Consider the following 144179-nt stretch of genomic DNA (forward strand, 5'->3'; position numbering starts at 1 on the left):
TTGTGGTGCATAGTCCAGCACTGGTCTGACACAGGTGATACACAACTTCATGATTCCTTGTCCACGTTCCTGAAAGCCATTAGGTTTGCCAACTTTGCATATACTGTACTGTACTACTACTATTATTATTATTATTATTATTTGTGTAAAAGTGTGAGTTTTTTCAAGAGTGTGAATACACAGATGTTATATACAAACCATAATATTTGCTGTGAAAAAAAATCAGGAATTTGAATGTATTGTATTTATAAATTATTTTAATTTTGCTTATTATTGCTATGCAAGTCAAAACTTGTGGTGAAGGAAAAGTTTCTTAGCCATTATTATAATTTTCTGATGCACTATTAAAATGATTGAACAAATTATAAATCATTGTATCGAAAAAGAAACATTATAGATAAAATATTTTTAATTATTTTGCTCAATACACACAATATAATCAACATCTGAAAAGTACCATATTGTACCATAATTTAAAAATGAATATATATTGAACATCACACGAGAAATTAACAATGTACTTACTGTACTCCAGTGGTTGCCTGTGACACTGCATCCTTTCCCTGTGTGTTAGGGGGTTACTAAGTGTGCCACCTATTAGGCATAGTGTGCTATCCTTTGATTAAAAATGCATTTCACTGCACGGATTTTCAACTTTCCTGGGTGCATGGATCTCTCTTGGTGCTCTAGCTGTTTCACTGTTCATAGGCTGCTAGTTACCACTGTAGAGACTTGCTCTTACTACAAGTGCAGTGCATTTTAATTATTTGTTTTTCACTTGTGTGCCATTGATAAGTTAAAACTATTCATTCTATTATTAAAGACAATTATTTTGCTAACGGGCTACAAGGTGGGAACCCTTGCCTTAATGTACAGTTCAAAGATGTTTAGAATCTCTAACTGTACACTAGATCAATGTCTTGCAGGTCTTTGAATTTACTAATGGACCATTTAGCATGCATAGTTTGGTAAACAATTTAACTTTAGTTTTATATATTTGTAAATAATAAAGAATAATAAACTTTTTTAAAATAAGTTTCAAATGGAAACTTGATGTGTTGCAAAATGTTTGTAGTTTCTGATGTGTTCATTAGAACAAAATGTGTTCGACTGAATAATTTCTTATATTTAGAAATGTTGCTAATGACAAATGCAGTCTTCAACTAGAGGTAATTTGATAGTATTATTTGGAACAGAATTTTTTAATTAAAATTCATCATAGGTCTTCCTGATATGCTGACATCTAACTTTTAACTAAAAATTCAGTTTCTATCGACTTTTATGCAATTTATGAATTAGAGGATAAAATGTGAGTTTATGCATACTATAAATGCATTGCAATTCAAGAAAATGAAACTGGTATATGCACTTGAGGGGAAAAAACCTGTGCTTTCGTGCTGTGTACAAAGTCTTAAAAATCTAGTTCTGTACATTGATTGCAACCAGATATTTAATAATGTACAAGTTTTAAGATTAAACTATCACATCTATATTAGTTTATATGAGAAACTGTATAGCATTGTGTAAATATGGAGAGGGTAAAAAAAAAATTGGTATGAGTAAATGACAAATTCAGTTATGTTAGAATAAGGTGGGAATAAAACAGCCCTGTTTATTAAAGATGCTAAGAAGAATTTTGATTAGAAAAGTTACAGGCTTTAGTAACTAGTTAGGATTATGAAGCAGTTTTCTACAAATTTCAGGGAGAGGAAAGTTTAATGAAGATTGTAAGTGATGATTTTTATAATTGTTCAAGATTAAAATTTTAGAAAAAGGTACACAATAGAAGTAACCTGTGTTGCCACATGAATTCCAAATTTGTGTTATCTCTAAATTGTAAATACATTGGCACCACCAAAATCCTGATCATATCATTCCTGATTTTAATCAGAATTCATGTTTTTTTTAGGGGGGAGGGGGGTGTCCTTATAGCAAATTGTGTGTCTGCATAATAGACATATAAGCAATGATTTTTGTATCATTAGTAGATTTAAGACTGTCAAGTTTTGCTAGATTCCCAGCCATGTTGATGTTGCCTCTTATGACAACAATGGCAACATTGACACTGCCCCTTAAGAGGGTATTTGCATCTATCCCATCTCCAAAACAAAAAAAAATGTTCTTGCCTAGATTTCTACCGTGTCATTTATAACAATCAAACTGTTGGAGATATAGTTCGTTACCTTTTATGGGCAACAAATTACGCAATATCAAATGTGACTTATTCTTGAGGCCTTCCTCCTACTATTGAAACCGGAATTGGGAAAATGTGTCTGGCCTGGTTATGTATTATCCACACAATAGAAACTCATAGACATTCAGTGAAATAAAGACCAGCATTGTCCTGCTAACAGTTGAACACCACTTAGTAAAGGTCATAATTTACAGAATAATCAGAAACATTACTTTCCCAATGTTCCTTTGAGTCATGTGCAACTTGATAAAATCCTTGGTGAATCTATATTGGCAATGTTAATGATATCTAGGCATTTTTAATATAGCATGCAAAAATGGTATTAATTTTTTTTTTTAACAATTACCTGGCACTTGTGAACTGTTGAATAATAAACTGTTTCCTTCTGTATATGTCAAGTGGTACTAGTGCCAACACTTGCATTATGTACCCTTAAAGGGTTATAACTTGCAAATAATGATGTATCCAAAAGAATAGTAAGTGAAAATACTTGAGTAATGAGAGGTCAGACCTTGCTCACACCCACACAAGAAATACATGACTGTACCCTCATAGGTATTTGAATGCCACAGAAAAAAAGGTACTCTTTCATACTGCTTAGTATAAGTACAGTAAAACAATTGTCATAAGTAAAAATGCATTATTTTGAATACAAATTACTATTTAAACTTCAAAAAAGAGGAAAATAAATCTATTTGCTATTAGTTAATTTATGTGACTAGGAAAAATTATCAATATTTTGTGCTATAGTTTGGCCATGGTTGACTGAGAAAGAAATATCTGCATCCAAAATTTAAAAAAGAAAAGTTATTATATATAAAAGTTATAAAATTTAATTAGTTGCCATAATTTAAATATGGGTGGATATAGAGAGTATTGTAATTATTCTACTCCCTGGGAAATTATGATGAAACTAACTATTTAAAACAAAATATACATAAAACAAATTTGTAAAGCCCAAAACAAACAAAAATAAAGTTTAAAAATTGCATAAAATTGAGAGATTATTTTACTTTGATATCACCTTAAAATGCAAGACATTAGATTACAAATAGTCTATTTGATGGGATGAATCGGGCACACTGGCAAGTATGTTAGTTACTGGAATTCAAATTAAATACAAATTAAATATAGGATGGCAGTTGGAAATAGGATAAAGTGGAATTATTGTAAAAAATTAAATAAAATACATTAAATATATACATATGGAATGGGGAGGTAGTATAGACTGCCCTCTGCATGTGGGAGACACTTTTGAAAAATATTTTACTGTATACTCGTGCCACTTTCTAGCCACAAACATTGTACTTAGAAGTACTTTATTGCATAAAGAAGTGCAGAATGCATCGGTGGTGCCATGATGTAAAAATGTATTTATAAAACTGAGAAGCATAAGGTACAGTACTTTTAAAAAGAGGTCACAAGGTCCGAGCATGACATTAGGCCTCGGCAAACTATTGCAGAGTATCTGCTGCAGTAGTATGGAGCCTGCACTCCAGCTCTCATATAGGCAGTTCAAACTTTTGGTATTTTTAAACATATTTTGCATTACTGAACTAGCAGAGTGAGGATTTGTTTTATACAAAACTGATCATATACTTGTTTTAGTTTGTGTGAAATGTAAGTTTTCCTTGACATCATTACCTCTATTTTCCCACTTGCATGGTGCTTACATTATGGAATGGTAAAATAATGTAACAAAATTGTAGGAAAATTGTGCTCAAAATATTTGGATTGAAAACTTAGCCGAAGAGGAACTACAGTAGTTCAATACCATAACAGCCAAATATTAACAGAAGTACCAAAGTTTTTTTTATGAGATGTGACAATGCACACCTGTTTGCACTCTTATCCTCTTTATTGAAACTTCTCATTATTTATAGGTACAGTATCCCACATTCTCTTACACAAACAATTGGCATGCCTTCTCATTTTGCTACCTCTCAGTGCACTCGTACGGTATATGCAGTGCAGGCAATGAGTCACAATAACATGGCTAAAGTAAGTTGACCAGACCACACACTAGAAAGTGAAGGGACGATGACGTTTTGGTCCATCCTGGACTATTCTCAAGTCGATCGCCTTGAGAATGGTCCAGGACGGACCGAAACGTCGTCGTCCCTTCACCTTCTAGTGTGTGGTCTGGTCAACTGTATATGCAGTCTTTGCTATTTATCATTCAATATAGCATATTCTTTATCTCTAAAAGTCAGACTAGACTACAACTTTTTATAACATTAATTTGTGATTTGGTTTGATTGGCACAAGTTAAAAAAAAAAAAAAAGTGGACATAATTTCAAACAAAATTTTTGCAGAAAAAGCCTTGACTACAAGACTGAAAGTACTTAAAAAGTACATTTATCATTTAATTAAATTAAGAAATTAATTTCAGTATTAGACACCAATCCATCCTGGAATAAAGCTTTTAAAGGGTTTTTACCTTTTCTGCACTAGTTGGCTTAAAATGTTAATTTATAAACATTTAAACTTGTCATACAAGTGTAAGATGTAGCCAACAACAATGATATATATGTAAAACTGATTTCTGACATTGGTATAGGTAATGAAACCAAGTTTATTATCTGGCTACGCTTTAATTTTTGAAAACATTTAAATTCATCAGATGAATGTATATTCAGGCTACAAAAAAAAAATTGTTTTAAAGATTAGCCACGATTGCAAGATCATGCAATGTGCTGGTCATTGTTTTAACACGTTCTTTACATAGTCCACTTAATTGTATCCCCCTCTGCTGCTGTTAATTGTGATTTTTGGGTAAAGTTTATGGTGAATTCTCTTGAAAATGTCACACAAAATTTACTGCCCATGTCATTATATTCAGATTTGAAATGGATACTGTAACCAATTTGTCTAATTGGTGCCATTTGTCGTAATGTGTGGGATAGTTTGTATAACAAGTTTCTCTTGATTACCTAATTTTTGCACTAATTTTATATAAATACAAGCATTGATGGTTTAAACTAAAAGTAATAGATTGAGAAAAAGCTTAATAACATTTTTTAACTGATTAGTATATTGCAAATTTCTCTAGAATTGTGCAATTTATTTATGCTGAAGTTTATGCCTCAAGTTGATAAAATTGCCACCACCTTAAATAACTTGAGAGAGTGTAATTGCTAGTGGTATTGAGAAGCTGTTTGTACTAGATGTTTTTTGTTTTCTTTATCTCCAGTAAAGGTTAAGTGCCTTGGAATGTTGGTTATTCAGTACCAAAGATGATTACTAACGTGGTAAATCACACTAATGAGCAATTCTTTGGTATTAATCTTTAATGAAAGGTACTTGTTGATGAATGTCATAGTACTCCAAAGAATTACTCTTTATATTAATATGCATTAAGAATTTTATGAGTTTTGAAGTCATTAGTAATGTTTATGTAGTTAACTGATCTCAAAGAGAAATGTATGTATCAGTATTTTCATTCTATCTGAGAATAAACAAGATCTAGCATGTACCACAGGCTCTTATGGATATTGTGATGTTAGGAAAGTACAGTAATGCTGTAATTACTAAATACAGTATAACAAAGTACAGTTTGCACCTTTACCTTTATTAAGTCACAATTGTGTGGTTATACTGGTATCACAAATATTTTATAGGAATGTAAATTTAATATTAGTAAGTCTTTTGAATGTGTTATAATAAGTGTTCACTAAGGTTTGTTGATCTCGTACATTTAGCTGAAATTGACAGAAGTAAACAAACTATTTTGTAAGGAGTAACAAATGATTTCAGTAGGACTGTTATGCCATTAAAATTTATTATTGTTTATAGTTCCTTATAATAATATATAGCGAATGTTTCTTGTAAGCTGCCCCTGCTGCTTTTCCAAGGAGTGGATTAGAGTACTCTAGTACATCCTGCATGTATTTTTTTTATTGATAATACATTAAAATGTGGTAGCACAACCACAAGGCTTGCATGCTTATTTGATGTTGAAAAAAAAAATGAATTTTTTTTTGTTTAAGATTTTATTTATATATCTGTTCTATTTGTGTAAAACATGACTGTATATACAGTATTGATGTTGAATAGTTTACAATGACTGACTTTAATATGCAGATTAGATTCACAGGTGTTCTTAGATGTTAATTTCTAACAATGCTCACAACCAGGCTGCCTGCTCTCAATTTAGGGCAAAGTAGATTTTAGTGTTGCAGCAATTTATCCAAAGAATTTGTATTTTAAATATCATGGATTATGACTTTGTTTTTGGATGTTTATTGATAATTCAAAAGAATTTTGCTTTTGTAAAGTTTTGTGCTCAACTGCTGAGCCAACAATGTAAGACCTACAATCAGCAAAGGTTTATTCTATATTTACAATTTATCATGAACATGCAAGTTTTATATTGTTGTAGTACTGTATCTTTGTAAGAACAGTGGGTTGCCCTCATCTTGTACTGGCAATTTGGAAAATTACAGAGCATTTGGAAAGCAAGTTTTTGGACAGGGAGAATGGCACCTTCTTTGCATAAAGCAAAGCAGGTGCCTGTGTGTCATTATTGTGAATACTAAGCTTAATAACATTTATATTTATTGAGTTTTTCCTGATGTCATTTTCTGATTGTTTATGCCTTTAAAGTATATATAATGGTTATTATTTCCCCTCAAACTTTTGTTTGACCTTTGCCTAAGACAGCTTTTGGAAGATATCTTTAAGGTACCTGAAGGCTGCCAATCTAACATAAAATGTGCCACAGCTCTATACGAGTCGGCAGGCTTCAAGTACCTTTAAGACATATTTCCCAAGTTGTCTTGGGCAACGATCAAAGCAAAATTTTAAGGGAAATAATAACCATTTTCTATATTTTAGAGGCATAAGCAATCGGAAAATAATACACAGGAAGTGTTATATTATGAATAAGTAAAAAGTACAAATAGAAAAGAATTTTAAAGTATAGAATGGGAGGCTCAAAGATGTTGGCAAGATATCTTTATAATTTATATTAAAAAGATGATTTATTACTGTATTGCTGATGGACAGATATAAAAGACATTCTGAGAACTATGATCCAAGTCAAATGAGAGGTTTGTAATTGTAGGCTTATAACTGTAAATATTATAAGCAATATTACAGCCGTTTTGATTACAATTATTACACTAGCATATCACTCAATTTTAACTTCCAAAAACATTTGTGGTATATCCAACAGTGGATTACAGTATTGCAAAATGGTTTAATATACCCCATCAGTGAAATGGCAGTCTATAACAATACATGACTTCAGCTTCACAGTGTAATATATGTTCCCCAGGTGTTTCCAGCACTCCTGACTTTCAGTAACTGTTTTCCCTTATTTTATACATAAACCCATTATTAGATGTTAACAAGATCATACAATAATTTAAAGGTATGCTATCTAACCTATCGGCCATTTTTAACCTTATTACATGTTTGTTTTTACTCCATTTAAATTTTGTCGTCTTGGTACTCTACCCAAGAAAATGTTAAATGGTCATAATTAATTATTTACATCTGGAAGGCAGCTCCCCCCCACCCTTTTAAGATTACAACCCTTGTTTGTTTATATGAACTTCACAATTATCTATTGTCATATTTATCGTATTACGTAAATGTGTTGGTGATGGAACCAGAAACTGTTGAAACAACACACATTTTCTGAAAATATTGCTACCTCTGTAATTATAATTTATGCCATTAATTCTTTGTTGTGTTTGTAGTAATATATACTTTTTCTTGCTTCAAGTTTATCCATTTCATATGTTTCCTACATAAAACTAGCTTACACTAGACATTTCTCTTTATATTATAATCCTTATAATTTAATGACCGTTGTGGAAACATTTTATTAAATTAGAATCTCGCTGATAAGATTTTACGAAGAAAAATACCTGTAATAGATTAGCCAAGCCTTCAAAGGGATTCGTTCACGACTCAATTGGGAACTCTGGGTTTGAATCCCGGGCAGGGTTGGGCGCATTTCCTATCATCTAATACCCCTGTTTACCTAGCAGTAAATAGTACCCTAAAGTTAAGACAGCTTGTTATGGGGTTGCATCCTTGGGCAAATAATTTGACATGGGGAGGGGGGGATGTGCCTCAATATAAGGCTAACCACTATAAGATATACCAGTTGCCTGTCCCCACTTGACTTATTAATATTTGTTTAAAGTCCTCGCCCCATCTCCTCATGGGCACTTCCTTGTGGTTGTTTTAGATAAAAGTAATGATCCTGATCTTACCCACATTAGAAAACCAATTTTGGCCCTTCTGACCTCTGCATTGGGCTGCTTTCCTCCACTGACACCAGGTAATATATGATGGTGCCATCACTGATGTAACAGTTACATATGTTATTACAATCTTCTGTAAAAGTGGGTGTGCATCTTAATGATCAAAGCTTGTGAAAAATTCTACATATGGGTTCTGCCACCAAACCTCACTAGTCACCTTTACCCTTCAAATTTCAGCACTGTAAACAGCTAACATGTTGGGAAGCCACCCTGAGATGTACTATTTGTTACTCTTGAGAGGAAACATTAAAAATTTTATAGTAATTTTATTTATTTATTTTTTGCACAGGCTGCTGCTATACTTTTGGCAGCAATCCCTGTAAAGTAACTGATTCTTGAAGAAAACATGTAATTGTATTAATGACAATATTTAAATACCAAATTATGAAAATAAATTAAAATAAATTTAAATTACGTATTGGATGTAATCTGACTTCTAAGCCAGAGAAGATCCAGCCCACTGTTGGACATCTGTTGGTATGCCTGGCAGGTGAGCCAATGCTTCCGTTACCTGTGTTGGGGTCATCATTAGTTGCACAAGCTGGTATTCTCGCTGAATTCCTCGGGAGTTGTCAACTAGTCGCACCAGCTCCAGACACTGTGAAGAGACTACGCGTTTTGGTTTCGATACCATTGTTACTATTGGCTGTATTCCAGTCTTAAATCATTGAGGATGAATACAGTTAAGAAATTTCATCAGGGGAATACAGGAAAATACCTTTTATATGGTGAATTAGGAATGTCACATTACCTACAATGTTCCCTTTATGAACATTATTAAGCATAACAAATTTAATATTGCTACATTACCTTCAGCTGATCAAATGCCTTGAACACAACTGGGCGTTCAAAACTTTGCATCGATGACCTTCGCTGGCTGAATTTTAGATATTCATGAAACACCATTTCAAAATTAAATGGTTCACCTTCATAAATTGTTGTTAAATGCTTCATGGCCACAATCTGGGGATATATTCACTTACATTAAACAAATGCAATAACAAAAACTTATCAAAGTCCATAAATGGACAGCAACAAACCCACATTCAATATATTCATGATTTGCTACATATTGTTTAGAAATAAAGTATTTGATGGCCCAAAGAATGACATTTTTCTTTTAGTATTAATTTAAAATATAACATTTTGTTATATTTTAGTGAAATCATTCACTATCTCACAATGTACACTATTGTAAAGAAGTACAACATGGTTCAGTAAAAAATAAAAATTCCTGCTAAAAAAGTTCCTCACATTTTTGTTAAGTGTAACCAACAACATAGACCAAGGAATAAAGAGTAAAATACTAAAATGGATATATATAAAGAGAAAAAAGGAGAAGATAAAAAGAAAGCATATGATCATTCTAAACAGCAGGGAATCCAATGTGCAAAAAAATGCTGTGAATGGAGTACAGCAGGATTCTATTTTGAAGCCAACCTTTTTGTTAGAGAAAAATCACAAGCCACATCAAATTTGCAGACAACAAAGATCTGTGCTAAGTGGGAAACGAAAACAATATTAAGACCTTGTCAAACATTATGAAATTATCTTCACAAATGGTCAGAAGACGGGCAAATGCTCTTCAATATTGACAAATTCAATGTCCTGTGAGACAAATTTCTGATTTCAAGAAAAGAATTGCAACTCGGCTGTAAATCTTCTTAGTGGGTTTTGCATGTCCGGTACAGTAATGTTCATTCTATTCATACCCTAATTTCCAAATAAACATAATGCCACACTGATATTTTTGTCAGTAATTTTCTCGTGTGCAGAGAAGTGACTTTGCCCTATATTAATTTGTATCCCTGTTACATTTACAGTTCACTACTTTGAGTGGGCAACTTTCTAATCAGTTTTAGTTGTAAATCATTATTACATAACTATGAAGTTTGAAATTAAAACAAGTGATTCTACATGTTCATTCACTCTCATACTCATGAAAACATGGAACATCATTAAGGAACCTCAATTCACAGTCTGATGAAAGAACAACACAACCCTTTATTTAAATATACAATTTTGAAAAGTATTCAACTTTCACTCCAACTGCATATACTATGTGTATAAAATATGATTTAAAAAACAATACAAAATGTAAAGAAAGGCATAAATACCAAACAAAGTTGGAGTACAGAAAGTCCGTGTAGCATGTTAATCTTGGCCTCGGAAGCAACCAGTGACTGGGCCTGCAGGAACATCTGGCCATTCAGCTGTGGCTGCTCACAACTTAGCTGACACACACACAGCAACTAGCGTGGGGGAAAGAGAGAGCGCTTTCTTAACTGAAATTTATTTTATTTTGTACCACTTACCTAACAGACTTTCTATTAATAGTCTAACATTTCTACTCCATTTTAACATCTCTTCTTTCAAGCTAGGAATTACATATATAAAACATAAAATGAAATGCCTTGTTTTAATTTGGGACACCCTTATTCAACTTTGTTGTATTCATCTTTTTCAAGAGTAGCAAATGTTACCATGTTTCTTAGCAAAAATGGTAATTTGCCCAAGCAAAATTGTGTCCCCTAAAGCACGTAATTTCTTAAAATTTACACAAATGAACTGTTTACGATTATTCACGGGCAGGGTAAAGGACAAGAGAGAGCTTAAATCCCGTCCCATGTTACATCGACCCTGGGTCCTGCCGTGGAGGTTCCCGGGGTTGGGGAGGGGTTTCCTAGGGAGGCCTTGGCCCCGTTTACCTTGCTTGGGTTTTTGTGACCTTGGAGTGGGGCTTGCAGTTCCTCAGCGGGATTTTCCTTCCCCCTCTGCATCAGAGTTGGTTTCTGGTCTACCCCTCCCCAGGTTCGGTTCCGTGTCCCTTCGGGTCCGTCGGTTCCTTCATTCCTGTGGTGCTTTTCACCGCTTCTTAACCTTTTTCTCTTGGACATGTACTTTTCTTCATGTCGCAATCATTTTCCCTTCATATTGGGATCCCTGCATCCCTTGGTAAAGGGTGCCATTAGGACCATGTGTGCCTCCGGGCATTAGTGCTTGTTTCTCATGATTCTCGTCGGTTCGCGAAGCTCTCTAATATTTCCAATATTATTGGAACATCTGTTGACTTCCAGTGAGGCTTCCCTCCAGTCCTTTCTCAAACTCGTTGGTCCTCTTCCGTACTACTTGTCTTCTTTCGATTCTGTTTTCGCATTATTTTGCATTCACATCGTCTCTCCTTCCTGTCTCGCCATTCCTAATATTCATTACATGCACCTTGCTGGTGCCCTCCCCGGAAGATGGGTGTGCGATTCGGACCTCAGGCGCAGGGGCCGGGATGATTTTGTTTTGGGCGGTGTACACATGTTGGTGTTCCGCGTCCTTTATCGCGGATTATACGCCATTCTCGCTCATCTTATCTCTCCAATCATAGCCCCGTAGATACTGGGGGTGTTCTGGATTTTATATGTAGGGCAATCACCTTTTCTCTGCTTGCGGGTGTGGGGTGGCTCAGAGTGGTGCCACCTCTACCTCTGTACTACATGCACCTTGTCTTCTCCTACTTGGCATGCATCTCTGGACATACTCCACTAGCGATTCTCCTGGTACATTACATGGCTCAGCTTTGTCGTGACACGGTCGTGTCTCCACTCTGCAGGCGAGATTGTGCCGTCTGGCGACTGTCGGCCAGGCGCTGGTTCTCGCTTTTTGGTGGGGTGTTAGGTATTGTTGTGTGTTTTGCTTGGCCACTTTGCGTACGTCTTACCATGACCTTACTTTGGTAAGGTCATGGTAAGGTAAGGTTTTTTTTTTTTGGGGGGAGGGGGAAACTTTGAAAATTTGTATTAGGAAAACTAAAGATTTTTTGGAAAATATCTAACAACCGATCCTTTATTATATGCTAATGTGTCAGAAAAGTGTCATAGAATAATTATATCTGAAAGGTGTGTTTTTTTATTTAGACTTGAAAATGTGTAAAATTTGTTGAGAAAAAAAAAATCTCCCTTTCTATTTACACTGTAGTACTGAAACTTTGAACAACTGCAGCCCTTTTCATATACAACTAGTCAAAAAATACTGGTTGACATTGAACAACTTTGAGTAAATAATCCAATGCCCCCCTAAAGCTGAACCCTCGAGATGTGTCCACTCACGAGGGCGAAGCAGGGGGTACCACCAAACACAAACAACCCTAGTATAAAGGGGAAAGGATACCAAGGCAGACACTCCCACCAGGCAAAAGCTAAAATAAAAGAAAAACCTCGCAAGAGGACAGCGTACCCAGAGGGAACACAGTCGGCCGCTGTTATAGGTGAAAATTAGCTATGCAGTACCATGCGCTCCTACTAGTGTAAAAACTACCACTTACCACAAGGCAAACAAGGGAGGAATCCCCCATAACACTCGGGGCAATCAGTTGCAAAACAGCGAAAGACCAACAGAGGTAGATCCAAGGTGACTAATGGAAGGTAACCCCAAGCCTCTAGGGCGGTACTTAGAAGAGGGAGCCCTAAGTGCATGCAGCCCGAGTACCTGTAAATATTTCTCCCAGCTCGCGCACCCCCGAAGAGAAGAACTGAACCCAGGCACAGCACAAAGAAAATCTGGAGCTGGAGCCACAATGACTAACCCTAATCTCATCAGCCGAGGAACTGGACGTGTGGATCGCCGGCGCAGGGGTCTGGGGCTCCCCCCTCCCTCTTCCGGGGAGGGGGAGCTGTGCAGACATGCGGCATGGCTCGTGTGACCTCATGCTTGTTTGCTCGATTTCCCTTCGAGTTCTGTCCTCTTGTTTCGTTATTTTCATTGGTTTCACCAGAATAGGGGTTTGTTTTGAGGCGCTTACCTTTCTGGGCGCCTGTCCAGGTCGATGGCAGATATAGATTGCTCCAAAATCACATGTGCATTTCTATATGCCATTGCTCCTCATGCCTTTCTGAGGGGGCCAGGTTCTGGCCATGGTCCCCGGTAGGCCTAGAACTCCACACATTGACTGATGCCAAAAGTTAGGACTATCCCTATCAGCCTGGATAGCTCCGGGAAGCCATAAGGGCTCCCCCCAGAAAAAGGTTTTTAAAAGAGTGGCACATAAGAGGTTGTTCTGGAAACTGGAACATAATGAAGAGGTGACAGGAAAACTGACATGGAGAAAAAATTCTGACAGAAAAATGAGGGCTGATACATTCCAGAGGCAATGTATCAGCAGGAAAATTTTTACAAGCAGTTTACCACAGGGTTCAGTTCTAGCACCAGCAATATTCATCATCTATATAAAAGATTTACCAGTAGGAATACAGAATTATATGAACATGTTTGCTGATGATGCGAAGCTAATAGGAAAGATAAGAAACTTGGACAACTGTCATGCACTTCAAGATGACCTGGACAAAATAGGCCAGGAGCAACACTTGGCTGATGGAATGTGAATAAATGCCCTGTTATGGAATGTGGAATATATAGGCCACACACAACATACAAATTATGTAAGACTTTGAAAAGACTTTGAAGAACTCTGATAAAGAGATCTAGAGTGGTCCTCAATAGAAAACCATCACCAGAGGACCACATAAGAACATTGTGAGAGTCCATGCAAGACTTTCCTACTTCAGAATCACTTTTAAATATATTGATAGCAAAATAATAAAGAAATTGTTAACGACCTTCATGAGACCAAAACTGGCACATGCATTGGCTGAATAGTGCCCATATCTTGAGAAGCACATCAATAAACTGGAAAAGGTGCAAAGACATGCAACTAAATGGCTTCTGGAACCAAAAAACAAAGCTATGAAGAAAGGCTAAAGGTGTTAAATATACCAAAGTTAGAAAATACAAGAAAGGTGATATGGCTACTACAAAATTGTAACAGTAATCTACAAAATTGACAAAGAAGAATTCTTGAAAATTGCGTCTTCTAGAACAAGAAGTCATGGACTCAAGCTAAGGAAACAAAGCTGCCAAAAAATGATAAAATTATCTTTTGCTAACAGAGTGGCAGATGGCAGCAACAATGGTTGCAATTTATACTGTCAAACATAAGTTTTGAATGAGGAAATTAAAATCCTTACCAAGAGAGTTTTCAAAGCTCTAATATCTTTGGTTGTACTGTGTAACCGTTTCAGGACTTTAATTATGTCCTGATCCTCCACCAACAATGTTACATCAGAGTTCCACTTCCTAGAAAAATCCTATGGAAAAATGCAGTGTGAAGTTACATATTTGGTTAGCATTACAAATATATAATTAAGACACAGTATTTCAATATGTTGTCAGATATATCATTTCACTTAAAGATATATTACCATAAAACATATCAAAGACTGATAAAGTTGAATTGCTTGATAATGTTGAAAAATTAATCCTTAAATTTAAAGCATAACAAAGTACTGTATGATTATGTTATTCCTGCATGTTCTTAATAACAATATAAAGTACATAAATTTTACAGTTAAATATTCATTGGAAAGTACTAAAGCATTTAATAGACTACAGAAAACCAAATATAAAATAAGTGGTGGTAATGATAGGTTGTGATGGTAGTCAGTGGCAAACTGGCTTATTGGTAGTTCTGGAAGTAAAGTGTGAGCTAGCCAGTAAGGCCGGAACCATTATAATATCTGACAGCAGTGATGAGAATACAGTGTTTTATTAATCACTTGAAATAACATAGCAATACTGGAGCATTCCTGGTTATGTGGGCATCCTGGGGGACACCCCGCATGACAGTTTACATCCAAGGTTAACAGAAACAGGGCTCGTGCACGAGATCGGTGCACTGTGCACTGCAATGACCCATTCAAGTCAGCTGTGGCAGAATCTTGAGAGACCATACTCTCACAGTTACAAACAACTGAAATGGTAACATTTTCTCAGCTAATTTATTGAGAAGCAGACGAAGCAGACAGTGAATGAAGTTGCGAGGCGTCAGCCACATGTTGCCAATTAGATGATAACTCAGGCCAGAGCTCACCACCACTGACACCACCTGCCTTCCCTGACCCCACTATCACTACCTGCCTTCCCTGACCACTTCCACCACTGACACCACTATCACTCCCTGCTATCCCTGACCACTTCCACCACTGACACCACCTGCCTCCAATAACAACAACTTTCACCACTGACACCATCTATCTCCCATGACAACTTCCTACCACAGTTTTTTCGTTTTCAAGAGTTTTTCGAGGGTGGAACGGATAATTGCATTTACATTATTTTAAATGGGGAAAATCGTTTTGCAAAATGGGCTTTTCACATGACGAGCTCTTTGTCAGAACAAATTAAATTTGTTAACCAAGGCTCCTCTGTATACTGTATTTTGATAAGCTACACCACACACATGCACATGACATCTTATGTAACTACTGTACTGTACATATCAATATCTTTAAAAATGTATAAATAAGAATTACAATTATTTTTTTTACTCAAGATTTTAATATAATTAATGCATCCTTTTACTTCTGGTTTTTTACCTTGAAGAGAAATGAGTCGGGTAACTCCAGTAGCTGCTTGAAGGTATCGAGATAATGTGGGTCAAATTTATCAGCTGGAAAGAGGTGAATCTGACGGTGGGAGAAGCGTGATTTCACCCTCTTCTCCAATAGTTCAATCACATCAAGACGACATGTCAGCCCCAGCACACAAATAGGAGCCTGAGGAATTGATTCTTGTCAAAAAATTAAAAGCCAAATTAAGTATGTCAATAGGATTACAGAGAAGATAAACATAGAAATTAGAACTAATACTCAAGCGCTGCAAAAGTAGATAAGCATTAACCATTAACCACTGTGATGCACCGAGTTTATTGTGAATAGGTACGAAATATTCAAAAAGTATTTTCTCGGTTGGCGCAGTTTCCAACTGATCGAGTTTTCTTGGTTGGCGCAGCACAGTGGTTTTTTTTTTTTTTTTTTTTTTTTTTTGAGATATATACAAGAGTTGTTACATTCTTGTACAGCCACTAGTACGCGTAGCGTTTCGGGCAGGTCCCTGGAATACGATCCCAGCCGCGAACAATCGTTTTTTCATCCAAGTACACATTTTACTGTTGCGTTAAACAGAGGCTACAGTTAAGGATTTGCGCCCAGTAAATCCTCCCCGGCCAGGATACGAACCCATGGCATAGCGCTCGCGGAACGCCAGGCGAGTGTCTTACCACTACACCACGGAGACTAAAGAAGATTTTAGGAAATGTGAAATATTGTACAGTACTGTAAAGGGCTTTCGATACCGAACTCTAGTATAATAGAATTGACCTTTGTCTTTCAATTCTAGATTTGATTCAATTCTTTCAATTCAAAGATTTTTCTAATAGTCTATCCCTACCTGTGCAGATTGGGCAACATCAAAGAGATTGTAGAGGAGAGTTTGATTACGATGATGGCAAAATAGATCAAATTCATCCAGGATGAACACGACAGGTTTGGACGTTTCCTTACTGCCAGAGCGGAGAGATTCCAGAAGGAAGGCCAAATTTTCTGGGGATAGAATTGTCAACCTCTTAGCATCTATTAGAGTCCTGTATGGAATATTATTCTTGGTGTTACCAAGTCAATCTAATAAGATACAGTAGGTCTATAACAAATTGGGTGAAATAAACCAACCAGAGACTGGGGAATAAAACAGAAAAAAACAGCGTTGAATGTAATGAAATGCCATTTTCTGGGCGAGGCCCGGAGAGCTATCCGAGCTGATATGAATATATTAAGCCCTGGCATCAGTCAATGTACATGGAGTTCTAGGCCTACCAGGGACCACAATCCAGAACCTGGCCCCCCCTCAGAGAGGCACACAAGGAGCAATGGCCTATCGTAACCCACGTGTGGTTGGAAGCATTCTGTGTCTGCCATCGACCGGGTCAGGCACCCAGAAAAGTGCAACAAAATAAACCCATATTCTGGTTAAAATATTGCTACTGAAAGCCGAACTAGTGGACAGAAGTCTAGAAATGAAAACGAACACGATGTTACCACACCGCTGTCTGCGTAACCCCCCTCCCTCCCCGGGAGGGGAAAAGGGAAACCCCCAGACCCCCCGTGCCGGCTATCCACCCCTGCAGTTCTGAGGCTGGATTTCAAAACACATGAAAAAGCACCGACTGGAGGGAGGGAGGGCTGCCAGGGAGCCTCCGGGTCTCACGCAGAAAATGGGGTTTCATTACATTCGATGGCAGTTTTCTACGGGAAGCCCCTTTGGCTCCCTGGAGCTACTTACCCAAAGACAAAATAAAAAGGGACTTACCTGGGAGGCGGTCAGCCCTCGCTCCTCAACCAGAAGTCGAGATAACTGGCTGCATCCGCCGACCCAATGCAACACAGGTCTGACTAGGCCCAGGAAGATTAACAAGGTAGCAAGCGGCCAGGACCCAGTTCAACGTCCAAAAATCCCATGCCCGAATAGCAGTCCATGACATGTTACCAAAAGCGGCAACCAATGCAGCAAACTTACGAACATTATGGGCATGAGGATAGACCGCAGGCCAGCTGGACCGAATAACCATGTGGACAACATGGGAGACCTGAACCCTGGAACAGGGAAGAAAGCAAACCGGATCAACCCCAAGCGCGTCCCCGGCCACCGAGGCCGTGGTGCCCAGGTAACAGCTGATAGCCGCAACCGGACAACAAATGACGCACCCCCGGCCTAACCAACTAAGAATCAACAACCCAAGGACCCCCTCCCCCTCCAAAAAGGAACAGTCTCATTCTTCGCCAAAAAAGAAGGAGACAGCTGCAACCAAATAAACTTACAACCAGAACCAAAGGAGCAGAAACCTCTGTGCCAGAGGAGAGCATGAAGCTCGTTGACCTGAACCCCAGAGGCCAATGCCAACAGGAAAAAGAGTTTTGGAAAAACAATTCTGAACCAAAAGGGCCACCACAAACCAAAGAGAAGAGAGAAAGGAGAGCACCCAGTTCAATGACCAGGACAGCTCAGGCGGCGCAAGAGCAAGCCAGAGGTGAAACCACACACGAGACAGCTTGCTGAACGGGGCAGATGTAACAAACACCAAATGCAAGCTGCAGCGGTTCCGCTAGTGCCGCACGATACGAGGCGAATGTATTCGCCATAAGATGACGGTCATGGAACAATCACGAAAGGAAGGACAAGATAACCCTAACAGAGACGGTAGTAAACCTATGCAGGGACAAGAAATAACAGAAGGACCGCCAGGAAACTTCACGTTGCCACCGAGACGAAGCACGCAGGTGGGACACCATCAATGAAGCCACCTGCACCCCATACAAACGATGATAGACTCGAATCAGAAAGCCCAGACGTGAAGCCTCGAAGAGAGGAGCGAACCAGCCACATAATGGACTGGACCAATTTACTGAAAGAGAAGAGCCGCGGGAAGACCCTTGGGTTCGGACACCGAGCAAGCAGCACCTGAAACCAAAGCTGGGCCGGCCACCAAGGGGCCAGAAGAACAACTCTCCCTTGCTAAGCCTCCAAGTGAGCTAGGACCTGGAGTAACAGCGGAACCAGGGAGGGGGGGGAAGAGGTACAGGTAACCCTATCTCACCCAGTCCAGCCTGAAGGCATCGACCCCAATGGCCTCGCAGTCGGGGATGGGCGCCACACATACCGAGAGATGCCTCAACCACACCGACGCAAAGAGGACCACTTCCTGAGGCCTGTACGTCCAGCACAGCCAACTGAATGAGTCGGCATGAACCATCCATTCAGTGGACAGAAGAATGAATCGAGACAGCCTGTCTGCCAGGACGTTGGACACCCCCCAAATGTGAACTGCTTAGAGAGCCAATCCCCGAGAACTCAGCAGACGAGTCACCCGAAGCTACCAGCCCCAAAGAGCCAAGGACCGCATCAAAACCCCACGGTTCAGGCAATGAACCACCAGGGAGCCGTCCGAATGGAGCCGGATCAGTAATCTGCGAGTGACCCGTACCCTCCGAAGCGACATCCACACAGCCGCAAACTGCCACACCAACGCAAGGCTCCGAGGCCGAACCCAGCGATCACGAGAGAAGCAAAAGGGACGTCCCTCAAGGAACCAGAACAGTCGACAAAGCCAAACTCGACTCGGCGGGTAGGCCATCACGGCAAAGTTCAGGCTCCCGCACAAACCTTCAAGCAACTGCCGTGTGACCAGGGAGCCCCCTAGAAAAGGGCAAAGGCAGGACCACAGTCAAAGCAGAGTCTCCAGAGGGGGAGAGACAAGGAAGCAGTCCTTGTCTCTTGTGAGCAGAAGCTTGTGAGCATCCCACACAAAGCCCAGCCAAACCAAACCCGAGAAGAAACCAGATGGGACTTCCTCCAGTTCACCAGGAATCCGAACTCGGTGAGCTGAGAAAGAACCAAATCCCTGGCGAGCAGACACGTGTGACAGGAAAGTAAAAAATAGTGACACCATATCCCGCAGGATCGGCGCACACAGCTTCAAAAGAGCAGGAGACATCCCACTGATGAGGCCAATGCACAAGAACTGGGAGTGGGCCCAAGCGCCTCCACATCCTCCTCGAGCCAGTCCAAGGACAGCTCAAGAAGGGAAAAGAATCGTAAGACCGAAGCCAACAGGGCACGGGTGCGAAAATCCTCAGCGACCAACAGCAGAAAGGGAAGAAACCTGCACGTGAAGCTGCACCACACTGACATCCCAAGAAAGGGCAGGGGCAAACAAGCACACATTGAGCTGCTCAAACTCACCCCCAGGAAAACCTGAACCACCATATGAGCCTCATGCCAAACACGTGGAACCGGCAGAACGTATGCCACGCCTCCAACGAGAAAAAGGGGCAGTCCGCAAGCCAGGACAGCTCCGGCACCTCATAACGAACCCAGTAGAGACAGGAAGATCCATACATGAAAGAAGAAGGATCCATTATGACGGCATAATGACGGTGTCATGCAGGAGGTAAGCCATAGTGGCCTAAAGCACCACATGGGGGTGGGACGTGGGAGGTCAAAAACCTCCGGAAAGATGGGACTGAAGAACCCGAACCCACGGGATTACGGTCCGAACCCGGGGAGGGGTAAACGCCAAATCCAACTCATACGAGGATGAGAAAGAGAGAGAGAACCCCACGCCTTGTAACACCAAGCCCTGCTCAGAGGGTACAAAAACAAGTGGGGTCAAACGGGGACCAAGGCCCCCAAGTCAACCCCTCCCCTGCCCCGGGAACCTCACCATGAGGACCCGGGGCTGAGCCGTCCTCCAAACCCCCTTACCTCAAACGAAAAGGCAGGAGCAGCCGAAAAAACAGGAACGAAGGGGGCCCATGGTCAGATATAGAATAAGAGGATCAGGTTCAAATGCCTTCGTCACAAACCCAGAAGGGGCAGCCCCTGAAACGGCCCAAGTTTCAAAGCCAATTAAACCCTGCCCCATCTCCGAACCCCCTCAAGACACTTCAGAGCCGGAAGCAATTGGGGAGGACCAGGACGAACAGCAGAAGGGGAAGGACAAGGGGGATGCAGAAAGAACCAAAGTCGAGGCGACAAACACCCCTCAAGTCCAGGTCCCTATAACCAAAACGGTTCAGTCTCAGGGCACTTGGGGAAGCAACTAACCTAGCGCATTGCAGCAACCTAATTCGAGCATGCAACACCGAAGCTGTCTGCACCCACATATCATGATCAGTGGACTGGGTGAACTGGAGCACAATCAAGGAACACAACTTGCAAGACTCCGGGTCGAAAGTGTCACCGACCCAACAAGCTGCATGATGGAGGCACAACCTGTGTCACCCTGAGACAAGGGGACAGAGCAACCTTCAAACTCGCACGAAGCGAAAAAGGACCCAAGGGTCGCGCCCATTGGACCAGAGAGCCCCCGCGGGGTTTCCCAGGTCCCTTAGTCGCGTTATCTTGCTAAAGGAAGCCCAGGCAGGGTACTGCTAACCGGCGCCCAAAAACTACCAAGCAAACTGCTAAAGCTGAACCCCCGGGACATGTACACTTGTGGGGGCCTAGCGGAGGACCACCAAAATACAAAGGGCATGACCACAGCAAGGGGGCAGGCCCCCACCAGGCAGGCAAACGAAAATGAAAAGAAAAACCTCGCAAGAGGATAGCGTGCTCAGGCGGAACAGAGCCGGCTGCTATGAGAGGTGACAATTAGCTGCACAGCATCCTGCGCCCGAACCAGTGATGAAAACTACCCCACTACCCAGAGGCAAACGGGGGAGCAAGAAACACCCCAGCCGACTCCAAGGGCAGTCAATCACCCTGCAGCAATAGACACAGTGGAGGCAGATCCCAAGGTGACTTGTGGAAAGTAACCCCCCCAAGGGCAGTACTTACATGGTACCTAAGGAAGGGAACCCTAGGCTCATGAAGTCCGAGTAATGGAGAAAGTACTCATGGCTCGCATACCACTGAAGAGACAGCACCACACCACAAGGCACAGAACTGGAAAATTCTGGAGCCAGAGGCACACAATCTTGCCAGTTCCACATCAGCCACAGAACTGCAGGGTGAATAGCCGGCACAGGGGTCTGGGGCTTCCCTTTCCCCTTCCTGGGGATGGGGGGGGGTTGCGCAGACAGCGGTGCGGTGGTGTGGTGACGTTATGCTCGTTTACTCGTCGCCTTTTGGGGAGAGCTGTCCACTAGTTCGGCTTTCAATAGCAATATTTTAACAAGAATAGGGGTTTGTTTTGGGGCACTTACCTTTCTGGTTGCATGACCCAGTCGATGGCAGATATAGAATGCTTCCAACCACACTGGGGTTTCTATAGGCCACTGCTCCTTATGCCTCTCTGAGGAGGCCAGGTTCTGGCTCATGGTCCCTGGTATGCCTTGAACTCCATGCACAGTGACTGATGCCAGGGTCTAATACATACATATCAGCCTGGATAGCTCCAGGGAGCCGAAGGGGCTTCCCCCCAGAAAAAAAACAGAAAAGAAAGTCATCAAAATATTAAACTACCTGAAATTTTTGTAATTACTGCACTAAAATTTTGATAATGCAATAAATGAGCATCGTGTGGATTATAATAAACACTTGCGTTGTTTATCAGCTTATTAAACTTTGCTACAGTACTCACATTGCAGACCAGTCTATACTTTGAGGTTATCTCGAGATGATTTTGGGGCTTAGCGTCCCCGCAGCCCAGTCCTCGACTAGGCCTCCTTTTTGTTACACACCCCCAGAAAGCACCCCGTAGCAGCTGTTTAACTCCCAGGTACCTGTTTTTACTGCTAGGTAACAGAGGCATCAAGGTGAAAGAAACTCTGCCCATTTGTTTTCGCCTCACCGGGGATCGAACCCGGAACCTCAGGACTACGAATCCAAAGCGCTGTTCACTCAGCTGTCTGGCCCCACAATGACAACCTAATGACAAACCTACAACAATTACTGTACAGTATAGCCAAGATGAGATTTAATTCACATGAACCAATCATATTTCCCTTTACCAAAGTTCTCGATGCATGCAAAAGTATTATTTTAAATGTTTAAATAAAATGTTTAAATTATCATATATTTATACCTTTACTAGAGCTATACATTAATGTCAAAGATTTTTTAATGCAAACATAAGGTTACTTATTAGTTCACTAAGGACATACCAGTACAAAAAGCCATGCTGGCCCAGATTGGAATTCACAATGAGCCTTGAGGGAAAGGAGAAGAATATAGCCCAAGGAATTAACCAAATGACCAGCTCAGAAAGTAGCATTTCAACTACACTTAAATGGAAGTTGTAATAATCAAAACTTAAAAAGACACAGGAACAATCATACTTCAAGGTAGTAAAATATCCAATATAAAAGCCATACTATCAATCATAACGCATTTCAAAATCAAACACTACTGAATATCTCTCAACTAACCGGCAAAGGAGCCAAACACTTTATCAGCAGTTGCATTCTCTAGTTTCAGTTGGCGTGTAATCTCTTTGAGCGCTAGCCTGTCATCAGTTTGAAGAAGTCCAGAGAGATTGACAACCATTCCCTTGCTCAGTGTACCCAATACCTCCAGCCTTTCTAACACCGTTTTCACTAGCTGCAATGAAATCACAGTAATATCACTAAAATTCTGGGAATGAATATTATGTACAGTAAAAATATATAAATCTTACTTCAATCTCAAGTACAGGTAAATATGGTAGATCACCTCATAAGTACAGACAGTTGTTATCCCAGTACAGTGGGGCCTCGATTTACGGTGGTAATCCGTTCCCAGAGACGGATCGTAAGTCGAAGCGATTTTTCCCATAAGAAATGTAAACAATGTTTTCCCATAAGAAATAAACACAGGAGTAAACTGATCTTTCATAGGCTTGTGTCCGGGCAGATTTCTTCTCCTTGGTAATGTATGTTTTCTTCGGCAAGCTTTTTCCAAAATAGCCCTGTCTCGTCACAAACACTTGTTGTGGTAAATATGCCTCACTGCACAAAATCTTTAAATTAGCTAATAAATCTTTCAGCCACTGGTTTGTTTGAGCTGACACCCTCCCCATGCCTCACAACACTATGAATGCCACTTCTTTTTCTAAATTTCTCAAACCATCCCCTGCTTGCCTTAAACGCTTTCACTTCTTCATCACTGAATCCAGGGGTTTTCTTTATAAGACCTTCATGCAATTTTCTTGCCTTTTCACAAATGATGGCCTCTGAAACACTATCACCTGCTAACTCCTTGTTGTGTATCCAAATTAATAACTGTTCAACATCAAGTGTTTGTGATCTACGTTTCTTGATTATTGCTACGCCTTTTGCCACTTTAGCACTCATAATGTACTTTTCCTTAGCAAGTATGGTGGATATCGTTGACTGAGATTTGTTGTACTGCCTAGCTAGTTCAACAACCTGCACACCATCTTCATATTTATGAATGATCTCTTGTTTTTGCTCTATGGTCATCTTTACATGGGTTTTCATATGTTGAACCTTACCACTGACTTTCTTGGGACCCATGGTGTGATATATAATACTGTAATCAGTTTTATGTTCAAAAAGCAAAAAATCATCACAAAAACTGAATTTCTTATAGGCGTGATCGTCACTAAGTGGGCGGCTGTAGTAAACCGAAGCAGGTCGACCCATGTGGCCTGGAACCACGTGCTTGGTCGACCCAAATGTGTACCAACAAATATCGTTGGTCAACGACACTATCGTAAGTCGAGTCGCATTTTTCGATCAAATTTACATCGTAACTCGAAATTATCGTAAGTCGGGGCAATCATAAGTCGAGGTGCCACTGTACTTGGCTGGTCATGCTCACACAAATTCCTCTTCAGAGTGCGTACAGGAAATTTGCTTTCAATTACTTTTATATTACTAAACCATTGTAATGTATAGTGCAGATAATCATCCAATCTAACCACAACACCTCAGCAACATGTCAATCCATATTTATGGCCAAAACGCTGTGAGTATTAGTGGCTTTAGGCATACTGTATACTTGCTATATCTAGAAATCCAACATTCTTCTTGTAACTCATTTTGTATGTACGTACTTTCCCTATACTGTACTGTATAAACATTATTTTTATTGAACAAATCCACAGGAGCCTTGATGAGGGTTCGAACCTATGCGCTGAGTGTTCCCAGATGCGCTCTAGTACCACGACATGGTCAAATGAATTGCAATCTGGAGTGCTACTCAGCGCATAGGTTCCAACCCTCATCAAGGCTTCTGCCAATTTGTTCTTTGATATATCACGTTAATGTGATTTCTCTGTGTATTATTATTAATCCTTTTGGATTTTGGATTATACAGGGCAGCTGCTATTTACATCCAAAGCAACTTTCAGATCATCTGAAAATGTACATACTGTACATATGCCTATACTGGTACTTAATTTTAAGATCAATGATGTTGAGACTTGTGAAGCCGCTCTTCATTAAACTCAAAACTTTTATTAAAATGCAATTTTTTTTCTGTCATCAGTATGGAATGTCTTAATTCTGTAATATCACAGCTGAAGAATTATTCCAAGATTGGTACTTTTACATAATTTTATGGAAGACCAAATAACTCTAGCAAAAAATTAACTTACAGAAGATTTGCCAGTGCCTCTCGCAGCAAGCACAAGAGCAGAGTTACTTTCTCCTAAAGAAAGTGTTCTTGTCATAAGCTCTTCCAGATGCTGTCTCTCAACACTATATAAAGAGGCTATTCTCTCACCTGTAATAGAAAATTTGTTGCATTAAGCTATCCTAAAGTTATTCATTGCATTTGCTATATTTCCAATAAAACGGCAGAGAACAAAATATTAATTAAACGAAGTCAGTTTGCAGAGAAATACTACAACAAAAAGCAGAAATGATGAGCAAGTTTGCATGTTAACACAAAAGTTGCACTAATGAACATGGCTTAATATAGCAACCTGTCCCCTTACAAAGAATGTCGCATTTCAATTGTATGCATTACACCAAGGCCAAAAATTGTCATACTTGAAAATGGAAGCGGCTTGCGAAAGTGACGTACTGTCCCTGTTTTCTGATAGGTTAGGAGAGGATACTTTAATCTGACCGTTTTCTTGACTGTGAAACCTTAGGAGGACGGGCTGAGTATAGAGCAGTTTCAGAGGGAATCACTTAAATTTGTTGGGACAATTCACAATGTGTGCTTTACACTAGTTTATGAAGTTGGGGTCCAGTTGTGGACAACTGGTTTCCCATTGTCGAGGACAAAGAGCCTGTTAGGCTTATAGAGGTTTCCCAAGGCCAACGACTGGCTTCTATCTGGAGCCAGTAAGAAAGACACAAAGAAAGTAGTGACAATTAAACCCATAATAGTTACCCAACTCCCAGCACCCATTTACTGCTAGGCAGAGGCATTGGGTGTAAGAAAATGTGCCCAAACATCTCATCATGCATGGGAATTGAAGTGGAGACTATCTAGTTGTGAGCCAACTGCACTATACATTGTGATACTACCAAACATTAAAGATACAGTAGAAACTCGATTCGACATACCCCGATTCGGCGAATCTAGCAGCTAGGTCGCACACTTTTCAGGCAGGATTTACTCACCCGTTTCGACGTACTCTGGTTCGCCGAAATAGGGGACGTGCGGATTTGCTTACAATGTTGGGACAGGTTGATACCTGGTTGATGGGGTTCTGGGAATTCTTCTACTCCCAAGCTTGTGAGAGCTTGGTCCACCAGGCTGTTGCTTGGAGCAGCCCGCAGGCCCACATATCCACCACAGCCCGGTTGGTCCAGCACTTCTTGGAGGAAACAATCTAGTTTCCTCTTGAAGATGTCCATGGTTGTTCCGGCAATATTTCTTATGCTCGCTGGGAGGGTGCTGAACAATCGTGGACCCTCTGATGTTTATACAGTGTTCTCTGATTGTGTTGTGCCTATGGCACCCCTGCTCTTCACTGGTTCTAATCTGCATTTTCTTCCATATCGTTCACTCCAATACATTGTTATTTTACTGTGTAGATTTGGTACTTGGCCCTCCAGTATCTTCCACGTGTATATTGTTTGATATCTCTCTCGTCTTCTTTCTAGTGAGTACATTTGGAGGGCTTTGAGACGATCCCAATAATTTCGGTACTTTATCGCATCTATGCGTTCCGTATATGTTCTCTGTATTCCCTGTTTCCGCAATCTTCTGTGTTCACAAGTTCACTCTGTAAACAGAGTTCACAGAGTGGTGGAAAACTTTCCCATTTTATCGCAGGTTACAATTAATAATTCCTTCATATGGCAAGCTGCATCACACAAGTAGACCTCACAAGTGAACTATATTAACCAAACACCAGTGAGACTGGTTCACACAACAAGCAAACTATATTAACCAAACACCAGCCAGAGTGGTTCACACAAATGAACAACCGAGTTTTCGTGATTTTCGTTCACTGATAAGTGACACACGTAACTTTGTAAATTAATTTAAAGCCAAAGCGTGAATAGCTGGCTACATGAGGTGAAATCTCCTTACAGACATTTTCTGTGATGAAACAATATGAGTGAGTGTAGACAGATAAGGGAATACTGTACTGTAAACCTCACTTGGTTTTCCTTCATCTGTGTTGACATAGTTAAGTGACTTTGAAAGTTTCAGATTAATAAATCATTTCTAAAATCAGTGTTTTAATAGCTCTTTATTGTCCTAATTATTTAAAAACTAAATAAAACCAAAAATATACTGAAATATGATAGACATCTGCTATTTGAGAAATGATTTATGCTATTGGTACAACAACTCCAGCGCGAGTAAACGGGTCTAATCCGTGTACACACAGCACTATGCGTGTTTCGTTCGATTCCGTCGCCACAGTTCAGTGACCTACCACCTCGAAATAATAAAATTAATAAATCGGTTCTAAAATAAGTATTTTTTATAGTTCTTATTATCCTAATAATGTTGATAAAATAAATATACAGTATAACCCAAAATTATATATGATATACTGTATATCCAATATCTGAGAGAAATTTGTTACTGGATCTGGTTTAAACTTCAGCCTACTGTAGGGTGTTAAACCTAGTTCCTCTGTATTAGCCGCCCATTCTCCTACCCAAATCCACCCACATCACCCGATGAATAGCCGCCCACCCATACCTCCCGCCCAAATAGCTTCCCACCCACACTGCCCGCCCGAATTACCGTCCACCCAAATAGCCGCTCATCCACCTGCCCAAATCCATCCACCCTGCCCGAATAGCCATCCACCCACATCGCCCATCCGAATAACTACCCACCCACACTGCCCGCCCAAATAGCCCCATATCCTCCTGAAAGCCTGCCTGCCAGTCAGCCACCAATCCATCCATGATGTGATTGATGTTCAAAGATGAACATTCCAGATTTTCAAGCTAGTGAAGATTGGTTGGAAAGATTTAAGTTGGTTGAGATTAGATTTAATCTAATCTAGGTTGGAAAGATTTAAGTTGGTTGGTTGATTTAAGTTGGTTAAGTTGATTTACGTTGGAAAGATTTCAGATTTACAGTACTGTACAGACCCTGCGGACTTAATATTAAGAACAGAAAAATTGTCGGAGAATCATTAAGCAGCCGAAACCAACCAACATCAGCAGCGAGCACCAGCAAAATTGATGCAAACATCTAGAACACCGTGTGAGGAGTGTACAGTTAGAACAAGTGTTAAATTTAGGTACATAGTGTTAAAGTGTTAAAATTGAAGTTGCAGTAATTTTAGTGTACAATAGTTTTCATAAACTGTATTGTAGTACTCAACATACAGTAGAACTACATAATCAATACAGTGCTAATGGCATAATACAGTACTGTACGTATTTACTGTATTTATAACTGAGAATTCAAGATGGACATACTCCTACAATAAGGTAAATAAACCTATAATAGTATTTTTTAGTTGAGTAATAATATATAGGTAAAGTATATAATAAGAAAATGCATTTTTATTGTGTACAAGAAAAAAATAAGACTGACACAAACGCCTCCTGAAGGTTACCTCTTGCAATGAATTCAACTCTGCAACGAACCGGGGTTGGTCCCATATAGTTCGCCGAATCGAGGTTGTACTGTACTTTGAAAAGCCATTGTCACTTTGAATTTCTTTAATCCCTTTTCTATCACACATGAAAAATGAGGACTGGAGCAATTAGGAAAATGAAATTGTGAAGCTCAAAGCATGGCGCACATTTAATACACAGGTACTGACAAACGATATTTTAGTATTTATAGCTAACAATGACTTGAAGAAAAGTCTCAATATATTATTCAGAAACACAGCAAACAAGCAAAGAAGAAATCTCAGGACAGAACCTTGGTGCATTTCCCTTATGATTTTCCACTTTAAATTAACTTCACTTATGTTAATCCTTCAATTCATTTAAAATAACAATGCCCTAATTCAACACTGGCCAGACACTGCCAATACCATGCTTCTCTAACTTCCTAAAGAATCTTAATGAGGTATAGTAACAAAGGCTATGCTAAATTCAATGTTAAGAATATCACAATCTTCTCCATATAAATTACTTGAAATTATGACAAAAAGGAAACAAAATTGTTAAATTCGAGCAGTCCTTTGTAAAAATCATATTGATGTGAACCTTATTAGTGTAAAAGGTACTGAAGATATTTCCTGCAATCAGCACACTTTACAATACAGTAATGTCTTTATGATTAGTATGTATATCTCACCAGCATTCTTAGTTGTTCCCCAGAGTCGAAGATTTAGACGCAATTGCTTTTGTACCGCCATCATGGTGTCGAGGTCTGATCGAACAGGTGATCTTTGTCGCTTCAGACCCATTGTTACACGTTGTGAAGACTATGTAAACAATACTGTAGGTGGATTCTGAAATTTAACAAACTTAAATCATCCTCATTACTCCACTGCTCAGTGGGGGCATCGGCCTGAAAAAAATGGGATGCAGTACGTATATGTAAAGTCACAAAATATTCAAAATAACACCCATTCATTTACCATATCTTACATCCTACATAGCACCATTGCCTACCTATGCACTAAATGATTTACTGTATTTTGGTGCTCGCCTTGTGATGAATATACAACATGAAATTTGACTGGGTTACAGTATTGGCTAGGCAGTGATATTTCAGCATACTATACAGTATTTTCATAAGGAACAGTTATTAGATCTTCTGTTTATTTAATGGGCTGGGAAACTGATTTCTCAACCTTCCTCAAACACACTCAAACGTTTTGTGCATAATCTACATGGTAAATGCTCCAACTTTTAATAATGAATCAATATCATAATGTCAGAACTCCCAAAACGAAAATTAACAAACGAGCATGACGTCGTCATGTTGCCATGCCGCTGTCTGTGCAACCTCCCCCCTCCCCGGGAGGGGGAAGGGGGAGCCCCAGACCCTCGCTCCGGCGATCCACCCTTCAGTTCTTAGGCTGGATGTCAAAACAAGCGAAAAACACAGCTGACCGGAGGGAGAGAGAGTGCCGGGGAGCCTCTGGGTCTTGCCCAGAAAATGGCATTTCATTATATTCAACGCTGGTTTTCTGAAGGGAGCCTCCGTCGGCTCCCCAGAGCTATCTCACCAAAGATAAGAAAAAAGAGAGAAGGACCCAGGAGGCAGACGCCACGTGCCCAAAACTCGAAATCAAGATACTGTAACTGGCAAAACTGAAGGACCCTGCAGACGACCCGGGAGACCTGAACCCTGGAACAGGAAGGAAGGAAGGAAGGGAACTCAGGCAACCCGAATCACATCCATGGCCACAGAGGCCATGACGCACAGATAACTTCGGATAGCTGCAATCGAACACAACACATGATGCACCCCCAGCCTGACGAACCAAGCATCAACAACTAAAGGACCCCTCCAAAAAGCAGCAGAACCAGTCATCGCCAGAAAAGAAGGAGACGGCCGCAAACAAACAAACCTACCACCAGGACCAAATGAGGAGAAAAACCCTGCGCTGGAAGACAGCATGAAGCTCCCCAACCCGACCCCCAGAGGCCAATGCCAACAGGAAAAAGAGACTTAGACAAACGATCCTGAACTGAAGGGGCCATGACAAACCGAGGAGGAGAGAGAAAAGAGAGCAAGTCCAACGACCAGGACGGCTTAGGAGGCGCACGAGCAGGCCAGAGGGAAAACAATGCACAAGACATCTTGCGGAACGGAGTAGAAGTATCATAATACTAAATGCAAGCCACAGTGGCTCCACCAGTGCAGCACAATACGAAGCGACAGTATTCGGCATAAGATGACGGTCCTGGAACAACCACGATAAGAATGACAAGACAACCTATCAGAGACCTATCAACCTATCTAAAACAACAACAACATATCCACCGCTGCCCACTGGATGGGGGACTGTGTGCAGGACAAACATATAAATTGTGACACTAGCTCTCCACACATGTCAGTTGCTTAATTTAGAAACTGTACTTGTGGTCGGTCTCGAGCCCATTGATGATGTGATATGCATTGAAATTTTAACTAGCTCATCAAGATTGCAACTTGCTTAGCTAAATGAATTGTGGGGTTCAATCCCTAAGCTCATTATGTGCCTCTATAACCCTTTCCACTACCACCCACAAGATGGGTATGGGGTGCATAATAAATGAACTAAATTAAAACACTTGTGGCCTCAATGAGGACAGGAAATTTGCAGCTTGCGAAAGGTCCCCTACCCCATTTGCCAAATGTAAATAAGCAATGGAGACTAGCATTTAAAATTACAGTTTTCATCAGAATGATGATCAATCTCTGAATACCATCTCTGGCATTCACAATACACAAGAACCACTAATACACCTAATTATTCATGACTGACAAAATGTGCATTATTCAAATGCAGCATTTTATACAATGTAATTGAGTCTAAAGCATGATCAAGCAAACATCTATTTCTAAAGGGTATAATAATATGATAAATGTTTCTAGGTTGGTTTGGTCTGGTCTGGTGTTGAGCTTAAGACCTATTAACACGTAATGGGTTATTAAGTTCACCACAATAATTTTAGTGACTAGCCAACTAGTATACCTTACTATATCTGAATTATGTTCAGGATTATAAATATACACTCGAGAAATTGAATACCTGAATTTACCTGAGGGACACATCTCACTAGTGGCCTCGACGAGAACAGGAAGCCGGCGGTTTGCACACTGTTCCCCCCATTGTTCTGATACACCTTTTAGAGTATGTCATGACACGATTACTAATTGTACCTAAAATCTGAAGAGTTTATAAAGCCTAGAATTACGATCAGCGTTTTGCTCGATTCGGCCCTGGACAAGTTTAACATACCAATATACGAAATAACCAGTTAACGAACTGGCAGACTTGATTGGTAGGTTGTCGGAGTTGGACGACTAGTTGGTTGAAACCTGCCAGCTTAGTTAATAAAGCAATTTTTGTTGTTATGATGATTACAGGGCGACGACGACCCGAAGGACTCTGGGAAGGAGCGAGCGGCTCCCAGGGTTGCCACATACAAATTGCTGAAAGTAGCGAGCTGACGGTCTAGAAGTAGCGAATTTGTAATAAGAGTAGCCCAATTTTTTGTTTACTGACTGATACGGGTTTCAAAGTACAGTACTAATATATTTTGATATATAGAGTACACTACACGATGTTAATTTTTATTAATATTATTTCTGCACACACACAAAAAAAAAAAAATATATATATATATATATATATATATATATTAACCTAAAAGGGGTACCACCTCTGGTGCAAGTGTAGGGACCCATAGCCTCGGAAAAGAACATAAAGAGTACCCAGAGAAGACCTTGTGGGATCCTCACTGAACACTTATATTTTCTTCTCCTACCACCCCTATTCTTTTAGCATGTGTGTATATATATATCTAACTTTATTTTAAAATTTCATTACACAAAGAGGGTAATGCACAACCTGAAGCCCAAGTGAAACCCAGGAGCCCGACCAGTTGTGTAACCTCAAGCCTAGCATGAACGAACCATACAAACAACCTCTGGATTACAACCATGCACGAACCGAAGCCTGACCATGCACAACCCACAGCCCAAGTGACACCCCCGGAGCCCGACCAGTTATTTAACCGGAGCCCGACCAGTTATTTAACCGGAGCCCGACCAGTTATTTAACCGGAGCCCGACCAGTTGTGTAACCGAAGCTCGACCAGTTGTGTAACCGAAGCTCGACCAGTTGTGTAACCAGACCCCGACCAATTGTGTAACCGTAAGCCTAGCAAGTATACATCTCATCCAACCCCCACCAAGCTAAACAGTCCCAAAGCACAACCAAACTCCATTATTAGCTCGACCGAACAAAAATCTTCTTAGTGTTACCCCTCCACTTGCCCTAGAAACCAGCTATGGAGCCATATCAAACAATTGAACTATATACAAAAAAAAAGAAATTAGAATTTTTAGCAAACATATAAACATAGAGCTCTCGCAAACAAACCTGGAGCACTAGTACACAAACAACCACTGGAGCACAACCATGTACGAACCGGAGCACAACCATGTACGAACCGGAGTACAACCATGCACAACCCAAAGCCCAACAAGTCACACCCCTGGTGTTATGTAATCTGAACCCGACAAGTTGTGAAAAAGGAGCCCGACCAGTTGTCTAAACGCAAGCCTAGCATGAACGAACCATACAAACAACCTCTGGATTACAACCATGCACGAACGGAAGCCCGACTATGCACAACCCAAGGCCCAAATTACACCCCCGGAGCCCGACCAGTTATTTAACCGGAGCCCGACCAGTTATTTAACCGGAGCCCGACCAGCTATTTAACCGGAGCCCGACCAGTTGTGTAACCAGAGCCCCACCAGTTCTGTAACCGGACCCCGACCAGTTGTGTAACCAAAGCTCGACCAGTTGTGTAACCGTACCCCGACTAGTTGTCTAACCTTAAGCCTAGCAAGTATACATCTCATCCAACCCCCACAAAGCTAAACAGTCCCAGAGCACAACCAAACTCCATTCCTAGCTCGACCAAACAATTTAACTATAAACAAAAAAAGAAACCCAGATTTCTAGCAAACATATAAACAGAGCCTTAGCAAACAAACCTGGAGCACTAGTACACAAACAACCGCTGAAGCACAACCATGCACGAACCGAAGCCTGACCATGCACAACCCACAGCCCAAGTGACACCCCCGGAGCCCGACCAGTTATTTAACCGGAGCCCGACCAGTTATTTAACCGGAGCCCGACCAGTTATTTAACCGGAGCCCGACCAGTTGTGTAACCGAAGCTCGACCAGTTGTGAAACCAGACCCCGAACAATTGTGTAACCGTAAGCCTAGCAAGTATACATCTCATCCAACCCCCACCAAACTAAACAGTCCCAAAGCACAACCAAACTCCATTCCTAGCTCGACCAAACAAAAATCTTCTTAGTGCTACCTAAAACCCTCCACTTGCCCTAGAAACCAACTATGGAGCCATATCAAACAATTAAACTATATACAAAAACAAAAAATCTAATTTCTAGTAAACATATAAACAGAGCCTTCGCAAACAAACCTGGAGCACTAGTACACAAACAACCACTGAAGTACAACCATGGACGAACCGGAGCACAACCATGTACGAACCGGAGCACAACCATGCACAACCCAAAGTCCAACGTCACACCCCTGGTGTTATGTAATCTGAACCCGACAAGTTGTGAAACAGGAGCCCGACCAGTTGTATAAACGCAAGCCTAGCATGAACGAACCATACAAACAACCTCTGGATTACAACCATGCACGAACGGAAGCCCGACTATGCACAACCCAAGGCCCAAATTACACCCCCGGAGCCCGACCAGTTATTTAACCGGAGCCCGACCAGTTATTTAACCGGAGCCCGACCAGCTATTTAACCGGAGCCCGACCAGTTGTGTAACCAGAGCCCCACCAGTTGTGTAACCGGACCCCGACCAGTTGTGTAACCAAAGCTCGACCAGTTGTGTAGCCGTACCCCGACTAGTTGTCTAACCTTAAGCCTAGCAAGTATACATCTCATCCAACCCCCACAAAGCTAAACAGTCCCAGAGCACAACCAAACTCCATTCCTAGCTCGACCAAACAATTTAACTATAAACAAGAAAAGAAACCCGGATTTCTAGCAAACATATAAACATAGAGCCTTAGCAAACAAACCTGGAGCACTAGTACACAAACAACCGCTGAAGCACAACCATGCACGAACCGAAGCCTGACCATGCACAACCCACAGCCCAAGTGACACCCCCGGAGCCCGACCAGTTATTTAACCGGAGCCCGACCAGTTATTTAACCGGAGCCCGACCAGTTATTTAACCGGAGCCCGACCAGTTATTTAACCGGAGCCCGACCAGTTATTTAACCGGAGCCCGACCAGTTGTGTAACCGAAGCTCGACCAGTTGTGAAACCAGACCCCGAACAATTGTGTAACCGTAAGCCTAGCAAGTATACATCTCATCCAACCCCCACCAAACTAAACAGTCCCAAAGCACAACCAAACTCCATTCCTAGCTCGACCAAACAAAAATCTTCTTAGTGCTACCTAAAACCCTCCACTTGCCCTAGAAACCAACTATGGAGCCATATCAAACAATTAAACTATATACAAAAACAAAAAATCTAATTTCTAGTAAACATATAAACAGAGCCTTCGCAAACAAACCTGGAGCACTAGTACACAAACAACCACTGAAGTACAACCATGGACGAACCGGAGCACAACCATGTACGAACCGGAGCACAACCATGCACAACCCAAAGTCCAACGTCACACCCCTGGTGTTATGTAATCTGAACCCGACAAGTTGTGAAACAGGAGCCCGACCAGTTGTATAAACGCAAGCCTAGCATGAACGAACCATACAAACAACCTCTGGATTACAACCATGCACGAACGGAAGCCCGACTATGCACAACCCAAGGCCCAAATTACACCCCCGGAGCCCGACCAGTTATTTAACCGGAGCCCGACCAGTTATTTAACCGGAGCCCGACCAGCTATTTAACCGGAGCCCGACCAGTTGTGTAACCAGAGCCCCACCAGTTGTGTAACCGGACCCCGACCAGTTGTGTAACCAAAGCTCGACCAGTTGTGTAGCCGTACCCCGACTAGTTGTCTAACCTTAAGCCTAGCAAGTATACATCTCATCCAACCCCCACAAAGCTAAACAGTCCCAGAGCACAACCAAACTCCATTCCTAGCTCGACCAAACAATTTAACTATAAACAAGAAAAGAAACCCGGATTTCTAGCAAACATATAAACATAGAGCCTTAGCAAACAAACCTGGAGCACTAGTACACAAACAACCGCTGAAGCACAACCATGCACGAACCGAAGCCTGACCATGCACAACCCACAGCCCAAGTGACACCCCCGGAGCCCGACCAGTTATTTAACCGGAGCCCGACCAGTTATTTAACCGGAGCCCGACCAGTTATTTAACCGGAGCCCGACCAGTTATTTAACCGGAGCCCGACCAGTTATTTAACCGGAGCCCGACCAGTTGTGTAACCGAAGCTCGACCAGTTGTGAAACCAGACCCCGAACAATTGTGTAACCGTAAGCCTAGCAAGTATACATCTCATCCAACCCCCACCAAACTAAACAGTCCCAAAGCACAACCAAACTCCATTCCTAGCTCGACCAAACAAAAATCTTCTTAGTGCTACCTAAAACCCTCCACTTGCCCTAGAAACCAACTATGGAGCCATATCAAACAATTAAACTATATACAAAAACAAAAAATCTAATTTCTAGTAAACATATAAACAGAGCCTTCGCAAACAAACCTGGAGCACTAGTACACAAACAACCACTGAAGTACAACCATGGACGAACCGGAGCACAACCATGTACGAACCGGAGCACAACCATGTACGAACCGGAGCACAACCATGCACAACCCAAAGTCCAACGTCACACCCCTGGTGATATGTAATCTGAACCCGACAAGTTGTGAAACAGGAGCCCGACCAGTTGTATAAACGCAAGCCTAGCATGAACGAACCATACAAACAACCTCTGGATTACAACCATGCACGAACGGAAGCCCGACTATGCACAACCCAAGGCCCAAATTACACCCCCGGAGCCCGACCAGTTATTTAACCGGAGCCCGACCAGTTATTTAACCGGAGCCCGACCAGCTATTTAACCGGAGCCCGACCAGTTGTGTAACCAGAGCCCCACCAGTTCTGTAACCGGACCCCGACCAGTTGTGTAACCAAAGCTCGACCAGTTGTGTAGCCGTACCCCGACTAGTTGTCTAACCTTAAGCCTAGCAAGTATACATCTCATCCAACCCCCACAAAGCTAAACAGTCCCAGAGCACAACCAAACTCCATTCCTAGCTCGACCAAACAATTTAACTATAAACAAGAAAAGAAACCCGGATTTCTAGCAAACATATAAACATAGAGCCTTAGCAAACAAACCTGGAGCACTAGTACACAAACAACCGCTGAAGCACAACCATGCACGAACCGAAGCCTGACCATGCACAACCCACAGCCCAAGTGACACCCCCGGAGCCCGACCAGTTATTTAACCGGAGCCCGACCAGTTGTGTAACCGAAGCTCGACCAGTTGTGTAACCAGACCCCGACCAATTGTGTAACCGTAAGCCTAGCAAGTATACATCTCATCCAACCCCCACCAAACTAAACAGTCCCAAAGCACAACCAAACTCCATTCCTAGCTCGACCAAACAAAAATCGTCTTAATGCTACCTAAAACCCTCCACTTGCCCTAGAAACCAACTATGGAGCCATATCAAACAATTGAACTATATACAAAAAAAATAAATTCGACGTTCTAGCAAACATATAAACATAGAGCCCTCGCAAACAAACCTGGAGCACTAGTGCACAAACAACCACTGGAGCACAACCATGCACAACCCAAAGCCCAACAAGTCACACCCCTGGTGTTATGTAATCTGAACCCGACAAGTTGTGAAACAGGAGCCCGACCAGTTGTCTAACCGCAAGCCTAGCATGAACGAACCACACAAACAACCTCTGGATTACAACCATGCACGAACGGAAGGCCGACTATGCACAACCCAAGGCCCAAATTACACCCCCGGCATAGTGGAATTATGAATTTTGAAATCTGACTAACATAGCTCAACCCAACCTAACGTAACCCGAACCAAACCAATCTAATTCAACCAAGCCCAATGCAGCCTAACCTTAATAACATAGCCTAATACAGCCTAGCATAACAATACATCCGGATTTAAAACAGAAAATGAGTTTAGCCGAATCGTCTCGTGTCCGAGTGTAACAAGAACCCAACCAGTTGTGTATCTATAATGACTTAGCAAACAAACACCTGCAGACGAGGAGTCTCAATAACGTGGCTGAAATATGTTGACCAAACCACACACTAGAAAGTGAAGGGACGACGACGTTTCGGTCCGTTCTGGACCATTCCCAAGTAGATTGTGAGGATGCACAATTGACTTGAGAATGGTCCAGGCCGGACCGAAACGTCGTTGTTGTTGTTGTTATAGATTCAGCTACTCGGAACAAGTTCCAAGCAGCACGGGCTAAGGCGAGCCCGTAACTTACCAGGCACAGGAGCGGGGCAAGTAGCACGGGCTATGGTTAGCCTGTGTCACTTACCTGTTGTTGTTGTTATAGATTCAGCTACTCGGAACAAGTTCCAAGTAGCACGGGCTATGGTGAGCCCGTAACTTACCTGGCACAGGAGCGGGGCAAGAAGCACGGGCTATGGTTAGCCTCGTGGACGGAAGATGTCTCCCCCACCGAAACGTCGTCATCCCTTCACTTTCTAGTGTGTGGTTTGGTTAACAAACACCTCACCTAACCAGACAAACACCCCCCTTACTCTACCAAGCACACTGAGAGCCGTACCAAAGTAGGGAGGGTCCACAGACGAGAACGTGGTTGTAAGTATAGGTCCACAGACATGGGAACCAGTGCACATCATCTGGGTTGGAGGGCAACAGTGCATTACTTTGCTCAGAGAGTATAATGCTGCTAACACAGCCCTGCCTTCAATAAGCAAACTTTTCAGGATTATTTAATTAGCTAAGATTTACCTGAATTTACCAGTCACTATCTCTCAGTGAGGATAGGAAGCCGACGGCTTGTCAAATGTCCCCTATTTGCCCTGGTGATTTTATCGGACAATGTTTTGGCATTTACGACTTCGGTGGGCGTGCTTGTTTGTGTTGCATCTGACCATAAATAATCATCATTGAGTTGCTTAACATTAATAGCCCAACTTGCTTTTAAATTAGCCCATAAAGTAGCAAGTAGCGAAATTAAAAATTTGGGAGCGCGGGGCTCTCAAAAGTAGCCCAATTCGCTACTTGCAGCCCAATCTGGCAACTCTGGCGGCTCCGTCGTTGCCGCCACTCAGAGAGGGACTATATAAATGTTTATGGGTGGTGGAGGATCTCAAATGTAAGTTAATTCCCCCCCCCCCCCCAATTATTTTGAATAATATCGTAATTATTCATTGAATTCAATTAATTTATAAATATATATTAGCGTGGGTGATAACTACTGCAGGTACTAAAGATGATATCACTTGACTGGTAAAAATATTATAATTGGCATTAAAATTACCAGCTTTAATTGAGCTTTTTTGTGGGATATATTAATATGATATAAGTCTTTATATACATTTCAGTCAGAATCAAATCAAATAGGCTATTAGATTTTTAACGTATCATGGAACATACAATGACTAGTGATTACTATTTAATATTATTTTATAGTTTTATACTGTTGTAAGCAGATTGGAAGGTTTGTGGGCAGTCATCGGGAGGACAAACCCTTCATTCAAACTGCACCTACTATCAAGAAGAAGGTTGGTGGGTTGCGTGCCTATATATATATATATATATTTCCATTTTTTTTATAGTCTTCCTGCCAACTTGGCTTTAATTACACAAATTATATGTGAATATTTAGTATGACTATTATATTATCTGATTGATTTGTTTGTTGTTAATTAAGAGGGCAATGAATGCTTCAGTGTTTCTCGTGAATGTTGGTGGAAGTGGCGGGGCAAACGTTCCGCTCACAGTACCTGCCAGTCAGGTAACAGTGAGAGCTGACGTGTTATGAGACTCGGATAGATATATATATATAGTGTTCAGACGTTTACCCAGAAACGAGCGGCTATATAAGCAGAAACTTTGAACATATAACGACGCTATATTTCCTGCAGTGAATCTCGTTTCGTATCACACTGTCTGGATCTTGTTTTCAATCTTGAATTGTGTTGTGTACTTTAAAATGATCATTAGTGCTTGTAAAGACGGCCGGTGGTGTCCAGAAAACCGAGATAGACAACCGATAGTATGTTGACGGAGCTAGACAACAACGGTCCCCCATCATCAAGTAAGTGATCACCTGTTGTACTAAAATAGTGTCATTAATTTCGCTAACTAGCTTGTCACAGAATTCTACTGGATGTTTATCCTTGTATATATATATTATGTCCGAAATGTTCTATGTATAGTGGCCTAAATATAATGTATACATTTATTACCTTTTATACATTTGGTATACATTTCTAATACATGGACATGTATATGAGTGGGGTTGGGTGGTTATAGATAGGAGCTCCCTCGTATGGGCCAATAGGTCTTCTGCAGTTACCTTTGTTCTTACCTAATAATTGGTTGGTTTTCTGTGCAAACTCTCTATACAAGTAAAGGGAACTAGTCTATGGAACTCACTCCCTAACGAATTGAAAAGCTGTCCAACCTACGCCTTATTAAAAAAAAAAAAAAAGTACTTAATTTCATCCTCATAGTTTCCCCATCTAGTGTCTTAATTAAAACACTTTAGCGCACCTGGGTCGTAAATAAACGACGCGTAAATACACGCACGTTTATCACGAGTTGCGGGAGCGTCGTAAATTTACGCGCGATTAAAAAATATTTGTATAAAATCCAATTCTTATTCGATCGACTTGGGGATAGTATGAAAATGTTTGCCATTAAATTTCCGTTTTCTCTAATAGGTACATGGCCTATTTGGGAGAACGGCATTGTATTGTAACTTAGTGGAAAGACTAGCTATTGTATTGTTGGCACGGCGAGTGTTATCGCCCACTTCACACACTCGTGGTGTGGGCCGCGATCATGGTTTTATATTTATATATTGCATATGTCCGTGTAGGGAATTTAATTTCGATCACAGTGATACCAAATTTAACGCTGTAGGACAAGTGTGGAGTTGACAACCCTAAAAAGAATAGAAACATTTCGTCGCTGTTTGGAGCTCACGGCTAGTGATCGGTGTAGTTCTTTAACTTTTTGTGTAATTTAACTCATGCTTTGGTGACATATACATATGTTCTTATAGATCATTCTATTGCGAACACATTGGTACAAAAATTAAATCTGTACATCGAAAATTAAGGTCAGGACAGCGAAAAGAGTATACACTTTTCAGTGTTGCCGCTCGGTCACCCGAAAACGTCGAATTCACCTCGAGAAAGTCGAAGTCCGTCAAATCCATTTCGTGGAGAGCGTCAAAGTGATAATTATTAACTCGCACTGTATCTTGTGCTACTCACTTCCCCAATGTATGTGCCTAAGCCATTCAACTTCTCCATTGTAATCAGTGCTATCTTATATCATTGTTGTTATATTGATCACATATTTTACTACATTATACAAGAAATAATCTTAAAATTATGCTACAATGTACCTGTTGATAATCCTCAAATTTTACTATAATGTACCTACTAATGTTCGTAGAAGTGCTGTTATTGCTCATCAGCCCGATGGCAGCACAATTGAAAGGAATATCAGAATTAGTAACTGGGCGTCCACAATGCAAGCAGAGTTGGTAGCAATACTGGTAGCACTCGAAATTATTGACAACACTGAAGTAGACAGCTTAATTATTCCCGACTCCCTTTCCTCACTACGAGCAATAAACAGTTTGCAATCAAGTAATAACGTGCTTGTCTTGGAAGCTAGACGTAGATATATAAGAATACCTAGCAAGAGGGTAAATATAAAAATGTTGTGGATTCCTTCTCACATTCGCCTGCAGGAACATGACAAAGTTGACGCCCTTGCTAAGGCTGCAGTAAATAAAGACAATATTGAACGGAATCTTAAGTTATCAAATAGGTCCCTTAAAAGTGTCATTAGACGAGAACTCCTGGATGGATTTGAAGAAAGTAGAACTGTGCAAACTGGAACTAGCAGGTCCATTGTTCATCACAATGAAATGTGTGAAGTAAAACATGTGTATGGGGCAAGTAACAAAGTCAGTAGACTAACAGATGTTGTCACAGCTCGTATAAGACTTGGCTACAAGTATCTCTGGCAGTTCGGCTTGTATAGGGATCTAAATGAAGTAAAGTGTAAAGTGTGTGGACAAAGACAGGGACACACACTCGAACACTATATCTTGGATTGTAGCAATTGAGCCATTTAGAGATAAATCTAAGCTCACTCTGTATGATATGGCAACCTATCTTATTACCATGGGTAAATTACCTGAAATCCTTGCACTGTATCCACATTTCGCTTCAGTAGATGAACGACATATGAGATTCAGAAAAGGGTAGTGTATTGTGAGGACTAATAATAAACAGAAGCTCCCCTATGACTCTGTAATATCCCCATTAGTCAAACTATTATGTATTAGCGATAAGACCTACCATTAATGTATGACGACTTACTGTAAATATATAGCTCTTGAAATAGCACTTTCTCTGTAACTAGCTGACATTGTAACTATAAGGTGTGAAGGATAGATGAAATTGTTTATGTAATAATCTAAGATTAGGTCTGATAAAGACCTTTTGTGCCCTCTGTAATGCTTTTGCGCTAACGCTCACAGGATGAGTATGGGGTGCACAATAAACTACCCGCCTTCGGCGGCAACAATAAAAAAAAATCAATCCCAAAACGCTTCGCGTGCTAGTGGCTGTACAAAAATGGAAGAACTCTTGTATATATAAATAAATAAAATAAAAAATTAAAAGGTCCCCTATTTGTCCTGATGATTTTTTCAAGCGGAGATTTTAAGATTCAACAGTTTTGGCATTTACGGCTTCCGCGGATAGGCGGTTCCATGGGTTTATAACGCTATGGGTGAAAAGGCATCTCCCGTTTTCAGTCCCACATTGTGACTTGAACCGTTACTCATTGTTTGTGTTACATCTGACCTTTTGAAGAAGTTGTCTCGATCAACATCCTCAAAATTGTTCAGTATTTTAAACATGTTAATATCACCCCTGTTATGTTTGGTGTTCGGTGTTGTTAGTCCTGTGGGCCCTCAACCGTTTCTCGTATGAGAGTTGACTTAAATATGGAATTATTTTTGTTGCCCGATGTTGCATTTTCTCCAAAGAAGCTATGTCTTTCTGAAGATAAAGGTCTCCAAGCTTGGATACATTAATCCAAGTGGGGGACGCACCAGAGAGTTATGCAATTGAATAACTACCTTGTTTTCCTTAAAGTCAAAGGTACGGTTGATTATTCCTAAGGGTTGGTTAGCTTTTTTTTACTTGCGCAATTTTTTACCCTCCCCCCCCCCCCCCTCCATCATACTCATTGATAGAGCCCAATAGGCTCAGGAGTCTGTACATGATTTGATTGACAGTCGAGAGGCTGGACCAAAGAGCCGAAGCTCATTCCCCCGCAAGTCCAACTAGGTAAATACATTCTTGGAAATGAGTAGAGAGCGACGGACTAGCGGGTCAGGTGATAGTTGTCTAACGCCACGGGTCAAATGAGTCATCAAACAGCTGGATACCTGAAGGTAAATAAATTTAAGCGTTAATTAATGGGACAAGCTCGTGAATAAAGATGGCCTCAGGTGTGCACACCATCCTTTGGTCACTGGTGCGTGTGATGATTGTGGTGCCCTTCACCATGTCCTGATGATTCAGAATCGTGTTTTGGTCTAGTGAATGGTGTTTATTTTTCACTCCTGTAAATGAAGTGAGACACCTATTCAGTGTTAATAGTTTGCCCAACATAAAATATGTTGCAGAGCGCACAGTCTCTAGAATTGCATTGATTTTCATAGTAAATGATAGGACGGATCCGAGTGTTTTCACTGCAAGCTTTACAATTCCTGTCAATAATTAAATCTCATATCGCCTTTTCATCCCTCTTGCAGGCCTGGGTAAATGTATTTTCACATTAAGCTACAATGTCTTCGCCCGGGGGCCGATTATCCCCAGTGTGGTGTTGGCTTGGCTTCTTACTAACGATTTTGTCATTCTGCATTACCGCAATCGTTATTCACAATTATTTGGGGGATACGTTGTTTAATTCACGGTGCAAGAGTTGCCACTAAGAGCAAGTACGCACTGCACGACCTCCATATATACTGATGACACTGTTCTTGTATCCGCTATTACATTCACTCTTACCGCTCGCTCACACACACACACACACTACTACTACACACTACTAAGTGGCTCCCAGAACTGAAGGGCAAGAGCTACGAGGAGAGGTTAGAGGCATTAAATATCCCAAAACTAGAAGAAAGAAGAAAAAGAGGTGATATGATCACTACATACAAAATAGTAACAGGAATTGATAAAATCGATAGGGAAGATTTCCTGAGACCTGGAACTTTAAGAACAAGAGGCCATAGATTTAAACTAGCTAAACACAGATGCCGAAGAAATATAAGAAAATTCACTTTCGCAAACTGAGTGGTAGACGGTTGGAACAAGTTAGGTGAGAAGGTGGTGGAGGCTAAGACGGTCAGTAGTTTCAAAGCGTTATATGACAAAGAGTGCTGGGAAGACGGGACACCACGAGCGTAGCTCTCATCCTGTAACTACACTTAGGAAAGTACACACATATCCTGACGGCTGAGTGGTCAGCGCTCGGGATACGTAATCCTAGGGTCCGGGGATGGATCCCCGGCGATGGCAGAAAGAAATGGACAGAGTTTCTTTCACCCTGATCCCCTGTTCACCTAGCAGTAAACAGGTACCTGGGAGTTAGACAGCTGCTATGGACTGCTTCCTGTGTGTGTGTGTTTCCGTGTGAAAAAAATCAGTTGATTGATAGTTGAGAGGCGGGCCCAAAGAGCCAAAGCTCAACCCCCGCAAGCACAAATAGGTGAGTACACACAAACACACACACACAATAGAACAAGGAGAAACCCCTGCACTAAATGAGGAGGCGGCAAACCAAGCAACCTTGGAGGAATTTGACCTCGTCAGTGATGAGGTCAAAAGGTGTCTGCTGGAGCTGGATGTGACAAAGGCTGTTGGGCCTGACAGAATCCCACCATGGATACTAAAGGAAGGTGCAGAAGCACTAAGTGTGCCATTCTCTATGGTGTATAACAGGTCACTGGAAACAGGAGACTTACCAGAAAGTTAGAAGACAGCTTGTGGGGGAAAACCTGACTCCAATAACTAATAATTGAATATATACTTCGATAGCTATGAAGGACCACCACTTTATGAGAAAAAGTGGAAAACAAAATAAAGCAATGGAAAAACTGATCCCAAGAACTAGTGTCCTATGGATCTTAGTGAAACTGTATTTCTGATATAAATGGAGTCAAATTAACTTACACAAAATTGGGGGGTTACATGCTAAAAGATTAATACATCCCTAGCATTATTCTGGTGCTGGTTCTTCACCAGAGTAAGTAAAATATGAAAGTAAATAAGGTTGATTATATAATATTAATTGAAGGTAAATGCTCAATATACTACTGAAATATTGAACAGTATCAGTAAATCAATGGGTTAGTATAATTGAGGCAATTACATTGTAGAAATCTTCTACATAATAAGTAACTACAAATAAATCCTAAATCATGAGGATAACTGTAGGACATTTCAGCCAATATCTGTGCAATTTATATTCCAGCACTGTAAAGTTCTTCTATAGAGAAATAATACAAATAATCATCTATTTAGATTGTAAGATCACTCAAGACATGTACGGGATTTGTTTGTTTGTTCTACGGCCTAACGACAACTAGCCTAAATGTTAATTGTGGCCACATAATAACAAAAGGGTAAACCTAGCTGCCGAGCCGCGTGTCCGTTGATGTGAAGACTTGAGCAATTCTTCGTCCTCCAGCTGCTGCTTGAAAGGCGTTGACTTTGGAATTGCTCATATACTAGTCTGGGACACGGCTACTGTGCCAGATAACGTGGCACCGCTCTACTGGTCATGGGAGCGAAATAAATGGGATCAAACGTAGCTCTGCTACAGGCTGACAATGGCGTCGGCGTCGTGCTCTCTCGTGTCTGGTGACGCTCTCCCGTCTTCCTCCTCTTTCTTATTGCGCATGCGCGGCTCTCGATAGACATTTCGAGCGTAAATGTATATGTATATATCGCAATTGACTAAGAAAGGAAGAGGTAGTGACGAGTATTAATATCACATTAAATTCTTCTGTGATAAAATAGAATTTCTCGTAACATAAATTGGCTTATTAAAGTTGTGCAGCCAATCGAGAAAATTAAAGTAAAATCATTTACATCAAAGTAATTTCCTCTAGAATGTTTGATATCAACTAAATAAGGGAGTTCCAGTAAGTAGTAGTATACTACGAAATTAAACTTATTAGTAACTATTTTTAGTAAAGGACTCTTTAAACTGGACTCTTGTTATAAATCCAACTAAATGTGGAGAGAATTCATGTTACTGCCTGTCGTTCCTCACGTCGTCACTCTGACTAGGAAGAATCTGGCAATATGTCTAAATAAATCATGATAATGATCAAATCTACAAGTTAGTAATTTTAGTAACTACTTGTGGTTAATACAAAGGTGTATACAACTGTTGGTTATTTCCAACACAGCTAACGTGGTCCCAATGTACAAGAAGGGTGACAGGTAAGACGCACTGAACTACAGGCCAGTTTCCCTAACTTGTATACCATGCAAGGTGATGGAAAAGATCGTGAGGAAAAGGCTCGTAGAGCAACTGGAGGGAAATAACTTTGTAACGCATCACCAACATGGGTTCAGGGATGGTAAATCGGGCCTCACAGGTTTAATAGAATTTTATGACCAGGCAACAAAAATTAGGCAGGAAAGAGAAGGGTGGGCCGACTGCATTTTTCTGGACTGCCAGAAAGCCTTTGACACAGTACCCCATAAAAGGCTGTTAAAAAAGTCGAGCAACAGGCAGGAGTAAAAGGGAAGGTGCTCCAGTGGATAAGGGAGTACTTAAGCAACAGGAAACAGCGAGTAACGGTGAGGGGGAGACATCAGAGTGGCGAGATGTCACCAGCGGAGTCCCACAGGACTCAGTACTTGGACCCATCCTGTTTCTAATATATGTAAACGATCTTCCGGAGGGTTCCTCTCATTCCTCTCAATGTTTGCAGATGATGCAAAAATTATGAGAAGAATCAAGACGGATGAAGATAGACAGAGACTACAGGATAACCTAGACAAACTGGAGGAATGGTCTAGAAAATGGCTGCTAAAGTTCAACTCAGGAAAGTGTAAGGTAATGAAATTAGGCGAAGGGAGCAGGAGGCTGAACACAAGATATCATCTGGGAGGTGAAATCCTGCAAGAGTCAAATAGAGAGAAAGATTTGGGGGTTGATATCACACCGAACCTGTTCCCAGAGGCCCACATCAAAAGAATATCATCAGCGGCATATGCTAGACTGGCCAACATAAGAACTGCCTTTAGAAACTTGTGTAAGGAATCTTTCAGGACCCTGTATACCACTTATGTAAGACCAATCCTGGAGTATGCAGCTCCAGCTTGGAGTCCATACCTAGTTAAACACAAGACAAAGTTAGAGAAGATTCAGCGGTATGCCACCAGGCTCGTCCCGGAACTGAAAGGAATGAGCTACGAGGAAAGGTTAAAGGAGTTGAACCTCACATCCCTGGAAAACAGAAGAGTAAGGGGAGACATGATAACCACCAACAAAATTCTCAGGGGAATTGACAGGGTGGACAAAGACAAACTCTTCAGCACGGGTGGGACACGAACAAGGGGACACAGGTGGAAACTTAGTACCCAGATGAGCCACAGAGACGTTAGAATTTTTTTTTTCAGTGTCCGAGTAGTTAATAAATGGAATGCACTAGGAAATGATGTGGTGTAAGCTGACTCCATATACAGTTTCAAATGTAGATATGATAGAGCCCAGTAGGCTCAGGAATCTGTACACCAGTTGATTGACAGTTGAAAGGCGGGACCAAGGAGCCAAAGCTCAACCCCGCAAGCACAATTAGGTGAGTACACAAACATTATTAGGGGCCTCGTGGCTGAGTGGACAGTGCTCGGGAGTCGTAGTCCTAAGGGCCCAGGTTCGATTCCCAGCCGAGGCGGAAACAAATGGGCAGTTTCTTTCACCCTGATGCTCTGTTCACCTTGCAGTAAATAGGTACCTGGGAGTTAGACAGCTGTAATGGGCTGCTTCCTGGGTGTGTGTGTGTGTGAAAAAAATAGTTGTTAGTAACAGTTGATTGATTGACAGTTGAGAGGCGGACCGAAAGAGCAGAGCTCAATCCCCGCAAGCACAACTAGGTGACTACCGGAGGCTGACTCCATACAAAGTTTCAAATGTAGATATGATAGAGCGTAATAGGCTGAGGAATCTGTACACCAGTTGATTGACAGTTGAGAGGCGGGACCAAAGAGCCAAAGTTCATCCCTCGCAAGCACACCTAAAGGAGTACAACTCGGTGAGTACACACACAAATGTCTCCAGAATACAACCCGTAGCTGTCTAATTCCCAGGTACCTACAGTATTTACTGCTAGGTGAACAGAGTCATAGGATAAATAGAATTCTGCCAATTTGTTTCTTCCTCAGCCGGGAATCGAATCCGGGGCCTTTGGACTACGACTATAGTGTTACTTTCTGATTGCTTATGCTTCCCAAGTATATAAAATGTATATTATTTGTCGTCAAACGTTGTGTTGACCTCTGCCTGGGACAGCTTAGGGAAGACGTCTTGAAGGTCCCTGAGGGCTGCCGACTGAAGACAGAATGTGTCACAGCTCTGAAGGAGGAGTCAGCAGCCTTCAGCTACCTTCACCACGTCTTACCTAAGCTGTCTGAGGCCAAGGTCAAAGCGTCTAGCAAAGTTTGAGGGGAATAATCGTTATTTTTTTATATTTAAGAGGCATAATCAATAACAAAAATAACATTTTCCAGGAACAAAACCTGTGTTACATTGTGTAACTGTAGACCAGTGTTTTACGTTTACCAACATTATATAAAATATTTGAAGTCATTTTCAAATACTAATCTATTCTTAAGTAGTTTAATTTATCTAAATAAGAGTCAGGGTGCTGGTGGTTACCTAATTGTGCTGGCGAGGCTTAATCCCCCGCTCTTTGGTCTCACCTCTTAACCTTCAATGTATGATTGTAAATGTTATCATACATTTGAAGCTATGATGGTGTCTGCCTCCACCACTTCACTTAGCGCATTCCATTTGTCCACAGTTCTGGTATGTACTAACAAAATCCTTTTAAATGTCTCTAGCTGTGGTACCTTTGAGTACATTGCGTTGAACTGTGTCCTTGTTCGTGTACCACCTCAGACTAAATGACCAGGCCTTGTCTTCCCTGTCTGTTCCCCTGAGAATTTTGTGTGGTAATGTTTACCCTAGTTCTTCTGACTTCCGGTGACGTGATCCAGGTTTAATTTATTTAGTATTTTCTCATAACACATACCTCTCTCCATCCCTCCCTCCCTCCCTCTTTCTCTCCCTCCCTCCCTCGCTCCCTCCCTCCATTCTGAATACAAATACAAATACATTTGCACTGTTATTATTTTTCTTTAAATTTGTATATATACATTGTTAAACTTGTTTCTCCCTTAACGAAATTTAAACTTTTTGAGCTAAGTTACTTAATTGAGGTCTATGCAGTTCTCGAAGCCATTATGACTGTTGATATATACATTAATCTATGTAACTGCTTATCATATTTAACTTGCCTTGATAAAACAAACATTTGCGCTCAACTCCTGAGCCCATGATGTCACTCGCTGTAACCTATTCCACTGCCACTCACAGGATGGTTATCAGCTGCATTTTACATGAACTGAACTTAACTGCCGTCACTTGCCCATAAATTTAATACCTATAATTTCATAATACCTGCTTGATAACTGCTTGATGGGGCTCGGGGAGTTCTTCTACTCTCCAAGCCCGCCCTGAGGCCAGGCTTGACTTGTGAGAGTTTGGTCCACCAGGTTTTGTTTCTCAAGGAATTATCGCTCCATGTTCTGTCCAACTCATACCATATGCACGCTTAATATTGTTAATGTTTACTGGTCTTAACTGCTGATGTGTTGATAACTCATAAAACACCCGCACTTGTGCCGTGGATAATGGTAAGCAACACCACACTCATGCATCCCTCTGGCACCGTTTATCACTGCCATGTTCTTCCCAGCTATTGCATCAGCTGTATTCCTTCCCAGATTCACTTCACGCAACTTTAACAATGCGCCAGTTTCACACTCGTAGTATTTGAACTGATCACAGACACAATTTCTTCTCTATCTGTATGCTTTTAGCGGATTTCATTCGCATTCGATATAATCTTTAACTAATTTACACTAATATTTTCATTCATTGCTATAAGAAGTGGATCATCTACAAGCACATCTGAAATACTGTACTGTCCTCCCCTTACTGCAAACACTAGGCTCACACACTTCTATAATATTCTAATCACGACAAGCCTCATGACCATCCATATATATATATTGAGCTACAATGGAAACATTACACAACCCGGCATACATTAATATTTAACCAAGCGCTCATTACACTATTAACTCCTACTCATGCTCTACTTCCTGAATGAAACTCGTCACAGCATTTAACAGCATTCCAAGAACACCATGATTATCACTCTCCTGAGACACTGTTCCTCACTCTCCTGAGACACTGTTCCTCACTCTCATGAGACACTGTTCCTCACTCTCATGAGACACTGTTCCTCACTCTCATGAGACACTGTTCCTCACTCTCATGAGACATTGTCCATTTTGTCGTATGCGTTCCCTAAACCCGAGACATCCCATATAAACTTTACCAGCTTTCTCACATGCCTTCTTTACTATCTTTCTCAGTTCAGATACCTGATCCACAACACCTATTACAGCAAGCAGCCCACCTTGTTCCTCACTGATTACTTCCTCATCTAATTTGTTGCCTCATGACATTAAACAAAATAATGCTTTTAGTTCATAAAAACCCGGATTATGTCTAAAAATTCCAACATAATCCAAGCCTAACCTAACTTATCTAGGCAGTGAGATTAGTATAGAGTTTCACCCTTAAGTGTGTATTAAGGTTAAATTTACATTGTTACCAACAATTTAAATAGTTCAGGAGTTTCTTAAACTAATGATCACGAAAGTTTTGATAACTCAAAACTAATAATAATAATTATCAGCCACTAGTTTTGATAACGTGGCTGTGAACTATATTGTGCATCTCAGATTATCTCATTCACTTGATTCGCTAATCCATAAAAATGCAGCTGTTTTGCCTAACATGAAATATACGAACCCATCCAACCCCCCCCCTCTAATCTATCATGGCCTTTGTATAGAAACGTCAATATTATTGCACTTTAAAATTGTACTAATATGTCGCATATTTTAGCAGATTGGTCGTTTCCCTGAAAAATGGAAACACAAAAGTTTGCATGTTTAAAGCCTGACGTGTTGAACGTTGAGATTTTGGTGTAAAAGATGTAGCTTAGATGCAACATAAATTTATCATTTACTTTGCACTGTAATACCATTTATTGGTATATTTATCATAATGAAAGTTTATACTAATTAAATATATTTAGAAATTAGTCCTGTCATTTATTGCTTTAGGCCATAAACAGTGAGAAAGGCAAATGACACCCATAAATGAATAAATTGTGACATGGGTGAATGGGTTAATTGTTCAAACAACTGATGCATAAAATTAAATAAGTGTGGAACACGATCTTGCCTATTGGCCGCTCACTGGCAATTGCAACAGTGTAGTCTGTGACTACCTAATGTTTCTTGACCCAAATGAGCTTGCCTAAGCAGTCAAATAAATCCCATCATAACTGACAAGCCCTTATAGCGTGAAGACTAACTGCCAACAAGCACTTGTAGGGTCTGTAACTGGCAACAAGCACTTATAGAGTCTGTAACTGGCAACAAGCACTTATAGGGTCTGTAACTGGCAACAAGCACCTGTAGGGTCTGTAACTGACAACAAGCACTTGTAGGGTCTGTAACTGGCAACAAGCACTTGTAGGGTCTGTAACTGGCAACAAGCACCTGTAGGGTCTGTAACTGGCAACAAGCACCTGTAGGGTCTGTAACTGGCAACAAGCACCTGTAGGGTCTGTAACTGGCAACAAGCACCTGTAGGGTCTGTAACTGGCAACAAGCACTTGTAGGGTCTGTAACTGGCAACAAGCACCTGTAGGGTCTGTAACTGGCAACAAGCACCTGTAGGGTCTGTAACTGGCAACAAGCACTTGTAGGGTCTGTAACTGGCAACAAGCACTTGTAGGGTCTGTAACTGGCAACAAGCACCTGTAGGGTCTGTAACTGGCAACAAGCACTTGTAGGGTCTGTAACTGGCAACAAGCACTTGTAGGGTCTGTAACTGGCAACAAGCACTTGTAGGGTCTGTAACTGGCAACAAGCACTTGTAGCAAGTATACAAAGATGTAACTTATCAGAATTGGTAGAATAGGAAAACGCAGAAATATGGTATATAGTTGGTATATTTAAATTTGTAACACTGTGCTATATAAATGACTTCAAATAATAAAGTACATTAATAAATTTCTTCATAAAAACAATTTTTTCAATTAAATCGAATAACATTTTGGACTTATAGGTAAGCAATGGCAAATCTTATAACATAATTTCAACAATTTTGATAAAAGGCAAATGAAGTCAAAAATTATTTTTTGTTACCAATTTTGGCCTCATTGGCTTACATCACATGAAAAAATTTTCTCCCAGAAAATGTAGTTCAGAGCAGACTAAACTACACTGTATTAAAAAAAAAAATGTTAACTAATGCAGTGTCTAGGGACATGCAGCTGAAGAATTTATAAAGAAAAAATACAAGACACAAGGTCAATAATAATATCAATAATAATAATAATAATAATAATAATTTTGAACTTACATCATAAAAACAAGCCAAAAATTTGTACATTCATTATAAACACGTGGCTAGGAATAACATGGCCAATATGGAACTGATGTGCTCTCGGTTAACCTATGTACACTACCGTGACTCAGGACATGAGCTAACTCTATCATGAAAATGTGAAAAAATAGACTTCGCCTTTCATTAAGAACCGCACACATCAGCTCATATTGTTGAATATATATATATAGCAAAGCATATGTGAAAAAATCTGTAAAAAGTACAAAGACCTACTATGTACAACGCTATAATCTGCTTGTATGCATGTTACGTCAGTATGGGGGGAGGAGAATAACCCTGATGATTGTGGCCTCCAAGGAACAAGGGAAATGATCACAAAAGGATATTTTCTCTTATTTCTTGTTTTCTTCTATATACAACATCACGAGATGCATTGCAACATCCTCGTCCAGAATGTGCGCACCATTTCTGTCACATTCATCAGAGGGGACAATGGTGAGAGAAAAAGAAAATATATCCACTTACAAAGCTAATCAAAAGTTATTGCGATTCTTCAGTTTTTACAATGAGGTACTGGCATAACAGAGTTAAGTAATTGATGCTTCATGAGCAGTGAGTGATAGGTTGGCATGCACATTATTCACTTTTGATTTTGCTTGTATGCCTATCAATGAGGGATACACTTTTTCTCGCGCTTTTTTTAATTTTTACCACTTTAAGTACAAAACTGAGCAATGAGAAGGAGGGGGTTCATTGACATAAAACAAGGCCTCAAAAAAAAGGAATTGGCCATGGCATTACAAAATTCGATATATTAAATTCACTTTTTAATGAAATCGAATATTGAACCCTCGACTAATTTTCTTGAGCATTATACAGCACGTGACGTTACTTAGGGATTCCGAGGCACTAACATCTATGCTTCAATCAGGGACATTTTACAACAATTTCCCAAAATAAGCAGTTGTTCCAATAACTAAGAAGCAATTTTATCATCTAAATACAGGTACAGGCTTTAGCTTATACAAAATGCATGAGAACTCGAGTCTCCTTTCAGAAACCAAGACCCTTAAATGTTTTCTCTCTAGCCTGGGATATGATCCAGTGATTTTGTTATTAAGCTCAAATAGTTTATTATTCATAAGAAACAAATCACCCTTCTTGAAACCTGACATAGCGTCCAAAATCATAAAAACAGCGTCACCTGCACACTATCTACTCTGCTAAAATTCTAGTACACGTGGGTTTGTACACCACGACTTTGTCTTTTATTCATTTGCCACGAGTAAATCTGAGAATCAGATTGATGAGAGTCAAGCCATTCACACTGGGAAAGAATTGGACTCCCGAGCCCACCCAACTGCACAGGTTGCAGAGCACAAGGAGTGTGACTGGGAAGGAGTGGGGAAGGCATAACCACAAGGTACTCTCAGAGTCATGGTCACCAGAACAAAGCAAAACTTGTTTAAATTTTTGTTTGCAGCCACAATCAGTCTGGCAGTGCAAAGCCCATTGGGGTGTTGGAGTATCTCGCTCGCTCTTTTTGTGTCCAGTTAACATGCAATATTCATATGAGTAATTACAAACTAAATGGTTATAAGTTACAAATGCTGGTGGTTTGAATAACAGTTAAATTTAAACAATAAAAAGTTAAGATATTCATCAAAGCAAGATAAATAATTTTAGGTAAGTTGTGTAACATCTCTTTAATATATTTTTATTTTGACAAGAATTTAATAATCTTGCCCCAAAACTCTGAGAGGAATCTTTGTCAGCCAGACATACAAACAGGTCACACACAAATATCGCTTTTTTGCATTGTATTCTAGGATCATGGCTAGCATATATATATATATATATATATATATATATATATATATATATATATATATATATATATATATATATATATATATATATATATATATATATATATATATTAAGGAACATACAACTGAGTTATATACTGATTCATCTTCAAACTTAAGGTGATACATACACATTATTTCCATTATTTCAGAGAAGCCTCACTCTTGCTTTGGTATGATACCTGCAGTATTAAATAGGGTTCATCCAAACTTTTTAATATTAGAATAAAAACCTCATTAAAAAAAACATTCTGAAATATCTGAAGAATTAAAATATCTCTTACACAACCGATTCTCTTTTCTACATATGGTGGCAAGCTAATTAATCTCTGCAGTTTTTGGTTCAATATACATCCTAATAATTAGTTTAAATATTCTGATTTAATAATAATAATAGTAATAATAATAATAATAATAATAATGGGCTATGTAAGAGATCACATCGAGCCACTGAAACAATGTGACAACCTTAAGAGTCAACAAGGAACTGACCTTTCACATTTTCTAGTGCAGCACGAGAAACAAATAGGCACTCAAAATATCACACATATACATAAAGGCTGCTTATATCAAAGTCTGAAAAGGTTCTTTCTCTCTCACTCTCGGTGCTCCCTTTATTTGTTATCTTTGATATTAAATATGTACAATTTTAAACAATTTATGCCTTACAACTATCTGTACAGGTGAGTGGCGGACAGCACCAACTCAACTACTTTGCAATCTTCGCTGCTGAAGCTCTTCCAACTGTTTTTTCAATTTTTCCTTCTCTTTGAGTAGCCGCTGTTCAGTAAGGTGAAGTTGTTTGCAGTGTAGTGCTGCTTTCTTCAGTATCTGGACTTTGGGGGCCTTTTCCAAGACCTTGGTGTCAGGTACTAGCTGGCGGAGGTACTCAAAGGCATTGCGCAGGTCTACTCTTCTCTGTCTCTCCAAAGAATTGTGTACAGACCGTCGACCTTCATCAGACTCGACGCGGTTCCTTCGTTTATGCTTCGTTGACTTTATTACCTTTCAGAAGAAAGGCTCTCATTAGCAGGGTTATTTGGCAGGAAAAATATTAAGGTAAATATAAATACAAACTCACATACACAGTGCTGTATATCTTAGTAACTTCCAAAATAACAGGCATGACAATACGTTCCCAACACCCACCTCAGTATGGTAGTCTCTCATGCGCTTGGTATAAGCGGCTGGCTTTCCCTGTGTCTTTATCTTCACAGACACGAATCTGTTGCTCGCTACTTCATCACTTTCGGGAGACGTTGAACCAGGAACACGATTGTGCCGATTCCTCATGGCCTCCTGGATGGCCAGTTGGAGTTGTCGTTTGACATCTACTGAGCGTTTGGACGGGACTTGAAGGCAGGAGGGGGCAGAGGTTGGTGTGGTGGAGTTTACTGGAGATGAGGAGGAAGAGCTGGGGGAGTAGATGGTGTAGTTTCCCAGAGAGATGGTGGTGGTAGTCGCAGTTTCATTGGGGTCGCTACACGTTACTACATCAACCTCGTCTTCTGCAGGGAGAAAAATAGGGTGGTTAGTGTGGTCATAGTGACGAACCTGTATTCTTACTATCGATTTTATGCTTGTATACTCTGCTGTACATCTATACCTATATAAGAGAAAATATCTATCCAAGGTTGTAAGCTAGCCTCACCCAACTTTGCAGTGTGAATGGTCTGGGATACAGAATGGACATATGTTACTTAAGGCCGGTCCTATTAAGTGGGAGGTCGGTCCAAATAATGACCTTACCACAACCCACCATATCTGCGAAAGGTGGCTGGCCACATCCCTAGATAGATATATATATATATATATATATATATATATATATATATATATATATATATATATATATATATATATATATATATATATATATATATATATATATACAGTATATATATATATGTCGTACCTAGTAGCCAGAACTCACTTCTCAGCCTACTATTCAAGGCCCGATTTGCCTAATAAGCCAAATTTTCCTGAATTAATATATTTACTATAATTTTTTTCTTATGAAATGATAAAGCAACCCTTTTCTCTATGTATGAGGTCAATTTTTTTTTATTGGAGTTAAAATTAACGTAGATATATGACCGAACCTAACCAACCCTACCTAACCTAACCTAACCTATATTTATAGGTAAGGTTAGGTTAGGTAGCCAAAAAAAGCTAGGTTAGGCTAGGTTAGGTTAGGTTAGGTAGGTTAGGTAGACGAAAAAACATAACCTAACCTAACCTAACCCATCTTTATAGTTTAGATTAGGTTAGGTATCCGAAAAAAGGTAGGTTAGGTTAGGTAAGGTAGGTTAGGTTGTCGAAAAAAACATTAATTCATGAAAACTTGGCTTATTAGGCAAATCGGGCTTTGAATAGTAGGCTGAGAAGTGCGTTCTGGCTATTAGGTACGACATATATATATATATATATATATATATATATATATATATATATATATATATATATATATATATATATATATATATTTTAATATATATATATATATGTCGTACCTAGTAGCCAGAACGCACTTCTCAGCCTACTATGCAAGGCCCGATTTACCTAATAAGCCAAGTTTTCATGAATTAATGTTTTTTTCGACAACCTAACCTACCTTTTTTCGGATACCTAACCTAACCTAAACTATAAAGATGGGTTAGGTTAGGTTAGGTAGGGTTGGTTAGGTTCAGTCATATATCTACGTTAATTTTAACTCCAATAAAAATAATTGACCTCATACATAATGAAATGGGTAACTTTATCATTTCATAAGAAAAATATTTGAAAAAATATATTAATTCAGGGAAACTTGGCTTATTAGGCAAATCGGGCCTTGCATAGTAGGCTGAGAAGCGCGTTCTGGCTACTAGGTACGACATATATATATATATATATATATATATATATATATATATATATATATATATATATATATATATATATATATATATATATATATATATATAGAAAACACACACTTATATAACAATATACCAATCAGTGTTCGAAGACCTCGTCCAGCTCCTCGGGGGTCGGGTGCGTTCCCAAGATACAGCACGCATTTCCCCTCTGAACAGCGATATATATATATATATATATATATATATATATATATATATATATATATATATATATATATATATATTAGTTGATTTTATACCCGCATTAGGTCAGGTGATAATACAATGAAGGTGAAAACATGGGGGGATTTTGTTTATCCCTTATGTATCCCCCCATGTTTTCACCTTCATTATATATATATATATATATATATATATATATATATATATATATATATATATATATATATATATATATATATTTCTTAAGAGATATATATCAGGTATTACCTATTATCTTCAGTTATTTGTTTACTATTCCACAAAGTCCAGCCCACAAGAATTATAGTCTTTATATGTAAAAAAGAACCAGCGTGCATTACAGTGGTTTCCGTGGGACACAAGAGCCTGGCGTCCCCAGACACAAAACTAGCCATGATTTACACAAGGGCTGTGGTGACGTCTCCAGATTAATGGCGCCTGGTAACGATACTTTAAGACTGGCAGCGATCCCGCGCGGTCACCCAGCCTCATGGGTGAATCATCCGCATAGAAAACGCAAAGAGTGATGGCGAAGGGAGAACTCCTGATGGTTGGAGTCCATCGCTCTTTCGCTCTACCACTCTCACACACTTGTAAATTTCATTGACTGCGTAACAGGAGTAAAACAAGACGGAAAGGGATGGGGAAGCTGCATTTTTTTAGGGGGGTAAGGGTGGGGGGGGGGGGGGGCGGGAGACTGACGCCTTCAACACAGTACGACACAAGAGATCAAAGATAAATATATTTTTGGAGCAATATCACACCTTGGATGCTGAGGCCCACACTAACCAGACATTATGATCTGCTGGACTATATCAAACTGGCAAATATAACTACATTTTTTATAATAAGGAATCATTTGATCTGGTATACCACTGGCAGACAAATTCTGGAATATGTGGTGCCATATATTGTTGAATACAAAACAAAGTTAAACAAGTCCAGAGGTATGCTATTAGAAAAGTACCATAGTGAAAGAGAGAAGAAACGAAGAAGAACAAGAAGAAGAGATGTAATTATCACAAACAAAATAATCAGAGGAATAATAAGGCAAGCATGGACAGACTTGGCATTAATGTGACAGGTTGGAATAAAAGTATGATTTTCGAGAATTCCAACTTTTTCTTCCCGCGCACCCCCTCCCCCAACCCATTAAGCCTTGGTATTCAAGGTATTTAATTACCAAACTTTGCTCCGGCGGTAATTGAAAATGTACTTTTATTGAAACCTCGTTCAGAGGCATCGAGTTATCAGGAGCGAAGAGTGTAGCGCGTCAGCTACCCACCTACACCACGGTATAACTAAAAATAAAAAAATAGAGCAGGAAGAAACGTCGAAGTGCGGGTTTTGCTGCTACTGCGTTCCTCTCGTGCCTGGGGCTTGAGGTCCCCTAGCCTGGCATTCCCAGCCACTACCAAGCGACAACCACTGCCGGGGACCCGTTGGGCACGATAGGTTCTCCCACATTCCTTGACGGAAAACCCTAGGCTAGGAGTCAACAAGAGGTCCACCCAGCCTCTTGAGAATGACCCCAAGTATACGGAGTGTATGTACCAAGTAAGGGGTTTATCTGGGAATGCACTATACACAAGGACAAGAGCTTGATAGCACGGGAGGAGAAGTGGGACGAGGTAGATGAGGGGGGGATATAGTAGGGGGAGCCTTCTTGGCATGATGGCGACACTCAGCTGGCACGAAGCGAGCTAGACAGTGCCAGTGCCAACCTACCCCCAGACGTCTGCCACCAGCACCCAGAGTGGGGGGTTGGTGGGGAGGGCGTGAAAAAACCTGTCTAGAGCGGCCAGGAAAAGGGGAGTTAAATTTCTGTCGTAGGCAAGAAACTAAACGAATTTTAGTGTCAGGTGATAGTGGTAGGCGGTAAATAGTGTACCACTCGTATGAAGGTCAACCACATAGATATGTTTTTATTATGGCTTCCTGATTATTACTGGCTGAAATTGGCGATTACTACAGATCGCCCCCCAACAGACCTTGTCGGGGGGGGGGGGGGGGTGCCTGTACCTCACCCTCCCCACTACACATCATGATAGGTAACGACTCCGTGGGCGTCTGAACTCACTGCACGTAAAAGATAAGCCTTTCAACTGTTAAAAAGAGTGGCCAGTCTGGAGGTATATTGTCATCCGAATAGTCGTATTAATACCCTTTTTCTAGCTTGTGAAAAGGCGGATGTTACTTTAGTATGAGGAGGTACACGTCATTTTAACACGTTTTACGATGTGGATTTTTTCCAGTTTTATTCCGAATTTATATAAATTTATTTGATCTATTCTTGCAATTGAAATCTGAAATAGATAAGTTACTCTAGGCCTACATGTAAAAGTCGTATGATAAAGGGGAAGTATTAGTGTATACTTTTTGTGCACATTAGATTTATCACTATTATAATTATTTACGCTTCATTCAGTTTGGCGCCGAGAGCATGGGTAGGGGAAGGGGAAGAGAAGAATGCTTTAGAGAGTGGGTTTAAAGAGGGGAAAGTGGGATGGAGTCTCGTCTTTTACACATGGTCGTAAATCTTTCAACTATTGTATGCAGTTTACAGGCGCGTGCCAGTGTTGGCTGTGTGGTCCACCAGGGCTCACACCCCGACAAGTGGTCCTCCACGTTGTGCGTCGAGTATAAACGGTAGTGTAAGTATGGACATCCCCCCCCTCTCTCTCTCTCTCTCTCTCTCTCACACACACACACACACACACACACACACACACACACACACACACACACACACACACACACACACACACACACACATCCCTAAACCCTTATCTTCTCACCTCTCCCTCCCATCTTTCTTACCCAGTTAGCTTTACGCATAGTTTCGAATGCCATTTTTTCTGGTGCCTTTTGTTTACTTCGTTACGGTTCGGCAATGGCGCATACGCGCCTTGCGGCATGCCTTCCGAGGGCCTTTTGTGGGACGCGGTCTTGATATGGAAACTACATTTGTAAAAAGCGCAACACAAAAGTAGAAAAGGTCTAAAGATAAGCAACAATAAGTGTTGTTCCTCTCCTGGGGGAACTGGACTTCACCGCAGTGGAGGAGAAGGGGGGCGGGGTCTTCTTGGCAAGAATCCTCGTTCAGGGTAAGCAGAACTAGGGCACAGGAAGAAAGTATAGAAAAAATTGTCAGGTGTCATAAAGAACTTTTTACAGTGCATTAGTTGCAAATGAATGATCGAACGAACAGTGGTTGAAGCTAACACAATACCAGAATTAAACAAGTAAATATAACAAAAACTGGAAAAGTTATTGCATTAAACTAGTGTATAAGGCAGGGCTTGGGAGCTGGCACTCGACGTTGAAGTCACATCCAGGTGATAATACGCCGCTACAACAATATAAGCTTGGATCTAATTTTTATGTGCTTTTAAGGGCTGAGCCTAGAGAACGCAGGGAAGGAAATATAATATTAATAGAAGAGACGACTCCATGGGAGGGGTAGAGACGACTCCATGGGAGGGGTAGAGACGACTCCATGGGAGGGGTAGAGACGACTCCATGGGAGGGGTAGAGACGACTCCATGGGAGGGGTAGAGACGACTCCATGGGAGGGGTAGAGACGACTCCATGGGAGGGGTAGAGACGACTCCATGGGAGGGGTAGAGACGACTCCATGGGAGGGGTAGAGACGACTCCATGGGAGGGGGTAGAGACGACTCCATGGAAGGGGGTAGAGACGACTCCATGGGAGGGGTAGAGACGACTCCATGGGAGGGGTAGAGACGACTCCATGGAAGGGGTAGAGACGACTCCATGGGAGGGATAGAGACGACTCCATGGGAGGGATAGAGACGACTCCATGGAAGGGAGTAGAGACGACTCCATGGAAGGGGTAGAGATGACTCATGGGAGGCGAGGAGGAAGACGAACGGAATATACAAAAACATCTACCAGGAATCAAAGGGAAAAACTAGGCTGCTGGCGCATCATAAACTTTCAACTTGGCCGCAAGAGAGTGAAGGCCACCCCCTTGATCGTTGAGGGTATCGCCAGCTACCGCGAGGTCTTTAGCCTAATAAGTAACCAATATAAGAGGACGGATGAAGGGGGGGGGGGCGCCATTTGGAGACCATTAAACAAGAGGCCAACCAGAGCCTCACCGTAACCAAAACATGAAAACACTTCGCCGCGGCAAGATAAATAAACTTTTAAGGGGCACCGCTCAGGAAGAAGAAAAACTTTAATTTATCCCGCAAGTCGTTAGCAGTGAGGGGTGGCTGCCCCCCTTCTCTTTCACCCCGCTCAAACTTCCTTTCCGTTAGCAGTGAGGGGTGGCTACCCCCCCTTCTCTTTCTCCCCACTCAAACTTCCTTTCCGTGAGCAGTGAAAGGGGGGGGGGGTGGCTGCCCCCTTCACCACATTCAACCTTCCTTTCCGTTAGTAGTTTCGATTTTGTATTATTCTCTACCACAGACATGGCCATCCCTCCAACCTTTCTTTCCGTTAGCAGTTAGGGGTGGCTCCGAGGGCTCCGCCTCTCTTTCCCTCCTGAATACTCGTTTATTTTATCCTCTCCTCTTCTCTTTCTTCCTGCCTATCTGCTTGCTTGTCTGTTAGTCTGTCTCTGCCTTCTCATCTAATTTGTCCTTTCACAAATTTATTTGCATTTATTAGGGAATCTACAAATCCGCCAAAATGCGGCATAGTAGTGAAAAGTAAAACTCAATATATTAATGTTTTTACATCCGATAGGTTAGATGGTTTGCTTGGGTTCCCTCGTTTCTGGTCAGACAAAACAGTTTTAATTTTTTACGAAGTGTCAAATCTTCTGTACAGTCAGACCTTGCATATCATTATGGCATAATTAACCGGAGAAAACTTCGAAGGACAATCCTTTAAATTAAGAACGCAATGGTTACAAGGTCTTCAGCCTTATTTTCGGTTGGATAAAACCAGACAAAAGAGCGTCGCCACTTGTCTCCAGCAACCACGAAATGGTGACCCCGTATGTGACAGGAAGTGTAGTGGGAACCGAAACTGTGACCCCGTCTAAATCTTGAGAGAAATAGAAACAAAAGGACAATGTCAGACGGTCTCGAGCCTAATTTGAAAATGCCTGCATGAAAAACATTAATCTACCATTGTCGTCGATCTCCTCTACCTAACGTTCACATGTGATGATCTCGTCATGTTTCCACCATCCTGGATACACTGTGACGCTACCTACAGTACAGATCAAACCTGGAAGATGTGGAAGAGAGACCGGTCGATCGCCGTCAAATACTAGTGTGAGCAGCCCGGCACGGCGTACACTCCACCGCCCACCGGACACATTATCAATTGACCAGCTATAACAAATGACCGCTCTGCTGCGGCGTGACCGAAGCTGGTCTGGCACTCTGTCCAGGGCGTGTCTTAGTCACGTGACCCGGAGACAAGGGCGGAAAGATGTAATAGTACATCTTTATTGGTAAGGGATGGACAAATTAGCCTATTGTATCCAAGCTATACAGCCATCATAAGGAGAAGCAACCCGTTCTCGCACTTTCTTTAAGTCAATATTGACTTATTAAATAAGTGCATATGTGACATACTAATTTATTGTGTATATTTTAGTTTACCTTGAAAAGCTTCATAGAAAACACCGACCTTACCTAACCTTCTTAGTATGTTAAGATAAGCATCTTATTGCTTCGTAATTACAATTATTACTTAACCTATTATAGGTATAGGTTAAGTAATAATTGTAATTATGAAGCAAGTCAATATTGACTATAAGAAAGTGCGAGAACGGGTTGGGAGAATACTATTGTTTCTGTTGTAGTTCATAACAGTGCATCTAACACTATCAGTAGGCAACCACCACCATTACTAGGTAACCACTAGCTTCACTAGGCAACTGTGAAGGTAGTGCCTACCACTATCAGTAGGCAACTATTAGGTTACTTCTTGACTACTACTGCCACTATTACTACTACCATTGCTTCCGTTACTATAATTACTGCAGTTTCAACTAGAGATACATCTAGTGTGTTTACAACTGCTATTACTACTATTGTTGCTATGACAGTTGCTGCTGATGCTGCTACTACACTTGGTACAACTATTACAATTGCTAACATTATTACTATTGCTACCACAGCTGTCGCTGCTACTATTACCACTCCTAGGTACTTCCACCACCTCGTCACATACTTCCATGCACTATTCCGTATGACCACTTACAGTGCCAAGCTGTTCGACCTAGGTAGCGGCCATAAAGGATCGCCAGCATTATCTTATCAAGAGGACGAAGAGTAGCAGATAGGAAGGAATACAAAGGACCACCTGCGCCGCTCTTCAATCATGCCTTTGTTTTTGCACAAGGCTCTCCTCGTTCCAAGTTGAGATAATTATAGAGAGATTTCGAACGTTATCAGCGTCGCTCGTGCTTGGTCTTCCCATGATCTTTTATCGTTCAACTCTCGTTTGTAACAGTTAGTGGCGATGAAATGTGGATTCTGTGGGTCGTGGTTCCTTTAGTGAAGCCACCGTCTGCCTTGTGTGGGGTCCGTGTGAAAAATGGATGGACGGTTAAATTCTTGAAGGTTATAGCCGTACTTGGGTGCCAGTAAGTGTCCTTGCTGGAACTAGTTTCTAGAGTGGTACGTACTAGCAGTGGTACGGTTTCTAGAGTGTCCGAGCTATCCTATTAGATTAGGATAGGATAGGACACTATAACCACTATACTAGTGCGCGTGACAATGACGTATTGCAAAACTTCCACAAATGTAGCTCTTCTCTCTAGGTAGATCTAAAAGAAGGTTTGTTTTGGCAAAGATATGGAATTTTTCGTTTAGTTTGAATACCACGTTTAGCCCCCCACCTGATTTATCAGCCTGCCTCATAGCATGAGACCAAACTGATAAATATATACTACAATCAACGCATGTCACGAAGTCAATTATATTTTATCAATTAGTCACGGGAAGCCTACGCCTTTTGTAATACGCACGAGACGACACAGCAAGCACAGAACTATTAAAGAGACTGGCTACCTGAACAGTCTATCTCTACCATTGCTATGTATTCTCCTTCCTTCCCCGTCGCAAGGACTGGGACGGGGAAGGAAGGAGAGGGCTGCCGACCACCCTTGTTCGTTCCCCCGGACCTTACCGATTGGTCCTCTTTAACGCACCTCAAATAATGAAAGGGAAGACCCACTCTGAAACACACAACAATGAGTGATGCAGACACGTGGGCGGAGGGCGGAGGGAGAGCGTGGGGCAGAGAGAGGTAGGAACATGGAGGATATACAGGAAGCATAGAACAAATGAAAACCGTAAGTAGAAGAGAGCAAGTTACGATTTGCTTATTTGCAAGTTACATGCAAGTTGGACTTGCATGTAATTCCATGCAATAACCCTATAAATTATCAGATAATTGAAGATTAAACAAGAGAGAGAGCAGATGGAAAGTGATAAGAATAAGATTCTCTCTGAAAGATTTCAAGAAGTCTTAAATAAGTCTTCTCACGATGGGAGGACCTTGTGTGACAGCGTACGTGAAGCTCGAGAACTTCATGAAAATAAAAATTAATATAGACAATGAAGTCTTCGAAATAACATCATTAAGCCTATGTGATGACCAGAGTGGCTTATGTAACCTCGGCTTGTAAGCCACACTTAAGGAATTTAAGAGTACTTACACTGAAAATAAGGTTGGATCTTGTCACGCCGGAGAGAAGATAAGGAAGAGAGGAGACGTTAGGAGAGGAGGCAAAGATAAAATGTTCGAGATGGGGAACACCAAAAAAAGGACGGACAGAAAAACGACATCAACAGCAAACTCCAATTTCTTAATGGCGGCGATTACACTCTGCATCAACGTCTACGAAATCACCATCTCCACGACGGTGTTTGCATCCCTTGATTTAACGACGCTGACACTTTCTCAACGACGGTGAAGATACTCTGTCACCCCTATTCGTTCAGCGCTGACTTCGACGCCCTAATTCCTCAACTAGGGAAACGACTCACTCCAACAATGGTGACGACACGCCCCTCTCTCTCAACGACAAATTCCAAAACTTGTGTTCATGCCTCTCAAGAGCCTCGAAACCCTGGCCAGATTCAGCGGATGCAAAAGGAGAGGGAAGGAGGAGGGAATGGGTTAGAGGAAGGAGGGCGGTGGAGGAACAAAGCTGGAAGGCTAGAAACACTGGGAAAGGTGCCATTTCTGCACACTATAATGTTTGATTCCTATGTTGGGGAAGCGAAAAACTTAATTTAGCCTCAATGGGGCAGGTCGAACCGAGAGAAAACACTCATGTGTATAGAGATGACGGTGCGGCCGGCCTCTTGAATGAGGGGTTTGGGAAGAGGGTAAAGATGGGGAGGTGGAGAGATAGGGAGGTGATTAAGAAATGTTTACCTATAGTCGGTAGGTTGGAGGAGACTGAAGAGGCGGAGAGACTGGAGAAGAACATCAGAGCCGTGGCCCTCTGATGTTCATATGTTCTCGGATTGTATTTATGGCACTCCACTAGGAATATACCACATTTCTCGCTTCAGTAAGGTTATTGTACATAGTTGCAACCCGACTTCCCAGTATATTCCAATTGTATGTTAGGTATATGCTCGGTTTCATTTCCAGATGGCGAAGAGATAGGGAAGGTGGTGGGCAAAATGGGCGGGGAGAGGTGGAAGGAGGCCGAGAGAGAGACTAGGGGAAATGAGAAATCAGAGTAAGAGGACAATACTGAAGAATATGAGGAGGGTGATGAGGAAGGGCGATAGAGGGTAGGAGAGTGGAATGGAAAAGGAAAAAAAAGTTATACTGGTAGGCAGATATATTGGAGGTGGTGGGAAAGGACAGGGAAGCGATATGGGAAGTGGGGGTTGGGAAGAGTGGTGGGGAAGAGTGGTGGGGAGAGAGCGGTGGGGAGAGACCGAGAACTGAGGGAATCGGAAGCAGGAAATTAAAGATGCGAAACACCATTTTTTCCTTTAGATTTCTTTTGCGTAAGGCCGGGAGGTATGAGAAAGGGGGAATAAGGGGGTGAGGATAATGAGAGATTGGGAGAAGGGATAATGTGAGAGGAGAAAGTGTAAAAATTGAAGATATAACATGAGACGAGAGTGGAATGGAAGTTGAGGGGACAACTGGAAGGGAAGAAATAATAGGGAGGAATTGAAGGATAGGAAAGGCGAGGACAGGAATAATTGTTGGAAAGGACATGATAGGGAAATGTAACAGAAGGGTAATGAAATGGTGCGGAATAAAGGATAGATATTACAGAGGGTAGAGAGGAGATACTGGATGGTAGGGGGTGTATAGGACAGGGAAGTGAGAGGGAGGGTGAGAGAAGGGAGGGGCTATAGGAGGGAAGGTCCGACATTGTTCTCCCAGACAGGTTTTTACCTCCCTTTTTCACCCCCTCTTGCCTACCCCGTGAAGATGTTCATGACAGTGTAGTGAGAGGGGAGGAGAAGTAGGGGAGGGGGGGGGTTGACGGGTAAGGCAATGAGGGCCAAGTTGTGGTCATCAATTACCATCATTTCTATGTGAAATAACTAAAAGTAACGAAGACGAAAGTAGAATTCCAGTTGGACGTTAAAAATATGAAGAGCGCCGTAAAAATCGGGCAAATTTAAAAGCAAATAGGTCATAAAACATCATGTCTTGACAGATTGAAAACACAAGCCCGAGATGACTAAAAAAAATGGAAATCAGAAATTGAAGTGTATATAGTTTAGCAAACGGGAGCCAATAATTAATATGCTTCAAATTATAAGAAACAAAATCTTGTCTAAATTTTCGAGAAATCCAATAAAGGAGTGTAGAAATCAAGTTGAAGGAGAAGTAGATGGAAATAATCAATACTTGTGCGGGACCTGGCGAGGGTGTGGGCCCCTGGATGGCATCAATGTACCCGCGCTCATGGTGGCAGATGTGGGACAATGGACCAATAGGCGCGCTCCTCCCGGGATGCCATAGGACCAATCAGCGGCCAGCGCGGGAAAAGAGATGACTGGAGGATTTTCTCAGGAAAGAAATTTGACAAGACAGTCGTTTCAAGATTTATCGAAATATTCATAATTTCACGAACCTGTTAGTAAAATTTCTGTGTAATTATGAACTAAGATGTAAAAAGTACGTACCTGCCTCCAAGAGAAGAGAGGAGACAGAAGTCATTCGTCGAAAACGCAGACAACACAACTACAGAGCAAATAGGTTAAACAAATTTTTTTTATCAAGCTTAACATTTTTATAGAAATCGAGCTTAAAAAAAGCAATTTTAAAAGCTCGATTTCTTCTCCCACAACCTTTACGAGTCCATCTTGATACTAATTACTGCGATTATGTCCTTCCTGGAAGGTCGGTAAATCCTGAGATTCAAGACCTCAAAACTAAGGTGTCACCTCAACGCCTAACATGCCATTCCGGCAGGTAAAACAAAAGTCAACTAAGAGGAAATAAGAGACGCCCTAGTTGCTTGGGGATAAGAGGAGGAGAAATGAAGAAGGTTACAAGCACACAGGTTACCTGTTTTGAATAGGCACACAAGCTGTATCGCGCGTTCACGTTTAAATAGCAGAGTTTAACGGAGTTTTAACATAAGGAAAGATATAGTAACCTTAGATACTATACAAAATAAAGATTTAAATCGATTTTTAGTTAATGATTACAGTATTTAATTTGATAATTCATGTTACTAATATAATATAATAATATTAATTCAAATAAACCCAGTGGAAACTTTTTTAGTAAAAGAAATCACTACCTATTAGGCAGATCGGTCTTTGCATACTAGGTCAAGTAGTTCCTTCTGGCTATAATGTACGACATATATATATATATATATATATATATATATATATATATATATATATATATATATATATATATATATATATATGTCGTACCTAATAGCCAGAACGCACTTCTCAGCCTACTATTCAAGGCCCGATTTGCCTAATAAGCCAAGTTTTCCTGAATTAACATATTTATTATAATTTTTTTCTTATGAAATGATAAAGCAACCCTTTTCTCTATGTATGAGGTCAGTTTTTTTTTATTGGAGTTAAAATTAACGTAGATATATGACCGAACCTAACCAACCCTACCTAACCTAACCTAACCTATATTTATAGGTAAGGTTAGGTTAGGTAGCCAAAAAAAGCTAGGTTAGGTTAGGTTAGGTAGGTTAGGTAGACGAAAAAACATTAATTCATGAAAACTTGGCTTATTAGGCAAATCGGGCCTTGAATAGTAGGCTGAGAAGTGCGTTCTGGCTATTAGGTACGACATATATATATATATATATATATATATATATATATATATATATATATATATATATATATATATATATATATATAGGGGTACCACCTCTGGTGCAATATATATATATATATATATATATATATATATATATATATATATATATATATATATATATATATATATATATATATATATAGGGGTACCACCTCTGGTGCTCTATATATATATATATATATATATATATATATATATATATATATATATATATATATATATATATATATATATATATAATATAAGGGATAAATTTGATGCGGTAATAAAAGAGATAAGTTCTTTAAGGTTAGCCGCCACCCAGTCATGGCAACAATGGTCCCTCAGCTCGCGGCACGCCCAATAGATGGCGGAAGCTGTGCTCCAGCTCGCCTCATTCTACAGAGATGTATATTCTGATAACTTCATAGAAAGTCACTCCAGTAATGTAAACAGTACAATTAAAGGAAACTTCGAAGCTATAAAAATGTAAAATATATCGTTCACGTGTTCTTTGTATTTTTTACATGTCCTTCGTTTGTGTACTAATAAAACTTGTGAAATGAAAGAGATTGCAGAGTAAAAGATGAATAATGATGTGGAAATTAGGAAAGCGCTAACATTTAGTAGTTAACACTTCAACGGGAGTGAAACATGGCGTTGAGGAAAGTAAGAGGAGGAAGGCTGGAACGAGACGATTCCATTGTTAGTAAGGAAGGGTTTACTCACCAGTGTCTGAGGGGGTGAGGATGCCTGCCATGCTGTGGGCATCAGGCTCGGGCACTCTGCCACAGTAATCGTGTTCAAAGTTCACTGATGGGGTCACGTAGGGGGTACAGCTACTGTTCCTGAACACGGTACTGCTGGTACTATACCGCGACGCACTATTTGTACTTCTCGGGCTGCCGCTATTACTGGAAGTCTCGCTCATGTGGTCGTCAGCGTCACAGTCGCTGTCGGTGCCGGAGGGCGTATCAGGGAGGTTGTCTTCAAAGTCGTCGTCGTCTTCAGAGATATCTTCCTGTTTGAGGGCGTCCCTGAGCGCCGCGTCCGCCGAACACTCGGACTCTTGTCGTTCTTTTTTGATGGGTGGCTCCAACAAGGCCTGGCAACAAGTGCCACCGCCCCACATTATGTCGCGCTTGAGCGATACTTCGGGCACTGGGGGCGCCACTGGTGCCCACCAAGAGTACCCAGGCGCCCGAAACATGGGAGTCATTTCCATACCTTCCAGATCAGACAGAATGTCACTGATATCGGATGGAGGGGTAGCCGAAGGGGACTCTAGAATTTCTGGTATAGAGGCTACCAAGTCGTCGAGGTCGTGCTCTGTGGGAGGGGAGTGTGGTGGTGTCGGCGGTGCACCCATGTGATGGGGTGTCTTGCTCTCTCCCGGAATGAAGTCCCCGATGTCCGTAGGGAAGGTCATGTTGTGGTCCATTACGGCCAAGGCGCGATCATTCTCAATATCGAACCTCCCCCACATGTCGAGGGGCACGGATGAGGTTAAGTGTTGTGGCGGCGTGATCCAAGACTCCGGCAGGAGCCGCAGGATGTCAGGGTGCGTCGCCATCTGCATCAGCTGTGGGAGACAAGGTAGGTCAGAGACGGTGCTACCTACCACTGACACTCGCACACATAAATACAAAATTCTTAATTATAGTCTCAAAGTAGATATGACCAACCAGCTAGAAACACGCTACACATTCGTCTAAAAACACAAACGTACTTTTTATTCTCAAAATCACAACATAACATATTTAACTTTCAGATGCCTTATACAGTACTTATTGACACCACCCGCACTACCATGACTTACAAGCAAGAACTATGACACCAATGGGCTTGTTACTGGGTTATGGTGGTTATGTAACAAATAGCATCACAGTGAAGTTACCATAACCCACATGACCACTAACCCTCGACCATGACCTACATGACCTACACTTACAGTAATTAGGCTAATGACCCTAACTTGACATGCAATACCGCTAGACTACCATAATTCACGAACAAGCTTTATTATGACCAAATAACATGCAATACTCCATTCACTAACAATCACTAATGTGACTTACAAAGAGGCTTAGGCACTCACAACACCCAGTAACTTGCAGCCTCGTGACCAAACACTAATAAGAACTATGTACCCACTAGGTTAACAAGTGCTAACCTAAACCCAGTAACAAGCACTAAGCCTGCCAAGCGTCGTCACATCCCCACCAATAACCATCCCCATATGCCTACTACAACCGATAAACAACACGCAATCTGGTCTTTCGTACAACTTCCTGTAATACACAAACACACACACACACACACACACACACACACACACACACACACTACTCCCATTAGGCTACTACTCTTGTCGCGAGACATGTCAGCTGACTCATTCATGTCGCTTCACACAACTGAACCAAGGACAAGTAAAGGTCACAACCCCCAACACCAGACTACAAGTTACGTTACACTTCAAACTCTGGTCACACTACCCCTCAAATCACAGACACGTTCACATACCACAACCCCAGTCACAACAACAACACGTCACAACCTTCTCTTCCTCGTCGCCCGAGTCATGGGAAATGACACTGATATATGAAAGCGTTACTACGTCACTCCTCTTGCTCTTCCTAGCCCACCCTTCGTCTCACCTATTCCTTGGCGCTTCCTCTCGTATCTCTACCAACACATCCCTCTTCCGCTCGGTTCCAACAGGCTCTCCATGAACTTGTGTTCTTTCAACGTTACCACCTCAGTGCTGTCAATGATAATAATAACAAAGCCTTCTCATCCCTTCCTCTTCTTTCTTCTCTCTATCTCTTTTTAAGAAAAAAAATAACGTGCCACGGTGCAACTCTTGACATCCTTCACTGATGCCAACGCCAGTAACACCAGCCCCCTCTACCTTGCGCCTAACCCCCCACCCCTGCTCATGGGCACGTTTGACAAGTAACAACACCCCCCCTCACTCCACCCGACCCATGCCATCAAACCCCCACCACCCCACGTGACTTGTCTGGGGCGCCAGTAGACTCGTGGCATCGCTCAGTAGTGGTGATACAGACAGCAAGGCCATGAACACTCCACTCTTGGTATCGTGCAGAAGCAAACAAAATAAGTAAGGCGACCATAAAAAGCAATGATATATATTATATCATTTTCATCACCGACATGTATACTTTCACAACTCATCCTACCTTCTTGTATACATACAAGTAAAATAACAAATAATAAAAAATGACGTAGGAAACTGTAAACAACATAATGGATAAAAAAAAGTGACACTATAGTTTTGAGATATACAAGATTAATACTTCGGCAGTTACGTCAAATTTTATACCCCCCTCACAACGTGTTTTGGACATGACTTTTATGGTGATATATACACACATTCATCGCGGGCTGACACTGTATGAATAACGGTATAACAAACTTTAACATGCCTAAATTAGGACTCATTCACAAACTCGTTGAGTAGGCTATAATCTTCATAGCCACAAAAATAAGCACCAAAGTTGTGCTTTCAATGGTACACATTCTATTTAGAACTAACAATATTGTATACAATATTGTTGGACACTAGTATACAACATTTGTATACTCTGGATAGACAGATAGGTATAGTATGATGACAACATATACCATTGTTATACCCCACTCTCCAACACATTCACCCAAACACTTCTCAAGTGACATTTATCTCGCAAATAACTTTTTGTACTACCTCTTAAGAAAGTTTTTCTGTTGTCATTTTTTAAACATGCTTCTACCGTCTTTCAAACAAATTTGTTTCTGTTTAAAGGAGTGTATTTCCCCTAAAACATTTTCTCACGAGCTTTCTTCCTCCCACTTCACATTACCTCACACATGACTCCCATCAGACGAGAAACGACAAGGACGAAAACGCCAAAATTTATATAAATAATAATAAGAACAATACTAGTAAATATACACAGCGTGAAAACTACAATACTATAGAGAACATACAAAATAACTTGGAATGAAGACTCTTCATGTATACTTTTCTTGTCTTGTATAAGACAATGGCAACGATTTATTGTCTCTAGAGCACAAACAAAACACTATCGCGGAGTGGAGCTTTAAATGGCCGTCTTGGATTACAAAGGCAATGAACACAACAAACCCAAATTTAATCTGGCGGCATTATTACATAAAGTCATCAAAAATAGAGGAAAATATGGACACTGAATACTATATCGGCCAACGAAATCATTTGCTAGTCTATTAGTAAAACATTCAGTGTCTTCGTTATGAGTGAATGACACCTTTCACTTCTTAATTGTTTAAGGAACCCTAACCGTCTAAGAAACTTTCACTGTCTTAATAGTTAAGGAACCTTTACTTGTCTTAATCGTTTGAGAAAGTTTTATATTTTATTATTGCTAGTAAAAAAATATATATGCCTTCCACATTCAGTCTTCCTTCTTAACCAGGCGTTATCTAGTTCATTCGTTATCAATAAAATCAATCGCACTAATTCCTTTCCCATCAATAGACGTATGCATTCACTGCCGATCTTATTACAGTTAAAGAAATTATTTAAATTGGAAAGATACCTATCATTGCGTAGATTAAATCGTTCACTCGTGAAGAAAATATCATTACTGGCGTTAATGTAAATATATCAAGTATAACACGTACGAGCTGCGGCTTAATTGGATTTTAGTTGAAATTAGTTAATTTTTAAAAAATAAAAAACTTATCATCGGTTTATCATTAGGCTAATAAAATTATGAAGTCTCTCATGCATGAAGCTGTAAATTTTCTAAATTTTAAACTAATTCGTGGCGGCGAACGATGCTCTTTAATAAATTAAAATAATAATAGCGTAAAGCAGTTAACCTGATATATAATGAGTAAAGAGCGATGCTTGGAGACCTTGCGTAACTGTAAACAACACTTACGCACGAAGACTCTGGTCACATTTGCAACACTGTCATGCATGGAGAGCGCGTAAAAAAGTGCTGGGCTATTGTTTACAAACGCGCAAGATAAGATTTGTAAAATTCATTCATGCGCAAAGTCGTACCTTGTAAAGAAAAGTCTAAACCCTCTCACAGGAAAGTCAAATTTGCACATGCATAAACATTTTAACTTTTTTAATACTGGCAAATCAGTTGTGTTGATGAACTATAATTTAACTGATAGCAGGCGATGAGTCACAATAACGTGGCTAAATTATGTTGACCAGACCACACACTAGAAGGTGAAGGGACGACGACGTTTCGGTCCGTCCTGGACCATTCTCAAGTAGATTGTCGATTTGAGAATGGTCTAGGACGGACCGAAACGTCGTCGTCCCTTCACCTTCTAGTGTGTGGTCTGGTCAACTTAACTGATAGATCATTACAAATACAAAATATTGAACAATACAAGCATTAGTGAAACTATTAGTAAACTAGAATCATTGTAAACAAAAATGGTTATGCAGTGTAACCTGTCACATTGCCAAAACTCGTTAAACTGTCACTAGTTACCAATAGCCTGCTAAGCTGACATTGCTAAATTAATTAACACGAAAATTAACACAAGCGTAAGGTAACGAGGATATTCCTAGTAATTATCAGCAAATCTTACAAACTGTCATCTTATTACAAACCGAAAATATCCTAAGTCTGTAAAGTAGCGTATAGTACAATGAGTAAAGTCTTCAAATAGTAAGGTATCATACAGTCAATAAAGTATTAGCAAAATGTAAAGTCAGTAAAGTATTAGTAACATGTAAACAGTCAGTAAAGTATTAGTAAAATGTAAACAGTCAGTTAAGTACAGTAATAATATTTGAAAATTACAGTTATAAGTCAGAAAAGTAAAGGTACTAACACTCAGTTAAGTTCTGTACCACCGTTCAGTAGTATACACTTAATGCAGTTAGTAGTCTAAAGTGGCCAGCAATTATATCATGACATCATTCTGGCCGCCAAACTTGAACTGTCAACAACAAAAACTTAACCAATGGCTTGCAGCATCGAACCAAACAAAGTTTTCCTATGGAAGAGAACGAAACCTATGATAGCTCCTAAAACGTAGACTTACTAAGGAAGGTAGCATGCTTAAAAAACTACACATGGAGCGTCAAAATGTCGAGGTATGCCGCGATCGTGAACTATCGCGAGCGCGCGTATTGAACTTGCGTTTTGCGTCAAAGCCTGCTAGGAAAAGGGCGGGGTTAGCTGACTGACTGTGACAGGCCCCCTTCAACACCTATTTTAAAACTAATCTCATTTTGTGCCTATTTCCTCGGTCCAATTTAGAAGCTTTAAGTTAAAAAAAATATATATATATTTCGTTTGAGGAACATTCGGCCCCCCAAAAATCTAAGCAACTTATTCCTGTAGAGGGTGAGCGACGCCTTGGGTGGTGTCAATAACTCCATACACACAATAATAACAACAAACGTTCAATGACACCATCACCCATACACACTCCACGTGTTTATTGGTTCAGTCACTTATTGTGAAGTTGCATTGTCCATATATTTACACTCAAAATGTTCATGACCCATCACATAACATCATTATCACTGACATATACGGGAAAAAGTGCTTATTTGCCTTAAATTCCATAAATAAAGCATCTACCACGTTGCTAGGTAGAGAACACACCTTCACTAGAAGCTTTGAGTAAAAAGTTCAGTCACCACTCGGAATGTCACTTGAAGAATACAGTATATAATCCACGAGATTCTGCGAGGAAGGAACACAGTGCACGATCGCACGACGTGCGTGTTACCACGTCAGAGTCTACACTTTAACTAAACACTCACACAACAGCAGTCAGTACAGAAATAAGCTCGCGCCAAGTTCTGGCCTGAGGCCCCACCCCCTTTGCCGCTACGTCATGAGTTAGCCCCGCCCACCTCCGACGTCATAGCCATACGAGAGATCTCCAATCGGTTTACTAAAGTTGAGTTGCCATAATGAAACTATATATTCTTAGTTAAAGTATATTTAGGGATATAATGTTTACACTAGATAAACCTACATTAGTTTATACTGTTTTGATAAGGAATTATCCATAGAAATGTCATTTTATCACACAATTCAAGCTGTTTGTAGCCGCACTACTTTGCGACGCGTAACCAACAGCAGTAGACGCAAGTTACTGGTCTACTACTACTACTACTAGTAGTAGTAGTAGTACTACTACTACTACTACTATTGCTGCTGCTAACATTCCTGATGCCATGAGTCAGCTCTTCATGGAAGTCGGGCGAGCATTTCTCTTTTACTGTATGGATTCTGGAAAATGTCAACAAGCGGTTCATTAGAGGTCACTGAATGTTCCACGAAGAGAGAGATTCATTGGAAATTCCGGTCGAAGTTTGCGAATCTCCAAAGTAATTTTGGGGATGGGTTTTCCTTTCCTTTTCTCGGCTGCTAATGCCCACTATATGCTAGTATTTATTTAAAGAAACAAACATTCGAATTCTGTTACTCTGGTAAATTATAAAATATGTAAAATTGTTCTTTAATAATAGTCCTTGTCCTAATACTAATACATTTGGCAATAATGAATCACTGACATGAGTTTGCAGTAAATGCACGTTACATAAATACGTAATCATTGACCTATTAATATATATATATATATATATATATATATATATATATATATATATATATATATATATATATATATATATATATATATATATATATATATATATATAAATGACAGTGTCAGACCACGGAGGAAGAATTGAAACAGGAATTTCCTTAAGTACTTTCGTATATTAATTCATCTTCAGAAGGACTACTGAAGACTACTTCTCTTTCTGAAAATGTATTAATATACGAAAGTACTTAAGGAAATTCCTGTTTCAATTCTTCCTCCGTGGTCTGACACTGTCACATTTTTAATCACGTGTTTATTTTTCGTAATTTACACACACACACACACACACACAGACACACACACACACACATATATATATATATATATATATATATATATATATATATATATATATATATATATATATATATATATATATATATAAACAATGTCGTACCTAGTAGCCAGAACGCACTTCTCGGCCTATTATGCAAGGCCCGATTTGCCTAATAAGCTGAGTGAGCTTTATTTTTCAAAATATTGTGTCCAATTGGTTTACATGAAATATTATTATTATATTATTTTAAGAATATTAATTATTGACTTAGTTATGTTAGTTTAGGTTAGGTAGGGTTGGTTAGGTTCGGTCATATATCTACGTTAGTTTAACCCCAAATTACAAGAACTTAACTCATACATAGTGAAATGGATATATATATATATATATATATATATATATATATATATATATATATATATATATATATATATATATATATATATATATTTATATATATATATATATATATATATATATATATTTATATTTATATAGATATACAATGATGAAGGGAAATTGGTGAAGGGTCGGGAAGGTGGTGAAGGGTACTTCCTGGGACTGGAGTGAAGGGTAGGGAAGGTGGTGATGGTGACGGAAAGTGGTGAGAGGTAGGAAATATGGTGAGGGGATAGAGAAGGTGATGAAGGAGAGGGAAGTTTGTGGGTGGGGCACACAGTCATGCCTGATAGTGATGATTGGTACAGAAATGATGTCGGTATTTAGTGAAGATGTTTACAATGATGATCGTTGTTGAGTAGTTAAGTGTCTTTGGGCATATATGTGTACTCAACTATACCTACACATCTCTTTGTGCCTGCAACTCTAGCTCCTGGGTCCGATCTTTCACGCGCCTTGTTATCTTTTCTTGCCATATCTACTTATCAGTTTATGAACCCTCAACTGGTCGGCCTGCGTTGAGAGATACCTGCCTTGAGTAGATATTAAGGCAATTAAATAGGCTCGAACTTGCATCCCAGGCCTGCCCGTCTCCAAGGCGGTGCTGTGACATCACATGATCGTCCAGTGCTCAGTGTGCCACCAGCGTACATGCTGGCCATATGCTCACACTCATATATTAAATGTTGACATTAGTAATAATAATTTATTGACATTCAGAACGTGCAGTGTTGCAGAAGAGGTACAGGTGTAGTTTAGAACACCTGCCATATCTGGATCACTGGCACACCTGGATCACTGGCATATGTGTATCACTGTCAACGTGAGAGGTTATCACTGGTAATAATTAATAATATAATTATTACCAGTGATTATTACCACTGGTAATAATTAATAATATAATTATTACCAGTGATAAGTGTGGGATTTTATTCAATATTATGTATTTGTGAATTTGATGTAAAGAATTTACACCAAGTCTTTCGCACTCTCCCGAGTGTTTTGTGAAGGTGTGAGTGTGTGGTGAGCACGGGACTTGCACCTCAACGACCAATCAATGATAATAGTCATATTAAGATCCAGGTAATCAGTTGATTACCTAGATAATATGGTAATGTTATATGGATCACAAATACTGTCAATGTGCACTTTAATTCATGGATAGATGTTAGCTGAGAACAGTCTAATATACGACTGTGGTTCTGCCACTCAGTGATAAAACATTTTTCCCAGACAGTCCAAATGTGAATGTTATGGGGTAAAATAGTCTGGGTCATGACCATGCTCATGTTGGTTAATCCAATCATGTTCTCATTTATCCATCAACTTACATATCCAGTCATACATGTTAAGAAATATATTTACCTGAATTTACCCGAAAGCCACAATCTCTCCAGTGGCCTTGACGAGCACAAGAAGCCGGCGGCTTGTCAAAGGTCCCTCTATGTGTCATAATGATTATATCGAGCTGGAACCCTTTCCACCACCTCCCACGGGATGGGTATGGGGTGCATAATAAATAAATGAAATGGAAAAATGAGCTGGATCTTAATTAAATTGTAGCAGCATTTTGGCTTAGTGCTTCGGGGAGTAGATGGTTCTACACAGCCATCTATCGATCCACTTTCCTAACCGTGTACCTGGTTGATACCTGGTTGATGGGGTTCTGGGAGTTCTTCTACTCCCCAAGCCCGGCCCGAGGCCAGGCTTGACTTGTGAGAGTTTGGTCCACCAGGGAGGTCCACTGTATTGACTTGTCCATACACCTCTAAGCCTAGATATCCTACCAGTCACCATCCATCTTCTTGAGAGATGAGATGATTTCGGGGCTTAGCATCCCCGCGGCCCGGTCCTCGACCAGGCCTCCTTTTTGTTACACATCCCCAGGAAGTAGCCCGTAGCAGCTGTCTAACTCCCAGGTTCCTATTTATTGCTAGGCCTAGGTAACAGGGGGCATCAGGGTGAAAGAAACATTTTGCCCATTTGTTTCCGCCTTCACCGGGGATCGAACCCGGAACCTTAGGACTACGAATCCGAAGCGCTGTCCACCCAGCTGTCAGGTGCCCAATCGACTAATCCATACCAACAGCCATACAACCTAACGACAATCAATAATTAATCTATTCATCTTCCACTCATTCAAACACCCGTTCATCTTTACCCACCATCTAAGCATTAATCCATCAATAAAACAATCCAAACATGCATGTATCCATCTATCCATGCCATATATATATATATATATATATATATATATATATATATATATATATATATATATATATATATATATATATATATGTATATATATATATATATATATATATATATATATATATATATATATTATATATTCACACGCATCCACAACACATATTCTTCAGGAAAGAGATTCCCACGCCCCCCCCCCTTCTCCCCCTTCCTCCATAACCTTATCTTATGGAGCACTCTCTCTCACGTCTCAAGCTAGACTTCCGTGCTAATACTCTCACAAACACCGCCCCTCTCTCCCCCATTCTCTCTTTCTGCGACTCCCTCTCACACGATAAGGAAGGGAAGGCGAGAAGTTTAGTGGGATGTGGAGGGGAAGGAGGTGTGACAGGGAGAAGTTTTGAGGAGGCTGGCGGGGAAACCTGGGGAGGGGGGATTGGGGGAATTGGGGGGGGGGAAATACAGATTGGGTAAGGTGATGGAGTGCGGGTAGTGGTAGGATTTTTTTTTTTTTTTACATGTTATGTTTAAACTTTTCCCCCTAAGGGCGAGTTTCTTGGGCAGCGTCACTCATCCTGTGAGTGAATATGTCAATCAAGTACTTTTTTCGTAAATGGTAGTACATTTATAATTGTAACACTTTACATGAAAGTACAGTACATTCGTTACGTAAAAGTGTCACAATAACAGCATTGAACGTAGACATTGTCACTGATTTGGTGTGTGGTTTAACGTCTAGCAATCTATGGATGATTATTATGGCAACAATACAGCTTACTGACCACCAGCATGATACCCACACATGTGACCTGTTACATCACCAAAGACAGTGAGACCATTGATACAAAGATATAAAGCGTTTTGAATTACCCAATTCCAAATTGAATTCCCGAAGCCTGGCCTCTGGCCGAGCTTGAGGAGTAGAAGAACTCCCAGAACCCCATCAAGCAGGTATCGAGCAAGTACCCAAATACAATTAGGGAAAGGGTTTGTAAGAATAAAGTAGATGATAAGTACTGTAAGTACTGTTTCCCCCAGTACTGTGTACTGGGGGAAACAGGGCGGAAACTTTAGATAAAAATTGAAGAACATAAGAAAGCGTGTGGAATTATGGAAAAAAGGGGATAAAGTGTAGTTGCCAGAAGGGATAAGACTGGGGGTTCGGGGGGGGGGGGAGTGACGGAGAGTAGGAGAGAGAAATAGACGGGGATTAGGAGGTAGGGAATAGCGAAGAGTGAAGTGTGAAAGGAGTAAGCGAAAGAGAGCCTAATAAGATGGGACATAAGGGAGAGACGCTTAATTGACACTTCGACCCGACATGGTACTAAGGCGGGGTCAGCGGCCATATTTATGGTTATACCCGTCACCTGACCCCTTACCCCCAGGTGCTGTACCCGTCACCTGACCCCTTACCCCCAGGTGCTGTACCCGTCACCTGACCCCTTACCCCCAGGTGCTGTACCCGTCACCTGACCCCTTACCCCCGAGGTGCTGTACCCGTCACCTGACCCCTTACCCCTGAGGTGCTGTACCCGTCACCTGACCCCTTACCCCCGAGGTGCTGTACCCGTCACCTGACCCCTTACCCCCAGGTGCTGTACCCGTCACCTGACCCCTTACCCCCGAGGTGCTGTACCCGTCACCTGACCCCTTACCCCCAGGTGCTGTACCCGTCACCTGACCCCTTACCCCCGAGGTGCTGTACCCGTCACCTGACCCCTTACCCCCGAGGTGCTGTACCCGTCACCTGACCCCTTACCCCCAGGTGCTGTACCCGTCACCTGACCCCTTATCCCTGAGGTGCTGTGCCGTGCAGATAGATCGATAGTCAAATAGGTAGGTAGGTGAGGAAGGAGGGAGTTTGGTAGAATATATACAGAGCTGCTGACTTGCAGCCCCGCTCCTGTGCCAGGTAAGTCCACTACGGGCTCACCATAGCCCGTGCTACTTGGAACGTTTCGTTCCCAGTAGCTGAATCTAAAACAACAATAACTTGCAGTATTCAAAGCCCTTTAATTTTTCCTGTTTTTACCTCATCAACCTCTTCTTTTAATTAATTGTTTTTTCTGTTTCGTTTATTCCCATTATCTCTTAAATTTCTCCAGATTTTTTCGTATAATGTTTTTCATTTAGCCTCTGTGCTTCCTGTCTCCCTTCCCTTCACTATACGCACCTTCACGCCCTTCCCACATTATACGCTCCTCCGCGCTCCTCTCCCCTCCCTGATCATCGGGGACTCCCTCTCACTCCCTGGCCCGAGTTAGGTCAGGCTACCTCCACCCTGGAAGGCCAGTCATAATAATAATATGAGTCGCCCGGAATACCACAGTCCATACTGAAAGTCTAATATGAGTCACCTGGAATACCGCAGTCCTTCCTGGAAGACGACTATGAGTCGCCTGGAATACTACAGTCCTCCCTGGAAGACGAATCGACAAATGAGCAGGAGGGGGAGGGGGGGGGGGGAGTGGTGGGGGATGGAGGGGGTTGGGGACGGAGGGAGTGATATGGTGGGGGGGTTATTGTGTCGCATGATTTAGCAAAAGTAAAATAGGAGAAATGCAAAGGTAAATCAAGTAGATACGCGAAAATGATGTGAGTGAGGGAAGGAAGGAGCGGAAAGAAAGCAGGTGGAAGGACGCAGAGTAGAAAAGGAGGCGGAAGAGATTATAGGAAAGGGGAACAGGAAAATGTAGAGAGGTCAAGCAGGTATCAAGCAGGTAGTTAAAGCATTGTGTGGAGAGGGAAGGGGCGGGGGGTGCGAGGGGCTGTGGTCTGGGGTGAAGGAGGGTCGGTGGACGTGGTTGGGCATGCTGGCGGAGGCAGTGGATCAAGAAGCTAGTGGAGGGGGCCGGCGGAGATTGAAGGGGGGGGGGAGGGGTTCTGGTGGAGGCTGGGGGGAAGGTATTGGTGGAGGGGAAGGGAGAGAACAGGTGCCTACAAGCGACTAGGGGAAGATTAAGGTTTAGCTCTTTATGCCCCGCACACTAGCCTGGCTATACCAGGTACATTTCTAATTTAACTCTCCTCTTGGATGATTTCTTTGTCGAATTTGACCTTAAAGTTGTGGATGGAGGTGGCTTTTACAACTTCCTCTTTCAGTGTATTCCACTTATTGACCACACGTAGAGGGTAGGAGCCGTGGGGGCTGGTGGTGGAGGAGAGATGTAGTCATTGGTTAATAAAAGGAGGGAGGAAATTATCAGGGGAAAACGCCACCCATTACGACTATATAGCACAAGTAGAGGTTGAGGTAGCAAGGGGGGGGGGAGGTAATGGAAGAGGAGGTAGAGGGATGGTGGAGTATAGCATGGTATTAGAACTGGGAGAAGGTTTAGGGAAACACTAAAGTGACGGAAGGAAGAGTAAGAGGTTAGAAGAAATGATAGGAACAGGTGAAAGGAAAACCGAAGGGGGATTGAAAGAGAAAGAGGGAGAGAAAGAGGGAGAGAGAGAGAGAGAGAGAGAGAGAGAGAGAGAGAGAGAGAGAGAGAGAGAGAGAGAGAGAGAGAGAGAGAGAGAGAGAGAGAGAGAGACAGAGAGAGAGAGAGAGAGAGAGAGACAGAGAGAGAGAGAGAGAGAGAGAGAGAGAGAGAGAGAGAGAGAGAGAGAGAGAGAGAGAGAGAGAGAGAGAGAGGGATAGAGGGGAAGAGAGAGACAAGCCTATTGGTGAGAGAGGGGAAATAGGGGATTAGACAAGGATAATTGGAAACGGAGACGGAGCCATTTGGAGGGGGAAGAGGAGGGAGTTGTGGGGTACTAACAGCTGGGCTCAATACAGGCTTGTCCCAGCGGTTGAATAACCGACTTGCTGGTCAGTCCGTACAGATTTGTAGTCTACTGTCCGGTGATCCAGGCCTGTGGGATGATACTGTCCGGTGATCCAGGCCTGTGGGATGATACTGTCCGGTGATCCAGGCCCGTGGGATGATACTGTCCAGTGCCCGTAGCCTGTGGGATGATACTGTCCAGTGCCCGTAGCCTGTGGGATGATACTGTCTAGTGCCCCTAGCCTGTGGAATGATACTGTCCAGTGTCCCTAGCCTGTGGGATGATACTGTCTGGTGCCCCTAGCCTGTGGGATGATACTGTCCAGTGCCCCTAGCCTGTGGGATGATACTGTCCAGTGCCCCTAGCCTGTGGGATGATACTGTCCAGTGCCTCTAGCCTGTGGGATGATACTGTCCAGTGCCCCTAGCCTGTGGGATGATACTGTCCAGTGCCCCTAGCCTGTGGGATGATACTGTCCAGTGCCCCTAGCCTGTGGGATGATACTGTCCAGTGCCTATAGCCTGTGGTAAAAGTAATTATCAGGAGAAAGCGCTAAGCCATTACTATATAACACTTGGAAGTATTAATATTAGGATAAAAATACTTATATCCGATATAAGCATCGGGTAAGTATTAGGATTTGGGATGGGACGGGGGGAAGGAATGGTGCCCAACCACTTGGACGGTCAGGGATTGAACGCCGACCTGCATGAAGCGAGACCATCCCTCTACCGTCCGGCATAAGCATTATAAAAGATATAATTTAGAAGATAATTTAGAAGTAAGAGAAGTAGAATAAAATAACAAAAGCAAAATCAAGTAGAAAATAAAAAAATAAAGAGGAAGAAAAAATAATAGCTAAGAATAAAATTAAGAAGAAAAAAATCGAGGATTTAAAAACATGAAGTGTGCTATAGTCAGACGGAGAAATTGAAGAATTAAGGAAATTAAAAAGATATGTTGATAAGGAAGTGGTTGTAAACCACTTGGATGATCGTGTTCCACAGAAAATTGAATAGTTAGACCTGGAAGATGAACCGCGGGATGGGTGAGTGTCGAGCTTGTAAACAAGTCTGAAGTCGTCTATTCATGTGCCTACCTGTGAAAAAATTGGATATAAGGACTTGCTAAATACAAGTAGAAGATGAATAAAAAGGAGCAGAAGATGATAATATGTTGGAGGTAAAGAAGACGGAGGAGGAAGCACAGAAGACGCCGACGGTGAACACTCACTCTCCAAAGACAACAACTTTCCCGTGATCCACTACTAGCCCGACCTAACCCACTCCTTATTGACGGAGGGAGGCTGGTTAGTGTGTAATGGGAGGCTGAGGACGGGTGGGAATGAGGGAGAGAGGCTGGAGGACAGGTGAGGAGGGAGGGAGGCCAGAGGATAGCTAGGGGAGGAGGGAAGAAGCAGGATAGTAAAGAAATAGTGAGAAACAGAGGGGCCCAACATAAGGAGTTTTTTTTTTTTTAATGAAGATGTACAAGTGATGAGAAAATGCTAGAAAATTCAAATATAATATTGTTATGAGGCGGGCTGTCCGCCTTGCTGACACGGTGTGTGTATGTGTGTGTATTCACCTAGTTGTGTTTGCAGGGGTTGAGCTTTGCTCTTTCGGTCCGCCTCTCAACTGTCAATCAACTGTTTACTAACTACTTTTTTTACTAACTACTTTTTTTTACTAACTATTTTTTTTAACTACAACTATGTGTTTACTAGTTGTGTTTTTGCGGGGGTTGAGCTTTGCTCTTTCGGCCCGCCTCTCAACTGTTTACTAACTATTGTTTTTTTTTTTTCCACACCACACACACACCCCAGGAAGCAGCCCGTGACAGCTGACTAACTCCCAGGTACCTATTTACTGCTAGGTAACAGGGGCACTTAGGGTGAAAGAAACTTTGCCCATTTGTTTCTGCCTCGTGCGGGAATCGAACCCGCGCCACAGAATTACGAGTCCTGCGCGCTATCCACCAGGCTACGAGGCCCCCACCTGTGGGGGCCCCCTATGTGTGTGTGTGTGTGTGTGTGTGTGTGTGTGTGTGTGCTGGTAGGTAAGCTTGCTCTCTCATGCCACGGAGCTGCGAGTGAGAAGTTCTTCACGTATATTTCAACATAAATGACTATATAAATGTATATAAATGAATCATGTGTAGCATTTACACATACACACTCACATGCTTGTGTACATGTTTCCATGTTCTTTTTGAGGATCTTTATTTTATTATTCAATAATATTATCTTATTATTATATAATATTAATAATAATATTTAGTTATTTATTATTATATGATAATAATAATAATTGTTATTTATTAAATAATAATAAAAATAATAATTGGGGAGTCTGGTCGGTATTTTATTTGGGATTATATATTGTGGGTCTTGGTGTCCCTCAAGTAGTTGCAAGCTCTTGGGCCCCACCTGTGGGAGCGGGGCGTCTCCTCTCGGTGTTGTCTTTCAACCATTGAGTCTTCTAAATTCCCTGGGGTGTTCCATTCCCTGGAGGTGGCTTAGTGCTGTACAAATCCACAAGGGCCGTGACGAGGACTCGAACCTGCGTCCGGGAGCATCCCAGACACTGCCTTAATCGACTGAGCTACGACAGGGTAAAGCACCATACCCTAAGGTGTGTGTGTGTTGCTGCTGTAGTCTGATGTTTACTGGTTGTGTGTTGAGGAGTTCACGCAACTCCCAAGTTGTTCGACGGTGTGTTGCTGCTCTTCTTGACACCTTATTTTGCAGTGCTTGTAAGGAAAGTTAAATGTCCGGAATAAGTGCTAAGCCAATTACGACTAAGCAACACTTGAAGGAGATATGAGGATAAGGATTTGGGATGAGACGGAGGGAAGGTGTAGTGCCCAACCACTTGGATGGTTGAGTTCAAGTATGTTTATTGAGGTAAGCAGTAAATACATCTCAAAGGGATAGAGTAGCTTAGGCTATTTCTACCCCCCTAAGGATGGTTGAGGATTGAACGTAAGATTGAACGATTGGGATTGATAACCTGCAAGACGCTTGTAGTTGTTGCACGTTAGTTTTCCCTAAGATGTGTAGTGGTACTGGAGGTGCGGGCGGACTAGAGCCTCGTATAAGTGTAGCTGTGTGCTCCTGCTAAGGCTTTGGAAGCTCCTCAGTTTACCTAAGGTGAGTTTCCCTTGTTTATTCTGACCTTAACGGGAGTTTTATGGGAGTGAGAGAAGGAAGGAAACTATCAAAGGAAAGCACCAAGCCATTACGACTCTAACACTGGAAAGGGATCAGGATAATGATTTGGGATGGGAGAGGGGAGAGGAATGGTGCCCCAACCACTTGGACGGTCGGGGATTAAACGCCGACCTGCATGAAGCGAGACCGTCGCTCTACCGTCCAGCTCAAGTGGCTGGACGCGAGGAAGAGGGAGGCGGACAGAAGCGGAGGGAGGTGAGGGGAGGGAGAAGAATGAGAAGAGGAGCATCAGAGCTCAACGACAAAAGCACTCCCCTCCCCCTCCCCTCCCCCTCCCCTCCCCCTCCCCTCCCCCTCCCCTTCCCCTCCCCCTCCCCCTCCCCGTCTTAACCCAGAACTCTGCACCAGACGGCTGGTTGCAACGTTTTTGCAAGGTAGGATGCAATGAAGCTGCTAAGTGGTTGCTATGGGGCTGCTAAATGACTTTCTGCAGAAGCCGCAACCTGAGTGACAGCAGTAACACTATCATAAACAGCTGCTGCCGCAATAATAGCAGCAGCATCAATTACAGCAGCAACAACAGCGGTAGTAACAAGAGCAGCAGCGGTAGTAACAAGAGCAGCAGCGGTAGTAACAAGAGCAGCAGCGGTAGTAACAAGAGCAGCAGTGGTAGTAACAGGAGCAGCAGCGGTAGTAACAGGAGCAGCAGCGGTAGTAACAAGAGCAGCAGCGGTAGTAACAGGAGCAGCAGTGGTAGTAACAGGAGCAGCAGTGGTAGTAACAGGAGCAGCAGCAACAATAACATTATTTACTGGAGCCAAGATGATGTATATAAAGAAGCTATCCAGGAGTCAGACATCCAGGGCCAAGAGATAAGAGCTGACTTACTATACGCTTATCAAAGCTTCCCGCGAGTAGGTATTTCCTGCACCAATCCACACTATCGATAAGAGGTAATTGACTTGTTGAATGAACCTAACAACTTATCACTCTTAAATTTATTACGAGCCGGAGATAAGCAATGTTCTTTCTGATAAAACACAATGCACATTATCTCGTTATTATTCAGTCTGTTGTTTTGAATACTGTAGATGACTTAAAGACGCACGGTCATCCAATCGTGACACTATATGGCGTCTATATGACGCTATATGACGACTGGTGGTGCCAATATACGCGCGGCGTAGCTATGTACCGTACCGAGGCGTTGGGAAGACGGTGTCGTACCGTACACCGGGGAGTGAACTGTGGAGACGGGTGGTGTTGCCACTGTGAGATGCTCCTGACACATTCTCGCGACGCTATATGGTCATTCTTAGAGTAGCACTTTCCCCTGATTACCTTATCCACACTCCTTTCAATTCATGCCGTTTTCTAACTACTCCACGCTAAAAGATGTGTTGCCCTCCGTGTCCTATTGTGATTAAACTGTTAATTAGGCGCTTCGACAATGCGCATTTTCTAATTATCAGAACATTATATATATCGTAGGGTTAGGCTGTGTTGATCAGCCTGGTGGTGTGTGGGGTTGGTGTGGGTTGAGAAAGGTTAGTTTTAAATTCCATTTGGGAACCGTCTCTGGTGCGATGTGACTTGTATCTGGCTCACCTGGGTCGTCAGCTCTCCTTCCAGAGAGTTACGTTGTTCCAATAATGTTCCCCATTATTGGGGATGTTAATGATAATGTTCACATCATCCACATCTACTCTAAATGGTCTCTTTTCCTCAGTAACTCAACTCGTCCTCCCACAGCACGTCGCATTTTGACGTATACTTTACCTAAAACTGTCGTACTAGAAAACGATAGCGGCTCGCGAAATTGACAATGTCCCGTTTTCTGTCGTTGGGTCCTCTGGTAGGTTAGGATAAAGCACTTTATTTTAGTACGACAGTTTCTTGACGTTGGGAACACTCGCGAGAACGGGCTGAGCAACTGCTGTGAAAATTGAGACACTAATATGAGGTAGCAATAGCAATTATATTGTTATAATAATAATTATAATAATAATTGTACTAATTAATAATTATCACTCTTCCTTCTGCTGGGTCATGAAGGAAGCCGGCCTTGGGTGAAAGAAGGCTGTGACAAACTCTGGAGTCAGTAGGCGCGGGACTCGGTCGTCCACCTTCTGGAGTTCGTGCGGCCCAGGCTTTGCTTCAGGAGACTGGGGTCGTTCTTGCCCTTGCTGGGGTGGCTTGTTCGGGTCCCGACCACGGCGGTCTCCGGGTTTGGAGTCCCTGTGCCTTCCTTTACCAACTTCGAGGTAAGCCCCGGAGCTGGAGCCCCTAGGGGCAGTTCGATGTTGCCTTCAACCTCGTCAGTTCCTACGACGGCGCTGGAACCAATCGTATTGGCGTTTGCCTATCCATTGGAGACTTTCGGCGCCGTGGAGAGGGGTGGACCTGCTGCATGGGTAACAGCTTCTCCATACTAACTCCCTGGCTTTGCGCTCTAGAGAGGCCACTCCAGACCGACAACCAGAGTGTAACTCCATAGTCTCCCGAGACTGATGAATGCCTATTAATATGAGATGTGGTGTTCCATGGTTGGGCTCCCTGTTGTAAGGTGTAGTGTTCCATGGTTGGGCTCCCTGTTGTAGGTTGTGGTGTTCCATGGTTGGGCTCCCTGTTGTAAGGTGTAGTGTTCCATGGTTGGGCTCCCTGTTGTAAGGTGTGGTGTTCCGTCCACTCCTGGCACGGGCTATTCATGCTCGTACCACCTCTTTGGTGGCTTAATCTTCATCAATCATCAGTCCACTCCATGGTCCAAAGCTGACATACTATTTTACATAATGGTGTTGAAAACTGCTCGCACATAACGCAACTCACACATATGAAGCGACGTTTAGGTCCTGGACCTCTTGGCAAGTCATGACTATAAGGGTCCAGGACGGACCGAAACCTCGTCACCTTCAGTTCTTGTGTCAGCCTTAGTCAAACTGTGTTTGTGTTGCAAGAGATACGCCCAACACATGTTGTATCTGACGAAAGTCTGCTGATTAAATCCATGTGAGTATTAAGGCCAATTTTATTTGATCAAAGATATACGCGTTAGTAGATAATTATTTATATAAATCTACTTTATCTTATTATTGTGGTTATTAACATTATTATTAGTTTAGATCTTAGTTTATTCCATAGCGAGGCGGAGGCAAGCGAGCCACGGGAGGTGTGAAGCACGTTTGGTCTAGTGGCCGCCACCGACCCAGACGCGGCCCATGTTACTCAATTCCACTGGGGTTTATTTCTGTCCGACAGATGTACCCTTGTGTTGCGTCTGGTCTTTGGTGTGGCCAATATACGCGCGGCGTGGCTATGTACCGTACCGAGGCGTTGGGACGACGGTGTCGTACCGTACACCGGGGAGTGAACTGTGGAGACGGGTGGTGTTGCTTCTATGAGATGCTCCTCACACACCTGTACTATATAATATCTTATTTAATACGTACAATTTGCTTAAAGGTTTCTCTCGGCGACTGCATGAGGGTGTTGCAGTGTTGACGTTGTCTGTAACTGGTAAGTAGGTTACCGGACGTCGCATGTGTTGTTCTACCGTGGTCCAGGTTTAAGGTGGATTGGAGTTAATTAGAATGATGTTTTAGTTATCTCCTCCTCCTCCTCCTAGTGTGCGCTTGATGTTATAGGGTACTGTGGGTGATGAATTCTTGCTGGAAGTTGGTTCTGGCGCTGTGATATCTGAAGAAGTACGCAAGGAAATCTTTTTTTCGTCAAGAACTTACTTAAGTAACGTAATTATGAGAAGAAAGCGCTAAGCCTGTGTGACTATGTAGCACTTGGGATGGATACGAGGACAAGGAGTTGGGGTAGGACGGTGGGAAGGCACACTCTCAACTGTCCTACCCTTGGACCATCAGGAATCGAACGCCGACCTGCAAGAAGCGAGGTCGGCGTTCCGCTGTGCCGACTAGTCCAAGCGGATGGACTTGGAGTTTAGCAGGGTATGCAGTTTTCATTTTTATCTGACCTGTGTTTATACCTGCATGCTGATAGTTTGGTACGTTATATGTACATGTGCCAGACATGTTTGGACCATCATCACAGACAATGAGAGATGATAAGGAAATACGTGTTCTGGGGTCGACAGCCTCAACTTTATTTGAGGGAAGAGAACCCCTCCAAACCCCCCCCCCCCCCTATCTCTCTCTCTCTCTCTCTCTCTCTCTCTCTCTCTCTCTCTCTCTCTCTCTCTCTCTCTCTCTCTCTCTCTCTCTCTCTCTCTCTCTCTCTCTCTCTCTCTCTCTCTCTCTCTCTCTCACTCTCTCTCTCTCTCTCTCTCTCTCTCTCTCTCTCTCTCTCTCTCTCTCTCTCTCTCTCTCTCTCTCTCTCTCTCTCTTTCTCTCTTTCTAAATAAAACGAGAAAATTAGAATTCGTAGCTTGAGGGGAGGGAGGCACTTACGTCCTGCTTGAGGAGGGAGCGCGAGCCCCTACCACCGTCACCTTGAGGCAAATGAAATGAGAGGTACCAACAGTTGTAAAGTTTCATTGCCATGTTACGAATAAATTTATGGTGTAGGTGTGGATGAGCGGAGGGTAGAGTGTACGTGGTGGTGGGGAGCGTCTTACCTAACAGTGACCACACGGCTTGCTGCCTTTATTGGCTGTTGTACCTGACGAAAGTCTGCTGATTAAATCCCATGTGAGTATTAAGACCAATTTTAAGGCCAAACACACACACACAAACACACGAGCCTGGCCTCGGGCCGGGCTTGGGGAGTAGAAGAACTCCCAGAACCCCATCAACGACGTATCAACACACACGCACAAACACACGAGCCTGGCCTCGGGCCGGGCTTGGGGAGTAGAAGAACTCCCAGAACCCCATCAACGACGTATCAACACACACACACAAATACACACAAACAGATAAACTGTTTAACACTGGTGGTACGCGAACAAGGGGACACAGGTGGAAACTGAGCACCCACATGAGCCACAGGGACGTTAGAAAGAACTTTTTCAGTGTCAGAGTAATTAACAGATGGAATGCATTAGGCAGTAATGTGGTGGAGGCTGACTCCATACACAGTTTCAAGTGTAGATATGATAGAGCCCAGTAGGCTCAGGAACCTATACACCAGTTGATTGACAGTTGATTGACAGTTGAGAGGCGGGACCAAAGAGCCAAAGCTCAACCCCCGCAAGCACAATTAGGTGAGTACACACGATCTTCACTATTCATACGCTTCTCTCACCTACCCACACACACATACAGTTAATACTGTAGTAAACATTGACATGGACACAGTCAGTACTGTAGTGTTATGTGTAACCATGTCGCAGGTGTAGACACCACTTGCGACATTGGTTACCAAGCAAGCAATGCGTCCATCGTTACTATGAGGTAACACCTGGTGAGGGTCTGAGAGTTGTCTTGGCAATAGTGTCAGTTGGCAACACTCGCCAAGGGTTGCTCGACTTAGCAACATTGGACAGGTATTTTGACACATGTTATGTAACCTACAATCTGATAATATTTATTGTAGGAGAGTTACCCGTTTTTAAACTATTTGAAAAATACACTATTTTATGAAGTAAAGAAATGTCATTTTAAGACGCTATAAACGTCTTAAAATATATGGGTACCACTGGTGTAATTGTAGGGACCCATAGACTCGGAGAAGAGAATAAAGGGTATTCAGAGAAGACCTTGTGAATTCTAACTGAACACTTTCATATTTTCTTCTCCTACCACTCCTGCTTTTTCTTATGTTATAAATATGTTTTATTTATTTATTTATTTATTTATTTATTTATTTATTTATTTATTTATTTATTACATTGAACAAATTCTCAATCGTGTCTTAAAAGACATTTTTGTTATATATTATTTGACTAGCGGTACCCGGCTACGCGTTGCTGTGGCTCAGCAATGCATGCACATTGCTGAGCCATAGCAACCTTCTCCTGTCCCCTCTGCCCTCCCCACCATTCCCCTCTCCCCCATCCCCTTGTCCTCCCCACCATCCCCCACTTCCCTGTCCCCTTGTCCTCCCCCGTCCCCTTGTCCTTCCCACTATTCCCTCCTTCCCCGTCCTCTCGTCCTCCCCACCAACCCGGCACTCCACGGTCCCCTTGTCCTCCCCACCATTCTCCATTTCCCCGTCCCCTCGTCTTCCTCACCATGCCACACTCCCCCGTCTCCTCGTCCTCCCCACCATCCCTCCACTTCCCTGTTCTCTTGTCTTCCTCCACTATTCTCCACTCCCTCGTCCCCAACATCCCCCACTCCACGTCCCCTCGTCCTCCCCACCATTACACTCACCTCTGTCTCCTCGTCCTCCTCACCATTCCCCACTCCCTCGTCCTATGCGTTCCCAAATGATCTGTTGTTCCCTTCTGAAAAATGGGAACTTCAAATGATCTGATGTTCCCATCACTGAACAGTAAAAAAAACGAAATAAAGACAATGAAAAAAAATAAAAAATAAACTATACTCACGAAATGAACAGTATGGTAAACAACACAGCTCAATTCCACACAAAATAATTAAATAAAAAAATGAAAATAAATCGAAATCTATGAAAATAAATTTAAATCTATGAAAATAAATCGAATCTATAAAAATAAATGGAAATCTATGAAAATAAATCGAAATCTTTGAAAATTCAATTTAGAACGTTGTGTCAAAATTTCAAAGCAATCGGTGAAGAATTTTTGGAGATTACAGCGTGTGTTGCTCTTACGTCCAACAAATGGTGCTGTTTTTTCTAAAAAAGGCATGTATATAGAAGGTATATAAAAACATGCACCTATTTGAATGCAACGTTGTGTCAAAATTTCAAAGCAATCGGTGAACAGGTTTCGAAGATTTCCCTTACATGAAAAACACAGTTTAAAAAAAAACTTTTTTTTCCCCGTCACAGACGTGCCATCTATATAATATGCATATAAAAACCCACTCGGGTGCGAATGGAACGTTGTGGCAAAATTTCAAAGCAATCGGTGAAGAACTTTCGGAGATTAGCGATTTTGAACAAACGGAGATTTACATTTTTATTTATATAGGTTATACAATCGTCCTGTAACGTGTTCTGGCCCTGAACTATCCAACGGGTGACTCCCTGCACACTGAGCAGTGTTGCCAGAGCTTTGTGTTCCAAACGAAAAAAAATCCAACTATAGGGTTTGTGCTGACCAGATGTGTACAGGGAGTCAAACTTGGGCAACTGTCTCTTGAGCGAGTGTCTCTTGAGCGAGTGTCTCTTTGGAGGTGTTCTCATAAGCGTCACTGAGCAGGAATAAGTTTTTCATCCTCATGTAATTCCGCCAGTCGTCGCTCTCCTGCAGATCCACCACACGGTCCAAATATCTGAAATACTCGACACAGACCTATTCAAATACATCCCGTTGGGGAGTGCATTTGCAATCCCCAACGGAAGGGAGCCGATGGAGACTGTCCGCCTGGCCGGAGGATGGAAGGAGGACGCTATCACCCCGGACAGAGGGAAAGAAATTCCCCATGTCATCCCCGCCGGGGTGTTCATGGCCCGCCATGTACTCGCGGTATAGGATGACAATCTTCTCCATGTAGAAGGTCTGGAGGAGGATGAGTCTTCTCTCATCGATGAGTGTGTAGGTGATGTGGTCAGCGCGCCACAAGCCGTGGAGGCGTGCGATGACGGACTTTGCCACAGCAATGCAGTGTTCTACCACAGTGGTGTTTACATCCTCATTAAGGACGATGAATAGGCTCTCAAGGCACTTAAGTGCAATACCATCGTCAATAGCATTCATTTTGGCAAGCAAGGGCTCCATGTAGGCTACAGGGATGTCCCTGACTGTAGTGTCAGAGTGTACCTGAAGAAAGACTATCTCCGCTCTGAGGTACCTGGTTACCAGCCCCGGGAGTGTCGCCGTGTGCTGTTGACACCTCACCAAGTCTTTGCTATAGTGTGCCAAGATTTCGGCGGGGAAGAAATGTTGGATACTTGTGTCTGTGTGTTGGATGGAGGGAAGTGTGGGTGGCGCGGGGGTAGGAGCCGGGGTCAGCACGGCCACCTCCTGCCTGACGCTGCTGATGTAGAACTCCACCGCCCGTTCCACCACCTCGGTCAGGCGTGGCTCCGGGTCACTCCTGAAGGAGCGCAGGAGGATCTTGGCGCACTCTCGCAGGATGCACCAAATCACCTCCTCCTTCTCCTCCTCTCCGGTGTCTTCCCTGACCGTGACGAAAATGTCCCGTAGCCACTCCAACACCTTCGGCAGGAGATCTTCTCTTGCGCAGTCTTGAACTTTGGCGCAGTACCGCCTGCTGGTTAGATAATATAAATATTTATCCATCATCTCTATGTATTGTTTCCCCAGCAGGCCTCCGTCAGCAGGCGGGGGCCCGCCGAACACCCGCCGGATGTTGCGCAGTCTGGTGGAGAGGAAGACCCGCGGGTTATCCGTCTCGCGGTCCAGAGCTTCCAGAAACTTCTCGGCGATGTGGTTGAGGACTGGGCAGTCCTTGGCCTTGGCCGAGAAGGGCTGGAGGGCCGCGCAACTGAGGTCCAGGAAGGAGGGTTCCATGACGTTCCTCAGGTACTCCTGCAGGAAGTCCCAGACGGGCACCAGGGACGGCATCCTGCGGAGTTCTCCCTGCAGGACAACTCCAGCCTCCTCCATATGTCTGAGCTTATCCTAGTGACGTATCAGAGCAGACAGGAATTCCCGAAGGACCCCGACTCTGGCTAGGGGCTCCTGGACTCCTAGGAGCTGGCGGAGGAAGGTCTCACTCAGCACGCGGAAATACTAGCCGTGGAGGAGGAAGTACAGCTGGGTGGTGCCATCCTCCGACGCCATGGGACTAGTACCAACTTGATCGCTTCCCATATATATGTTCAAACTTTTAAACATTTAAGAATTTTAGCGGATAAACGTAAATAATTTAAAAATTATATAATTTTGGGAACGTTTGAGAATATATTAGGGATTAGGATAAGGCATTAAAACTAAACGCTGTGACCTGGTGCCTCCCAAAGTCACATGCTGTGACCTGGTGCCCCCCCACAGCCGCATGCTGTGACCTGGTGCCCCCCCACAGCCACATGCTGTGACCTGTTGCCCCCCACAGTCACATGCTGTGACCTGGGGCCTCCCACAGCCACATGCTGTGACCTGGTGCCCCCCCACAGCCACATGCTGTGACCTGGGGCCTCCCACAGCCACATGCTGTGACCTGGTGCCCCCCACAGCCACATGCTGTGACCTGCTGCCCCCCACAGCCACATTCTGTGACCTGCTGCCCCCCACAGCCACATGCTGTGACCTGCTGCCCCCCCCCCCCCACAGTCACATGTTTAAACACGCAACACGTGATCTAGCAACGTCACCTGCAAGGTCTCCATGGCAGCCGACGACACCAAGCATCGCTCAAGCATTAATACCAATGTCTCTATGTATGTTAAAAACAAGTCAGTTCGTGGGTGGAACCATCATCCCGAGTTCCGCTTTTCTGGCCTGTAAACAAACAAAAGTACTCCAGGCGATTCTCGGAAATAGACATTAATGAATTATTTACACTAGACAACACCAAGGATCCAAATACCTCAGTTAATACAGGAGGTACACGACGCCCCCCTCTCCCCATATCTCAAAATTATGGACCCTTTAAACTTTATACTGTTTATTATAACGAAGTTTGTAATTATTTTTTTGTGGATTGATATTTAAAACGTGTTGAAATGTTAATATTGAGGCACTCATTCTCTCGCGCTATTTGTCCGATTTCAATATGCGTGGATCCCTCGAGATTTATTTTATAGGATTCGAAACTTGTTCCACCTGGATTGGTGTCTTGGAATATGCTATAAAGCGTTTCAGTAATTTACTCGCCACCGTGAGGCACTCGGCCCAAATACCAGCAGGTAATATATTAACCCTCCCACTCCAAGCGCCAGTAAACAAGAATGACATCGATTCACGCACAGAAAAAAAAGTCACCCCACTTTCTCACCCTCTCTCTCATTCCCCATCATTTTCCAACACTTCCCACTTTACCCCCCCCCCGCTCCTCCCATCCATTCCTGCTCACTTTCCCCACCCACATCTATTCCCCCTTCTCCCATCCCCCTGCACTTGCCTCCTCACTCTGGCAAACGCTACCTTAATCCCTCTTTCTCACTACCAACAAGAATTTTTTTAATTTAAATTTTGGCCCGAGGGGCGAATTTATTGGGCAGCGCCACTCATCCTGCGAGTGGACATACCGCCATAGTGACAGTATTGGGCAGCGCCACTCATCCTGTGAGTGGACACACCGCCATAGTGACAGTATTGGGCAGCGCCACTCATCCTGCGAGTGGACATACCGCCATAGTGACAGTATTGGGCAGCGCCACTCATCCTGCGAGTGGACATACCGCCATAGCAGCATGTACAACACTCCCCAATAGGAAGAAAACCCGCTGGGTACAAGAGAACTCTTGCACCTCGACCAATTCCCCCCACCGATCCCTCAGTCAATTACTCCCTCTCCCCATCCTCTCTTCGCTACCTATCCCTCCCTTTCTGTCTCCCTGGAGACCTTCCCCATCACCCCAGCGTGGTGTCAACTATCTGATGAATATCTAGGTACGAAGAAAAGCACGCGTGATATGGAAATATCTGTAACTATAAATTGGAATGTCTTTTAGAGGTTGGAGGCCAGACGCTTTGAGTTAGCCTCACCCAATTTTCCACCGTGGTTCCTGTAGGGTAAGTGCCCCACAAGGTCGAGGGAGGAGCTTTTCCTTCCTGTGGCAAAGGGTAATCTGTGGAATATAGTGTTAATTATGACAGTAGGCGGGTTGTCCACTTTACTGACGTATATTTACTATTTATGTCTGCAAAATCAAGCTCTTTCAGCTCTTGGATCCCGCTTTTCTAACCAATCTATTTTCCTCTATTATATCTACTACATATATTTCTCTCTTAACACACGCGCACACACACACCTGGTGGACGCCTGGTGGCTGAGTGGACAGCACTCTGGATACGTAGTCCTCTGGACCGGGGTTCGATTCCGGACGCCGGCGGAAATAAATGGGCAGTTTCCTTCACCCTGATACCGATGTTACCTAGCAGTAAATAGGTGCCTGGCAGTTAAACAGCTGTGTGTGTGTGTGTGTGTGTGTGTGTGTGTGTGTGTGTGTGTGTGTGTGTGTGTGTGTGTGTGTGTGTGTGTGTGTGTGTGTGTGAAAAAAACGGTTGATTAATTGATTGACAGTTAAGAGGCGGGCCGAAAGAGCCAGAGCTCAACCCCCGGAAGCACAACTAGGTGAATACACACATCCCCAGGAAGCACTCCGTAGTAGCTGTCTAACTCGCAGGTACCTATTTACTGTTAGGTGAACAGGAACATCATGGTGAAAGAAACTTTGTTTCTATCTCGGCCGGGAATCAAACCCGGGCCCTCAGGACTACGACCCCCGGGCGATATCCACTCAGCCGTGAGGCCCCCTGTGTACTCACCTAGTGTGTGTGTGTGTCTATGGTAGCTCAACAAAGCTTAGTGAGTGATTGTATGTTCCTTTAGATGTATGTTAACATACCGGTCTTTCCGGTATTGGGTCTTTAACATACTAGTCTTTCTGGTATTGGGTCTTTAACGTACCGATCTTTCTGGTATTGGGTCTTTAACATACTAGTATTTCTGGTATTGGGCCTTTAACATACCGGTCTTTCTGGTATTGGGTCTTTAACATACTAGTCTTTCTGGTATTGGGTCTTTAACATACTGGTCTTTCTGGTATTGGGTCTTTAACATACTGGTCTTTCTGGTATTGGGTTTTTAACATACCGGTCTTTCTGGTATTGGGTCTTTAACATACTGGTCTTTCTGGTATTGGGTCTTTAACATACTAGTCTTTCTGGTATTGGGTCTTTAACGTACCGGTCTTTCTGGTATTGGGTCTTTAACATACTGGTCTTTCTGGTATTGGGTTTTTAACATACCGGTCTTTCTGGTATTGGGTCTTTAACATACTAGTATTTCTGGTATTGGGTCTTTAACGTACCGGTCTTTCTGGTATTGGGTCTTTAACATACTGGTCTTTCTGGTATTGGGTCTTTAACATACCGGTCTTTCTGGTATTGGGTGTTTAACATACTAGTCTTTCTGGTATTGGGTGTTTAACATACCAGTCTTTCTGGTATTGGGTTTTTAACATACCAGTCTTTCTGGTATTGGGTCTTTAACATACCAGTCTTTCTGGTATTGGGTCTTTAACATACCAGTCTTTCTGGTATTGGGTTTTTAACATACCAGTCTTTCTGGTATTGGGTCTTTAACATACCGGTCTTTTTGGCATTGGGTCTTTAACATACCAGTCTTCTGGTATTGGGTCTTTTGCCATTTCGATCGCCTTCCATATCTGGTGGTTCGCTGCTGTACCTACATGTTCATGTGATCAGTGCTTGTAAGTTCAGGGATTCGTGGAGCTCCTGGATTGTTTGGTCACGTGTTGGATGGAGGATTGCTGCTATTCTTAGTGCCTGAGATGTCACCGCTTGTAGTTTGTTTATTGATCTTAAGGTGGTACTGGAGGATATTCCAGATGCGGCCGGACTAGAGCCTGGATTTTGATTCTCTGTTTTGCTACTCCTAGTGCCAGTATTCGGCGCACTCGTTTGTTGATAGAACGGTTGTCGGGTATTGCACACTTTATAATCTTTATTCTGTTATTTGTACTACTTTTATTGTCATTACTACTACAGTGTTTTACTAATATATATCACCACTTGTAAGCCAGATGTATATTAATATGTCTGCGAAGTCTAGCTTAATTTACACAGCTGAACACCTGTTGGTTACAGCCAGAACTGTATCAATTTCTTCAATACAGCTTCTAATTCATATTTCTTTTGGGAGGGTAAAATATAGAGGGGAAGGTGGAGGGAGGGAGAGAGATGAGGGGTAGTGAGAGGGAGGAAGGGGTGAATGAATGGAGGGAGGAAGTGAGAGAGGGTCGAGGATAATGGAGAGAGGAAGGGGGTGAAGCAGAGGGGAATAACCTGGCAGGTAATGTATGCACAGATGTTGATGCGTCAAGGTCAATGTCGGCAGGTGAGTTAGTGCCGCATCACCTCACTAGATGGCACTCGCAGGCAGTGCGTCCGGCGATAGTCTGCTTCCCGTAACGGCTGGTTAGCGAACGTCAGACATACGTCTGCTGCTGTCTACACTAACCCTCTGTATACGCTGCACACATTATGTCAGGTTTAGGTGGATTTAGCGGCGCTGCTTCACCTGGAGGTGGATGATGTGTACATCTCTGTGACAGTCTTCTTAAACAGTATATTCTGGCTAGCAACTGGGTGGGTGTCCGCGCAGATACAGTCTCGTCCTTGGCTAGGAGGACCTTTTGTACTGGGCCTCGATGCATCAAGCATTTGCGCAACTACTTACGAATCTTGTTCATATTTCCTTAATTATGGCCAGTTTGTTTACTTTCATTAGATAGTTTACGATCTTGGAACTCCACAACTCAAGGTTATTATTGTTGCAGTCATCTACGTAGAGAATAAATCCACAAGGGCCGTGATGAGGGTTCGAACTTCGTGATAAAAAGAACTGCGGGATCCGTGTGAGAGGAGTAGCAATCCCGGTTGCAATTCTTTTTACCATGTCCTGGCTCAGTCGATTAAGGCGCGTCTGGGATCATTCTGAACTAAAGTTCGAACCCTCATCACGGCCCTTGTGGATTTATTCATTTGATATATCACGCTATTCTGATTTCTGTGTGTATCTACATAGTGCTTAGGAGCCCTTGAAATGTTTAATAAATATAAACAAAGCCGCCATGAGTGAGGATAGATGTAAAGGTTTCGTAAGTGGTTGCGTAAATGTTTGATGACTCACGAGTTGGCTGTCAGGAGTAAGGCGTCTCACCTCCAATTTAAAAATTCACCTCCAGATGGCCCTGTAGTGTGACATCACCTCACTAGATGGCTCTCACTCGTCCCGTAGAGTGACATCACCTCACTAGATGACTCTCACTCGTCCCGTAGTGTGACATCACCTCACTAGATGACTCTCACTCGTCCCGTAGAGTGACATCACCTCACTAGATGACTCTCACTCGTCCCGTAGTGTGACATCACCTCACCAGTACTTGGTAGTACGGTGTCTGAAAGTGTTTACACGGAACACGAGGGTGTAGCCGATAGGGGGAGGGAGGGAGGGGTGTTGTGAGGGTGTCAGGCGTGGGTAAGGGTGTCACCGTGGGCGGCGTGGGCGTGGGTGAGGACAGCGGGAAGGTGAGTGACCCTGCTTACTACGCCGTGTACATAAATCATAAGAACAATGCTTGTGCGTCACTTGATGACAGGTCAGTGTCCTTGTGACTCACCGGGGGGGGGGGGGGGGACTCGGAGTGTGGGAAGGGGAACGAGAGGGGAGTGTGAGGTCTTGGTGGTAGGGTGTATGAGGGTGATAGTGGGAGGGGGATGGGAGGGAAGAAGACTCGGGGAGGATATTTTTGTTATTATTATTTTCTACCACAGACGTGGCCATAGATTTACAATGCTAACCAGCATATATACATTTTCTTCTGTCCTCCATGGAGAGGATGAGAGATCTTTTAAACATATAGTTCAGGGATTTATTGAACAATCAACCACAGAAGGTGATTGTAGTGCTTTTAAAATGCTCATCTAACCTACATACGTAAATACATAGATACACAGATTTACATCTGCTCTACATAAAGTGTTCAATGTGTCTTTTACATAGTGTCATTAATATGCATTTACAAAGGTGAATTGTAATTCAGATCAGCTTCCACATATAATTTATGCACATACATATACATACACACACACATATACATATATGTACATGTACATATATACATATATGTACATGTACATATATACATATATGTACACATACAAACACATATATGTACACATACAAACACATATACACATACATACATACATAAATTATGGCTGTCCTACTCTGAGAGGGTAAGATAGCTGATAGAGAAACTAATGAGGATATATGAAGGGGGTGCAGGAAATGTGAGAGGGACGATTGAATATTCAATAAAGTGGTTAAAGTATTTTGATTGTTGCCGCCGGAGGCTTCTAGTTTATTGTGTACCCTATACTCATCCTGTGAGCGGTAGCGCAAAAAAAGATTACATAGGTTAAAGTAGGTTATTTAACTCCTGGATGCGTGATATAGACACAGGCAAGATGTGAACATTGACCATTATACGCTGAGCAAGAGATGGGGAGGGGGGAGGGGCCGATGCGCTGTCAGTAAACATGCTGACAGCCCGCCAAACACACACCGAAACTACGACGTTGGTACAACGTTCGAACAAGTTTTAACACCTCCTAACTAGTTATAACAACCAATATAGCAAGTTGTAACAACGATCTAATACGTCATAAACACGTTAAGCCAAGATGTAACAACTTTATTATAAGTTGTAACAAGCGGAAAATAGAGACAGTTTTGGTTTGTGTTTCCAGGGAGTATTGTAATGTCACGTGATGCTTGAGGTTGGGCTTATTCAGTGGAAGTGTTGGTGCGTATCCACGGTGGGCTGGTGAGGGGGGGGGGGAATGGGAATGGGAAAGTGGGAGATGAGAAGGGAAAGTGACGGGGGAGGGAGGGAGGGAGGGAGGGAGAAGGGGAGAGGGAGGGAGTGTTACAGGACGTGAAACACCTGCGTTATTACTGATCTGTGAGCTAATCCAACATGTGTTAATGTTTCCAATCTTTATCACTGCGTCGTATTCCTTTAGACATTATGCACCAGAGGTGATATAGGTATATATATATATATAGGTATATATATATATATATATATATATATATATATATATATATAGGTATATATATATATATATATATATATATATATATATATATATAGGTATATATATATATATATATATATATATATATATATATATATATATATATATATAGGTATATATATATATATATATATATATATATATATATATATATATATATATATATATATATATATATATATATATATATATTATATTATATTGTGTTACAGTTTATTGAAAACACACATAAAACAATCACTGTTCGAAGACCTCCTCCAGCTCTTCAGAGGTGGGGGTGCGTGCCCAAGATGTAGTAATCATTTCCTCTCTGGATCGCGACACTGAGGTGCTGGAACAGGAAACTGGCCGCTCTTGAGTTTCTAGTTTGCCTAATGAGATCCTCACCCACCTCCTTTAGGAACTTAAGTGCACATTTACCCCAAGCGACCAGGGTCTCAGAGCCTATCGGCATGTACATATATATAAGAATAATCACAAAAAAGCACGTTATTCGCTGATGCGTAAGTCTCCATTGGGAAAATGAAGCGAAAGTTCCGAACGTGTTCATGTTTCAACACATTATCAAGGAAATAAATGTCCTTGTATTTCCTTGATAATGTGCAATAAGAATACAAAATTCTTTATAATGTGTAATAAGAATATAATAAGAATACAAAATTCTTTATTTTCCGTGATTTTTCAGACTGAGTTACAGAGTAAGGGAAAGTTTGGTGTTGATGAGGGCGCCTGACGGCTGGGTGGACAGCGCTTCGGATTCGTAGTCCTGAAGTTCCGGGTTCGATCCCCGGTTATGGTGGAGATAAATGGGCAAAATGTTTCTTTCATCCTGATGCCCCTGTTACCTAGCAGTAAAAGGGTACCTGGGAGTTAAGACAGCTGCTACGGGCTGCTTCCTGGGGGTGTGTAACAAAAAAGGAGGCCTGGTCGAGGACCGGGCCGCGGGGTCGCTAAGCCCCGAAATCATCTCAAGATAACCTCAAGAGATTAGACGTACGCCAGGGTCCGCGTTATTAAGAGGGAGGGCGGGGGGGAGGTCAGGTCTAAACTGTGTGCCGGCCTGGACACTGTGACGTCACGGTGACGTCGACATTGTGACGTCCACATTGTGACGTCACAGCGATGTCACACACCTCGCGTGCACTGTGTTGGAAACATTTGATCTTATACTTTCGTTTGGTTAGGTTCGGTCTGGTTTGGTTTTGTCAAAATAGATTCAGTCAGGATAGGTTAGGTTGGGTCAAACCTTGCGTCAAACCCTCAGGACTTAGACCCTACTCCAATAAGCCTAAATTGGTGTAAGTTTTACTGCTAACTTGTAGACACCGCCCCCCCCTCCCAATGTCAGGTCACCTGTGCTTTGACCTGACCTCGTACTTGACCCGTGGAGAGGGAGAGAGGATGGGAGGGGCAGAACCTTCAATGTCAGGTGTTATTATTACACTACAGTGACAGACACAAAGTGTGTAATGGTGGTAATGTCATCATATTATATTATATATGTGATTATATTATATATGTGGTTATATTATATTATATATGTGATTATATTATATATGTGGTTATATTATATTATATATGTGATTATATTATATATGTGGTTATATTATATTATATATGTGATTATATTATATATGTGGTTATATTATATTATATATGTGATTATATTATATATGTGGTTATATTATATTATATATGTGATTATATTATATTAATATTATTATATTATATAGCGAATGAAAGGAGAAACAGAGAAAGATAAATAAAGATGCAAGTGGAAGAAATATGATAGAAACAATGAAGCAGGAAAATGTAGGGCAAGAGGAGCCAGTGTCCGCCTGGTCCTGACAACGGTGGCGACTCCCCGCGCCAGACTGGCCGGCGACGACGCCCGCGGTAATCACACCACAACAACATTTTTGATCGTGATTTAAGAGGGTGGCTGGTTTGGTTGTTGGGTAGGAGGATGGGTGGGCGGTGGGTGGCTGGGAGGATGGGTGGGCGGTGGGTGGCTGGGAGGATGGGTGGGCGGTGGGTGGCTGGGAGGGTGGGTGGGCGTTGAGTGGCTGGGAGGGTGGGTCGGTGGGCGGTTATTGGGTGGGTTTTGGTGGGCGGGTGGTTGCTGTGTGGGAGGGTTGGTAGGCTGTTGTTATGGGCAGTTGGCGGAATATTGGTTGGTGGGTTGGTTGCTGGGAGGATTTTGGTGGAGGGATTGGGAGCGGGCTTCGTCCCTCCACAACAACATCACCCCAGCCATGTTCTTCACCACTAAGGATTGCACTATCCACTTGTGGGCAGCAATGGCCACCAGTGACAGCTCACTACCACACCAGTGACATTTTGATCCCATCTTAGTGACAGCAAGATCATACATCACTGTAGTTCATATATAAAATATGTCAAGTTACCAAATTTCCGAATAACCATCACTGAGAGAGTCATAGATGAACGCCAAGGGCGGGTGGAGGCTGTGAAGAGAGGCTTCTACCTCGGTCCGTCTAATTACCAAAAACTACCACATACTACACACGCTTCAGAAAACTTCCTGGCAATACGTTAGTAATGAATAAATATGATATATTTACTCATTACAATGTTGGTGCTGAACATACAACATGAAAAAACATAATTTTAATCAGAAAAAGTATCTTTTTATAAAGAAATTAGACGAAAATAAAAAGCTGGTGACGCCAAATCAAGTCGACGATCCAAGCTTCGGTTAGGTTAGGTTAGGTTTGGTTAAGTTAGGTTAGGTTAGGTTAGGATAGGTCAGGATAGGTTAGGTTAGGTTAGGTCAGCCTAACTTAATATATCATATTTATTCATTACTAACGTATTGCCAGGAAGTTTTCTGAAGCGTGTGTAGTATGTGGTAGTTTTTGGTAATTAGACGGACCCTTCTACCTTAGCTCATCTCAAGACCAGTAAGAGGAGTTAGTGCTCCTATCACCAGACGTCGCTATAAGACTTTCTGTTATTTGTTTTATCATAGTTTGGCTGTATTTCTCCCCATTTCTTCCTCTCCCCTCCGTTCCCTACCCTTACCTTCCCTCCCTTTATCCCATCCTACCTTTTCCTTTTCATCATCGTTCATTTCCTCTCGCTCCTCCTTCTCAACCCTAGCACTTTGACCCCCTAGCTCTTCATCTCTAGCTTTCTCACCCCTAACTTTCTCACTTTTCTTTCTCTTACCCCCTAGCTCTCTCACCCTCAAGTTCTGTCACCGTTCTCTTTCTCATCCCCTAGCTGTCTCACCCCTAGCACTCTCTCATCTCACTCTCACCCCCTACCTCTCGTCTCCCTCACTCTCACCCCCTACCTCTCGTCCCCCTCAATCTCACCCCTACCTCTCGTCCCCCTCACTCTCACCCCCTACCTCTCGCCTCCCTCACTCTCACCCCATACCTCTCGTCCCCCTCACTCTCACCCCCTACCTCTCGCCTCCCTCACTCTCACCCCATACCTCTCGCCCCCCTCACTCTCACCCCCTACCTCTCGCCTCCCTCACTCTCACCCCCTACCTCTCGTCCCCCTCACTCTCACCCCCCTACCTCTCGCCTCCCTCACTCTAACCCCCTACCTCCCGTCCCCCTCACTCTCACCCCCCTACCTCTCGTCTCCCTCACTCTCACCCCCTACCTCACGTCTCCCTCATTCTCACCCCCTACCTCTCTGCTCGTCTTCTTGAGTCAACCAAAAGGAGATTCTCTTAATCTCACGACTTAATATCTTATCTCGTTATCTCCCCCGTCTAAAGACACAGGGATCAGCTGGGCGTGAAGATGGGAAGTCTGGGGTGAGAGAGGGAGGAGGGAGGTGGGAGAGGAGTGTGTGGGAAAGGAAGGGTGTGGGGTGAAAATAGGAGGAGAGGCAGGACGGAAACATTTGGGCAAAGTTTTCTTTCGCCTGACGTCTTAGTTCACCTATCAGCAAACAGAGACCCACATGTATAAATATGGGTAAATATAAAAATAAAAATAAATATATAAAACAAGATAAATAGATACAATGGGGTTTGTATCGTGAGGAAGGTGAGTAGAGGCAGCCTCGGGGCCCACGGTGAGCCTGGTGTAGCATGCCTCCTGTGTCCCGGCTATTGGAACTATATCTTATTGTAATGATGCTTTTCGCGGCATCGAAAAGCACCCATGCACTCCCTCTCTCCCTCACTCCCTCCCCCTCTCTCTCTCTCTCTCTCTCTCTCTCTCTCTCTCTCTCTCTCTCTCTCTCTCTCTCTCTCTCTCTCTCTCTCTCTCCCCCTCTCCCCCTCTCCCCCCTCCACCCTCCCTCCTTCCCTCCGTGTTTTGCTTAGTTTTGCTTATTATTGTGCTTCTACCTCTTCTCTTCCCACCTCCCTTCTCCACTCTCCATCCTCTCCCTGTCCCAGACCAGGACAATTAGCGAGTCTGCAGTGTGTTTGTCTGAGACAAAGCTCAAACACACAGCTCCCCTCTCTCCCTGTAACTGGTGGAGGGGATGTGGTTGGGGAGGTTTGGTGGTGGTGAAGAGGCGAGGGAGGAAGGGAGGGGATTTAAGGATATGAGGGGACCGTGAGAAACTTGAAAAGGAGGGTGAAGAGAGGGAGTGGGAAGAGATGGAAGGTGGCCAGGAGACATGATCAGAGCATGCGAGATCCTGAAAGAAATAGAGAAGTTTGAAACTGAGATTCAGTAGAGAAAGAGGACATTGGTGACAGGTAAAGAAGCAACTAAATCGTAATGATATAGTGAAAGACAGGTCGTGGAGTGGGCGACAGCGACGCCAGCCACTACTACTTTACGTCAAGAATACAAACAATAGGAAAGTAAAATTAAAATGCAACATCTAGGTACAGCCAGGCTAGTTGGCTTAGTGCTGGAATTTACTTCCTTCTTGTTGGTGATAGGCAAGTACAAACAGGTACACACACAAACACACAATTAGGTGAGTACAATTAGGTGAGTACACACACACACACACAGGGGGCCTCGTAGCCTGGTGGATAGCGCGCAGGACTCGTAATTCTGTGGCGCGGGTTCGATTCCCGCACGAGGCAGAAACAAATGGGCAAAGTTTCTTTCACCCTAAGTGCCCCTGTTACCTAGCAGTAAATAGGTACCTGGGAGTTAGTCAGCTGTCACGGGCTGCTTCTTGGGGTGTGTGTGTGGTGTGGGGGAAAAAAAAAAGTAGTTAGTAAACAGTTGATTGACAGTTGAGAGGCGGGCCGAAAGAGCAAAGCTCAACCCCCGCAAAAACACAACTAGTAAACACACACACACACACACACACACACACTCACTCACTCACTCACACTCACACACTGTATCAAAGAGCCAGAGCTCAACCCCCGCAAGCACAATTAGGTGAGTACACACACACACACCTAAACATAATAGTCAAGAAATCCCAGAGGATTGTTATAAGACTGGTCTCAGGACTGAGCTACAAGGAACGACTACAGTCGTCACCACTTTAGGAAAACGGTGATAAGAGGGGACTTGATTACAACATGCAAGATTCTTAGAGGTATTGTCATTATATAAACAAAACAAACTACAAAGTACTAGAATATATATGTGGAAGCTAGAAACTAAAATGACCAATTTGGATGTAAAGAAACAACTTCGTCAATGAAAAAGTATCGAGGAAGAAGAGGTAATTACTTTAAACTCTACACATAGTTTCAAGAGTATTTTGAGAACCAAAAGGCGGGGCCCAGAAGCTAAAGCTCACCCGTCTAGCACGTATAAGCAAGTACACACGAGACTAAATAACGCAACAAAACCCATTAAGCTCATCCTGTACAATTATACCAAACTAAATGCGATCATTAAATATTCAGCAGTGATGCTAAATCTAAGCCCAGATTGCCTCCATGGCCGCCAGGGGGCTTGGCCCCTTAACTTGGCCTCCCCGTGTTGTAACAAACTTTTCCTCTTGCTCTTACATGTTGATACAGTTACACTCTTCTTGTTGCTTCAGTTTGCAGGTGAATGTTTACAGGCGGTCGTGACACCGGGCAATATTATACCCATTTAAAACCATATATACCATAATCTCTCTCTCTCTCTCTCTCTCTCTCTCTCTCTCTCTCTCTCTCTCTCTCTCTCTCTCTCTCTCTCTCTCTCTCTCTCTCTCTCTCTCTCTCTCTCTCGCTCTCTCGCTCTCTCGCTCTCTCGCTCTCTCTCTCTCTCTCTCTCACCTTCTGTCTGTCTGTCTGTCTGTCTGTCTGTCTGTCTGTCTGTCTGTCTGTCTGTCTGTCTGTCTGTCTGTCTCTCTCTCTCTCTCTCTCTCTCACCTTCTGTCTGTCTCTCTCTTTCGCTCTCTCTCTCTCTCTCTCGCTCTGATATAGCACCTGTAATATCCATATGAATTAGGAGCATCCAATAAACATCAGAAAATTTAAATAAAATATCGCATCGCAACTGCATTGTTTGGCAGTATCTGTGCTTGTTGCAGGGGGGGGGTTATATGGGAAGGGAGAGGAGAGGACTTGCTGGGGGGAGGCGTATAAAAGAGGGGAAATGAGCTAGTGGGTGTTGGTGGCTGTGAATGGAGCTGGGGAATCAGATTTGTAGGCTGGGACTCGCGCTGGGAAATGAGGTCTGGCAGCTGGGAGCACAGGACTGAGGAGCTGTGAGCAGGGGCTGAGATCCTGGGGGGCTGGGTGCTGGGAAGTTGAGCTGGGTCTTATGAGGTGGGGCTGAGTGATGGAAGGTGGGCGCTGGGAAGTGGGACTGGGGTTTTGGGGGTTAGGAAAGGAGGGCTGGCTCCTGGGAGGTGGGTGCTGGGGTCCTGGGAGGATAAGGTTCTGCGGAAGTGAACAAGAGAAGGAGTATCGGCTTGCAAGATGGGATCAAGACCCATTATGTAAGACCGAGATAAGAGTAGATGATGGAGTGTGTCAGTGAGAGAGAGAGAGAGAGAGAGAGAGAGAGAGAGAGAGAGAGAGAGAGAGAGAGAGAGAGAGAGAGAGAGAGACGGAAAAGAAACACTTGATTGAATGGTCAAGGAAATTATTGAGGAAGGAAGGAAGGAAGGAAGGAAGGAAGGAAGGAAGGAAGGAAGGAAGGAGGCTGGAAGTGGGAGTACAAAGACGAATGAAAGGAAAGAATATTCAGTGCAAGAAAAGATAAACAAAGGAAGGAGCATGTATGGTGTATAGAGAGAGAGAGAGAGAGAGAGAGAGAGAGAGAGAGAGAGAGAGAGAGAGAGAGAGGAGATGAAGAGTTCACACCTTGGCTCTTATATCATAACTGTCTGTTGTTCCTCTTGTGCCCGTTACTGCCTCTGTTGTTGTTGCTGTGGTGACCGTTGGTGCCTCTGTTGTTGCTGTTGTGGTGACCGTTGGTGCCTCTGTTGTTGCTGTTGTGGTGACCGTTACTGCCTCTGTTGTTGCTGTTGTGGTGACCGTTGGTCCCTCTGTTGTAGCTGTTGTGGTGACCGTTGGTGCCTCTGTTGTTGCTGTTGTGGTGACCGTTGGTCACTGTTGTGGTGACCGCTGGTGCCTCTGTTGTTGCTGTTGTGGTGACCGTTGGTGCCTCTGTTGTTGTTGTTGTGGTGACCGTTGGCGCCTCTGTTGTTGCTTTTGTGGTGGCCGTTGGTGTCTCTGTTGTTACTGTTGTGGTGACCGTTGGTCACTGTTGTTGCTGTTGTGGTGACCGTTGGTGCCTCTGTTGTTGTTGTTGTGGTGACCGTTGGCGCCTCTGTTGTTGCTTTTGTGGTGGCCGTTGGTGCCTCTGTTGTTACTGTTGTGGTGACCGTTACTGCCTCTGTTGTTGCTGTTGTGGTGACCGTTACTGCCTCTGTTGTTGCTGTTGTGGTGATCGTTACTGCCTCTGTTGTTGCTGTTGTGGTGACCGTTACTGCCTCTGTTGTTGCTGTTGTGGTGACCGTTGGTCCCTCTGTTGTAGCTGTTGTGGTGACCGTTGGTGCCTCTGTTGTTGCTGTTGTGGTGACTGTTGGTCACTGTTGTGGTGACCGTTGGTCCCTCTGTTGTAGCTGTTGTGGTGACCGTTGGTGCCTCTGTTGTTGCTGTTGTGGTGACCGTTGGTCACTGTTGTGGTGACCGCTGGTGCCTCTGTTGTTGCTGTTGTGGTGACCGTTGGTGCCTCTGTTGTTGCTGATGTGGTGGTGACCGTTACTGCCTCTGTTGTTGCTGTTGTGGTGACCGTTGGTCCCTCTGTTGTGGTGACCGTTGGTCCCTCTGTTGTGGTGACCGTTGGTGTCTCTGTTCTTGCTGTTGTGGTGACCGTTGGTGCCTCTGTTGCTGCTGTTGTGGTGACCGTTGGTCCCTCTGTTGTTGCTGTTATGGTGACCGTTGGTGTCTCTGTTGTTGCTGTTGTGGTGACCGTTGGAGCCTCTGTTGTTGCTGTTGTGGTGACCGTTGGCGCCTCTGTTGTTGCTGTTGTGGTGACCGTTGGCGCCTCTGTTGTTGCTGTTGTGGTGACCGTTGGTGCCTCTATTGTTGCTGTTGTGGTGACCGTTGGTGCCTCTATTGTTGCTGTTGTGGTGACCGTTACTCTCTCTGTTGTGGTGACCGTTACTGCCTCTGTTGTTGCTGTTGTGGTGACCGTTGGTCCCCTCTGTTTTTGCTGTTGTGGTGACCGTTGGTGCCTCTGTTGTTGCTGTTGTGGTGACCGTTGGTGTCTCTGTTGTTGCCACAGCGCCCCCATCTCCACACAGCCCCCCCCCCGGGTGCCACCAGGCACCACCTCACCATTGTTCCCTACTTAATACACCCCCGTAATCTATCATATATTTAGGCCTCTACTTGGCACCTTCAAAGACCACTCTCTTAACTGCCCTTTCACTCAAGACACATTGTAACCCCTTTCTAATACGCTATTTCACTCAGGATATACTCTATAACCCCTTTCTAACTCGCTATTTCACTCGGGATATACTCTATAACCCCTTTCTAACGCGCTATTTCACTCAGGATATACTCTATAACCCCCTTTCTAACGCGCTATTTCACTCAGGATATACTCTATAACCCCTTTCTAACTCGCTATTTCACTCAGGATATACTCTATAACCCCTTTCTAACGCGCTATTTCACTCAGGATATACTCTATAACCCCTTTCTAACGCGCTATTTCACTCAGGATATACTCTATAACCCCTTTCTAACAAACTTAAACATCTTCTTATTTTCTTTTGTGGCATTTAATTTGCTTTTCTTTACTACTAATAAATGTAATTTCCTTAATGCCGGTGTCACAAAAAAACGCCCCTTTCTCCTGTGATAGAAGAAAATGACCCTTTCTCTCTCGGGACACAAGAAAATGCCACTTTCTCTCTCGGGACACAAGAAAATGCCCCTTTCTCTCTCGGGACACAAGAAAATGCCCCTTTCTCTCTCGGGACACAAGAAAATGCCCCTTTCTCTCTCGGGACACAAGAAAATGCCCCTTTCTCTCTCGGGACACAAGAAAATGCTGCTTTCTTCTGTGACAAACACATAATTCCCTTTTCTCCTAAAAAAAAAAAAAATCCCGTGTTTTACATTCAGCAGCGCTCCTGTGCCAGGTAAGTTCACTACGGGCTCACCATAGCCCGTGCTACTTGGTACTTGTTCCGAGTAGCTGAATCTATAACAACACCAACAACCCGTGTTTCATCTCAATAGAAAAATTGTCTAATTTATATAGCGTTGTCTTAGTGTGGGTGTAATTACGAAGTTACCCTTCAGTTAGTACCTACTGGGAGAGTGTCTACTGGGAGAGTGTCTACCGGGAGAGTATCTACTGGGAGAGTGTCTACTGGGAGAGTGTCTACCGGGAGAGTGTCTACTGGGAGAGTGTCTACCGGGAGAGTGTCTACTGGGAGAGTGTCTACTGGGAGAGTGTCTACCGGGAGAGTGTCTACTGGGAGGGTGCCTACTGGGAGAGTGTCTACTGGGAGAGTGTCTACTGGGAGAGTGTCTACCGGGAGAGTGTCTACTGGGAGAGTGTCTACTGGGAGAGTGTCTACTGGGAGAGTGCCTACTGGGAGAGTGTCTACTGGGAGAGTGTCTACTGGGAGAGTGCCTACTGGGAGAGTGTCTACTGGGAGAGTGTCTACTGGGAGAGTGTCTACTGGGAGAGTGTCTACTGGGAGAGTGCCTACTGGGAGAGTGTCTACTGGGAGAGTGTCTACTGGGAGAGTGTCTACTGGGAGGGTGCCTACTGGGAGAGTGTCTACTGGGAGAGTGTCTACTGGGAGGGTGCCTACTGGGAGAGTGTCTACTGGGAGGGTGTCTACTGGGAGAGTGCCTACTGGGAGAGTGCCTACTGGGAGAGTGTCTACTGGGAGGGTGCCTACTGGGAGAGTATCTACTGGGAGAGTGCCTACTGGGAGAGAGCCTACTGGGAGAGTGCCTACTGGGAGAGTGTTTACTGGGAGAGTGTCTACCGGGAGAGTGTCTACTGGGAGAGTGCCTACTGGGAGAGTGCCTACTGGGAGAGTGCCTACTGGGAGAGTGCCTACTGGGAGAGTGCCTACTGGGAGGGTGCCTACTGGGAGAGTGTCTACTGGGAGAGTGTCTACTGGGAGGGTGTCTACTGGGAGAGTGCCTACTGGGAGAGTGCCTACTGGGAGAGTGCCTACTGGGAGAGTGCCTACTGGGAGAGTGCCTACTGGGAGAGTGTCTACTGGGAGAGTGTTTACTGGGAGAGTGTCTACCGGGAGAGTGTCTACCGGAAGAGAGCCTACCGGAAGAGTGCCTACCGGGACAGGGCCTACCGGGAGAGGGCCTACCGGAAAGCATTGTTAATGTAAAACACAGCAACTGGTTCACTCGTAGACCTTGACTCGAAGGAAGAAATTGATGTAGGCGGTTCCCAGTTAGAAAAAAAAATAGAAGAGGGAAAAGGGCAAAAGCCTACAAGAAGGCGTTCGAAACCCCTCACTTTAGCACAAGAATGCGTTCGAACCCTCATCTTAGCACAAGAAGGCTTTCAAACCCTTCAACTTAACACAAGAAGGCGTTCGAACGCTTGAAGTTTTTATGAACGGCATTTTTTAGCAGACGAAGAGGTTCGAACCCTCACAAGAGGCCGCTCGAATCTTTACGTTAGGACATTCGTAAAAAAAAAAAAATGAAAAAATGCGAAATAGGCTGGTTTTGGAAGTTGATCTCGTGGGTCCATAAACTAGGACGGGAAGGTTCGAGGAGCCGTTCGAAACCCCGCTAACGAAGCACGCTCGAGGCATAAACAAAAACAGAACTTCCCAAACAGCCGCGGGGGCTAATTGGCCATTTCCTGATTGGGCGAACAATATGGCACGACTGAGGGGTGGAGGGGGGGGAGGGGTGGAGGAGGGGGGGTAGCGGGGGTAGCGGGGGGGGAGGGTAAAGGACCAGGATGACAGGGGGGGGGGTAGGGGATGTAAAGAAGTAGGAAAGGCGTGGAGATAAGAGGAGGAGGAAGAGAAAGAGCGGAAGGAAGAGTAGCAGGAAGAGGAGGATAGCAAAGATAAGTTTGAGAATTCAGAAATGATTGTTAGGAGAAAGAGGGGAAGGAGGACCCTGGAAACACAAACCGTAACTGTCTCTATTTTCCGCTTGTTACAACTTGTAATAAAGTTGTTACATCTTGGCTTAACGTGTTTGTGACGTATTAGAACGTTGTTACAACTCGCTATATTGGTTGTTATAACTGGTTAGGTGTTAAAACTCGTTCGAACGTTGTACCAACGTCGTAGTTTCGGTGTGTGTTTGGCGGGGAGGAGGAGGAGGAGGAGGAGGAGGAGGAGGAGGAGGAAGAAGAGGGACAACATTTGGAGGGGAAGGAGAGGGGAAGGAGGAGAAGTAACAAGAGGAAGAATGGAGAATAACGGAACATGTTTTGAAACTTCCCTCTCATCATCCTTCCTTTGTTCTCTTACCATTTTCCTTCCTCCTGCTTCTCTGTTATCTTTCTCATCATTCTATCACTTTTCGTTCAGTTTTCTTCCCAGCTGTTTCTTCCTCTCCTTTACATTCTATACTCGCCTCTCCTTCCTCACTTCCCTCCCTTTCACTCATGGTTTCTCCTTCCCCTTATTCCTTGCTTTCTCTCTACACTTTCATATTATTTTTTTCCTTCCCTTTCTTTCTCCTTTAGCTCCCTTTCAGGTCTTAATTATATTTTCATTATCCCCTTCAATATTTGTTCTTCTTTATTTTTTCTTCTCTTTTAATTTCCCTTCCTTTCCTCCTTTCCCTTACTCTTATTCCTTTTCTTCCATTCCTACTCCCTCTTATCCCTATTCCCCCGTCATCTTATCTCTTCCTGTTCTTTCTTTTACATCTCCGCGTTTACCTCTTTACAGATGGCTGGACGAGAAAAAGATAATGGAATGGGGGAGGCGAATGGAAGGAATAAAAGCAGTAGATAACAGATCATAAGTAGAGAGAGAGATGGGAGAGATAGTGCAGAGAAAGGCGAGAGATATATAATGAGTAACGTTGATAATGAGAGGTGAATGAGAGAGAGAGAGATGAGGGATGGGAAATAATGCTCTCCAGGTGAAAAATGATGATTGGAAGCGACGGATTGGAAGAGATAATAACAGATGCTGTGGGAAAGAATGAGTCTGAGGAAGGGACGGATGTCTGGAGGAAGAGGGAAGGGGATGGAATGATCTTATAAATAACTTTTAGTTCTTGTGCTCTCTTATCACCTTCGTAATTTGTAATTGAATTCTTTTTGATTGAGTTGAGTTGACAATCTGTATGACTCTGTGAGGAGGCCTGGTCGACGACCGGGCCGCGGGGACGCTAAGCCCCGGAAGCATCTCAAGGTAACCTTGAGGTGACTCGGGTGTGGGATCGCCTTATTCTTCTGTGCTCATGCAACCCGTCCTCGACTCAAGTCCATTACATCCAGCGGTCGACCCCACAGACGCATTCATAAATTTCAACATGCTGTTCATTCAAAACGGGACTTTTCTCAAATATAAATTAATATTATAATATATTAGCATATTGTGCATATATAGGCATAGGCATAGGTTAGGATAGGTGTTTAGGTTCTGTTGGCGATTATTTGTATTTGTAGTACGTGGGTGAAGCATTTACAGCGTTGTGGTTCGAACAAAATTCGCCAATGAAGCACTTGTTCCGGAAGTGTTCGAACGTTAACAGTTGTAAGTCGTGTGTAAACCGTTTTTCATTCATAAACTGGGGGTTTGGCGGGTGGATGGAATCACTTTTGGGTCTTTGGATGACGGGCTGGCTCATGCGACAGCCCAGGAACAACCCATCCTCGACTCAAGTCCATTACATTCAGCGGTCGACCCCACAGACGCATTCATAAATTTTAACATGCTGTTCATTCAAAACGGGAATTTTCTCAAGTATAAATTAATATTATAATATATTAGCATATTGTGTATAAATAGGCATAGGTTAGGTTAGGTGTTTAGGTTCTGTTGGCGATTATTTGTATATGTAGTACGTGGGTGAAGCATTTACAGCGTTGTGGTTCGAACAAAATTCGTCAGTGAAGCACTTGTTCCGGATATGTTCGAACGTCAGCAGTTGTGAGTCGTGTGTAAACCGCTTTTCATTCATAAACAGGAGGTTTGGCGGGTGCATGGAATCACTTTTGGATCTTTGTTTGGAGGACGGGCTGCCAGGAAAGGCTTAAAGTTTCAGTTTGGACAGCAGTTTGGCGCCTCTGAAATCCTTCCTTGTTGTTGCTAGCTCGTGGCTCAGTCGATAGAGCATCCGTCTTTCATGCTGGAGGTCACGTGTTCGAGGCTCCTATTGCCCTGGTGAATGAAATGTTCCTAGCCACTATTGAGGTTGACACTAGGAAGCTGTTGTAGTTGTAGTAGGAAGATATGGGTGGGCCTCTGAGACCAGGCCACCCGACGCCCCGTAATATGAACTAGGAGAAAACAAACGTTAGTTTAAACATCTAAGGTCTCTTACAATCCTGAAAGATGATCTGAAGATCGCCATTATGTTAAGTTACTCAGAGAGGGAATGAGGAGTTTATGGTGTGGGGGAGGGTGGTTGTGTGGGGAGGTTTATGGTGTGGGAAAGAGTGATAATTTCACTGATAAATCACTGTTACTACAATAATAATATTAATAATTGTTTACTTATTAAGGAAATGTTATGCTTGGTCAGTAATTATAACACCCGTGTGTGTGTGTGAGAACTGTAATTAGGTATAACCCCCCACTCCCCCTGCCATCACCCCCCGGCCCCTCCCCCCAGTATCACCCCCCCTCTACCCCTTACCCCCCCCACACTCTCACCTATCTCCTGACGTGTACAGTTTGCCTCAGACCCGCTGTGGCAGGTGCCTGCCCCTGTGGCAGGTGTCTGCCCCTGTGGCAGGTGCCTGGCGCTGTGGCACCACTCTGGCTACAGGTTGTCCAACTCCCTAACAGATGTTGTGCAAGTGTTGACATCTTGCACAACCACCCTGCAATATTTGACAGAAGATAGACCAGTTTGATCATGTTATTGGAATTACCCCATTACTGCAGGCCACCGTGCTAAATTACCCCATTACTGCAGGCCACCGTGCTAAATTACCCCATTACTGCAGGCCACCGTGCTAAATTACCCCATTACTGCAGGCCACCGTGCTAAATTATCCCCATTACTGCAGGCCACCGTGCTAAATTACCCCATTACTGCAGGCCACCGTGCTAAATTACCCCATTACTGCAGGCCACCGTGCTAAATTACCCCATTACTGCAGGCCACCGTGCTAAATTACCCCATTACTGCAGGCCACCGTGCTAAACTTCCCCATTACTGCAGGCCACCGTGCTAAATTACCCCATTACTGCAGGCCACCGTGCTAAATTACCCCATTACTGCAGGCCACCGTGCTAAATTACCCCATTACTGCAGGCCACCGTGCTAAACTTCCCCATTACTGCAGGCCACCGTGCTAAACTTCCCCATTACTGCAGGCCACCGTGCTAAATTATCCCTACTCTTTCCTCATCCCTAGCCTCCCTTCTTTCTAGATTCTCCCCGTCCCCCTCCCTTCCCCCCTCCCCGTCTCCCCTTCCTCTCCCTCTCCCCCCTTCCCCTCCCTCTCTGCCCTCTCCCCCTACTTGTGTCCTACTCACAGCCAGGGACCATTAGTTCTTGGTAGGAGTTTGGCAGCTTCTAAAAGACATGTGCTGAAATAGCCTCGAAGGCTCCCACCAGCACCGCTCTCACCCACTATGTCTGAAATTTTTGCATGGAAATCTGATCGGTGTGGGCTCACCACCTCTCCCCCCCCCCCCACCACCATGGTCGAGTCCCACTTGGGCTCTTCTTTCCCTCAGCCCCTCGTGAGGGGCAGCTCGGGGAGAGGCCTAGACCAAGGAGGCCTAGACCAAGGTCTGGGGTCACTTAGTTATGGTCTGTGGTCGTTTGCCTCGTCTTAATTATGGTGTGAGGTCGTTGACTGCCTTAGGTTGTTAGCCCTGTGGGGTCCACGAGTAGTGAGAGTGAGAGTGTGAGAGTGAGAGTGATGGTGAGAGTGATGGTGAGAGTGATGGTGAGAGTGATGGTGAGAGTGATGGTGAGAGGGAGAGAGCCAGCAATAATTAGAGTACATTATTCGTAAACAATTCTGGTTAACAACATAATTTGATATAGTTGTTCGAGATGGTTCAAGATCTCGGCATTCGTAACGAAATGGTGCGAAAGAGGTAGTTTGGTTTTGCCTAAATTCTGGTGGCTACCCAGCCACTTTGACTGGACGGTAGAGCGACGGTCTCGCTTCATGCAGGTCGGCGTTCAATCCCCGACCATCCAAGTGATTGGGCACCATTCCTTCCCCCCATCCCATCCCAATTCATTATCCTGAGCCCCTTCCAGTGCTATAAATTCGAAATGGCTTGGGGCTTTCCCCTGATAATTAAAATTAAATTGATCTGGCGATGAGTGGTGGCGCTAGTTTATGTGGCTAGTGTGGCACCACTAGTTGACGGTGACTAGCTGCTTCAAGTGTTGAACTCGGGTAGTTTGCTGTGTATATCTGTCATCTCCTCCGCCTCCTTATGGGTCTGGAAATTAATGTTTCCGCGGCTTGGGTCTCTGACCAGCCTTCAAAATTACTCCTGTATCAACTGTTCCCCATGTTTATGAAATAATTTTTTTTTTAATTTTAAATTTTGCCCTGAGCGGTGAGTTTATTGGGCAGCGCCACTCATCTTGTGAGTGGACATAGCGCCATAGTGACAGTATTGGGCAGCGCCACTCATCTTGTGAGTGGACACACCGCCATAGTGACAGTATTGGGCAGCGCCACTCATCTTGTGAGTGGACATAGCGCCATAGCAGCATGTACAACACTCCCCAAAGGGAAGAAAACCCGCTGGGTTGTTCATCCTGTCACTTGTACCCAGACACAGCTGGGACTTGCTTAACTGTCTCAAGTGAACAGCTCCTCATACAAGAAAATTAACATCTGTCAACCCTTAAAAGCTTACGTTATCTTGCGGGTGCAAAATGGGGAAATCTTTTAAGAACAGTATCAATATTTGACAAATAGTGTTTTCCTAACTCAAACAATGTGGGGTTTATTATTCTACACATACTTCTGATGTCTCTCGGGTGTTCATATTCACGTAGATAGTGGTCAAGGCAGTGTCTATCACTCTCATCACAGATTCTGCAACTTCACTGACCAACTGTTGTTTCCATTCCATATCTCCATGGATATTTGCATCCATGACGGATTCTCGCTATTACTGATTCTCTCCCTCGTCCACCTCCTTTTCGTCCAAATTGATTGGGATTGCCAGCTGCAACCATGTTGTACCATCTTACAGATTCACTGATTTGTGCTTTTTTTACATTACATTTCTTATTCTTTCCTGATTCCATGTATGACTGGCCGTCCTGTGAGGTGGGGATGTTGGGTGAGCTTGTAGCTGGTTTATGATCTACACTGTAATCTTTCATATTGAATAGGGTAGCAGCAGCAGAGAATGCATATATAGTTAAAAGGAAGGACTCCGTCTTGAAACGCACCAATTAAAATGTTTTGCTTATAAAAAAATCGATCCTCCGTGTTGTCTAGTAGAGAAAAATTGAGTTATATCCAGCTTACGTAAAGCTACGAGTGGTCGAGGCCGTCCTTAAATAGAGGCGGTGTACTTACGAAGATTTTGCTTCTTAAATGCCTACCTGAATACCGACGTAGCCGCTACGAAAGTGCTAAGACGAAAAACATTCGTAAGTACGTACGTAACTGCGTCGTAAATCTGGCCCGAGGTCTCCGGGCTCTGCTCTTATTGTGTCTTCCTCTTTTGTAATTAATGTATTGAAATTGTAGGTAAAGTTAATTATAAATATGTAACCATTTGTGAATATGGCCTTTGGTTTGATCTTACCGTTGGTATTAACTGGAAAGGTCACTGTTTTCCCTCCTGCCGTTGGCATTGAAGGAAGTGTTTTATTCCTGCCGTTGATATTGAAATAAGTGTAATCACTCCTGCCGTTGGTATTGCAGGAAGTGTTTTACTCCTGCCGTTGGTACTGAAGGAAGCTCTTTACTCCTGCCGTTGGTACTGAAGGAAGCTCTTTATTCCTGCCGTTGGCATTGAAGGAAGCTCTTTACTCCTGCCGTTGGCATTGAAGGAAGCTCTTTACTCCTGCCGTTGGCATTGAAGGAAGCTCTTTACTCCTGCCGTTGGCATTGAAGGAAGCTCTTTACTCCTGCCGTTGGTACTGAAGGAAGCTCTTTATTCCTGCCGTTGGCATTGAAGGAAGCTCTTTACTCCTGCCGTTGGTACTGAAGGAAGCGTTTTACTCCTGCCGTTGGTACTGAAGGAAGCTCTTTACTCCTGCCGTTGGTACTGAAGGAAGCTCTTTACTCTTGCCGTTGGTACTGAAGGAAGTATTTTGCCTCGTGTCGTCGACCTGCCGTTACCTAGCAGTAAAATAGGTACCTGGGTGTTAGTCAGTGCCTCTGTAACCCTTTCCACTACCGCCCACAAGATGGGTATGGGGTGCATAATAAATGAAATGAGTCAGCTGTCACGGGCTGCTTCCTGGGGGTGAAGGCCTGGTCGAGGACCGGGCCGCGGGGACACTAAAGCCCCGAAATCATCTCAAGATAACCTCAAGATGACCTCGGGAGTGTACTGTCGACAGGCAAGAGAGGAAGACCTCGCGCTGACAAGTCTCGCTTGTTCTTCGTTTTATTGATGAGATCCTGTGGTTTATCTCTTGGGCTCCAGTCTCGCTTCCTTGACGACTCTCCTCTCAGCCCTTCTTGAGGTTACCTTGAGATGATTTCGGGGCATAGCGTCCCCGCGGCCCGGTCCTCGACCAGGCCTCCTTTTTGTTACACACCCCCAGGAAGCAGCCTGGGGGGTGCTTTCCCCAGGTTGTCTAACTCCTAGGTACCTATTTACTGCTAGGTAACAGGGGCATCAGGGTGAAAGAAACTATACCCATTTGTTTCCGCCTCCACCGGGGATCGAACCCGGAACCTCAAGACTACGAATTCGAAGCGCTGTCCATTCAGCTGCCAGGCCCTCTCCCCCCTTTCATGATACCCCTGCCACAGCCTTCCCACAACTCAGAACCCCCCCCCCCCGGCCTCAGCCCTCCCCCTCAACCCCCCCTCACCAGCCATAGGCCATCCCCCTTGCCTCTGCCCTCTCCCCCTACCTCAGCCTCCCCCCCTCCGCCTCAGCTCCCCCCTATAACGTCCTTGCATCACCCATCCCCATCCTAGTATGCAAAATGTCTCAACAACGCCAACTATGCTAATTGGCAATTGCGGGAGGGATCTGGAGTCCGAGGGGGCGCCTTGGGGCTAATATTGGCCCATTTTATTGTGGGGAATTCAGCTTTACTTTCCCCTTCCCCGAAGCTCCATCAGGTTAAATTACGTAAAGATTCACATAACAATTCAGCTTTTAGCAACGTAGTCACTTTGGATAATAAATGCCAAGTAATGACACCTGATTTAACCAATCTTTTACAAGTTTTCTTTTGACAAACTAAACCAACCTTGACCAAATAAAAGAGCTTCAAGTAAAATAAAAGACTTAAACCATGTCATTGACTTATGTTGTGTATTTGGTGAGATGTGATCTGTAATTGTAGCAGTTATCTCCTTCAGCAACACTGTACTAAGGGAAACATGGTGCTTATAAAGTATATCCTTAAACGTCAATTACTTTAGATAAACGGCTCAGAAGATCAGACTATTAGTGCACTCAATGCACAGTTTCAAGAGGTAAATATGACAAGAGAAGGGGATAGGTGTTAATGTATTCAATAACACAGCTAACGTGATTATATTTAGGTGAGTGCACACACACACATACACATACACACACACACAACCTCAACCTCCCGGTTGAGAGGGGGGACCAAAGAGCCAGAGCTCAACCCCCGCAAACACAACTAGGTGAGTACAACTAGGTGAGTACACACACACACACACACACACACACACACACACACACACACACACACACACACACACACACACACACACACACACACACACACAGTAAATGATCTCAAAGAGGGTATAGACTCGTTTCTCTCAATGTTTGCTGATGATGCAAAAATTATGAGGAGGATTGAAACAGAGGATGATAGTAGGAGGCTACAAGATGACCTGGATAGACTGAGTGAATGGTCCAACAAATGGCTGTTGAAGTTCAACCCGAGTAAATGCAAAGTAATGAAACTAGGCAGTGGAAACAGGAGGCCAGACACAGGATACAGAATAGGAGATGAAGTACTTAATGAAACGGACAGAGAGAAAGGTCTAGGAGTTGATATCACACCAAACCTGTCTCCTGAAGCCCACATAAAAAGAATAACGTCTGCGGCATATGCGAGGCTGGCTAACATCAGAACAGCGTTCAGGAACCTGTGTAAGGAATCATTCAGAATCTTGTACACCACATATGTAAGACTAATCCTGGAGTATGCGGTCCCAGCATGGAGCCGTACCTTGTCAAGCACAAGACGAAGCTGGAAAAAGTCCAAAGGTTTGCCACTAGACTAGTCCCAGAACTAAGAGGCATGAGTTACGAGGAAAGGCTGCGGGAAACGCACCTTACGATACTGGAAGACAGAAGAGTAAGGGGAGACATGATTTCAACCTACAAAATCCTCAGGGAAATCGACCAGGTAAACAAGGATAAACTATTCAACACTGGTGGTTCGCGAACAAGGGGACACAGGTGGAAACTGAGTACCCACATGAGCCACAGGGACGTTAGAAGGAACTTTTTCAGCGTCAGAGTAGTTAACGGATGGAATGCATTAGGCAGTGATGTGGTGGAGGCTGACTCCATACACAGTTTCAAATTTAGATATGATAGAGCCCAGTAGGCTCAGGAATCTGTACACCAGTTAATTGACAGTTGAGAGGCGGGACCAAAGAGCCAGAGCTCAACCCCCGCAAGCACAACTAGGTGAATACACGCAGTGTATATTTTAGCTAGACAGACTAGTCTACTTTCCACCAACATAACCCCCCCCTCCCCCCTTCACCGCCTCCCACACAACCAAGCCACCTGTTCCCAAATGTCAGCAGCAGCTGATTATCCTCCTTTTTTCCCCTTCTCTCTCTCTCTCTCTCCCTCTCCCCCCTCCTTCACTTGACGAATCTTAAGAACACACGACTAAAACTTTGTTATTAGCAGTAGACGGAAATTCTATCCCCTTTGGCGAAAAAATAAGTGGCAGAAGACAGGGATTCACAAGCGAGGTTTCCTCACGCGAGGGTGTCGAGTCATTTTTTGCCAGTGTGAGAGAATTTAAAGGAGGGAGGGGGGGGGGGGTGGACGACTGAAGACTGTTCAAGAGAGAGGAAGATAAAGGAGAGACGAAGAGGGACCAACATTCACAGCAGCAGAGCCTAAACTTATGCCCTGTAAAATAAGGTCATTTAATTTGCAATTCAAGAAGTTTAACATATAAACTTAAAACAAAATAAAACCAAGAGCTTAATCCCATTTCCAACTTTGATTTTCTACATGTTAGAAACAATATCATCAATTCTTGTTTCTCTCTCTCCCTCTCCCTCTCTCCCTCCCTCTACCTCTCCCTCTCTCCCTCCCTCTACCTCTCCCGACAAAAAAGCTTCCGGTAGTGAGGTGTTAAAGCCCTCCTGGTACGCTGATTGTGTCCGCTCGTGGGCGCAGCTCCCACCTTAGCCACGGTGCCCCGGGTGGAGCGGGTGCCGGGAATGCCAGCGACGCCCTCACAACATTCCTGCCCGCTTTTGCCGTCTGTGCCTCCCAGTACGGCCCACCGGTTTGGTTTTATTGCCACCACTATCGCCTTTAACCGCGACCACCACCACCACCCTGCCACCGCCTCCTGCTCCTCCTTCACCATCCATCCTCCTGACCCCGCCTCCTACGGTGTCCTTCTTTAGGAAGGACAGTCTGCTTTTGAGCACTCTGTCCTTCGTAGGGAGGTCCGGAGCTGATGTGGACGAATCTTGTTGACTCTGCCCTTTATATATGTATATATATATATATGTATATATATATATATATATATATATATATATATATATATATATATATATATATATATATATATATATATAAGACGGGAAGGATGGGTTTCATATCAGTATTTAATAAAAAGATTATGCATTTTAGGGCTAGGTTTCCATTGATGAAACGCTTCTACTCCCACAGCTGGTGGCCCAACAGCCTCGATTTTGGGCCAGCAGCTGTGGGAGTGAGACGTATCATCTTAGGCCACCAGCTGTGGGAGTGAGACGTATCATCTTAGGCCACCAGCTGTGGGAGTGAGGCGTCTCATCTTAGGCCACCAGCTGTGGGAGTGAGACGTATCATCTTAGGCCACCAGCTGTGGGAGTGAGACGTATCATCTTAGGCCACCAGCTGTGGGAGTGAGGCGTCTCATCTTAGGCCACCAGCTGTGGGAGTGAGACGTATCATCTTAGGCCACCAGCTGTGGGAGTGAGACGTATCATCTTAGGCCACCAGCTGTGGGAGTGAGGCGTCTCATCTTAGGCCACCAGCTGTGGGAGAGGGGTGGTTCATCTTGGGCCACCAGCTGTAGGAGTAGGGTGTCTCATCTTTTACCACCAGCTGTGGGAGTAGGGCGTCTCATCTTGGGCCACCAGCTGTAGGAGCTTATCTTGGAGTAGTCTTTTTAACATTGGGGTTTCTAACATTTCGATGGTGTTCCACACCCTGATGGCTTGGTGCTCTACTTTTGTTTAGTGGCTGTATGTTCAGGAGTTCATGGAGCTCCTGGATTGTCTGATCATATGGTGGACGGTGTTTTGCTGTTGTTCTTAACGCCTTATTTTGCACCGCTTGTAGTTGTTGCGTGTTAGTTTTCCTTATGGTCAGAATATCTTGCAGTGGTACTAGAAGATATTGGAGACGCGGCCGGACTAGAGCCTTGGATAATTGTAGCTGTGTGCTCCTGCTGAGGCTTCAGAGTCTCCTCAGTTTTCCTGGAAGAAAAACTCTTTGCTTCGTTTATTGTGTCCTTTACGTGAATTTTTATACCTTTTCTATTGATCTTGAGTCCCAGTATTCTGCCTACATCCGTACGTCGGATAGGAGTGTTGCCGAGGACAATGGGGGTCTGTGTTTCTTTTTGAACCAAACATCAATGGTTCTTGCGCAGAGTCCTATAGTATTCAACAGCAAAAACCATGTTACGTTACAGTTTATTTATATTCAACATTAATGGCTTATTCTTTACAAATTAAAATATACAACATAATGATGCTAACTTTACTGTATGAATTGTTTGTCTTTTATATTAAAGACTTAGCTTTTGTCTTACAGACCGTGAACACCCTCATGTCCTGTGTGTGTATCCTGGACACATGTCCTGTGTGTTTATCCTGGACACATGTCCTGTGTGTGTATCCTGGATACATGTCCTGTGTGTGTATCCTGGACACATGTCCTGTGTGTTTATCCTGGACACATGTCCTGTGTGTGTATCCTGGATACATGTCCTGTGTGTTTATCCTGGACACATGTCCTGTGTGTGTATCCTGGATACATGTCCTGTGTGTGTATCCTGGACACATGTCCTGTGTGTGTATCCTGGATACATGTCCTGTGTGTGTATCCTGGATACATGTCCTGTGTGTGTATCCTGGACACATGTCCTGTGTGTGTATCCTGGACACATGTCCTGTGTGTTTATCCTGGACACATGTCCTGTGTGTGTATCCTGGATACATGTCCTGTGTGTGTATCCTGGATACATGTCCTGTGTGTGTATCCTGGACACATGTCCTGTGTGTTTATCCTGGACACATGTCCTGTGTGTGTATCCTGGATACATGTCCTGTGTGTGTATCCTGGATACATGTCCTGTGTGTGTATCCTGGACACATGTCCTGTGTGTGTATCCTGGACACATGTCCTGTGTGTTTATCCTGGACACATGTCCTGTGTGTGTATCCTGGATACATGTCCTGTGTGTGTATCCTGGACACATGTCCTGTGTGTTTATCCTGGACACATGTCCTGTGTGTGTATCCTGGACACATGTCCTGTGTGTGTATCCTGGACACATGTCCTGTGTGTGTATCCTGGACACATGTCCTGTGTGTTTATCCTGGACACATGTCCAGTGTGTGTATCCTGGATACATGTCCTGTGTGTGTATCCTGGACACATGTCCTGTGTGTGTATCCTGGACACATGTCCTGTGCGTGTATCCTGGACACATGTCCTGTGTGTGTATCCTGGACACATGTCCTGTGTGTTTATCCTGGACACATGTCCTGTGTGTGTGTCCTGGACACTCATGTCCACCCTTCCTCTCTCTCTCTCTCTCTCTCTCTCTCTCTCTCTCTCTCTCTCTGTCTCTCTCTCTCTCTCTCTCTCTCTCTCTCTCTCTCTCTCTCTCTCTCTCTCTCTCTCTCTCTCTCTCTCTCTCTCTCTCTCTCTCTCTCTCTGTCTCTCTCTCTGTCTCTCTCTCTCTCTCTCTCTCTCTCTCTCTCTCTCTCTCTCTCTCTCTCTCTCTCTCTCTCTCTCTCTCTCTCTCCTTCCACACACTCCCTGTCTCTCCCTTTCCCTTTGTTTCTCTCCCTCTCCCACAACAGTCACATGTGCCTCTGTGGACACTGAAGTAAGCCGCCAGAACAGTGTTTACCCACCAATGAAAATGTGATAACTCTGTAATGATAGTGTTTTCAAAGAGTGAAGTGCGCCGTGGAATATCCTCGGCTTACCAAATATTATTTACGTCCTTTAGACAGAGATCTTTTGGGCCTATTGTCTTCGTAAAGGGAGGGAGGGACGTGTGCTGGGAGGGAGGGACGGGTGCTGGGAGGAAGGGACGGGTGCTGGGAGGAAGGGACGGGTGCTGGGAGGAAGGGACGGGTGCTGGGAGGAAGCGACGGGTGCTGGGAGGAAGGGACGGGTGCTGGGAGGAAGGGACGTGTGCTGGAAGGAAGGGACGGATGCTGGGAGGAAGGGACGGGTGCTGGGAGGAAGGGACGGATGCTGGGACGGAGGGACGTGTACTGGGAGGAAGGGACGGGTGCTGGGAGGGAGAGAAGGTCGGCCGAGCACCGACATTTATAGCTCATAACACTTTAAGCGATTGATACCGCTTCCTGCTCCTCCTTTGTCACCAAACTCACCACCACAAAAGCCCCCAAACATCTCTTAATCGAACCCCCAAAGGCGTTGTATTTCCACAGCATCATCGGCACTGTATGCGTAAAGGAGAAAGCAACAAGGCGGTTTAATCCTTTTTTGTAATCTTGCCTTCAGTGGGCACTATAGAGCCTCGTAAGTTGGCATGTGTTGGGTTATTTATTGTGTGTACGTTTATCAGACCACTTGTTGATGTATTGTGGTGGCTTGTGTTTAATCGTTGATGGGATCAATGCTTAAGTATGTCTTCCTCTGAAATGATTGTCTAATCAGCTTGTCTAATATGTTCTGATGGTCTAATCAGCTTGCCTAATATGCTCTGATTGACTAATATAGCCACGCTACAGAAATGTGCCTATTTCTGTAGCGTGGCTTCCGCTGTACCTGTCTCTTTCCTCTGTCTTTCTCTCCAAGCACTCCCCCTCCGTCGCTGTCTCTCCTTCTTGCATAATAGTTTGTACCTCTGGAATCCTTCCCCGCTACACTTTACATCTCCATTCTGTAAACACCTCTATCACCTTCCCCCTTTTCCTTGAATCACATTGGTTCCTCTTTTGGGGGGAAGTAAAAGTTGCGAAGGAAAGTTGTAGAAATGTTGAATATGGAGTTATAAGATCAGGCGGAGTGTCCGTCTTGCTGACACGATGTGTGTGTGTTTGTGTGTGTGTGTGTGTGTGTGTGTGTGTGTGTGTGTGTGTGTGTGTGTGTGTGTGTGTGTGTGTGTGTGTGTGTGTGTGTTTCGACGCTAAGCTCGCTCCCTTGCTGGAGTAGTTGGTTGGTAAGCTGGAATACATTTCACACATTGATATATTACCAGATTGTGAGTTAGGTTAGCCTTCGCATATATATCAACATATGTTAATATGCTTCAGTTATACACGTATGCTGTATGCATACATGCATAATTTATGCATGTGTATACATGCTTTAAGTTTCCTGTTTGTTGAAATATTACTGTTATGGTTTCATTTGTGTGGATGTGTTTGTATAGTTGGGCGTTTGTTAATGCCTTTTCCTTCACGCTATCTTAGAATTATACATTGTCTTGGTTGAACTAAGCTCTTGGGCCACCAGCTGTGGGAGTGCGTTACTCCAATGGCGTAGTTACTCCAGCATTGAGTCTGTCAACACAACGATCGATGCCAGAGCCTGGTGGCTCTGGGTATTAGTGGGTGTATGGAGGGTACCATGTCTGTCTCCACTGTAGCCTCTCACAAGTCTATTTTATATCAATAAAATTGGTTGTATTATTATTATTATGGCTGTATTTGTTATTATTTTTGGCATGATCCATGTCATTCTATGCCCTCTATTCGTTTTTTTTTTAATTTCTCTTCGTCCGGTCTTCCTCAAAATCAGTTCCAAAGCACTATATAAGTGCACTATAGCACTATATAAGTGCACTATATAATAAGTGGCTGTACGCTTCTAATTGTTTACGCTTATACAGTACGTTTATATCATATTGATATAAACGTACATATATATATTGAACATTCATCACATAAGAGAGTTACAAATCTCCTTTATAAACTTTATCATCTACAACTTTCACTCCTGTATTTTACCTCTTCTTCATCTTTTCTTTCATTTATCTGCGTCTCAATCTTGTTCTCGTCCTGCATATTCTTCTTGCCGTCCGACAAGCCTCTCCCCCGGGGTCGAGAGTAAGGCTTGGCCCTCTTCACCGCTCAGGGCCCAAGAATGAACTGGGCCCATTTCACGCTCCCGTACCCACTTTCCTAACCAAAATAAAAGAAAGAATATGCCATTGAACTATACAAGAGGGAGAGGGGGATGGGGGGGAGGGATGGCTTAGTCTTCAACTTCCAACCCTGGAATAATGGGGCTTATGACACCTGTCCATGAGGGTCATAGCTCTGCCTTCTAACCCCTCTTCAGCGTCCAGTGGAGGGAGGATACCCGGAGACAAAGGAAGACGGGCATTAGCCAGGATTACACTTGTCCCGCCAGTACAAAGTCCTGTTGATTGGGGCCGCCGACGGGAGGTCTCGTTAAGGAGGAGACAGGCGGGATCACTTCTACCTGAAGGGGGGGCAGGAGTCCACGGTTCTGGCGGGCCAAGATGAGAGGATACTATCAGGTCAGCCCCGAGGAGGTGAAGTACACACGCTGAGGCCTCTCGCGGGGCGCCTACAAGGCCCAGTGGCGGACAAAAGACATCTCAAGGACGCTACCAGAGAAGATTCTTTGAACCTGTCAGTGAAGTCGGGCATAATTCGATGATTGGTGTGTTAGCCGCTGTGGGCGTGGTCCTCTCCTCCCTGTGGGCGTGGTCCTCTCCTCCCTGTAGGCGTGGTCTTCTCCTCCCTGTGGGCGTGGTTCTCTCCTCCCTTTAGGTGTGGTCCTCTCCTCCCTGTAGGGGGGGTCCTCTCCTCCCTGTGGGCGTGGTCCTCTCCTCCCTGTAGGCGTGGTCCTCTCCTCCCTGTGGGCGTGGTCCTCTCCTCCCTGTAGGCGTGGTCCTCTCCTCCCTGTGGGCGTGGTCTTCTCCTCCCTGTGGGCGTGGTCCTCTCCTCCCTGTAGGCGTGGTCCTCTCCTCCCTGTGGGCGTGGTCCTCTCCTCCCTGTAGGCGAAGTTCTGTAATAATTAAAATAATATTAATTAATACAATTTTTTCACATGTTTTTCTACACACACACACACACATATATATATATATATATATATATATATATATATATATATATATATATATATATATATATATATATATATATATATATATATATATATATATAATACAATTGAGACTTGAGTTCACCCCTATAAGTGAATTGATTTGATGAAAACGATTTCTGGTCTGTGGCTACCAAGTGCTATTGGGTCATTGGGGGAAATAATAGCCTCGGCTACCAATGACTTTTGAATAGTCTGGTGGTCACGTGGTCAGGGTAAAAACACACATATATAGCAACTACTGTTTTACTGTTTGAAGACGCGCCCCTTCCTCTGCAGAGATGAGGCGCCTTCACAAGATGCAGCAAGCATTTCCTCTTTAGATCGCGACACTGAGGTGCTGGAACCAGAAAGTGGCTGCTATTGAGTCTCTAGTTTGTCTCGCCAGCCTCGCCACATTTACCCCAGGCGCCCAGGGTCTCGGAGCCTATCGGCTGAACCTGTAACAACGTTCAGAGATTGCATTTCAGCAATCTCTATATTAGTTTTCTGGGTCTCCCTGAAGGTGGCCGCCCCGCCTCCCTCTGCGGTAGATAGGTATCAGCCAATGTAGTCCCACACGACCTGCTTACCATCCCTCCATGGCTGCAGGGTGACTCCGTCTGGGCGTTTGTGACTCTTGTCAGGTCTGCACAACTGAGGTTCCCTTTGTGATGGACACCCAGCTGTAGCCAAACTTCTCTTAATGAGATATTTTGAGTTTATTACCAGCATTTCTCCAGCTTGTTCATTGTACTTGTTCACCGCTTCCTCACGCAAGTGCTTCCTCACACAGGCACACAGGCTTCCCGCACCAGGCAGAAACAAATGGGCAAAGTTTCTTTCATCCTGAATGCCCCTGTTACCTAGCAGTAAATAGGGACCTGGGAGTTAGACAGCTATTACGGAGCTGCTTCCTGTGTGTGTGTGTGTGTGTGTGTGTGTGTGAGTGAGGAAAAAAATAGTTAGTAGTTAGTAACAGTTGATTGACAGTTGACAGACGGACGGGTCGAAAGAGCAGAGCTCAACCCCCGCAAGCACAACTAGGTGAGTACACACGCTTGTTCACCGCTCCCTCACGCAAGTGCGTTTTCATATAGTAAGAGATATATATGAGTTATGAAAAAAGATCAAAGGAATTGTTTCAAGTCATAGGGAGACAAAAGATAATGGAAACATGATTACCACTTACAAAATTCTTAGGAAAATTGATAGAGACAGACTATTATGAGCAATACTCGCACAAGGGGATATAGGTGGAAATTGCGTACTCAAATGAGCCACAGAGATACCATACATTATGATAGTAGAGGTAGATGCTATTCATTGTTTCAAATGTTGATATAAATGACAGAGCCCAATTGATTTAGAATCCTATACATCAGCTGATTGCAAGTAAAGAGGGTAACCAAAGAGCCGAAGCTCAACCCATTCACGCACAATTAAGAGAGTACAATTAGATGAGTACCACAGATAAACCCAAGAATGATCTACTTTCTCACAGCTTCACTCTCCCTGTCTGCACATTTCTCACAGCTTCACTCTCCCTGTCTGCACATTTCTCACAGCTTCACTCTCCCTGTCTGCACATTTCTCACAGCTTCACTCTCCCTGTCTGCACATTTCTCACAGCTTCACTCTCCCTGTCTGCACATTTCTCAGCATCACCATTCACGTCTCAAAGAAAGAATAGAAAATAAAAAACAAAAAATACTTCCAACATCTAAGATGTAATTAGTGTTCGAGTAGCCTGTGATTGCTGGAGTGTTCGTCCCTCAAGCTCCTCAACCCCGTAAATCCCATTCAATTCCCTCTTCTGACAGTCTCAAATATGTAGCGAATAATCCTTAATAAAATCCTTTGGAATCCACCCACTTAAATTGGATTTCATGTGGCAGCAAACTCTCCAGAGGGCGTCTTTTGGGTTTGTGTCGGTGTTCTCACCTACATGTGCTCGCTTGTGTACTCACCTAGTTGTATTCACCTAGTTGTGCTTGTGGGGGTTGAGTTCTGGCTCTTTCGGCCCGCCTCTCAACTGTCAGTCAACGGTTTTTATTTGCACACATACACTCACACACACACACACACTTTCGGCCTTGGAAGAGTTCGAAATTACAAGAGATGAGGTTAAGAGGCATCTGTTGGATCTGGACGTAAGAAAGGCTGTTGGCCCGGATGGAATCTCACCATGGGCATTGAAAGAGTGTGCAGTAGCACTTTGCTTGCCACTCTCCATAGTGTATAGTATAGTATAGTAGGCCACTGGAGACGGGAGACCTGCCAGAAATATGGAAGACGGCTAATGTAGTCCCAATATACAAAAAGGGTGACAGGCAAGAGGCACTGAACTACAGGCCAGTGTCCTTAACTTGTATACCATGCAAGGTGATGGAGAAAATTGTGAGAAAAAACTAGTAACACATCTGGAGAGAAGGGACTTCGTGACAACCCATCAACATGGGTTCAGGGAGGGTAAATCTTGCCTTACAGGCTTAATAGAATTCTACGATCAGGTGACAAAGATTAAGCAAGAAAGAGGAGGATGGGCAGACTGCATTTTTTTGGATTGTCGAAAGGCCTTTGATACAGTCCCCCTTAAAAGGCTGATGCATAAGCTGGAGAGACAGGCAGGAGTAACTGGTAAAGTGCTCCAGTGGATAAGGGAGTTCCTAGGCAATGAGAAGCAGAGAGTTACAGTGAGGGGTGAGACCTCAGATTGGCGTGAAGTCACCAGTGGAGTCCCATAGGGCTCTGTACTCGGACTTATGGTGTTAAACTCGAACAAATGGTTGTTAGAGTTTAACACAAACAAATGTAATGTAATGAAGATAGGTGTAGGGAGCAGGAGACCAGATACAAGGTATCATTTGGGAGATGAAATACTTTAAGAATCAGAGAGAGAGAGAAAGACCTGGGGGTTGATATCACGCCAGACCTGTCCCCTGCAGCCCATATCAAGATAATAACATCAGCGGCATATGCCAGGTTGGCTAACATTAGAACGGCCTTTAGAAACTTGTGTAAGGAATCTTTCAGAACTTCGTATACCACATATGTCAGACCAATCCTGGATTATGCAGCTCCAGCATGGAGTCCATGTCTAGTCAAGCATAAGACTAAACTGGAAAAGGTTCAAAGGTTTGCCACCAGTTTAGTACCCGAACTGAGGGGTATGAGCTACGAGGAGAAACTACGGGAATTAAACCTCACGTCGCTGGAAGACAGAAGAGTTAGGGGGGGGGGGGGGGGAGGACATGATCACCCACATACAAGATTCCCAAAGGAATTGATAGGGTAGATAAAGACAGACTCTGTAACACAAGGGGCACACGCACTAGGGGACCCAGGTGGGTATTGAGTGCCCAAATGAGCCACAGAGACATTAGAAAGAACTTTTTCAGTGTCAGAGTAGTTCATAAATGGAATGCACTAGGAAGTGATGTGGTGGAGGCTGACTCCATACACAGTTTCAAATGTAGATATGACACAGCCCAGTAGGCTCAAGAATCTGTACATCACTTGATTGACGGTTGAGAGGCGGGACCAAAGAGCCAGAGCTCAACCCCCGCAAACACAACTAGGTGAGTACACACACACACACACACACACACACACACACACACACACTTAGCAGCTAGTGGGGCGCCGGTGACTGAGTGGATAGCACGCTGGGCACGTAATCCTGTCGCCCGGGTTCGATTCCCGGCGCCGGCGAGGAACAATGGGCAGAGTTTCTTTCACCCTGATGCCCCTGTTACCTAACAGTAAATAGGTACCCGAGACTTAGACAGCTGTTACGGGCTGCTTCCTGGGAATATGTATGTGTGTGTGTGGGGGGGGAAAGGGGAGGGGAATTAGTAGTTAGTAACAGTTGATTGACAGTTGAGAGGCGGGCCAAAAGAACAGAGCTCAACCCCCCCGCAAGCACAACTAGGTGAATACAACTAGGTGAGTACACCCACACGAGTACATGTGTGGGACCGTAGAATGGGAGTGTATTGGAAATGTATCCATGTCGCTTGACTGACTTGATCGATCGGATATTAGCTTCTGCGGCTGTTATTGAGAAGTTTCCATTCTCTACACCAGAGGAAAGAAACCTTTTTTCCTTTCATTTCGAATTTCGATTTACATTTTAATATTTAAGCGAACTTTTGCGTTTTATAGTTATTATCGTTGTTTGGGTTTCCTGGATTTGTTAGTTTAAACGTAGGTTAAATGAGCATACATGGTGGAGGTTGTGGCGCTGGTGGAGGTTGTGGCAGGGGTTGTGGCGCTGGTGGAGGTTGTGGCAGGGGTTGTGGCGCTGGTGGAGGTTGTGGCAGGGGTTGTGGCGCTGGTGGAGGTTGTGGCAGGGGTTGTGGCGCTGGTGGAGGTTGTGGCAGGGGTTGTGGTGCTGGTGGAGGTTGTGGCGCTGGTGGAGGTTGTGGCAGGGGTTGTGGCGCTGGTGGAGGTTGTGGCAGGGGTTGTGGCGCTGGTGGAGGTTGTGGCAGGGGTTGTGGCGCTGGTGGAGGTTGTGGCAGGGGTTGTGGCGCTGGTGGAGGTTGTGGCAGGGGTTGTGGCGCTGGTGGAGGTTGTGGCAGGGGTTGTGGCGCTGGTGGAGGCTGTGGCAGGGGTTGTGGTGCTGGTGGAGGTTGTGGCAGGGGTTGTGGTGCTGGTGGAGGTTGTGGCAGGGGTTGTGGCGCTGGTGGAGGTTGTGGCGCTGGTGGAGGTTGTGGCAGGGGTTGTGGCGCTGGTGGAGGTTGTGGCAGGGGTTGTGGCGCTGGTGGAGGTTGTGGCAGGGGTTGTGGCGCTGGTGGAGGTTGTGGCAGGGGTTGTGGCGCTGGTGGAGGTTGTGGCAGGGGTTGTGGCGCTGGTGGAGGTTGTGGCAGGGGTTGTGGCGCTGGTGGAGGTTGTGGTGCTGGTGGAGGTTGTGGCAGGGGTTGTGGCGCTGGTGGAGGTTGTGGTGCTGGTGGAGGTTGTGGCAGGGGTTGTGGCGCTGGTGGAGGTTGTGGCAGGGGTTGTGGCGCTGGTGGAGGTTGTGGCAGGGGTTGTGGCGCTGGTGGAGGTTGTGGCAGGGGTTGTGGCGCTGGTGGAGGTTGTGGCAGGGGTTGTGGCGCTGGTGGAGGTTGTGGCAGGGGTTGTGGCGCTGGTGGAGGTTGTGGCAGGGGTTGTGGTGCTGGTGGAGGTTGTGGCAGGGGTTGTGGCGCTGGTGGAGGTTGTGGCAGGGGTTGTGGCGCTGGTGGAGGTTGTGGCGCTGGTGGAGGTTGTGGCAGGGGTTGTGGCGCTGGTGGAGGTTGTGGCAGGGGTTGTGGTGCTGGTGGAGGTTGTGGCAGGGGTTGTGGTGCTGGTGGAGGCTGTGGTGCTGGTGGAGGTTGTGGTGCTGGTGGAGGTTGTGGCAGGGGTTGTGGCGCTGGTGGAGGTTGTGGCAGGGGTTGTGGTGCTGGTGGAGGTTGTGGCAGGGGTTGTGGTGCTGGTGGAGGCTGTGGCAGGGGTTGTGGTGCTGGTGGAGGTTGTGGTGCTGGTGGAGGTTGTGGTGCTGGTGGAGGTTGTGGTGCTGGTGGAGGTTTTGGCAGGGGTTGTGGCGCTGGTGGAGGTTGTGGCAGGGGTTGTGGTGCTGGTGGAGGTTGTGGCAGGGGTTGTGGTGCTGGTGGAGGCTGTGGCAGGGGTTGTGGTGCTGGTGGAGGTTGTGGTGCTGGTGGAGGTTGTGGCAGGGGTTGTGGCGCTGGTGGAGGTTGTGGCAGGGGTTGTGGCGCTGGTGGAGGTTGTGGCAGGGGTTGTGGCGCTGGTGGAGGTTGTGGCAGGGGTTGTGGCGCTGGCGGAGGTTGTGGCAGGGGTTGTGGTGCTGGTGAAGGTTGTGGTGCTGGTGGAGGTTGTGGCAGGGGTTGTGGCGCTGGTGGAGGTTGTGGCAGGGGTTGTGGCGCTGGTGGAGGTTGTGGCAGGGGTTGTGGTGCTGGTGGAGGTTGTGGCAGGGGTTGTGGTGCTGGTGGAGGTTGTGGTGCTGGTGGAGGTTGTGGTGCTGGTGGAGGTTGTGGCAGGGGTTGTGGCGCTGGTGGAGGTTGTGGTGCTGGTGGAGGTTGTGGCAGGGGTTGTGGTGCTGGTGGAGGTTGTGGTGCTGGTGGAGGTTGTGGCAGGGGTTGTTGCGCTGGTGGAGGTTGTGGCAGGGGTTGTGGTGCTGGTGGAGGTTGTGGCAGGGGTTGTGGCGCTGGTGGAGGTTGTGGTGCTGGTGGAGGTTGTGGCAGGGGTTGTGGTGCTGGTGGAGGTTGTGGCAGGGGTTGTGGTGCTGGTGGAGGTTGTGGCAGGGGTTGTGGTGCTGGTGGAGGTTGTGGCAGGGGTTGTGGTGCTGGTGGAGGTTGTGGTGCTGGTGGAGGTTGTGGTAGGGGTTGTGGTGCTGGTGGAGGTTGTGGTGCTGGTGGAGGTTGTGGCAGGGGTTGTGGTGCTGGTGGAGGTTGTGGCAGGGGTTGTGGTGCTGGTGGAGGTTGTGGCAGGGGTTGTGGTGCTGGTGGAGGTTGTGGCAGGGGTTGTGGTGCTGGTGGAGGTTGTGGCAGGGGTTGTGGCGCTGGTGGAGGTTGTGGCAGGGGTTGTGGTGCTGGTGGAGGTTGTGGCAGGGGTTGTGGTGCTGGTGGAGGTTGTGGTGCTGGTGGCCACATCGGAACTCAACGTGTCGAGTGAGTTCGACATGATGCTGTTCACATGTTGCCACTGGAGGCAACAAGACTGGCTCTCCTCAGTCATGTGGTCGCCTCACTCGTCGCTCGTGACGCCTCACCACCCAACACCTCTCTTCTGCCTACAATATACAAATAATTATCACAGTAGCCACATTCGGGTTCTGTAGAGCACTCAGCCATCTATAAGACTGACAATCTATGCCGATTGTTAAATGTTTAAAAGTTTGAACATAAGTCTGGCAAGAAACACTTTCTTGCATATAACCCAACTTACGAATGTGAAATGAAGGTAACGACGATTAGTGTCCACGACCCTACGAATTCGTAGAGTGTGTGTACTCGTGTGTGTGTGTGTGTGTGTGTGTGTGTGTGTGTGTGTGTGTGTGTGTGTGTTATTATTGTCTTGGTTTGGTAGGGTATATCGTGTCCTCGTTGACTCGTGATTGGTAAGTGGCGCCATGCGGGAGGTGAAAGAAACATGTTACTGTTGGCTTGGTGAACTTATTGTTGACTCGTACAGAGAGAGAGAGAGAGAGAGAGAGAGAGAGAGGGAGAGACCGGAGGGTTGACTGGACTAAATCTCATTATTGTGGTCAGTTGTCGGAGCCTCTCGGTCCCCTATTGCATCGATACTGCTGTTGGTATGGGGGCTCTCACACACGGTGAGGAGGAGGAGCAAGTGAAAAATAATGGCTGGCTTGATGTCTGGCCCTTGAGCTCAACGACCATTTTTTCCCCGTCCCCCCGGTTTAAGTAGTGCTGGACACTGGCGGTTAGTGGGTGTGGGTTTTGACTCTCAGCGGGGCGGCTGCGTTATGGTAATTGCCTCGTGTCGAGCCTGGCTGGGCCGACAGGGATGGTGCGTAATGAAAGGTGGTGTGTGCTTTTGGGAGCGAGAAGGGTGTCTCCCGACACTCACCCCGCCCCGTGTGTGTGTCAGGAGACACCAGGTCTTGAGAGGTTGATGGGCGTTGAAGAATTTAACCCCTCGTTGTCCATCAATGTGTCTCTTGGCTGGTGTAACTAATTTCCTTACAACCTCACCTTCCCGTCTCTCATTTTTTCGCCACCAATACACTTGCCCTCTTATTAGGCTTTCATTGCTCCTTGCAACGTTGCCTCTTGTAAACTGAGGCAGCAATTCCTGAGATGGTCCAAATGTCCTCAGTGATGATGCAGCTTCCTTGAAGGTCCTCGGATGACAGTCTCGTCAATTCATGGTCCCACATCTCATGTTCTTTCGTGCAAGTACTCATACGATTTCTTGACCTAATATTGACCCATCCTTGATGGTATCATGAAATAGTAGTCTAGGCGGATGAAGTCAACCATCACTGACGACACTACTGACTCACAATAGCTGGGAAACAAATAGTGGTCAGGCATCTGTACCTGTGTGTTCAAGCTCCCTGGCTCCAGACCATCACTTTCTTCGACTCGTTGAAAAGATCCACTGTTCTGATTAGTTGGCTTGACGTACTCAGACGTGCATTGATGTTGGTATGATTGTTTTTTCTCACTACAGAAATATGAAGTCCCATTTTGGCGGGAATCATACTCACAGATGTTGACGTGTCCAGCGCATTAATAAATGATGAGCAGCAACGGAACATGAGGCTGCTCCTGTACCTGGGATAGGACTATTTAATCCTGTGAGCGAAAAACACAGAATTAGGAGAAGAGCGCGTGTAACAAAGACCTTTATGGAGAGGGTCATATGGCGAATTACTAGGAATTAGAGCTGCAGATGATGCATATTTTCTGCCAATATGGTGATGACGTACACCGATAAATATTAAATGGTGAGTGACATATGTTAGTAAAATGGTTACATTAGTACACCAAAAATTCCCACACATAAATATCCCTATCAGCTAAATACCATAAAATTCTCATACATCCAAATACCTCCACTTTCAAATACCTCCCCCAACCCCCTCACTCGACCGCTCCTCACTCAAATACCATTCACATACCCTTACACCCAAATACCCTCAAACCTAAATGCCCCAACACCTATATACCACCACACTCAAATTCCTCTCACTCACCTAAAATTCCATCCACCCTCAAAGCCACAAATTCATTCTCCAAATTAAACCGGTGACCGTAAGATACTAAATAACACAAAAAGCAGGTTCATGTACCGAGACAACTAGTATTTTTACCTGGACAAGGTACCCCTTCCCCCCCCTCTTCCCCCCCCCCCTCTCTCTCTCTCTCTCTCTCTCTCTCTCTCTCTCTCTCTCTCTCTCTCTCTCTCTCTCTCTCTCTCTCTCTCTCTCTCTCTCTCTCTCTCTCTCTCTGTCTCTCTCTCTCTCTCTCTCTCTCTCTCTCTCTCTCTCTCTCTCTCTCTCTCTCTCTCTCTCTCTCTCTCTCTCTCTCTCTCTCTCTGTCTCTCTCTGTCTCTCTCTCTCTCTCTCTCTCTCTCTCTCTCTCTCTCTCTCTCTCTCTCTCTCTCTGTCTGTCTGTCTGTCTGTCTGTCTGTCTGTCTGTCTGTCTGTCTCTCTCTCTCTCTCTCTCTCTCTCTCTCTCTCTCTCTCTCTCTCTCTCTCTCTCTCTCTCTCTCTCTCTCTCTCTCTCTCTCTCTCTCCCCCCTCTCTCTCTCTCCCCCCCCCCCCCCCTCTCTCTCTCTCTCTCTCTCTCTCTCTCTCTCTCTCTCTCTCTCTCTCTCTCTCTCTCTCTCTCTCTCTCTCTCTCTCTCTGGGGTTTACACTGAAGACAGATATTTCTGGCGTCTTTATGGCTGTCTGTCAAAGGAGAGAAATGGGTTGCGTCGAGGCTCTTGTGGATGGCCACGTCCACACCCCTGTGGCCTCGGCCTCCTTACCGTGTCAGCGAGGACATACCTGGAGCATACCTGCAGAGGGTTTCGGGAGTTCTTCTACTCCCCGAGCCCTGGGGAGGAACCCTGGAAATAGAGGAAGGTGTAGAAAAGGAGGGTCAGCGGAGGCTTTTGAAGAGGGAGAGATTTTGGTTAGGAAATGTAGCTGCATGGGTGAAGGAGAGATTGATATGATAAGAACCTAATGGGATCGGAAACTATGCGCCTGCCCATTGAAGGTTTAAGGTGGGATCTAAAGGTAAAGATCAATGCTAAATACAATCTGGTGAGCACATTAGCAGGAGTATACTCCTCCGCCTCCCCATCCCAGCCTGACCTTCCCCAACTCTTCCCTGCTTTACTCTCCACCCCCAACACTATTTCCATGTATCCCCACCCAGCCTGCCTCCGTCCCGTATATCCCCACCCAGCCTGCCTCCGTCCCGTATATCCCCACCCAGCCTGCCTCCGTCCCGTATATCCCCACCCAGCCTGCCTCCGTCCCATATATCCCCACCCAGCCTGCCTCCGTCCCATATATCCCCACCCACCTTGCCTCCGTCCCGTATATCCCCACCCACCCTGCCTCCGTCCCATAAATCCCCACCCACCCTGCCTCCGTCCCGTATATCCTCACCCACCCTGCCTCCGTCCCATATATCCCCACCCACCCTGCCTCCGTCCCGTATATCCTCACCCACCCTGCCTCCGTCCCATATATCCCCACCCACCCTGCCTCCGTCCCGTATATCCCCACCCACCCTGCCTCCGTCCCGTATATCATGCCTCCGTCCCGTATATCCCCACCCACCCAGCCTGCCTCCGTCCCATATATCCCCACCCAGCCTGCCACTATTGCATATGTACCCTTCCCGGTAATTCCTCCGCCTCCCTTCCAGTTTGCTCCACAACCCCTGTTTATCCTACCTGTGGTGAGCAAATTAATTTATCGCAAGGCCAGGAAAATGGCCATACGGGTCACCCAATCCTGTGCTCTCAGAGCACAGGAAACAGCTCAGATATGCAAATTATTTACCCTAAGGCTCTGAGTGGGCGAGAGAGAGAGAGAGAGAGAGAGAGAGAGAGAGAGAGAGAGAGAGAGAGAGAGAGAGAGAGAGAGAGAGAGAGAGAGAGAGAGAGAGAGAGAGAGAGAGAGAGAGAGAGAGATGATGTTGTTGAAGGAAAATATAAAAATCACAGCTCGCAAATAAATAAATTGAAGCTCCTGTAATACACAATGTTAAATATAAATGTCATTGCTTTTAATTACAAAATGTCGGAACGGTGGTAGCGAGCACATCTAGGAAGCACAGTCCTCTCGTTTTAGTTTATATTCACTAATAGTTACCAATACAAGTCAGGAGCGTGTTCATCTCGTGACGCCCCGGGGTACGCCGGCCCAGGCCCCAAGGTCTGGCCCGATATGCATAAATCGGACCCGATATTCCATAAATATATGTGGGTGGCAAACCAGTATTTACCCAGGTCTTCCCCGAACATAAAACTTTCCCAATTTCTATATCCATTGTTTCGTAATAATATATGATGAAAATATTATCCAACAACTTTTACATGCACCTCCTTTTTTTTATGCAAGGATCCCAAGGACGAACGGCCAAGAACGCAACTGTTTAAAGGGATAGGGTGATGATAGTGGTTTTCGCGAAGAGCTCCTTGGGGTTAGGGTGACCAAGGACAGGCCCTCCCCCCCCCCAACTTTCTACAGCTTCCTGATAGTGTGGTGGTCGTCCGCTCTCGGGCGTATCGTCCCCTACATCGTCTCCTGCGTTTCTCGTAACGACATCTCCGCGTTGAAGCGGCCGGGCCCGACGGAGCCGTTAAGGTTTGATATGATCTCGGCATTTGAGCAAAGGTAGACATTAGGGACAGCAGGATGTGTAGCAGAAGGGATAACAACAGAAGTAGCAGAAGGAACAGCAAGAGAAGCAGCAGTGTAGATGCAGAAAAAGCAGCGAAAATGGAATCAACAGCAACAGTTGCAACAAAAGTAACAGAATCAGCAAGAGCAGCATGAGTTGCTAGCAGCAAGAGCAGCATGAGATGCTAGCTGCAAGAGCAGAATGAGATGCTAGCAGCAAGAGCAGCATGAGATGCTAGCTGCAAGAGCAGCATGAGATGCTAGCAGCAAGAGCAGCATGAGATGCTAGCTGCAAGAGCAGCATGAGATGCTAGCATCAAGAGCAGCATGAGATGCTAGCTGCAAGAGCAGAATGAGATGCTAGCAGCAAGAGCAGCATGAGATGCTAGCTGCAAGAGCAGCATGAGATGCTAGCAGCAAGAGCAGCATGAGATGCTAGCTGCAAGAGCAGAATGAGATGCTAGCAGCAAGAGCAGCATGAGATGCTAGCTGCAAGAGCAGAATGAGATGCTAGCAGCAAGAGCAGCATGAGATGCTAGCAGCAAGGGCAGCATGAGATGCTAGCAGCAAGAGCAGCATGAGATGTTAGCAGCAAGAGCAGCATGAGATGCTAGCAGCAAGGGCAGCAGGATCAAGATAAAAAGTAGCAGCAACATCAGTTGAAGTTGCAGGAACATCAGTCGAGGTAGGAGCAAAAATACCAGCAGCATGAGCAGTTGAAGTAACAACACAGATGTAATTCCTACAGGAAAGCTTTCTCAATATCTTTACTGATGAAGATTAAACCACCCAAGAGGTGACACGGGCATGAATAGCCCGTAACTCAATATCTTGATTATTTTTGCTTTAAGTCTTCGTTTTACCCCCTTCTTCCCCTCACCCTTGACTTTTTCCCCTCACCTTTTGACTTCTTTCCCTCACCCTTGACTTCTTTCCCTCACCTTTGACTCCGTCCCCTCACCCTTGACTCCGTGATTTCAACCTTGAATCCCCCTCTCAACCTTGACTCTCTGCCGGCTCAACATTGATTTCCTTTCCTCGTCCTTGACACCCTCCTCTCAACTTTTGACTCCCTTCCATTTCTTCCATAAACTCCTTAGGAGAAGAAAATAGGATTTCTCCAAGGTGCAACACTCATGAAGAGTTGACTCGCTTTTATTGCAGTTGCAAGGTCTCCACCGCTCTCTCCCACACACCATAAACCATTCACGGGTCACTAGCACTGTGTAGGCCTACGTCAGCTTTAATGGTTTTTGGCTGCCACATAATGCCAGGGTCAATAGGCCTACGACAGCTTTAATGGCTCTTGGCTGCCACATAACGCCAGGGTCTTAATCGGGAGAGCGAGAGACCTGCCATGTGGTTTGTGGTCTGCCGTTGTTGAGGTTTCCAGCAGGGTTTTACTACCGACATTTACTCGTTGTTTGGAAGGCCTAACTTGCAAACCTCGGTGTTTCCTTTAGGTTCTGGGGTGTCGGAGGATGACCTGGGAATAATATCTCTCTTCATGTAAGGTGTCGGAGGCTGACCTGGGAATAATATCTCTCTTCATGTAGGGTGTTCGAGGCTGACCTGGGAATAATATCTCTCTTCATGTAGGGTGTCGGAGGCTGACCTGGGAATAATATCTCTCTTCATGTAGGGTGTTCGAGGCTGACCTGGGAATAATATCTCTCTTCATGTAGGGTGTCGGAGGCTGACCTGGGAATAATATCTCTCTTCATGTAGGGTGTCGGAGGCTGACCTGGGAATAATATCTCTCTTCATGTAGGGTGTCGGAGGCTGACCTGGGAATAATATCTCTCTTCATGTAGGGTGTCGGAGGCTGACCTGGGAATAATATCTCTCTTCATGTAGGGGTCTCTCTTCTGCACCACGACCTGGTCACTGCACCACTACCCAGTCACTGCACCACTACCCAGTCACTGCACGACGATTTGGTCACTGCACCACGACCAGGATCAATTCTATAGTATGACTGCCGAGTTCCTTGTCCGAAACTCGGGAAGGAATCACACCGCGATCACTGATGGTGTGATCACTGCACCACATACAAAATCCGCAAACTGGTTCGAGTCCTAAGCAGTGTCCATTTGCAGATATCAATGTGTCAAATAGGCTGTAAACCTATACACTCTGTGACTACAGGGTGAGAGGCGGGACCCACGAGCTGAAGCTTCAACCACCACAAGCACAATTAGGTGAGAATATCCAGTAAAATCTACACACAAGGAATATTTCAGCCGTGTTAAGTCTTGCAAAGTAGTTATACACGGAACTTTCTTGCGTCTAACAAGGTAGTTATACACGGGACTTTCTTGCGTCTAACAAGGTAGTTATACACGGGACTTTCTTGCGTCTAACAAGGTAGTTATACACGGGACTTTCTTGCGTCTAACAAGGTAGTTATACACGTGACTTTCTTGCGTCTAACATGGTAGTTATACATGGGACTTTCTTGCGTCTAACATGGTAGTTATATACGGGACTTTTTTGCGTCTAACAAGGTAGTTATACACGGGACTTTCTTGCGTCTAACATGGTAGTTGTGCACGGGAGTTTCTTAGGCTTAACAAGGTAGTTATACACGGGAGTTTCTTAAGCTTAACAAGATAGTTATACACGGGAGTTTCTTGCGTCTAACAAGGTAGTTATACACGGGACTTTCTTAGGCTTAACAAAACAGTTATCTAGGAACAAAGTCCACAAACGAGGGAGGAAGAGCAACACTCGGAGCCCGTTTGTGGTGAGTGTGTCGGTCTAGCAACTGTTGACGGGTTCCTGTTCACTGCACGTTGTGTTCAAGTCTTGGGCGACTGGTTGAGCGTGTGGGTGATTGGTTGAGAGTGTACTCACCTATTTGTACTCACCTAATTGTGCTTGCGGGGGTTGAGCTCTGGCTCTTTGGTCCCGCCTCTCAACCGTCAATCAACAGGTGTACAGGTTCCTGAGCCTACTGGGCTCTATCATATCTACACTTGAAACTGTGTATGGAGTCAGCCTCCACCACATCACTGCCTAATGCATTCCATTTGTCAACCACTCTGACACTAAAAAAGTTCTTTCTAATATCTCTGTGGCTCATTTGGGCACTCATTTTCCACCTGTGTCCCCTAGTGCGTGTGCCCCTTGTGTTAAATAGCCTGTTTT

At 43.8% G+C, this 144179-nt stretch overlaps 2 protein-coding genes across 7 annotated transcripts; both read right to left on the reverse strand.

Annotated features, from left to right (window-relative positions):
* Positions 1-8734: 8734 nt before the first annotated feature.
* On the reverse strand, positions 8735-45934 carry Orc4 (origin recognition complex subunit 4). 5 transcript variants are annotated; one of them, XM_069332435.1, is made up of 10 exons: positions 45797-45934; positions 29480-29636; positions 25389-25516; positions 23218-23389; positions 16745-16896; positions 15892-16071; positions 14485-14604; positions 10591-10725; positions 9284-9436; positions 8735-9071 (listed from the first exon to the last, which is right to left on the reverse strand). In XM_069332435.1, the coding sequence occupies exons 2-10, from the start codon at positions 29589-29591 to the stop codon at positions 8910-8912; spliced, it is 1314 nt and encodes a 437-aa protein (XP_069188536.1). In that variant the 5' UTR covers positions 29592-29636; positions 45797-45934; the 3' UTR covers positions 8735-8909. The 5 variants fall into 5 exon arrangements, with proteins under 5 accessions (XP_069188536.1, XP_045605146.1, XP_045605144.1 ...); XM_045749190.2 differs by lacking the exon at positions 45797-45934 and adding an exon at positions 31882-32264; XM_045749188.2 differs by lacking the exon at positions 45797-45934 and adding an exon at positions 32082-32245.
* A 6549-nt stretch (positions 45935-52483) lies between these two features.
* Positions 52484-75925, reverse strand: LOC123762593 (myc proto-oncogene protein). Of its 2 annotated transcripts, none has more exons than XM_045749187.2 (4): positions 75766-75925; positions 69863-70715; positions 55917-56275; positions 52484-55763 (listed from the first exon to the last, which is right to left on the reverse strand). In XM_045749187.2, exons 2-4 carry the CDS (start codon positions 70710-70712, stop codon positions 55473-55475), a joined length of 1500 nt encoding a protein of 499 aa, XP_045605143.1. In that variant the 5' UTR covers positions 70713-70715; positions 75766-75925; the 3' UTR covers positions 52484-55472. The 2 variants fall into 2 exon arrangements, with proteins under 2 accessions (XP_045605143.1, XP_045605142.1); XM_045749186.2 differs by having other exon boundaries at positions 52484-55772.
* Between the last annotated feature and the right edge of the window lie 68254 nt (positions 75926-144179).

The sequence above is a fragment of the Procambarus clarkii genome, chromosome 27, assembly GCF_040958095.1.
Source record: "Procambarus clarkii isolate CNS0578487 chromosome 27, FALCON_Pclarkii_2.0, whole genome shotgun sequence".
Taxonomy (NCBI): Eukaryota; Metazoa; Arthropoda; class Malacostraca; order Decapoda; family Cambaridae; genus Procambarus; species Procambarus clarkii.

Excerpts from the sequence above, each read along its gene's own strand:
- Orc4 (XM_069332435.1), bottom strand. The coding sequence starts at position 29,591 with ATGGGTCTGAAGCGACAAAGATCACCTGTTCGATCAGACCTCGACACC. Across the intron at positions 16,897-23,217 it reads AGTGTTTGGCTCCTTTGCCG|AAAATTTGGCCTTCCTTCTG; the intron begins GTTAGTTGAGAG and ends TTCTATCCCCAG. Across the intron at positions 16,072-16,744 it reads ATGTTGCCCAATCTGCACAG|GCTCCTATTTGTGTGCTGGG; the intron begins GTAGGGATAGAC and ends TCAATTCCTCAG.
- LOC123762593 (XM_045749186.2), bottom strand. The coding sequence starts at position 70,712 with ATGCAGATGGCGACGCACCCTGACATCCTGCGGCTCCTGCCGGAGTCT. Across the intron at positions 56,276-69,862 it reads CCTCACCCCCTCAGACACTG|AAGACGAGGTTGATGTAGTA; the intron begins GTGAGTAAACCC and ends TTCTCCCTGCAG. Across the intron at positions 55,773-55,916 it reads TGAGAGACTACCATACTGAG|GTAATAAAGTCAACGAAGCA; the intron begins GTGGGTGTTGGG and ends TTCTTCTGAAAG.